This window comes from Sciurus carolinensis, chromosome 3 (genome assembly GCF_902686445.1).
Source record: "Sciurus carolinensis chromosome 3, mSciCar1.2, whole genome shotgun sequence".
Taxonomy (NCBI): Eukaryota; Metazoa; Chordata; class Mammalia; order Rodentia; family Sciuridae; genus Sciurus; species Sciurus carolinensis.
The window spans coordinates 51,383,391-51,506,872 of record NC_062215.1 but is presented as its reverse complement, the minus strand read 5'-3'; the positions used below and the strand labels follow the sequence as shown (position 1 = coordinate 51,506,872).

The 123,482-nt window shown below is 43.6% G+C and overlaps 5 protein-coding genes across 11 annotated transcripts; 4 read left to right on the top strand and 1 right to left on the bottom strand.

Moving 5' to 3' along the window:
• Positions 1-8,041: 8,041 nt before the first annotated feature.
• Positions 8,042-26,503, top strand: Pfas (phosphoribosylformylglycinamidine synthase). 5 transcript variants are annotated; one of them, XM_047546756.1, is made up of 28 exons: positions 8,042-8,090; positions 10,401-10,559; positions 10,646-10,781; positions 11,557-11,662; positions 12,152-12,341; positions 12,462-12,567; positions 12,918-13,058; positions 13,160-13,284; positions 13,462-13,590; positions 14,831-14,962; positions 15,112-15,240; positions 16,892-16,965; positions 17,079-17,235; positions 17,541-17,602; positions 17,746-17,907; positions 18,188-18,313; positions 18,430-18,561; positions 18,839-19,069; positions 19,227-19,407; positions 19,498-19,581; positions 19,789-19,944; positions 20,140-20,259; positions 20,690-20,835; positions 20,957-21,164; positions 21,314-21,405; positions 21,490-21,604; positions 22,311-22,634; positions 22,728-26,503. In XM_047546756.1, exons 2-28 carry the CDS (start codon positions 10,418-10,420, stop codon positions 23,036-23,038), a joined length of 4,017 nt encoding a protein of 1,338 aa, XP_047402712.1. In that variant the 5' UTR covers positions 8,042-8,090; positions 10,401-10,417; the 3' UTR covers positions 23,039-26,503. The 5 variants fall into 5 exon arrangements, with proteins under 5 accessions (XP_047402712.1, XP_047402709.1, XP_047402713.1 ...); XM_047546753.1 differs by having other exon boundaries at positions 10,383-10,559; XM_047546757.1 differs by lacking the exon at positions 8,042-8,090 and adding an exon at positions 9,883-10,105.
• A 10,096-nt stretch (positions 26,504-36,599) lies between these two features.
• Rangrf (RAN guanine nucleotide release factor) lies at positions 36,600-38,065 on the top strand. Of its 2 annotated transcripts, none has more exons than XM_047545162.1 (5): positions 36,600-36,822; positions 36,913-37,029; positions 37,236-37,392; positions 37,479-37,564; positions 37,794-38,065. In XM_047545162.1, exons 1-5 carry the CDS (start codon positions 36,746-36,748, stop codon positions 37,903-37,905), a joined length of 549 nt encoding a protein of 182 aa, XP_047401118.1. In that variant the 5' UTR covers positions 36,600-36,745; the 3' UTR covers positions 37,906-38,065. The 2 variants fall into 2 exon arrangements, with proteins under 2 accessions (XP_047401118.1, XP_047401117.1); XM_047545161.1 differs by having other exon boundaries at positions 36,603-36,822; positions 37,782-38,065.
• Positions 37,213-41,790, bottom strand: Slc25a35 (solute carrier family 25 member 35). The gene is made up of 5 exons (XM_047545163.1): positions 41,407-41,790; positions 39,917-39,982; positions 39,364-39,516; positions 38,808-38,942; positions 37,213-38,635 (listed from the first exon to the last, which is right to left on the bottom strand). Exons 1-5 carry the CDS (start codon positions 41,779-41,781, stop codon positions 38,462-38,464), a joined length of 903 nt encoding a protein of 300 aa, XP_047401119.1. The 5' UTR covers positions 41,782-41,790; the 3' UTR covers positions 37,213-38,461.
• A 25,667-nt stretch (positions 41,791-67,457) lies between these two features.
• Arhgef15 (Rho guanine nucleotide exchange factor 15) lies at positions 67,458-80,707 on the top strand. Of its 2 annotated transcripts, none has more exons than XM_047545121.1 (16): positions 67,458-67,551; positions 70,012-70,664; positions 70,906-71,238; positions 71,484-71,538; positions 72,487-72,545; positions 72,641-72,852; positions 72,962-73,122; positions 73,277-73,429; positions 74,104-74,233; positions 75,976-76,050; positions 76,154-76,246; positions 76,325-76,485; positions 76,580-76,732; positions 76,987-77,069; positions 77,174-77,278; positions 78,149-80,707. In XM_047545121.1, the coding sequence occupies exons 2-16, from the start codon at positions 70,061-70,063 to the stop codon at positions 78,298-78,300; spliced, it is 2,529 nt and encodes an 842-aa protein (XP_047401077.1). In that variant the 5' UTR covers positions 67,458-67,551; positions 70,012-70,060; the 3' UTR covers positions 78,301-80,707. The 2 variants fall into 2 exon arrangements, with proteins under 2 accessions (XP_047401077.1, XP_047401076.1); XM_047545120.1 differs by lacking the exon at positions 67,458-67,551 and adding an exon at positions 68,034-68,067.
• Positions 80,708-91,835: 11,128 nt separating this feature from the next.
• Odf4 (outer dense fiber of sperm tails 4) lies at positions 91,836-120,855 on the top strand. The gene is made up of 6 exons (XM_047543816.1): positions 91,836-91,846; positions 92,051-92,352; positions 97,091-97,264; positions 97,584-97,718; positions 97,896-97,983; positions 120,384-120,855. The coding sequence occupies exons 1-6, from the start codon at positions 91,836-91,838 to the stop codon at positions 120,853-120,855; spliced, it is 1,182 nt and encodes a 393-aa protein (XP_047399772.1).
• Positions 120,856-123,482: the final 2,627 nt, after the last annotated feature.

Sequence of the window (123,482 nt, the reverse complement as noted above, 5' to 3'; positions counted from 1 at the left end):
GAACTTTGTATTCTGGTGCTAAGAACAATATTTGTTGCTTTAAAAAAAAATTGACAGAAATTTGTGGATTAATGAAAGCTTCCTGATCGTCCAGTTCAGTCGACCCCACCAATCAGTCCACAGCTTTGTAGGTAGTGGAGTGTACAAAGGCAAAATATGAAGAATTTAATAAGTTTATGAAAAGAGAAATAGGAAATGCAGGAAGGAATGTGTCCTATTTATATAAAGAAAGCCTTACTGAAAAGACTTAATGTTAAGAGTTGAATGAAGCCAGCCTCAGCAAGTTAGTAAGACCCTGTCTCAAAATAAAAAATAAAAAGGGCTGGGGATGTGGCTCAGTGATTAAGCACCTCTGGGTTCATTCTTCAGTACTGAAAAAAAGGGGGAGGGATCGGGGATGTAACTTAGTGGTAGAGCACCCCTGGAATCAATTCCCAATACTGGGAAAAAAATTAAAGATTTGAAGGAGATGAAGGATTGAAGGATATGAATTTTGGGGATGAGGGAGAAAGATCTGAGGGAACCAGGACAAAGACCTGTGGTGGGAAGAAATGCAAGGAAGTCAGTGAGGCTGGAGGGGAGGAGTGAAGATTAAACAGCTATGTGACAGGGGCATTTAAGTCTGCAGTAAACATAAACCTGCTTCAAATCATTTTCAGAATAAGGACAAACATCAATTATAAAATAGTAAAAACATTTTATACAACAAGAATGCTCTAGTCTTTTAATGGGAGAATAAAAAGACTTTTTAATTTGATAGGCCCAGTGGTGCATGCCTGTAATCCAGCAGCTCTGGAGACTGAGGCAGGATGATTCCGAGTTCAAAGCCAGCCTCAGCAATTTAGCAAGACCCTGTCTCTAAATAAAATATAAGAAAGGGCTCTGTGGGTAAATGTTCCTGGGCTGAATCCCTGATACCGAAAATAAGGCTAATTATACAAGTAATAGTATCTCCTCATTCAATTTATTTGTTTTATTTTGATACTGGGGACTGAGTCCAGGGGTACATTACCACTAACCCCAATCCTTTATGTTTATTTATTTATTTTTATTGTGAGACAGGCCTTGCTAGGTTGCCAAGGCTGACCTCAAACTTGTGATCTTCAGCCTTCCCAGTCACTGGCATTATACGCATGCACCACTAGGATTGGCTCAACTTATCTTTAAAAAAATTTTTGTTTTAATTATGGGCATGCACAACCATAACCAGTTCAACTTTGTTTTGCAGTGCTAACCCAGGGCCTATGTGCATACTAGGCAGCGCTTTGCTACTGAGCTACAGCCCCAGCTCCTTAACTTCGTTTTTGGTGCAGATCCTCTCTCCATTCTCTATTTGATGCACTAGATATGCACTGTGATGACAAGGTCTTTATATAATAAATTGTGGGAATCAAGTGCAATGGAATGTGCCTATAGTCCCAGCTATTTGAGAGGCTAAGGCAGGAAGGATGGCTAGAGGAGAGGAGATCAGGGCCAGCATGGGAAACACAGTGAGACCCCATCTCTAAATAAATAAATAAGTAAATAAATAAATACCTTACTGAACATCAAATGAATATTTGTTTGCAATTATTTTCCATATTACATTAGAAATATGTTTCTTAGCTTCTACCAAAAAAGGAGGAGGAGGAGAAGGAGGAAAGAAAGAAATCCCTTAGAAGCTGAAACTGAAACTTCTCTCATGTCACTATCCCCTGGCCTTTTTGTTAAAGCATTTATTGGATCTAGTCAAAGCTCCTAACCTCATAAATCCTTTTGCTTTCAGTATTTTCTCAACTCTGACAGACCTTCTTCTATTTATTATAGATACAAGGATATGCCTTGTATCTTAGAATTTACCTTTTGTTTTTTTCCCCCTGTGGTACCAGAGATTGAACCCTGGGTGTCGTATATGCTAAGTAGGTACTGTACCATTCAACTACATTCCTAGTCCTTTCTAATTTTTACTCTGAGGCAGGGTTTCACTAAGTTGCCCAGGATGGCCTTGAACTTGAGACTCTATTGCCTCAGCTTCCCAAGTATGTGGGATCACAGGTGTGCAACACCACACCTGGTCTAGGATTTACTTTTGATGGTTCATAGGAGGAAGAGCCGAATTTAGGCTATAGTGGTCTAGTAGTCACAGAAAGCTGAATTGAATCCACCCCCCCCCACACACTGGTATGATTTACTTTTTTGTGTTGCAAGGGAAAGAATCCAGGGTGCTCTACTGACATAGTCAGGTACCCCCATGAAAAACAGGGCCTTTTGGAACTAAGGGATAAATAAGATCACCAAACTAGTTCTCAAGTCTTTTTTTTTTTTTTTTTTTTTTTTTTTTGGTATCAGGGATTGAACCCAGAGGCACTTAACCACTGAACCACATCTCCAGCACTTCTTTAAAAAAAAAAAAAAAAAAAATTCTTGTAGTTGTAGATGGCCAGAATGTCTTTATTTTACTTATTTTTATGTGGTGCTAAGGATTAAACCCAGTGCCTCACACATGCTAGGCAAGTGCTCTGCCACTGAGATACAATCCCAGCCCTTCCGGCCCTTTTTTTTTTTTGGGGGGGGGGGTGCTGGGGATTGAACCCAGGGCCTTGTGCTTGCAAGGCAAGCACTCTACCAACTGCGCTATCTCCCCAGCCCCTGGCTCTTTTTTATATTTTATTTAGAGACAGAGTCTTGCCAAGTCGCCTAGGGCCTCACCAAGTTGCTGAGACTGGCTTTGAACCATCCTCCTGCCTCAGCCTCCAGAGCTGCTGGGATTACAGGCATGTGCCTCCCTCCGCACTTGGCTAGTTCTGTCTTACAGGGTTAACAGTCATATCAGAAAAATAAGAGTTAAAGAGTGCACCAGTCTTCAAGGCCATGGGAATGAGGTAGGATGGAAGAAATAAGGATAGGTAAAAAGACAAACAGGGAAGGAAAGAGGAACTAGAGGTTTATATCTAAAAACTCCATAACCAACTTCACCTTCACATCCGCATCTGTTTTCCTCCAGGCCTGAATTCTTAAAAAGTTCAGTTAATCTTAGAGTACTGTAAATCGAGTTAATTAGCGCCTGTATACTTTGCTAGTTTACAGAGTATATTTTAGACCGATTAAAAGAAGCTTAAAGGGATTGGGGATATAGCTTAGTTGGTAGAGTGCACAAGCACAAGGCACTGGGTTCAATCCCCAGCACCGCACACACACACACAAAAAGCTTAAAGTGGGGTGCTCAGGAGGTTGAGTCAGGAGGATCACAAGTTCAAAGCAAGCTTCAGCAACTTAGTGAGGCCAGAACTCACTAAGTTGGGCAAAGACACTGTCTAAAAATTAAAAAAAAAAAAAGGGCTGGGGACATGGCTCAGTGGTTAAGCACCTCTGGGTTCAATCAAAAGATCTATCGATAGACTCATTATATGTGTACAGTTCAAGTGCTATGTATTAATTAGATAAAATCAACCTGAAAATTCTGAGAATAGACCATGACCCACTCTACTCTGCTCCACAATCAAGGGAGTAGAACTCATTGAGCTGATGCCACATCCTTAGGTTTATCATTTACAAGGTTTCCTTTAAAAGAAGTCTGAGACCCCCTAAAGCTCTTTTTTTTTTTTTTTTTTGGACTGGGGATTGAACTTAGGGGTTGAAGGATATGGGAAATGAATGACAACCCCCAAGATAGGGAAATGGCTTTCCCTGGGAAGAAGGCAAAACATTGATCTTTTCAATAAATCCTTTCCCAGTGACAGTACAATAGACCCTGGAGGGAAAGAGATAAGCACTGAATGCTGGACCCTGCATCCTTGTCTAGTAAAAACATTGCCCAGTAAAAACAAGTCCCCAATTTTTGCAACCTCTTTCCTGAATGCCCAAACTGATACATTCTGTTAAAGTCCCCAGTGATTAAGTCACCCCTCAGTGTAACCTATATAAGCACAGATTCCTCCTGTAACTGGGGGCTATTTTCTACCCAGAAAATGAGCCCCTCCAATGCCTAAGTCCACTGCTGAATAAGAGGCACTGCTGATCCATGAAGTCTGTTCCCATCCTGGTTATCTGTGCTTTCATTATGGAGCCGAAACCGTTTTGATTATTTTTGCTTACAGGGTAATTTCCTACTGAACTCCATCCCCAGTCCTTATTATTTATTTTTAATTTTGAGACAGGGTCTCACTAAATTGCTGAGTGTCTTTCTAAATTGATGAGGCTGGCTTCAAATTTACAGTCCTCCTACCTTAGCCTCCTGAGTCACTGGGATTACGGACATGTGCCACAACTCCTGATTCTTTCTCCCTTTGAGTGGGTATCCTGCTCTACTGCTTGCTTTTCTGAATAAATCCTACTCCTAAATAAATCTCTCTTGTGCCTCTTTTGACACATCCTGAAATTCATTTCTGTGGTATAAGTCAAGAACCTGTCAGGGTTGAGTCGAGGTCCTCTTCTCCCTTCTGGGAATCTCCTTGGAACTCATCTGATGACAATAGGACATAGAGGGCTAAGACAGCTCAGTTTTCAATATTGTACACTCAACGGAAATGCCAAGAAGCTAGCGCCAGTCAAGATAAGTCTACTGAGACAGGACAATAGTCTGCCCTGTTGTGAAAATAATATTAGGGACTTTTCCAGATGATAAGGAGTAATTTTGGATGGTAAGGGGCAACACATGTGTAAAACAGTCACTAAAGGAACCTGTAGTTACCTTTACTTTATTAGCATAGTAAAACAACACACACAGGGTTGGGGTGGTTCTTAAGATGGTGATAAAAAATGTACATGTGAATAAGCATGATGAAGAAAACAGGTACAATTAAAATTCCATCTCTATATGTAATGAATCTAAGAAACTGGGTCCCTCTCTACCCTATAGCCATAAAAGCCGTAAACCTTTGTCTGTCGTTTGAGTCAGTCTGACAGTCTTAGTCAGTGCTATCTTCCTTTTGGCTCTAAAAGAAGCCTCTTCCCAACCCCCAATAAAGCCTTGCCTGTCTATTTGCACACACTTCATAGTTTCATTTCTATTGTCACTAAGTCAGAAGTTTCCATCTCTGGTATCACTACCACTGAGCTATATCCCCAGCTCTACTGGTGAAATTGAAATGTTGGGTTAGCAGCTTAATCTGGTGGTACTAGGCAAGGTCAAATGAGAGCAGCAGAAGAGAATAGGAGGTCACGAAAGTAGATCAACCTTGAGTTAATAAGGGTCTTTTAAATAAAAATTGCAGAAAGTCATTTTTCTGGACTAAACAAGCACTAGCCCAAGCATGCCAGGCTTAAAATCAAAATAGATTTATTCATGGATGCAGAAAAAGCTTTGCACTCTGTTTCCTGCATCACCAAGCTGAAATTAGGCCTTTTTTTTTTTCTTTTTTTTTTTTCGTAGTAGGGATTGAACACAGGGGCACTTAACTACTGAGCACATCCCCTGCACTTTTTATGTTTTTAAATTTGGACAGGGTCTCATGAAGTTGCTTTAGGACCTTGCTAAATTTCCATGGCAGGCTTTGAACTTGTGATCTTCTTGTCTCAACCTACCCAGGTGCTGGGATCATAGGTGTAGGCTAACAAGCCCAGCTGAAACTAGGCTGTTTAATCGACCTTCCCAGTGATTGGCATTAGACTAATCCTATATCCTCCAGCTTCCTTGCCTTCCAGATCCGGGGTGGGTTTAGCTAACAAGAGACACAGACAATTTGCACAGGGAAAGGAAGAAAGAGAAAGGAAAACAAAACAAAACAGAACTTATATGGGGTTGAGAGAGAAGGAAGAGAGAAACCAATGATAATTTCCTTTTCTCAGCACTATACTTGTGATGGTGGGTGGCTTCAGTTGGCCTTCTGTGGCTACAGCTCTTCCAGCTGTTAACATTATTTTCTCCCTTTATCCTCTCAAGTCTAGAAGAGGTAACAACCTTCTACTCTGTGCCAATCTCTTGATGCCCCACTGTATGTTGCTGGTTCCTGTTTTCTGATAGGTTTTTGTTTTGGTATCAGGGATCGAACCCAGGGGAGCTCAACCACTGAGGCACATCCCCATCTCACCACCCCTTTTTTTAAATTTAGAGATTGAGTCTTGCTAAGTTGCTTAGGGACTTGCTAAATTGCTGAGGCTGTCTTTGAACTCACAATCCTCCCGCCTCAGCCTCCCCAGCCGCTGGGCAGGTGTATGCAACCGCACCTGGCTTCCAATAGGTCTTAATACAAATGTATATGCATACTTTATGAGGATTTTAAAAACATACAAAAAAGCTCAAATGTAGAAAGTGCTAAGTGGGACTGGGTTTGTGGCTCAGTGGTTGAGCGCTTGCCTTGCTTGCATGGTGCACTGGGGTTGATCCTCAGCACTACACAAATAAGTAAAAAGAAAGTGCTGCGTGTTTAAATTACAAAACTAAACAACAAACCATTGGAACAAACCTCAGTTTCCACATCCATAACATCAGTTTTCTGTTTTGCTTTGTTGTTTTTTGCAGTTCTGGGGATTGAACCCAGGGGCGCTTAACCACAGAGTCACATCCTCAGCCCTTTTTTGTATTTTATTTAGAGACAGGGTCTTACTGAATTGCTTAGGAACTCACTCAATTGCTGAGATTGGCTTTGAATTCACTCTTCTTCTGCCTCAGCATCCTGAGCCGCTGGGATTACAGTTGTTGAGAGCAGGGTGGTATCTGTGCTGCTAACTGTCTCAAGGACAAACAGGACTGCTGGACCCCTGTGCTTACCAAGGTTGTTAAGAGATATTTGTCCGAGGAATGTGCGGTTGCCTGGAGACCTTATCTGTCAAGGACGGGAGTGGGGCTTAGCCCCGACTCATCTCCTGCATAGTTCACCCCTTCCCTCCTCCCTTCTTCCACTAGGACCATTCAGTTCTGGCAGGATCCAATGAGAATCAAATAGATTGGCCGGACCCAACCAGAGGAGGACTAATGTTTAGCTGTTCAAATGTTAACCAATTAAAAGAACACTGTAAAACTGCTTGCCTTTCATTATAAAAACCCTGCTAACGAGGGCTCGGGGCCTCTCTTAGCGTCACTGGTTAAGGATGCAGAGGACCAGGCTCCAGCTTGCTAATAAATGACTCTTTGCTGCTTGCATTGATCGTGGTCTCTGGTGGTCTTTGCGGGGTCTCGAGCCTTTGGGCACAACACAGTCATGTGCCACTACACCGAGCAAGGTCAGTTTTTTGTAAGGAGTGAGCATCATATAAAATGCTTCACTTGATGGGTGCTCAAAAAATATTTCCTATCATTATTGCTACCTAACTAGCATATAGTTCTATACTAGTGTATAGAAATTTAAAATTTGTGCCTCCCTCTCTGTTAGAAATTAAATAAATTCTCTCATTCCAAGAAAGTCCAGAGGTAAGCGGGAGGGAGACTGAATCCTGGATGCAGAAAAATCTTCTCATTCCGTCTCCTGCTTTCAAAATATCTGCCTGTCATATTTGCACAAGACCAGCAGAGTCGAGGACTCGGAACTGAATGTATTTTTACAAATGCCAATTCAAAGAAGGATTTGTGAAAGAAACCATTGTGGGAGTCGGGCTTGATGGTGCATGCCTGTAATCCCAGCTGAGGCTGAAGCAAGGATCACAAGTATGAGACCCTGTCTCAAAATAAAAGATAATGATTCTTAAAAAGGGCTGGGGCTGGGGGTGTAGCTCAGTGGCAGAGCACTTGCCTAGCGTGTGAGGCACTGGGTTTGATCCTCAGCACCACATAAAAATAAATAAAGATATTGTGTCCATCTAAAACTAAAAAAAAGGGGGGCTGGGGTGTACTTCAGTGTAGTAATACTCCCTGGGTTCAATCCCAGTACAAGAAAAAAAGAGAAGAAAAGAAAAGCAAATTACCGGGAGGGGCTGGGGAAATAGTTCAATTGGTAGAGTGCTTATCTTGCATGCACTAAGGCCCTGAGTTCAATCCCCAGCACCACCAAAAAAAAAAGGGGGGACTACAGTGGCAGGGCGGCGATCACACCTGCCCCTGACTGGAGGAAGTGGGCGGGGCAGGGCTTGTTCACTTCCGCGTGCTAGAGCCGGGAGTTTTCACCGCGTCGCACACAGATGACGCAGCCAACGCGCCAAGATTCATGTGGCTTTGGCTCAGCGTGGACAACTTTCACGTGAGTATATGTACCGCACGCTGGCTCTAAGTCCACTCAGTGGTGCAGCTCTTTGTCACCCATCACAAGTCCAATCCTGGCCGCTTCAGCATTCCCGCCAGACCGAGCTGAGTGAAGCTGGGGCTCGCGTGCCTGCTGTACTGGGGGGACATCGTTCATCTGCTGTCCGCAGACCATCGACTTGGGTGCCTGACCACGCAAAGACTCGGGACCTATTCTTTAGTTCAGCAGAAAATCTGTCAGCTACCTGTTTTGTGTCAGGCACTATGCTAAGCGTTAGGAATACTGCATTGGGAAAGAAGAAAATCTTAATAAAATGATTTCAGGAAAATTGCCCTGAAGGTCTAGAGGGACTGAGAAGTGATGGGAACCAAAACTTTATTCACTCAGGCAACACGTTTTCATTTGTTTGCTTTTTAAACCTCCTGTTAAAAGTAAGCCCCAGGAATTGTTCAAGCTTTGGTAATTAAATGAAGATGAAGCAGCTACAGCGCTTGCAGACAGAGTTTATTTTAGGGGGGAATAGAGTGAAAGTAAATAAAAATGTCAGATCGTGGTGAGTACTATGTAAGAAGTTAAACCAGAGCCATCTGAAAGTGGCTACTTAAGATTGGCTAGTCCAGTAAGGCCTTTCCAAGCAGGCGAATTTTCCCTGAAGTTTAAATAACTAAATAACAAGCCATGCATTTATCAGAGTGGGAAAAAAAAAAGAAAAAAAAAAAAAGCCTTTTAGTACAGAGCTTGGTAAGTTAGAGGAATACAGTAGAAGCTAATGAGATTCATGTGGAGTGGGTGAGATAGGGTTGAAGAGGTAGATAGTGGCCAGACCAGGTAAGCCAGGGCACTTGTCTGTGTGATGAAAAGCCATGATCTTTATGCTGACATGTTGCAAATGGGTTGTGGATGTGCAGAGGTGGAATCAGGCACGGTTCACAAAGCCAGTGCATTGGTCTAGGTGAGTGAGAGGAGTGGTTTGGACTAGAGTGAGGTCCAGATGAGATTTGAGAGATATTTGGAAATATATTTTTTGATGGATTGGATATAGAGAGACTGAAGGAAAAACTTCCTAGGCAAGTTTTCTGTCACTGAAGTACATCCCTAGGTCAGCTCTGGTCTTTTAGGCTTGAGCAACTAATTCGGTGGTGGTAGTGTTTACTGAGAGGAGAAGACTAGGAGAACAGCAACTCTAGAGAATAAATCAAAATTCCTGATTTGTCTATAACAGGTATTTGCTGTGTTTATGAGACATCAGTGTGGAGATGTCACAAGCTTTTGAATGTACTTATCTGGAATTTTAGGAAGAATCAGTGTTGGGTAAAGTTATAGATTTCATGGCAAATATTAACTTGAACCATATAAAATTACAGTTTTTGGCCAAAATTTGTTGAATGCTGTGACAATTTCATTTGTTCATTCTACCAGGTAATATTTAAAATTATAGGACTGAGTTGGGTGTTGTGGTACACGCCTGTAATCTCAGCAGTTTGGGAGACTGAGACAGGAGGATTGCAGTTCAAAGCTAACCTGAGTAATGGTGAGGTGCTAAGCAACTCAGTGAGACCCTGTCTCTAAATAAAATATGAATAGGGTCAGGGATGTGGCTCAGTGGTCAAGTGCCCCTGAGTTCAATCCCCAGTCGCCCCCCCCCAAAAAAAAATCATAGGACTGGATGAGGTCACTTAAGAAGAGCATGTAGAGAGAAGAGAAATAAGAATAGAGCCCTGCACATCCAACATTTAGAGGCTGAGCAGAAGCCAGCACAAGTAACCCAAAAGGAGCAACCAGAAGGTAGGAAAGATACCAGGAAAGTGTGTCAGTGAAGCCAGAGAGGATGGTGTTTTAAGAAATATGGAATAAGTAAGTCAAATGTCTAGTAAGATAAGAACAGTTAAGTGACCTCTAGATCAGCAATATCACAATTCTTGGTCCTGGGCAGAGTAGTCAAATAATTCATTTGTTTGTTTTTCTCTTTTTGTGGTGCTGAGGATCAAGTCCGGGGCCTCAGCATGCTAAAGGTGAATTCAGTTTTGATTTTTGAGTTGTCCACATTGTGTTGTCTCACTTCTTGGGAAGAGGCAGCTCACATCTGTGAGCTCCATGTGTGTGATCATGGTTGAATGAATGATGCAGATTAGAAGCCTACCTTTTCTGGGTTACCTTTTCTCTGAATGTCCCTGTTATTTTTCCTTAACCTATCACTAATGTCTCACCGTCCTTGAAACTTGAAATCAGTAAGTTATCATGGTTTTTCTTTTGTTGTTGTTTAATTTTTTTTTTTTTTTTTTTTTAAAGAACCTAATTCTTCTCCAGAAAGCACACCTGCAGAGATGGCCCCAGTCCTTCACTTCTATGTCCGTCCCTCTGGCCATGAGTGGGCAGCATCTGGACACATTCTACAGAAAGTACAAAGGCAGCTACCAGAGCTGCAGGGTATCGAGACAGAACTCTGCTACAATGTGGACTGGACAGGTTGGGCCTAGGTATTGAATGCTTGAAGGAAGTGCCCCAGTGCTATGTGCAGTATCTCAAGGTATCCTTGCTCTGTCTCCCTGCAGCTGAGGCCCTTCCAAGTACTGAGGAGATGAAGAAGCTGAAGTGGCTGTTTGGCTGCCCATTGTTGCTGGATGATGTTGCTCACAACTCCTGGCTCCTTCCAGGTTCCAATGACCTGCTGCTGGAAGTTGGGCCCAGGTATGTGTTTGAACCTGGGGTAACTTGTTTCACAATCCAGGACACATTCTTTCTTTTGAACTTACTGCCCATCCTTTCCACTTCCTTTCTACTTCCTCTTGTGATCCTCAGGAGATTTGTTTTGCTTTCACTCCATCTTACTCCCTTCCTAAGAAACTGCATTTATGTTCTTCGTGTGGGTAGATGCTGTTATAGATTGAGCAAGCTCCCAGACATATTCTGAAAGTAAAATAATTTGTATTCTGAGAAGTTAAAATTACAGCAGTTTTTGACTTTTTTTTTTTTTTTTTTTCCCCTGGTGCTGGGTTTTGAAGCCAGGGCTTTGTGCATTTTAAGGAAGCATTCTATTAGTGAGCTACAGCCCCAGCCTCTAAATTGCAACAAGTTTATTGTTAGAAAGATAGTTATAGTTTGATTTGAGTGACTTTTTTTTTTTTTTTTTTTGTGGTACTGGGGATTGAACTCAGGGCCTTGTGCTTGCGAGGCAAGCACTCTACCAGCTGAGCTATCTCCCCAGCCCTTGAGTGACTTTTTATTTTATTTTATTTTTTTTTGGGTGCTGGGGATCGAACCCAGGGCCTTATGTTTACAAGGCAAGCACTCTACCGACTGAGCTATATCCCCAGCCCCTTGAGTGACTTTTGAAAGCAGGTTTCTTGGTGCCCAGACTGAGGTTGGAAGCCATTAGTGAGGGGTAGTGATGGGAGATTGACTGAACAGGGTGGATAGGATCCGCCTTTCCAGCAAGGTCCTAACCATCTGGTCCTCTCCTCAGGCTGAACTTCTCCACCCCAACATCCACCAACATCGTTTCTGTATGCCAGGTCTCAGGGCTAGGAGCTGTGAAACGTGTGGAGATTACCCGGCGCTACCGGCTTTCGGTGAGGTAGTGGGAAATCAGCGTGAAGAATGAGGAGGAGGTAGACTGGAAGTAAGAGATTAGATCCTTAGATCTAGGGAAATAATGGGAGAAGCAAGAGGAAGAGCTCCTGGTAGGCCTGTCCTTTTTCATTGTATGGATTGGTCACTGCCTAAAAGTTCCTATTCAAGGGATGAGTGGGGTAGAAATTCAGCCTGTGCTCTCTGTACTAATTTATGCATCACAGCATGAACTTATGCCTGGAAGGGGAGTCTTCTTTTTTCTTTTTGTTATCTGAACACAGGTGCTGTATAAACCTGGGGATATAGCTTAGTTGTACAGGACTTGCTTAGCCTATGGGTTTAATCCCGAGCATTGAAAAAAAAATAATTGGTACTGTAGGGTAGCAGTGGACTAGTACTGTATGACCTGGAAGGCCAAGGGTAGACTCTAACCTCCATTTTTCAGTTCACTCTCCATCCCTTGCCTTCTGTGTGTGTCTCATCCCTAGTTTGCCCATCACCCTTCAGCTGAGATGGAGACCATGGCTCTGGCTGCCCTACATGACCGGATGACAGAGCAGCACTTTCCCCATCCCATCCAGAGCTTCTCCCCTGAGAGTATCCCAGTTTCCCTGAATGGTTCCATCAACATATTAGCTGAGGGTCGACTTGCCCTGGAGAAGGCCAACCAGGAGCTAGGTGAGTCCTTGGAAAAGGAGGGGGAAGATCCAGGATATTAGAAGGCTAGTAGGTGATGTTGAGACCTGGAATAAGGTGACCTGAGCCATACAGTTAGCTCTTCTGGGGTTTGTCTTGTAGGTCTGGCTCTAGACTCCTGGGACTTGGATTTCTATACCAAGCGCTTCCAGGAACTACAACGGAATCCCAGCACTGTGGAGGTTTTTGACTTGGCTCAGTCCAATAGGTGAGAATGAATGGGGTTATTTTGATATGTGAGCCCATAGAGGTTGAAAGGGAAAACCATGGGGACTTGGCTTCATAGTTCTTCCTTGGTGTGGGCCTTTCTGAGTCTTTTAGGGCCTGGGCTCCCCTCTCCATCAAGGAGTCTGTCTTCAGATCTTGGTTTTATCTACAGTTTGGCTTTGGATAATTCACAGTGACAAAATGCTTGAGGATTGACTTTTTGGAATGCATTTTGACCTATTATTTAAGTGTGAATTGGCCATAACTGCTATTGAATGCTGTTGAGAGGACATGGTACTGAGGAATGACATGCTTCTATTCTGTCTTCCTTTCTCCATGTAATTCCCTCAGTGAGCATAGCCGACACTGGTTCTTCAAGGGCCAACTCTATGTGGATGGGAAGAAGTTGACACATTCCCTGTTTGAATCTATCATGAGCACCCAGATATCCTCAAACCCCAACAATGTCCTCAAGTTCTGTGACAACAGCAGGTTGCGTATGCCTTGGGTCTGGGGAAAGGGAGGACCTGGTCCCTGGTTGGGTTGGCACAGATCTTGGGAAGGAAGTGGGTCCAGCATGGACATGTCCACAGTGCAATCCAGGGGAAAGAAGTCAGATTCCTACGACCTGAGGACCCTTCACAGCCAAGCTGCTTCCGGCAACGGCAGGGGCTAAGACATGTTGTCTTCACAGCAGAGACACACAACTTTCCCACAGGTGAGCTGTGTCCCTGAGAGGGATGGAGATCAGAGAATAGGGTAGGGCAAAGGTCCCAGGTTTCTGGGCTGAGCTGGGAAAAACAATTAGGGAAACTTGTTGTCTTTATTTCCATGGGGGTGGTTGGGGATGAGGTTTGTCTCTGTTGCACTTATACCTCCCCAACTCTCTCTGCAGGAGTATCCCCCTTCAGTGGTGCAACCACAGGCACAGGGGGCAGGATCCGGGACATCCAGTGCACAGGCCGTGGGGCCCATGTGGTGGCTGGCACCGCTGGCTATTGCTTTGGAAACCTGCACATCCCAGGTCTGGTCTTCTTCCTTTCTACTTACCTTACTTGCAAATTTTTTGTCCTTGCAGGCACCAAATGCTTATATTTTGTAGGTCAGAGGGTCATCTGGGTGCCTTTTTTGGGGGAGGGAGGACTTCAGAATAGCTGGCTTTTCATTGATCATGATCATGAGGTGTATAGGCCAGAGGAGATGGTGGTTGCCAGCCTAGGTTTGCAAGAACCATAATTTTCCTTTTTTAATTTTTTTTTTTTTTTTTTTTTTGGTATTGGGGATTGAATTACCCAGGGTGCTTAACCACTGAGTCAGATCTCTAGTCCTTTTTACTTTTTATTTTGAGACAAGGTCTTGCTAAGTTGCTTAGGGCCACTCTAACTTGCTGAGGCTGGCTTTGAATTTGCAATCCTTCTCTGTTGGGATTACAGGCATATGCCACTAACCATGATGGTTTTCTTTAGAAATTATTATTGTCTCAGCCAGAAAACATGATACTGGGTTGTCTTTTTTTTTTGGGTACCAGGGATGGAACCTAGGGGCACTTAACTACTGGGCACATCTGGGTTGACTTTTTTTTTTTAATTGTCAATGGACCTTTATTTTATTTATTTATTTTTATGTGGTGCTAAGGATTGAACCCAGTGCCTTACACGTGTTAGGCAAGCGTTCTACCACTGAGCTACAATCCCAGCCCTGGGATTGTAATCACCACTTGTCCTCAAAATCCAGTTTCTCAAAAAAGCTTAAGAAGTTAGATCTTAGAGCTGGGGATATAGCACAGTGGTAAAGAGCTGGGGATGTAGCACAGTGGTAAAGTTCAGTCCCCAGCACTGCAAGAGAAAAAGAAGTCTGATCCTGAGAAGAGGGAAGTCTGATGTGGGAGGTGGAAAATAAGACCAACACTAAACTACAGGCTCTACACTGTGCTAAAGTGGAACATTCCAACCATGCAGGTGGTCCTTACTGGTTTAGACTTCTCCAAGGATGCTGGATCTTCTGCCTTCATCTTTGTTTTTGTTGTTCTTTGGTACTGGGGATCAAAGCCAAAGGCATGCTCTACCTCTGAGCTACACATTTGTCCTTTTTATTATTTTATTTTATTTTTGAGAATGGATCTCACTCAGTTTCCAAGGCTGGCCCTGAACTTACAAACCTTTTGCCCAAGGCCTCCTAAGTTGCGGGGATTACAGGAATGTACCATCATGCCCAGCTCCATCTTATGTCTTTATGGTTCATTCAACTTTCTTCTTCCCTCCCAGGTTATAATCTGCCCTGGGAGGATCCAAGCTTCCAGTACCCTGGGAATTTTGCCAAGCCTCTGGAGGTTGCCATTGAAGCCAGTAATGGGGCATCTGACTATGGCAACAAGTTTGGGGAACCAGTGTTGGCTGGTAAGGCTGGGGGTGTGGAGGGATAATGAACATTTAGTCCCACAAAGGGCTTGTGGGTGTGTGTGTGACCCAGGGACTATGGTATTGGGCAAGGGCTAGAGACTGGGTGACTGGCCCCTAACCCCTTCTTTCTGGTGTCTACACTCCAGGCTTTGCCCGCTCTTTGGGACTCCAGCTCCCAAATGGTCAGCGGCGTGAGTGGATCAAACCCATTATGTTTAGTGGGGGCATTGGGTCCATGGAAGCTGAGCATGTGGGCAAGGAGACTCCAGAACCAGGTAAGAACTTGCTTCCTTTCTCTGTATTCAGTCAGCACAGGAAAGCTGCAGGGAGGTAATTGAGAGGACATTTCAGTGGTTAGTTTTTAATCCCCTGATTCATATCTCTTTTCTCTAGTATAAGGTTTCAAGGCAGAAGGCTTTATACTGGCAGGCAGTCTCAGCCTTTGTTGTCTTTGTCTCCTCCCTACTTTATTTGTGCAGAGCAGAGCCCCTTCTCACCCCTACCCCTGTGCTTCTGGATCACACTCTGCTAAGTTGAGGCAGCTAATGTTTGTTCAGTACTTGCTATATGCCAGGCACTTTTATCTGCTGGTTCAGTTTAGTTGAGCAAACATTTTTGAGTACTCGTGTGCTGAGCACTGTGCTAAGAACTGTGGTGGAGTCAAGATAAAAATCCAGGTCCCATTTACTGACTAGGTGATCCAGTCACATGACTCAAAACTCAAAAGGCAAGAAATGTTATGCGGTGAAAACTCTCCTTCCCCTAACTTCCAGATCCCAGGTTTCCTCTGTATAGATAGTCAATTCTGTTCAATTTCTTTTGTATCCTACCGGAGGGCTTTGCTGCCTATGGAAATAGATCCATATGTATATTTGCTTCTTTTTCCTTTTCTTTTCTTTTCTTCCTCTAATACTGAGAATTATACCCAGGGGTACTCTACTACTGAGTTACATCCCCAACCCTTATTTTTTATTTTTATTTATTTATTTACTTTTTAGTACCAGGGATTGAATGCAGGGCCACTTAACCACTGCACTACATCTCCAATTTTCTTTTCTTTCTTTCTTTCTTTTTTTTTTTTTAAGATCCCAGGGTCTCGCTAAGTCGCTTGGGGTCTTATTTAATTGCTGAGGTTGGTTTTGAACTTGCGATCTGCCTGCCTCAGCCTCCAGGCTGGTGGGATTACAGGCATGCACCACTGTGCCCAGCTTGCAATGTTTAATTCTTATACATAGGCAATTTTGTACCCATCTGAGTGAATTTATAGAATAAATTCCTTGAAGTGGGCTGGGATAGTGACTTATGCCTGTAATCCCAATGGCTGGGGAGGCTGAGGCAGGAGGATTGCGAGTTCAAAGCCAGTCTCAGCAACTTAGGCCTTAAGCAACTTTTTTTTTTTTTTTTTTTTTGCTGTGCTGGGGATCAAATCCAGGGTCTTGTGCTTATAAGGCAAGCACTCTACCAGCTGAGCTATCTCCCCAGCCTGGCCCTAAGCAACTTAGCGAGACCCTGTCTCTAATAAAATATAAAAAGGGCTGGGGATGTGGCTCAGTGGTTAAGTGCCCCTGGGTTCAATCCCTTGTACAAAAAAAAAAAAAAAAAAAAAAAATTCCTCAAAGTATATTTCCCAAAGAACAGAAGCATTTATATGTATGTATTTATTTTTGCGATACTGGGGGTCAGTCCCATTACCTTGCCCATGCTGGGCTAGTGCTCTACCACTCAGCTACATGTATTTATAATTTTGATTGATGTGGCTATGTTGCCCTCTGTAGATGTTGTACCAATTCAGTCTCCCATCAGCCCAGTGCAGTATTAAGGTTCTGATCCACTCACATCAACTTTCTTTGTCCTTATACTGCCTTGCTTTGGAGGTTGCTTGTGATGGCTTTCCCTTTGTTTTGGTTCTACTCTTCTTCCTTGCAGGCATGGATGTTGTAAAGGTTGGGGGTCCTGTCTACAGGATTGGAGTTGGAGGTGGAGCTGCTTCATCTGTGCAGGTGGATGTGAATAGTTAAAGATGTAGACTCCTCGATGTTGCTGGGTCTTAATGTGTGGGTGGGGTGGGGGATCCCAGTCTCCCTAAACTGAGCTATGCTTTATGTTCCTTCAGGTGCAGGGAGATAATGCCAGTGACCTGGATTTTGGGGCTGTGCAACGGGGAGACCCAGAAATGGAACAGAAGATGAACCGTGTTATCCGGGCTTGTGTGGAGGCCCCCATGGAGAACCCTATCTGCAGCCTCCATGATCAGGGTGCTGGTGGCAATGGTGAGGGAAGCAATTGGGACAAAGTGCTGGGCCTACCTAACTCCTGCCAGATTTGGTTTAGGGAAAGGCATTGAGGATCTGCAACCAACCACCCAGCTTTTAAGTCCTCACTCACTATGTTCTAGACAAGTTTAGGGTTGGAGTGGGTGGAACTGTTGACCTGTGACAGTTGGTAATGAAGCTATAGCAGCAACTCCTGCAGGGACACACAGTTAGGTGCTCATTTGGAGGCTGGGGACTCCCCCTTGTTTGCCTGGAGCTGACCATGACCAGATCACCACTTCTCCCTGCAATCCTTTCACCAGGCAATGTCCTGAAGGAACTGAGTGACCCAGCAGGGGCCATCATTTACACTAGCCGTTTCCAGGTTGGTCTCATCCCCTGAAGAATGCCAGTCCCCGCTCTACCAGCCACAGCTATCCTCCCCGTATTGTCCCCCAATTCCTAGCAACAATATGAGGTAAGGGAGTGCCTAGTGATTCTTCCCTTTCCTTCCTGCCATGTCTGTAGCTGGGTGACCCAACCCTGAATGCCTTGGAAATCTGGGGCGCTGAGTACCAGGAGTCAAATGCACTTCTGTTGAGGCCCCCGCACCGGGACTTCCTGAGTCATGTCAGTGCCCGGGAACGCTGCCCGGCTTGCTTTGTGGGTACCATTACTGGAGACAAGAGGGTGAGTTGACCCCAAGAGTCAAAAACACACTATGGGTATGCTCAAGCTACCTGGCTGCATGGGTTAGAATGAAAACTTTTAAGGGAGGGAGAAGGGAGGAGGATGGGAGATGGTGGCAAATAAGGTATGGGGAACAGATATAGGAGGCAGGGGGAAGGTAGAAACTACAGAGGAAGCCAGACAAGGGGTGGAAGGAGCATTTGTGCCCTAATCTCTAAGAGCATTCCTTGCTGGTGTTCATAGTCTCAGTCCCTCTGGGTGGTGCCCCTGTGGTCCATAGATCGTGCTGGTGGATGATCGTGAGTGTCCCGTGGGGAGACATGGCCAGGGGGATGCACCGCCAGCACCTCCCCCAACTCCTGTGGACCTGGAGCTTGACTGGGTATTGGGCAAGATGCCTCAGAAGGTATGTGAGGTGGGGTTGTGTTTCTCTTGAGGCCCTCCCCTCAGGCCCCTTATCACCCTGCTTGTGCCCAGCCTTCTGTGGGTACTCACATTCCCCTGTTGCCATTTCTGTTGTAGGAGTTCTTCCTCCAGAGGGATTCCCCTGTGCTGCAGCCCCTGGCCTTGCCCCAAGGACTGAGCGTGCGCCAGGCTCTGGAGCGAGTTCTGAGACTGCCTTCTGTGGCCAGCAAGCGCTACCTCACCAACAAGGTCCTCCCTGCACCCCTGCTTCACCCCTTCAGCCCTCTGCTTCCTTTCTTCCCCTCAGGTCTACCACAACCTTCCTTAAAGCCTGGGGGGAAAGAGCAGGGACACCCTCACCCTTACCCCATGACCTGGTCTTCCTGCTTCCCGCCCTCTGCGTGGAGTTCTTATCTGCATGTTGGAGGGAAGCCAGGTTTCCCACTGTTGTGTATCCTTCAGGGAAAAGTGGAGAACCTGAGCGCTCTCTTCTTGGCCCTCTTGCCAATTATATTTGTTACCACAGGTGGATCGCTCTGTGGGTGGCCTGGTGGCCCAACAGCAGTGTGTTGGACCTTTGCATACTCCTCTGGCTGATGTAGCTGTTGTAGCCCTGAGTCACCAGGAACTCATAGGGGCTGCCACAGCTCTGGGAGAGCAGCCAGTCAAGAGCCTGCTGGACCCCAAGGTGGCTGCCCGGCTGGCTGTGACTGAAGCCCTCACCAACCTGGTGTTTGCTCTGGTCACTGATCTCCGTGTGAGTTCCCTGGCAGCTTCTCCCCTAGAATTCCAGGCCTTTGGGACATTTCCACATTCACCGCTTGCCCTTCATTTCATGCTCACAAACTCCAAGTCCCTCTGCATCCCAGTCTCTGCATGTCTCATCCACTCTAATGCTGTATCTCTTCTCCCAGGATGTGAAGTGCAGTGGGAACTGGATGTGGGCAGCCAAGCTCCCAGGGGAGGGTGCAGCTCTGGCTGATGCCTGTGAGGCTATGGTGTCAGTGATGGCAGCACTGGGTGTGGCTGTGGATGGTGGCAAGGATTCCCTCAGCATGGCTGCCCGGGTTGGCACTGAGACTGTGCGGGCTCCTGGTGAGGCTGGGGCCCTCAGTAGACGGGGATGGAGAAGGGCATTGGACTGGGCTGGAATCTTACTCTTTTTTGGTCTTCCTTGGTCTGTAGGGTCTCTGGTCATCTCAGCCTATGCTGTTTGTCCAGATATCACAGCCACTGTGACTCCAGACCTCAAGCATCCTGGAGGGAGAGGTATGTGCAGTGTGTTCTGACCTTGGTTCTTGGTTTGGGGTCTACTTCATGTTTAATGTGCTCATCTCAGCACTGGATTATGGTTCCACTTTGTGGAACTGGTAATCTGAGGCATCTTGCTGCATACTGGGAATGGCAGTGCTATGAGCATTTTAGGGAGGGCTACTCCTGAGCTCTCCATCTTTCCCATTTTCCCCATCTCCTCAGGCCAACTGCTCTATGTGCCTCTGAGCCCTGGGTGGCATCGGCTAGGGGGCACAGCTCTGGCCCAGTGTTTTTCACAGCTTGGGGAGCAGCCTCCCAACCTGGACCTGCCTGAGAACCTGGTTTGTGCCTTCAGGATCACCCAGGGGCTGCTAAAAGGTGAGGCCCTGGGAGAGGTGGTGTACATGATGGCAGGTGCTCACCAGCTAAATAAGTGGGGCATAGTGATCTGGGTCCTTTTCTTTTCCCAGTGTGTTACCTTCTAATACAAAGTCTTATGGACTTTCCAGAAGTAGTTAAGTGGAACCATCAGGCTGGGCCCCAAGGTCACTGAACTTTTTTGCTTTCCTCCAGACCGCCTACTGTGCTCAGGCCATGATGTCAGTGATGGAGGCCTTGTCACCTGTCTGCTTGAGATGGCCTTTGCTGGGAATTGTGGGATAGAGGTGGATGTGCCTGCACCTGGGGTCAATGGTAAGAAACTAGGTTTAGAGTCAGGTCTGGCTGCCTTCTTCAACCTGCAGACCTCATCTCCTGATAAAGAATGGAGTGTTGGACTGGGGTTGTGGCTCAGTGGTAGAGTACTTGCCTAGCACGTGTGAGGACTGAGTTCGATCCTCACATATAAATAAATAAAGGTCCATCAACAATTAAAAAAATATATTTAAAAAAAAACCCCTACCCTTTTTCCTTGAATCTTTCCCAACTGTCTCTTCTGAGGTGTGTCCTGAAAGCTGAACTGAATGCCATCCACTATGTTCTTTACTGTACGAGTCAAAGATCCCCCACGGTCCCTGATGCAATTTCCTTTTTCCACTGTCCAAGTCCTCACCCCACCCCTGATTACTGCCTCTAAGTCTGGCAGCACCCTAAACACCCTGACTTGCCTCCACTGCTCTCCCAGCATTGCCGGTGCTCTTTGCTGAAGAGCCAGGCCTGGTGCTGGAGGTGCGGAAGCCAGACTTGGCTGAAGTGTTGCAGCGTTACAGGAGTGCTGGCCTCCACTGCCTGGAGCTGGGCCACACTGGCGAAGCCGGTCCCCATGCCATGGTGAGGAAGCCAGGGAGAGTGGGGCTTAGTGGGCAGTCTGAGTAAGGAAGCTGTAGGCATCTCTGCCATCCATGGAGTGGCCATCCTTTCTCTCAACCCTTGATTGACTTGCTCTCTTCAGATCCAGGTGTCAGTCAATGGGACTGTGGTTGTAGAGGAGCCGGTTGGGCAGCTGCGAGCCCTCTGGGAGGAAACAAGTTTCCAGCTGGACCGTCTGCAGGCAGAGCCACACTGTGTGGCAGAAGAGGAACAGGGCCTAAGGGAGAGGATGGGGCCCAGCTATTTCCTGCCCCCCACCTTCCCCAAGGCTTCTGTGCCTCATGAGCCTGGTGAGGGAGTATGCACAATGTCTTTGACTTCTAGGCACATTGGGCCTGGGGGTGGATCCCAAGACCTGGTTGCCTGGCTTTGCCCTGAAAAGGTGTCTGGGAAGTTTGGGTGGGGAAGTAACTGTCTAGACCAGAGACGCTTCTTCCAGGCGGTCCTACCCCCCGAGTCGCCATCTTACGAGAAGAGGGTAGTAATGGAGACCGGGAGATGGCTGATGCCTTCCACTTGGCTGGGTTTGAGGTGAGCAGGTTAGCCAACAGAGCTTGGGGCTTTGATATAGCCTCAGGCTGTGTACCCTGACTTTTTCCCTCTCTGTCCTGCTAGGTGTGGGATGTGACCATGCAGGACCTCTGTTCTGGGGCCATTGGGCTAGACACATTCCGTGGTGTGGCCTTTGTGGGCGGTTTCAGCTATGCAGATGTCCTGGGCTCTGCCAAAGGTAGGCGTGCAGACTTCTGCATGCTCCCTCTGCCACATTCCTGAAACCTCTCACTTCCACAAAGCTACGGGAAAATGAGCACATGAGTTCATTTGTCCTGAGGTAACTTCAGGTGATGTGGGTGGGGTCTTGCTAACCTGGATGGCCTATGTCCTATCTAAAGGGGCAGCTGCTACTCAGCTCAAGCAGCTGTTGGAAAGATGGCTCAACAGGACTAGATCCTTCATTGTTTCAAGAGATGCCAAAAATTCAGATTTTTGTGTAAAATCTTACTTTTTAATATTGGGCAACTAAGTAAAAACTGTGTGTGTGTGTGTGTGTGTGTGTGTGTGTGTGTGTGTTTCAATTGTAGATGGACACAACACCTTTAATTTATTTATTTATCTTTTTATATGGTGCTGAGGATCAAACCCAGGGCCTCACATGTATTAGGCAAGTGCTCTACCACTGAGCCACAACCCCAACCCAAGTAAAAACTTTTTAAAATGTTCTGTTGGCCAAGCAAAAAGAAAGTCACTGGCCATCTGTGTCCCAGGAGTTGGTAACATATGATTTAAGCAGATAAGCCCATTTCTTCCCTCTTCTGCCCCAGGCTCTGCAAAGGGGGTGCCTGCTGGAATGGAAGAGCAGCTGTTTCCCTTCATTCTTGGTATCTCTTTTTCTGAGGCCTTCCACATCTCACCGTGACTTTCATGTTCCCTTCTAGGATGGGCAGCTGCTGTGACCTTTCATTCACAGGCCGGGGCTGAACTGAGGCGCTTCAGGAAGCGGCCAGACACCTTCAGCCTGGGCGTGTGCAATGGCTGTCAGTTGTTGGCTCTGCTGGGCTGGGTGGGTGGCAACCCTGATGAAGAAGTCAGGGAGGTGGGTCATGACTCCTGGCCAACCCAGCCTGGCCTCATGCTACGTCACAACCTGTCTGGGCGTTTCGAGTCTCGCTGGGCCAGTGTGCGTGTAGGGCCTGGGCCAGCCCTGATGCTACGAGGGATGGAAGGTGCTGTGTTGCCAGTATGGAGCGCCCATGGGGAAGGTCAGGCCCAGGAAGGCAAGGGGAGGCTTGAGGACTGGGAATGGATAAAGGGCCTGAAGGAATTTGACTTTCATTTCCCTTCTTCCCTTCCAGGTTACATGGCATTTTCTTCTCCAGAACTCCAAGCCCAGATTGAGGCCAGGGGCCTGGCTCCCCTGCACTGGGCAGATGATGAGGGGAACCCCACAGAGCAGTACCCCCTGAATCCCAATGGTTCTCCAAGGGGTGTGGCTGGTGTCTGCTCCCATGATGGCCGCCACCTGGCTCTTATGCCTCATCCTGAGCGGGCTGTGAGGCCATGGCAGTGGGCATGGCGACCCCCTCCATTTGACACTCTCACCACCTCCCCGTGGCTTCAGCTCTTCGTCAATGCCCGAAACTGGACCCAGGAAGCAGGCTGCTGAGCCAACTGGACAGCCTCACTTAGCCCTAACAACTCATCCCCCTGTGTTTGCTGCTCTCTGTCACCTTCAGGAGCACCCTGCCTGACTTCCAAAAGTATCTCAGACAGATAAGGACCAAAATGCAAAGAAAATCTCAGCTGATTTACTCATCTGCCTGCTGGAGACTGTCTGTAGAGCTGTCCTTAGTTCTCTCTTTTAATGTGATTTGCCCTTCCTCATGCTCAGGAAGCAGCCTGTGACTTGGGGCAAAGAGCTGACAAGGGAAAATTAGGGTGCAGGGGGATGGGTTCTGTTGCCTTCCCACCCCTGCACTTCCTCAGCAATCACCATGTTGTGCCTCATTTCATTCCTGGGCTCTGAGGGAGGTTTTATGTCTCCCTTTCTCATTGGGGTGTCAGATCTGGGAACAGCATGAAAATCAGCCCTGTCCATCCTCACTGTTAACAGCAGAAACTTCCTGGATTCCTTTTCAAGTGAGCTGTGCTAGATGAGAGAATTGTTGCTTGCAGAAGTTTTCTCTGACGGGATTTCTGGCTGTGTCTCAGGGATGGCTTGGTGCCAGCCTCAAAACCAGTCCTCTTGATGTTTCTCCTACCTTAGCTCCCTTTCTGATAGTAGTTGTCACCATCATGCCTAGAACAGAGCCCTTAGTTTTTTCAAGTACTACCTCTTTGTTCATTTCATTAATGTTTGTTGATTATCTCTTGTGCCAAGCAGCAGTCTGTGATCTAACAGAACTTGAAATAAGCGAAGTGTAGTGGTACACCTGTGATTTCAGTGAGTCAGGAGGCTGAGGCAGGAAGATCACAAACTTGAGACCAGTCTGGACACCTTTGCAAGATCCTGTCTCAGAATATTAAAAAATAATAAAGGGCTGGGGATGTGGTTCAGTGGTAGAGCACCCCTGCGTTCCCCATTATTGCTGCAAATGATGATAATACTTGGATATAGCACCACCAGTCTGAACAGGTGCTGGGCATTTTGTATGTATCTGAATTAATTCTTAAAAAAATTCAGCCAGGTATTTGATAACCCCTCTCCTTTCTTAGCAAAGAAAGGATTATGGTTAACTAAATTGCAAAGAGTTGGTACATAACTTGGAAGCGATGGCCAGGGGGCCATATTCACTCTCCATCTGCTTCCTACCATCCTCCAGTCTTTTGCTGGCAGCTGTTTTCCATTGTCCCTTGTTCCCTTTGCTGATATGTGTAGAGGTCACTTCCTTATGACATTTCTGCTGTACATCATTTGGCCTCCTAAAAAGTTGGGCATCTTGATTAAAGGAGTTTCCTTGAAAGTGGAGACTGGAGTTGAATTAGATTCCTGAGGGCATCAGTGGAGGGAGAGGAGGAAGGCTGGGCACAAGTATTAATGATAGGGGATAGTACCTTAAGAGATTGATGATGAGACAATGTAAATGGTAAGTGTGGGGATGTAACTCAGTGGAAGAGCACTGCCATGAGGCCCTGGTTTTGATCCTGACACCCCCTCACCCATGCACACACTAAAAAAAAAAAAAAAAAAGTAGGGGGTTGTGCGAATGGAGAAATAACATCTTTTAATTGTTTTGCAAAGTGACCTGCCCTGAGCTGTATGACTCTCCTAAGGATCATTTTTGACATTTGAAGGTTTCCTTCTGGTTCTGGGAAGGAATATATATTTAACCTTGTAACACTGAGTGTGCAGTTTGAGGGCTAATACCAAGGATTAGAGTCAGGTGAGGCGAGAGTTGGACAACCTGTGTGGTAGCCTGCTGATTGGTTCTAATGGGTAAACTTGTGTTTTTAGAGGTGGAGACATTTTTGGTTTGGATCACCCTGGCCAAGCAAGACCTACGTGCCTCATACTGTCAAGACCAAGATCATTTAGCTTCTCTTTCCTGCTTTTATCCAATAGGCATACAAACTTGTCCTTGCTGGCACTCACCCAACTCTTGTGTCCCTCCCGCAACCCAGAGGTCCTCTAGCAAACCACTGTGGGTAGCTCTTTTGTGCTTCTTATGCCTTCATGGGAAACCACTGTTGAAGCCCCTCCAACTAGTGGCTTTTATTCTCAAACCACATGCCTCACCTTCCCCAGGCAGGGAGCTGAAGTTAGATTTCTCTGTATACTACTTCCAGATTTTTCTTCACCCACTTCTACTTGATTCTCCTGCCATTCTGCTGTAATCACCATCACCCTGTTTTTTGTTCTGCCCCCATCATTCCCTGTGGGAGAGGCTGCCAGTTGATCCCTAATATCTGTTTTTCCCCTTCTAGAAATAAAATCTCCAGAATTGTAGCTGAGGATGTGGCTGCTGTGACTAAATTCTGCTTAAAGAAAGAGATGATGTATATGTACAATTTCCAAGTGTTCTTAAAAGGAGATATGTTCTCTTGCTTCCTGCTCTGGAATGCAGGCCTGATGGTGGTTAGAAGTCCAGCAGCCATATTGGACCATGAGATAGCTTTGAGAATTGTTGCCATGAAAAGCAGAGTAACAGGATAGGAGACTTGTCTCTTGACACTGAAGTGGGCCATTCAGGCCTTGGACAGACTACATGTAATGAGTGTAGGAAATGAACTTTTCCCTTGCTTAAGTCCTATTAATTTTGATGCTTTCTATCTCTTACAGACAAACAATCCTACACAAACATTCCTACCACCCACCACTTTTTTTTTGTTGTTGTTGAGATGGAACTCATGGCCTTAAACATGCTAGACAATGCTCTACCACTGAGTTACATCCCCAACCCTAACTCCCTTTTTCTTCATGTGTATTAGTCCCTAACTCCTATTCTTGCTCTCTACCCTTAATGAACTTCAAGTGTTCTAGAGTATGGCAATGACCAATGCCCTGAACTTTATAGTGACTGCTATTCTGCTTTACCAACCATCACATCTTGGATTTTGTCATCATGCAGATCTCTTCCACCTCCAGGCTCATTTTATTCAAGCACCTTGCATTTGACCATTAACCTCTGTTCTTTCTCTTTGCTGCTTTGAAGTCATCAGGATCTCAAATCCAATAACTACTTCCCCCCAGTCCATTCCTTCTTCCCTTTTCATCCAACTTCCCTTTTCAGTGCTCTTTAACTTGATCCAATATCTTGTCGTCATACCCATCTGGCAACATAACCTGTCAGCTCTCTGAAAGCCAGAAAATAGCAAATGGTCTGATAAGTTCATCTTTACCTGCCTTTGGGGAAAATAGAATAAGAAATAGAGATAAAGGATACTAAGTGAACTTTTACAGTAGTGTGCTGTGAGTGGAGGGATCTGATGCCCTCAGCTCTCTACACCTGAGATCTAAAAATAAAAACTTGACAAAAATGCCCAAATCGCATAAGCAAGTCCTTTCCTTAAGGTATCGGCTGAGTCAGCAACTGAAGTCAAATCACTTGTTAGCCCTTCTCAGCCTGTTTCTGCTGTCTTTCACCATTGCAATCTTGCATTGACCTGTCTCCACAATACAGGGTGAACTATTTTTGCTCCCCACTGTATCTTTTTTTTTTTTTTTTTTTTTTTTTGTTTGCGGTGCTAGGGATGGAACCAGGGCCTTGTACTTGTAAGGCAAGCACTGTACCAACTGAGCTATATCCTCAGCCCCTCCACTGTATCCTAACACAGTACCTGGCACCTAGTGATACCGCCGTTTACCGGTAATGAGTTCTGCTCCTTCTAATGTTGAAGATTGAACACTAGAGAAGCACGCCAAGGCAAGCATATTAAGCGGGTTTTATTTAAAGGTAATAATACAGACTTCTCCCTGGCAGGAAGAAGGGGGCCATGGCTGATGTTCTAAAGTCCCCAGAAGTGAGCGCACCCTACATCTTTTATAGGTTAAAGTCCCTTTTGTTCTCCAGTTCTCTCCCCCCTTATCTCTCCTTCCTGCCTACGTGACTAGGCCTGGTTTTGCATTAAGTGAGAAGCCATGGGCAGGGGGAGGGCCAGGGTGATTCAGGCAGGTAAAGGCCCAGGGGGCATTAATTAGCAGCTCCTTGCTTGCAAGTCCTTGATAAAGGCAGGTAAATTTGGTAATCAATGGGCTCCGGAGATCCTTGACATTCCATTCTTCCAGGGGCAGTCTCCAACTTCCAAAGGCAGATGGCTTCATGGCTTCATTTCCTCGAATTGACCCGATTTCCTATTTCTATACTAACTACCTGTCCTTAATTCTGGCTTCACTAGGAGGTCACTGAACAAATAAATATGAATATTGAAATTACTGAAAATTGATAAAATTTTTTCCATAATAAAAGTGAATTTGGGTACAGTGGCACACACCTATAATCCCAGCAACTCAGGAGACTGAGGAAGAAAGAACTCAAATTCAAATCCAGCTACAGCAACTTAGTGAGACCTGTCTCAAAAAGTAAAAAGGACTGGGAATGTAGATCAGTGGTGAAGTGCCCTTGGGTTTAAACCCCATTTTCTCCCCTGGCCCCCCACAAAAGAGTGAACTTAGAGATTGAGCTTATGGTTTGGTTTTGTACTTCCCCTCAAGCATTTTCCTTTTGACCTCGTTTGTCTAGTCATTCAGTTATGAGTTCTTCCTCAGGTCTAATGAAAGACACTGAACTGGCTTGGGGTGGTGGTGGAGAAACGGAGAATTCATATGTCTCTTCTTTCTTCCTTTTTTTTTTTTTTTTTTGTACCGATAATTGAACCCAGAGGCACTTTATCTCTGAGCCATATCCTCAGTCCTTTGTGTTTTTTGAGACAGGTCATGCTGAGTTGCTGAGGTTTTCGCTAAATTGCTAGGGCTGGCCTTGAATTTGCAATCCTGCTTCAGCCTCCTGAGGAACTGGGAGGAGCTAGGATTACAGGAGCATGCCTGCCTGTTTTCTTAATTTAACACCTGTCTGGTAGCCAGCAGGACCCTTTGATTTTTGAAAAAGACAGCACAGAAACGAATACACATTAATGTTGTTTTGTTTTCCTTCTGTTCCTCATTGCTGGAAGGGGCAGCACTGGCAGGTGTGGCAGGGAGGCAGCAGGCAGGTGCTGGGGTATGTTTTTGTTTTTGTTTTTTATTTTATTTTATTTTATTTTTTTGGTACTGGGGATCGAACTCAGGTACTTAACTACTGAGCCACATATTCAGCCCTTTTTTAAATTTTGAAACGGGGCCTCACTAAGTTGCTTAAGGCCTCACTCAATTGCTGAGGCTGGCCTTGAATTTGGAATCCTTCTTCCTCAGCCTCCCAAACACTGGGAATACAGTTGTGTGCCACCATGCCCTGTAGCAGGCAGGTGGTGGGTTCAGAGAGGAAATCTTGTGAACAAGGGGTCCAGATAGGCCCACCTGGTGGGTGCTGCCTTCTTTAGGGAGGTCTCTAGTCAGGAAACCCTTTGTTCTCTATTATGCCAGTCCCTCACTGTGCTGCCCTCCAATTGTGTCTGGGAAACCACACTCAAGACAGCATGGATAAGTGGCAGAGACTAGAAAGGAAAGAGGTGGGTGTCAGACAGCTGTAAGCCTGTCAAAAGGAAATGCTTTGTTGGGTGTGGTGGTGCAGGCCTGTAATTCCAGCAATTTGGGAGAAGAAGTGGAAGGATTACAAGTTCAAGGCCAGTCTGGGCAATTTAGTGAGAACCTGTCTCAAAATAAAGTGTTGGGGATGTGTGGCTCAGTGGTAGAATGTCCCTGGGTTCAGTTCCCAGTACCAGAAACAAACAAAAAACATCAAACAATGGAGGGGAGGATGTCTCCACCAGAAACTGGGCCACCAGAGACCCAGGGTCAGGCTAATAGTGTCTCCCTGGCACCCAACATATTCAAGACCCTGTTTCGCAGAAATCTAAGAAAGCTTCATTCTGTCATTGGACACTTGGGGGCAGCAAACAGCCAGATGGTGGAGACCCAAGGACTGCTTCAGGGGCGGGGCAGGTGGGGAGGTCTTGGCGCTAGTCTGGGGCTTCAGGAAATCTCTCCAAGGGAGCAGCCCACTAGGAGTGCCCATTGCCCGTGCCATGGGGTCCTCTTACCCCAAGCAGTCGTGGGCTTATTTAGTTCCATCTGCCTGGTCAGGCTGGAGCAGCCGACAGACAGGACAAAGTGTTAGGAAACCAAGAGGCATCCAGGTAATATTATCAAGGGCATTGGCCCTGGGGGCACACATGAGGGAGGCAGACTTAGAACAAGTGATTTCAAACACGTCTCTTTTAGGGAGGCTCAGGGCACCTTGGGTGTTCGTAGCAAGGGATATATATGTCCCAGATTTTTGGAATCAGCAAAGGATTCTCCCGGGTGAGCCAAAACCTGAAGGATGAGTAGCAGTTTGTTACATAAAGAAGCAGGGGTAGTGTTCCAGGGAAACAGAACAAATCTACAAAGTCTCAGAGGCGAGAGACATGGTGAGTTAAGGAACTGAACCAAAGTGAGTCTGTCTAGAACAGTAAGTACAAATGGGAAACAGAAAAAGCCAAGTCAGAGACCTAACAGCATGTTATCCTAAGGGGATATCATTCAAAGGAGTTATATAGGGACTAGACATGACCAGATGTTAGATTTTGAGAAATCACTGTGGCTGCAGAGAAGGCAGAGGATGGTGCTGGGAGACCAGTGAGAAAGCTATTTGGTGTCCAGGCAGAAATAATGCTGACCCAGACCAGGATGGTGGCACTGGAAATGGAGAGAAATGGAAGGATTTGAGAAACCAGAGGAGGTAGAATCACTAGGAATCAGATGTGGGGGAGTAGAGGGAGAAACGGAAAGGAACCCACTATGTTGACCAGGCTTCCTACTTGGAACACTGGATACATGATCATTTCATTTATTGTGATAGGGACAATGTTGGGAAGAAGATGATATGCTTTGCTCAGGACATGTTGAATTTGAGGCATTGATGGGACACACATGTGGAGGTATCCAGGACACAGGCAGAAGGGATCTGGGATGGAGCTGAAGATCTGAGAAGCACAGGAATATGAATGGGGGAGTGTTTAGGGTCTGGCAGCCCAACATTGAAGGGATTGACAGAAAAAGACAAGCCTGAGCAGGAATAATCACCATTAATTTAGTTTGACCAGCTGAATGACTTTCCACTGCCTGTAGCCCAGGAAAATTGTGGGATGCTCCTGGGAAGATATGAGCACACTTGCTCTTTTGTTTTCTGCCATGAGTTGAATCAGTACAAGGCTCTCTCCAGAAGCTAAGCAGATATGGCTACCCAATCTTGTACTTCCTCACCTTTAGATCTATGAATGGAATAAACTTCTTTACAACAGAAGGGACTAGTGACACAGCCTTGTTCTCCTTCTTCTCCACTGGAGCCTTAGCTCAGCTGTTACACAGAGACAGACTCCTCCTCTAGATCCTTTTCCAATGTGGTGTAGGCAAACTTGCAAACATCTCACCTATGGGAACTTACAAGGAAATGGACTTGGCTAAAAAAAGCAGACGGAAAGAGCTCAAGTATGTGGTGCTTTGGAGACTGGGATGCGTGGGTTTCCAAGAGGGTGACACCTTCCAAGAGATTCCAAGGGAAAAGACAAGAATAGAGATCCTAGTGTGGGTCATATATTGATGAAACCCCTTCTCACCCTGCCTATGATGGAGATGCCCCTCTCTGAAATTCACAGAATTCTGAAGAGCTATGATGGGACTCTCCACCCTGGCCTTCCTCAGACTCAGGTCAGGCCACCAGGGTTATATTTGCCACCAACACACCATGTCTCCTATTTGAATGTCCAAATTGCTTCCTCCTTCCACTTCTGAAATATGTGTTGAGAGATAGGTATGAAATGTGGGAAAGCATGTGTTTGTTGATAAGTTACAACTAAGAGTTGCCAGAATTAAGGAAAATACATAAATCATTCAGGGGAGGTGGGGACATATGCTCTTAGCCAGTTGCAGGCCCAGGGTCCTTATGGTGAAAGTTATAGGTTCCCATACACTGGTGCTAGTTTGAATATAGCTTGTCCCCACCAAAACTAATGATAAACTCTGGTCTCCAGTGCTGCAATGTTGGGAAGTGGGGCCTTGTGGCCGATGGTTGAGTCCTGGGGATAGAACCCTTATGAATAGATGAATGCTTTTTGCCCATCTACTCTTACTCTGGTGGGACTGAATTAGTTACTGTAAGAATGGGCTGTCACTGAACGTGGTGGCCCTTGCCTGTAATCCCAGCGGCTTGGGAGGCTGAAACAGGAGGATCACGAGTTCAAAGCTAGTCTCAGCAACTTAGCAAGGCCCTAAGCAACTTAGCAAGATCCTGTCTCAAAATAAAAAAGGGCTGGGGATGTGACTGTGGTTAAGCACCCCTGGGTTCAATTCCCAGTAATAATAATAAAAAAAAAGGTTGTTACAGAGCAAGTCCACCCCTAGTGTTTTATCTCTTCCATATGAGCCCACTTGCTCTTCTATTTTCTGCCATGAGTTGAATCAGTACAAGGCTCTCTCCAGAAGAGACAGCCTTATCTGTAGGAGCAGATATGGCTACCCAATCTTGTACTTCCTCACCTTCAGATCTATGTTTTTTTTTTTTTTTTTTTTTTTTTTTTTTTTTTGCGGTACTGGGGATCAAACTCAGGGCCTTGTGCTTGCGAGGCAAGCACTCTACCAGCTGAGCTATCTCCCCAGCCCACCTTCAGATCTATGAATGGAGTAAACTTCTTTACAAATTATCCACCTTCAGTTACTCTGTAATGGTAATGGAAAATGATCAACTCTGAAAAGAGATGAATGGAAGCGTTGGAGGCACTGGACTGTATTGTTGGGAAGTGGGGAACACAGGGTCAAGTGCTCAATCTTGTGACTTAGTAGCAAGAATAGAGGCCCCCTTTCCCCTTCTCACCACCAAACTCCAGTTCCCTATTTCCATCATTGGCATCTCCATTTCTTTTGGCCAGGTTACCATCTTTGAACTTGCTCTTTATCTTTTCTCCACACCTTATGTATCATCCATAATTTTGTTTCCCTTGCTTATTGCTTATCTGGCTTCATCTCTTCCTCTCCTACCCATATAGCCTAGCACAGACCTTCGTCACTCCATGCATACCACAGTGCAATTCTGGCACTAACCAACTGAAGTTAGTGTCATATCCCATAAGTTAAAGTCTTAGTCTTCTATCAGACTCCCTCAGTCACAAATCTCAGAGGTCCCCAGGTCACTCACTCTTTGAGTGACTATGGGTTCAGGGGTCCCATCAAACTCTGCAGGTTTATAATCCACTAGAATGATTCACAGAACTCAGGGAAGTGCTATATTTATGATTACAGGTTTATTTTAAAGAATATACATAGGCAAGGTTGAGACAGGTCCCAGAATCTGAACTTCCATATTCTCTTCCCAGGGAATCAGCATGCATCATTCTAGCATTGTCCTCTGGCACATCGATGTGTTCATCATCTGGGAAGTTCCACTGAACTGTCCAAAATTTCTACTGGAGTTTTTTTTTTTTTTTTTTTTTTTGGTGCTGGGGATCGAAGCCACAGCCTTGTGCTTACAAGGCAAGCACTCTACCGACTGAGCTATCTCCCCAGCCCCTCTACTGGAGTTTTATTGGGTTGATATTAAGTAGGTTGAAGCTTCCACTGTCTGATCACATGTTTGGTCTTATTGGTGTGGCCTCCCTAATCCTGATTCATTTCCTTAGCATAAACTATGTAGGAGCCCACTGTGAACCATCTCATTAGTATAAACTATCACGGTCCACCCTGAATAACAAAGAACTCCTATAACTTGGGAAATTCCAAAGACTTAGAGTACCTTTTCAGCATCTGGGGACAAAACCAGTCAAATTCTTTTTGAGATACCATCTCTTAACTGGTGTTGGTAAATAACCTCCTGTCTCTTAGGCAACTTTCATTTGATAAATACAGGCAAGCCCTGTGTAATTGTAGTGAGAAGCTAAAGGTGAAAGACAGATGTGGTTCCTGCCCTACTGGACAGGAATACAGTGAGGTACCTGCAATGATGATAGGTGTCCACAGGGGGAACAATTAACCCAGAAATGTTTTCTGGAAGGGTGGGAATGTAGCTCAGTAGTAGAGTGTTTGCCCAGCATGCATGAGGCCCTGGGTTCTATTCCCCAGCGCTGCAAAAAAAGAAAAGAAAAGAAAAGAACAACAAAAACTTTCTTGACATTTGAGGATGTGCTAACCAGAGGGCAAAGCATGTGCAAATGCCTAGCGGTATGAAAAGGGTTGACTCAATCAAGGCACTGAGGAAAGTTCAAAGTGGCTATTACAAGTCCTGCATGATGGTATAAGCCTATAGTCCCAGCTACCTCGGGAGGCTGAGGCAGGAGGATCCCAAGTTTGAGGAAAGCCTCAGCAATTTAGCAAGGCCCTCAGCTACTCAGCAAGACTGTCTAAAAATAAAAAACAAAAGCTCCTTGGGATTCTTTTTTTTTTTTTTTCTTTTGGTGCTGGGGATTGAACCCAGGGCCTTATGCTTGCAAGGCAAGCACTCTACCAACTGAGCTATCTCCCCAGCCCTCCTGGGGATCCTGAACCCAGGAGTTCATGTCTCATATTCTGCTTCAGGCCATGGTAAATAGCCCTCCTGCCTCTTAGGCAATATCCATTCAATTAATTTACAGGCCAGGACTGGTGAAACTTATCAGGAAGCCTGGACAACATAGGAGAACCCCATCTCATTTTTTCTTTTAAGTGCCTTATAGAATAGAGTAGGAAAGGAGAATTGTGAGATAGGGGGGTGGAAAGTTCTAGAAATGGGTGTGGGTAACAGTTATAGAATGACTCGAAAGACAAGGACACACTGGTCTCCCTCAAATAATGCCTTATGATATCAGGCCTTTGGTTAGAAACCTGTTGGGTTCACCACTGATTGTCACACGACCCTGGGCATCTCTCTAAGAGAGATTCCTCAGCTGAGGACTAAGCAGGGACCTTAATGTTTATCTCATTACAGGATGTAAACTATAGCACACCCTAGTTCCCTCCCTCAGGTTGGGATACCTTTAGGATGAAAGAAGCACTGTGTTTCACACAATTTTTTATTTTGTTTGCTTGTTTTGAAGTGTTGGGGATTGAATCCAGGGCCTCATGCATGCTATACAAGTGGTCTACCACTGAGCCACATCCCCAGCCCTTTTTATATTGAGACAGAGTCTCACTAAGTTGCCCTGGTTTGTGATCCTCCGGCCTAAGCCTCCAAGCCACTACAATTATAAGCATGCACCACTGCACCCCACTCAAGTCCATCTCTTAGTGCTCTCAAAGGGAGGGTCTCTGGGACATTTAGTCCCAAAACAGGCAGCATCAATTGGATGTAAAATGTTGAATAAGGGAATAGCCAAGGGGTACAGAATCAACCAATTGCAGGTCTATTATAACCAGAGGGCTGAGAGCTGGAAACACAGATCTCCTGAGAAAAGTGGCAGTGGCCATCTTGGTCTATGGAGATTTGTCCCATGATACCCATCATGCTAGCCACAGTCAGCTGTATCAAGGATTTCACTAACATCTGACTGGTGGTCTGGGAAGAGATAGGCAGAAAGCTTGTCAAAAAAATACTTTCAAATTGAGCAGCTAATTGACCCAATTAGATCCCATCTCTTGGGGAGTTTGGATTTGAACACCCTGGGGAGAAGTTGTTGAGAGGGCCAGCAGAGGTAACAGATATCAAGGGACAGGAGGAAATGAAGCCAAGAGAGATTTGCCAAGTTAGGGTGGCCTTCCATTCCAATTCGCCCAGAGGAGATCTGGCTCTGTGCTCCTGTCATTTCTGCTTTCTACTATTTGGAAGACCCCTGGCTCAAGAGCTCATAGAACTATGGAGGGATAGGGGTCCCCAGCTGCCCAAAATTCTACAGCAGAACATGACACCTACCAGAGACTCAAAATGAGAAAGTTTGTGTTTGTGTGTGTGTGTGTGTGTGTGTGTGTGTGTGTAGGGGATCTTTCTCCTCCATCTTCCTAGTCTATGGATAGGTCTCCCCCCTGTGTCCAGTGCTCGGACACTGTTAATGATGATGTCCTTGGAAGTCCCTTTCCAAGGACTTCTGATCTGCCTGACTGCTCATAAAACAGCCAGCATGCTAGTGTTGTGCCTGGCAGGGAGGAGGGACAGATGGCAGGCTGGTAGAAATGGGAGGGAGGGACAGAGAGCATGAAGAGGACCTTCTGACCTGGCTCTCTTCCTAATGGCCAGGGTTCTTCTCTCCCTCTGTGGCCTGCAGTGTTCCCCTCTTCTCTACAGCTCCTCATGGAACAAAATTATTCCACAATCTTTTCCTGGAAACAGATTCAAATTCAACTACATTCATATCATATTAATACCTAAGAGCATTTTAGAGATAAGGAAAAGAGGCTTAGAAAGGAGGCAATACATGCAACTAGAAATGAGAAGTTCAAACTCCTTAGTAAGGTTCTACAAAAACCCTGAATACCTGGCCATATTCATACCTCGTTGCCAACCCACCTCTCCTTGATGCACTTATGTTCTCCAGAACATGCCCTCTTACCTCCAGGTCTTTGCTCCAGTTTCCCTAGCTAGAACACCACTAGGATCCCCTGGTGACTTCTCAAAACTATGCCCGGCACAGTGGTGCACACCTGTAATCCCAGCTACTTGAGAGGCTGAGGCAGGAAGATCTCAAATTTGAGGCCCTGACTCAAAACAAAAAAAATTTAAAAGGGAGTTGGGGGTGTAGCTCTGGCAGAGCACTTGCCTAGCAAGCCAGAGACCTTGTGTTTGATTCCCAGTACTGCCAAAATAAATAAAAGACTCAAAGTGTGCTCCACTGTTCCTTGTACATCCTCAGTGAGGCAGAATGTGTGTCCCTTCACAAAGGGCAAGGTAAGAGACCAATATACGCATGCCCCTTAGCTCCACTTCATTAGGGCCTAGATGTCCTTGGGATAAGAACTCCCTTGCCTAGTTCTGGACTGGGAAGTAAGTGCATCTAGAACCCCTGAGGGCATGGGTGGTCTCCAGCCATTGACACTAATGGGTTTCTTTAGTCACAACAATATATTATGCAGGTGCTGGTATCAAAGATGAATAGAGAAATTAACTGAGAGGATAAATTGAACAAATACTTAAAGAACACTAGAAATCTGTAAAAGAAAAACAAAGGGTTTAATCCGTGCTTCCGTTCAGGTGTATGGAGGAGGAAGGGCTTGCCCCCACCCCGCCTCCAGGCTTTCCAAAGGCGAAAATTTGAGAGGCATTAGATGTATAATCCTTAGGTTGAGTGTCGCTTTCAGGAAGGTATGCCTGAATCTTAATCAACACCCACACCTGGACCTATTGTTTCCCTAATTCCCAGCATGGGATGGGATCTGGGAATTAGCGGTCTGGTTGGCAGCCCACTCGCTGTCAAGAGACCCTGGGGACACCCTGAAATCATTCTACCCTGACTCGGGAGACCCAGTCTAGACCTGGGCACCTTAGATGAGCAACTGTCCTTAAGGAGAGGCTCAGGTGACACCTTCAAAAGGAAGAGGCTGGCGGATGCAGGCCCCCGATGGTAACACGAATTCTAAAAAAAGACCTGAGTTGCAAGCAAGATCCCACCCAGAGTCTTCGGAAGAGCGTGGCTTCACAGAGCTGCACCGCTAGGCTCCGCCCCCAAAGCGCCGGCACCGATTGGCTAGCGCGGGCACAGGGCGGGGCCAAACCTTAAAGGGTCCAGAAACTAAGCAAGCCTGGAGGAGGTGGTGGCGGCTGCGAAAGCCGGGGAGGTGATGGCACGTGTCCCCATATGGGTTTTTTTAAAATTTCTCTAGAGCCCATACCCTCATCCCAGGCCCATGGAGCCCTCAAGAAACTACCCATTGTTCGGGGGCGCCTTCTCCTCCATCCTCCCCGCTGGGGCCATTGATGTAAGGTGAGAAAGCCTCGGCGCCCGCCCGTGGAGGCCGACCGGGTGGGTTACGGGAAGTCAGAGTCAACCAGGGTCTGCCTCTTCTCTCTCCAGTGACCTCCGACCGGTCCCAGACAACCAAGAAGTTTTCTGCCATCCAGTGACAGACCAGAGCCTGATCGTGGAACTTCTGGAGCTCCAGGCCCACGTGCGGGGTGAAGCGGCTGCGCGGTGAGGAAGGGGCACCGAGGCTGGCCAATGGGAGGGCCGAAACCGAGGAAGTGGGCGGGGCCTGTGGCTGGACGGTTATTCAGGACGCGAACTCCCAAGGGCAATGCGATACCTCCGGAAGTGAGCAAAGCTTTCGACTTAAAGATGCTGTGGGGTGGGGGTGGGGGCCATTGAGAGATGCCCCCCATCTTGCTCTCCCACCCCAGGTACCATTTTGAGGATGTTGGCGGGGTGCAGGGGGCTAGGGCTGTGCAAGTGGAGTCTGTGCAGCCCCTCAATTTAGAGAACTTGGCCCTGAGGGGCTACTGTCAAGAAGCCTGGGTCCTCTCTGGCAAGCAGCAGGTAGCTAAGGAAAACCAGCAGGTGAGGGCCAGGGAGTTTGGATGTCCTGGAAAGGGGAGGGGTGACCTTAGGAATCCAGGTAAACATCCTGATTCTGATCCTTCCAGGTAGCAAAGGATGTGACACTGAACCAGGCCTTGCTGAGACTGCCCCAGTACCAGACTGATCTCTTGCTCACCTTCAATCAGCCCCCGTAAGGAAGAAAGAAAGGGCCCAAGTCTCATACTTGGAGAATTAAGCTGGGTGGGGTACAGCTGGATATTGGCTGGTGGGGTCCTTCAAGGAAGCAGAATTGGGCCAGAGGGGTGGGGACACAGATACCTGAGTCCTCTGGGGACAGGAGATGGGAACTGTCTACCTCAGTCAGTCCTGAATGATGTTCTTTCTCCCTCCATTCCCCCACCCCTAAGCCCTGACAACAGGTCATCTCTTGGACCTGGAAATCTGTCAACTCCACCATGGAGCCTGGGTGACTTTGAACAGCTGGTGACCAGTCTGACACTTCATGATCCCAACATCTTTGGTCCCCAGTAAAAATGCTAAAGCACTGCACGATGCTACTGAAGACTTAGAGACCCAGTCCTGGGAGGGGGGAAAAAAAAGAGGTTGAATACCTTGATTTTTTCTTCTTTCTTCCCTGTGCATAAACACAAGACACACCTTCTCTGCAGAAATAAACTTGCTTTATAACCAATATAATTTCTGTGCCTTTGAACTTTACAGGACACCTGGGTCCCCCCAGTTCCCTTTGGTCTTGGAGGGGGAAGTTTAAAGCTGTGCATGGGAGCAGAAGGGACCCAAGGATGGCAGTGGAAAGAGGGAAGCAATATACTTTGAAATGACTGGTTCAGCCCTGAGAAAGGGGTGTGAAGTGTACAGGGGGATAGGTAGGTTGATTTAGAGCAACACCCAAGGAAGGGAGGGAAACTTACTACTTTTGATTCAACCCTGAGAGAACAGATAGAGAGCGGGGTTGGCTGCCCCTCTTGGATGGATAAAAAGTCACATGGTCAGTAATCAACAGGACATAGTAGTGGAGGCAGAAGTGTCCAAGAAGTATCAAATTTGGTAGAGTGTGGGAGAGTAGGTGTTATTTAGTGTATTTATGATAGAGGAAACGCAGCTGGTCCCAGAAGAAGAGGGAGAGGATGGTGTGGGGGCCAAGGCGGAAGTAGGAGGCACCTATACCCTTGTACATGCCAAAAATGCCCTCTGTCCGGGCTGTCTGCAGAAGAGCATCAAAGATTCCTCGGTACATGAGGCCCTGGAGCATGTTGAAAAGGGAGGGAGAGCACAGGGAAGGAGCTTGTCAGAGTCCACCAGGGGCTTCGTCTCTGCAGCCTGAATTTGAAGCTCTTCCACCTATACCCACAATCTGCTTCCCCTGCCTCCCCCCCGCTTTCCCTGCCTGCCTGCTTCCCAGAGCCCTCCCTTACCTTGCCCTGACTGTCTGTGGGCTGGTTATAGAGCCTTGTGCTGGCCACATCAAAGGGTGTCATGGCCAGGACTACTGCGATGCCACTCACCATGGCAGCTGCCAGAGCCACCTTCCAGCTCTGGGGAGGAAAGATCTACAGGGGGAGAGATGAAGAGCTTTATCAATCAGCCAATTATTCAACCACTAGGACAGGACAGGTCCTGCCCTGGGGACACAGAGAGCTGGTCACAAAGGGAGCTAATCTTCTCTGTATCATTCCAATTTTAGTATATGTGCTGCCGAAGCGAGCACACAAAGGGAGCTTCTACTCCACCATAGTACAGTGTGGTAACACTGAGAAGGAGGAAGACCAGCATGCCCTGAGGACTTGGGTATTCCCTCTGGGATGAAGTGATAGGAGAACATTGGGAAGAGTCAAGGAGTTGGTCAAACCCTCAAACCCTCCTGCTACTCCCTCACATCTGAAGGTTTTCACCTTCCCTTCTAGGGCCCACCTCCCTTTACCCACCCTCAGCCCCATTCCCTGATGGTCCCACTCCCTTCCCAGGCAGTACCTCCCACTGGCTCAAGAGGTCCTTGGTGGATGAGAAGGTGCACAGCTGGGTGGAGGAACCGATGATAACTCGGGGCAGGCCGCCCAAAGCCCCACGCCACAACCCCACCAGACCATGTTTCTGGCCAATCTCGGTTAGTGCCTGAAACATGCCCTGGTGGGGGGAAGACCATGGGGATGGGGTTCAGTCACCCCAGCATTAGGGGTTTCCACCTCCTAACACTGTCAAGTACCAGTCCTTAACTCATACCTGTTGTCTAAACAATCAGTTCCTGTGGGCTTAGAGCCAGAATATGGGCCCTCAGTTGTCTGCTACCCCTTGCCACCCCACAGCAGGGGCTAGGTGTATAGAAGTGAGGACGTTAGCATATTGGGAGAATGGGCCAAGAGAAACAGGTATAAAAGATTTGAGGAGCAGGAGTACATGAGAATCTGGGTGGGCTTCAAGGGTAGAGGGGCAGAATTGATGGGTTGGGCACAGCAGTGGCCAGGGTGAGAGCTGCAGAAAATTGATAGGATGGTTGGACACTCCAGTGGGTTTGGGGAACCCTCACCTGATGTTTATACTGGTGCCCTACGGCAATTTCCGAGGCTGCCTGTGCCTGTAGGTGTGTCTTCACCTGGAGACAAGAGAGTATCACAGCTTATGCCCTAGTGGCCATGCTCCTGCCTTAGAGACCCAAATACCTGATCCCCCCCACATACTTCCTCTAAGGTGTTAAGCAATGAATACCCTTTTAATCTGGTAATTATTGTTGTTCCCACTTAACAAATTGGTCATGAGACTCTGTGTCCCTTGGCTCCAGGCCCTGGGGAGGGATCTTCAAGCACTGTAAGATACCCCACCCCCTCCACATCCTCCTTCCCTTGGGGTTTGGGGTGGTGGGTGGAGAGGTTAGAGGCTGGCAATATTTCCTAAGACTTCGAGTTAGGCAAGACCTGGGAGTCCAGACTCATACCAGCTCCCATTCCCAGTTCAGGTCTCCAGCTACCACATTGACCAGCCTTCCTATCAGACTCTGGCTAAAATGTGCTCTCTGGCTCCCAAGATCCATAGGGGTATGTATTCAGTTGACTTCAAAGAGGCCATTGTCTTTGAATCTCACACCCAGGGAGTGAACCCAGGTTGACTCTCTTTCTGCAGAACATACAGCCTCCCACTTTCTTAGCTACACTAAGCAGAGCCTAGTCCCAGCTGTGTGACCTTGAAACAGTCACTTTCCCTCTCTGGACTTCAGGCTCTTAACCCTTCACCTACATCTGATAAAAGCAAAGGAATAGACTGTGAGATTTTAATTCTGTGATGCTCAGGACCCCTATACTCACTGATGTATGTTTCTCAAATTCCTCTTCTTCCCCTACATAAATCCAAGTTCAATATCAGGTAATATCATAAAATAATAAAAACAGCACTATCGAATGCTTATTGTGTGCCAGAATTTGTACTAGTGTTTTATGTGTGTTATCTCAGATATTTTTCTTCATCAGTCCTTTCAATAATCACACAAAAAGGGCACTACAATAGTCCCCCTGTTTTTGCCAGGCACTGTGGTGCATGCCTGAAATCCCAGCAGCTTGGGAAGCTGAAGCAGGAGGATTGAGAGTTCAAGGCCTGCCTCAGCAAGAGCAAGACACTAAGCAACTCAGAGAGACCCTGTCTCTAATAAAATACAAAATAGGGCTGGGGATGTGGCTCAGTGGTTGAGTGCCTCTGAGTTAAACCATGGTACCAAAAAAAAAAAAAAAAAAAAAAAAAAAGTCCCCATTTTTTTGAATTTTCAAAGCCAGGATTTGAGTAATTTTAAAAGCCAGGATTTGAGTCCCAGAAAACCTGATTCCAAAACCCATCATATTCATCAACACATTAAATTGAGTCTATTGGATGGGTGTGTATAGGGCAAATCAGAAGGCCCTAAAGCATGCGAACACTTTCCTTATGCCCTTTCCTGTTGGCAAGGGGACAGCACCTTGCCACCTATGCCCCTGTAAAGAACCAAGCTCCCACCCTACACCAAGGGTCTTCCTGGACCATCCCCCTCCTTACCATGTAGATGGGGCTCCCCAAATAGGCTCCCATGACCCCTGCCAGGGCCCCAGCTGCTGCGCTGCGGAAAGGACTGAGGGTGCCTTCAGCGGTATGCAGGTAGCCCCTAGTCTCAGCCAGCCCGTAGGTGCCCAGTCGGATACCATTCATCAGGAACTGGTAGAAAAGTGCAGGGGCCAGGCCCTTCTGCAGGGCAGCCAGGCCGTCCACCTTGCCGATGGTGAAGAAGGCGTGGAAGACGTTTCGGTAGTGACGCTGGTAGGTGCCAGGCGCCTGCAATTCTCCCTGCAACTGCATCCTGGTCTTCACAACCTCCAGGGGATTGGTGAATACACAGGCCCCGCAGGCTGCCAGACCACTCATCAAGAAGTCCATGGTGGGGCAACAATAACCTCAGAAAGGGAGGTCCGAAGTCAGGGGAAGACCTTGGCTTCTGCCAAGGTAGGAATTTGGAGGTCTAGAGTCAAGTGTCAGGGTCAAATGTCAAGAAGTCAAGGGTTAACTGGATTTGGGAGTCAGGAACTGACAAAGAGGGAAGAAAGGAATGTAAGAGAGTCTGGCTAGGAGGTTATGACAGGGCCCTTTGGCCAAGAAATTAGAGGTCAAGGAGGGGCAGAAGTCAGGAGGTGGCAGGAGGGATGCTCAGAATGGCAGGCTATGCTACGCTACGCGGGGCGGGGGCCCGAGTGTAGAGGAGGAAAATGGAAGGAATTGGGAGATGGGAACCCGAAAGGCAGGAAAAAGAAAACCAGCAGGAGGAAAAGGATCCGGGAGAAGATCCGGTGGTCTCCCAGGGACAGCAACGAGAGCTAGGTCAGTAAGGAAGTCGGGACTCCGCACCGGGATGAGCGTCCCAAGGTAGCTACCGGAGCTCGGAGAACCTTCACCGGGGGTACTCTGCCGAGGCCAGCCACCACACACTAGTGACCGGAGCCCTGCCAATCCGGAGCCTCAGAGAGCCGCCGCAGAAAACCTTAGCCAATCAGCCTCGAGCCGGCTCCGCGGCCAATGGGAGGCGCTGTCAGCGACCTGGCCCCCGGAATCGGCGGAGGCGGTTGAAATTAACTCTCCCCAATCCGGCGCCAGGGCCCGGAAGGCGGACTCAGGCTTCTGGAAGGGTGCCCCGGGAACGGAGATTTTGTCACTGGTGGGGAAAAGAGGCTTGACCTGGGTTTCTGGGTGGATTCAGAGGCTAAGCGCTGAGGCAGTAGTACCCCCATGAGATGTTTGGGGCAGCTCCTCTTGTGAGCGAAAGGCTCGCATCTTTTGTCCTCTATCCGGGGTCATGCTCGGGTGGGGCTGCCTAACTGTATCCACGCCCAGCTCAGTTCGGCTGCCAGTAGAGCGTGGAAACTGCCGCCCCGCCTTCGAGGGATGGGACACACCTGCTGGACCGGACCAGTCCTGAGGCTGAATAAAGTGTTTGTAGATTCTAGTGGTAGGGTGCGGCTGGCTGCGGGTGCCGTTGAAGGGAGGCCTGAGGATAGCGAGGCAGCTTGGTCAAATCCTTAAATTCTTTTAATCCTCACAGCGACCTGGAGGAGAAAGCAGGACAAGCCACGGCAGGAATTTTGATTACCTTTACGGCAAGGCTTAGGTTACATCTAGTTGGAGATCTTGATTTTCTGGACTCCTGTCCATGCTCGTGAGTCTGGTTAATCGCCAAAAAAGTTCAGAAAGAAGAGACTGGGAAAACTGGGAAAGAGGTGAGAGGGAAGGCGTAGAGAAAGAAGGCAAGGAGACCGAATGTCACTTGAGGCGGGTAGAGGAGCCAGAGGTCTCACCTGTGAGCTACCAGACTTAGAGCGCCTTCTGAATTTCAATTTGGATCTTCCTGTTTACCATCTAGATTACCAAGTTACTTAGCAACTCAGAACCCCCTTGCAAAAAAAGAACGATACCAGAGGAACCTAAAATTTGTTCTGGGAGCTCGACTTTCCAGGAAAGTCTGGAGTGGGTAGGTTTCCGTGCCTTGGTACATCTATTTCCCACTTCTGGAAGCTGTCCTTTCGCCCACCCCCTTTGTGATGGTCTCCAAATTACTAATCACCTGAGCTCATTTCTTGGCGCATGAAGCATTTCTAATTTAGCCACTCCCATTCTGCTTTGTTCCTCAAACACTTACCCACTTTTCTCATTTTGGCTAGCACTTGTTTCCCTACTTCTTCCTGGGCATAGGTGTGCTTGTTGCTATAGGGTGTCAGTGCTTCCAGACACTCTTATCCAGGGGACCTAAAAGCCACGCCTGAGTTGTCTCTACATCCCCACTGTACTGGTAAGTCATGGAGCCGTAGGATGAGGCGGAGGGGTATCTTCTGTGGGTGAATGGTACAGTAGAGCAGATGATGGACTCTTCACCTCTGCAAGAGGAACCTTGAAGGGTTCTCCAGAAAATCTTCAAGGGGTACTACACCAATGCCCCTATTTTCTGGGGGATGAGATGTCATGATTATTTTAAATCTTGAGTTTAACCCCGTGTTTCTTGAAAATGTGGTCTTTGGAGCAGCAGCAATCATAGCAGTGCCTGGGAACTTAAGTGGAAATTTCTAGCCCTATCCTAAACCTCTGAAACCAGAAACTCCGAAGTTGGGACCTGGGCAATCTGTGTTTCAAGACCTCTGATGTGTGCTGAAGTTTTAGAACCACTGGTTTAAGTATTTTTTCTTTTAACACCAGATGCCCTAGAGATAGACAGATTTTAAGGTGTAGTTTTTATAAAGTTAGCTTAGTTTTTAGAGCAGTTTTCTGAACATCTTAATTTTCTAAACATTGAATAGAAAGAAAAACTGTAATGAATACTATGAATGTTCTTCACGTCCAGTTTTCCCTATTATTAATACCTTACATTAACATATCACATCATTATGATTAGTGAACCAATACTGATACAATATAATAATAAGCCAATACAATAATGATACATTATTATTAACTAAAGTTCATAATTTATTCAGGTTTCTCCTGGTTTTGCTTAAAATCTTTTTTCTGTTCCAAGATCCCTTCCATTACATTTATTTATTATTTACTTTCTTGGTACAGGGAGTGAACCCAGGGCTCTGTGCATGCTAGGCAAGTACTCTACCACAGAGCTACATTCCCAACCCTTTAAAATTTTTAAATTTTGAGACAGGATCTTGCTAAATTACCCAAATTGGCCTTGAACTTGTGATCTTGCCTCAGGCTTTTGAATATCAAGGATTAAAGGAATGTGTTACCAAGCCCATTTTCAAATTACATTTGATTGTCATATCTCCTCAGGATCCTCTTAGCTAATTTCTCAGACTTTCCTTGTTTTTGATGACATCGACAGTTTTGAGGAGTATTGATGAGGTATTTTATAAACTGTCCTTCTACTGAGGGTTTTTCTCATTGGTCTGGGTTATGGGTTTGGGGCAGGAAGACTACAGAGGTAAACTGCCATTTTCATTAGGTATTAGGGATGGTACTTGATATATAATACCAACAGGACCTATCACTGTTGATATTGACCTTGGTCACGTGGCTGAGGTGGTTTTTGTCAATTTTTCACACTATATCAATATTCCCTTTCCCCCCATTTCCATACCGTCTCCCTTGGAAGGAAGTCACTATGTACAGCCCACACTAAGGACAGGGATTCATGCTTTTCCTCCTAGAAGGTAGAGTATCTACAGAAATATTTGGAATTATGTTATACTCCCATTCCAATGTCTCCATTTATTTATCCAAGTATATACTTTTACCAGTACAGACTCATGGATGTTCATTTTATATTTTGGGTTAGAATCCAATATTCTTTATTCTTTTGTTCAAATTGTTATAGCTCCTTTGGGTGCTCTCCCATTCCTGCCTGTGTTTGTTTTACTTATCTTCATTAATTTTTTTAATTAACTTTTTTTGGCTCTACAAGATGTTCCAGCCTCATTTGTATATTCCTACCCTAGTCCTACAATCAGCCATTTACCCAGGCCCCTGTGCATACTAGGCAAGTGCTCTACCACTAAGCTACACCCTTCCTTGTTTCCTTTATTGAGGAATGGTGTTATAAACTAAGATCTGAGCAGTCTGGGCAGTAGATGTACTTATTGCTATTAGGATGTCATTGCTTCTGGACACATCTGGGAGAGTGAGGAAATAGATGCATGCATACTAACTCATGTATGTACAGAAAAATTAATATTCATACTGTTTGCAACTCTGATCCCACATGGATCACTCTGGCTCCCTTCCTCTCATCTGTACACTTCCACTCTAATAGTGAGAAACCTGGCTTCCATCATTCACTGTTTATTTACTTAATTGTTTAATTCTAGTATATATGTATAAGAGTGTCAGAATTGTTAATACATACCCCTGTGGAAAACCACCTTGTCAACTAGAATACTGTGTTTGTGTGTAGTTCCATTTGTCTTAAAGACATTTGTCTTAAAGACACCATGCATTTCCAGAGTTGCTTAGGTCAGCATCTTCCCCCTAAGTCTTAGGAAAATTAATTTATTATTTTATTATTATTATTATTTGGTACTGGGAATTGAACCTAGGGCCACTTAACCACTAAACAACATCCCAGACCTTTTTTTTAAATTTTGAGTCAGCATCTTGCTATATTGCTTAGGGCCTTGCTAAGTTGCTGAGACTGGCCTTGAACTTATGATTCTCCTGCCTCAGTTTCTTTGGTCTCTAGGGTTACAGGTATGTGCCACCATGTCCAGCAATTTCATATAATTGTTATGTAATTTGACTTTTTTTTTTTTGGCACCAGGGATTGAACCCAGGGGTGCTTAACCAACTAGCCACATCCCCAGCTCTTTTTTATAAATTTTATTAGAGACAGGGTCTCACTGAGTTGCATAGGAACTCACTAAATTGCTGAGGCTGGGTTTGAAGTCTTGATCCTCCTGCCTCAGCCTCCCAAGTCACTGGGATTATAGGCATGCCCCACCACATCTGGCTCTTTTGTCACAGTCTGCATCCCATCCTGGGATCCCTTGACCTCCTAAATTATTTTTTAAATTTGCATACATTAAGATTTACTCTTTGTAAAGTTCTGTGGGTTTTTAAAAATGTATAATATATATGTACATATTATGCATTACAATATTATATAGGATACTATATAATTACAGTATTATACAGACTAGTGTCACCACCCTAAAACATTTCTATTTCACCAACTAAACCTTCCCTGACAACCACTGATCTTGATCTTTTTCCAGATTGACTTCTATGATTTAGAAATAGGCATTTAATATTCACCTGTGTCTTTTTGTGTTTTGAAAACTCATTTCTTTTCATCATTGAATAGCATTCCATCATATACATGTGCCATAATTTGTTTATCCATTTATATATTGAAAGATAGCTTGATTGCTTATAGTTTGGGGTGTGAATAAAGCTGCTATAAACATTTGTATACTGAGTTTAGTCTAGGCATTAAATTTTTGGTTTATTTTTGTTGCTGTTATTTCTTTTTTGATGCTGGGGATTTCCCAGCATGGATGAAGCAGGGATGCCCTAAAGGATCCCCTGTATGGAGACTAAAGCAAGCCTTGTTGGCACAGGTCTTTGCTAAGACCACAAGGTTTAGGCAGATAGTCTATAACTATCATGGTACCTTAATAGAAATTCTGGAATTAAAAAAAATATATGGCCTTATCATACAATCCAGCAGCTGTATTGTATTCCTGAGTGTTTGCCCAACCAATTTGAAAACTAATGTCTAAGAGTTAGGTATTTAGCTGAGTGGTGAAGCACATATTCAATATGCGCAAGGCTCTGGATTTGATACCCAGCATTAACAATAATAATTTTTTTTTTTTTTTGCTTTCCCACCAGAAATGAATGAATCTCCTGCCCCCACCCGCTACGGAGGATTGAACCCAGGGGTGCTCTGTCACTGACCTACCACTTCGGCACTTCTTACTTTTTATTGTGAGACAGGGTCCCACTAAATTGCCCAGGCTGGTCATGAACTTGGCAATCTTCCTGCCTCAGCCTCCAGAGTAGCTGGAATTTTAGGACTGTACCACACATCTAGCAATCTTCATTATTATAGGCTGCTGTCATTTTTTCCTGGGTGTGAATATTCTCTGACAGATTTGAGAGGAGTTGGAGGGGGACCATAAAGGGTCCCAGGTCCCCAAGAGAGATGATAGTACCACTAGAGGGAAAGGAAGATGCAGAGTTTTGGAGGGTATCAGGCTGCGTTTCTCCCCCTGGGTGCAGACACTGGTGGGTTCATTTTGGCTGCCAGAATCCATACATGAAATGCTCAGACTCCACTTGGTTTGACAGAATCCTCCATATCTATTCTCACCTGTACAAATTCCCAGAGCAGGCAGTTTTGCCTTCCTGCCCGCTTCCTGATTTATCCTGCATACAGGCAGGTCACCCACCCCATCAGCTTTCCAGACCCATGAGAGAGCCCAGGTGTTCTATGCTCCATGAAGGATTGGACTTCAAGGTCCTGGCCCTCCCAGAGACCATTTGGACTCAACAGTTTGATTTTGTATTTTATTTAGAGACTGTCTCACTGAGTTGTTTAGAGCCTTGTTAAATTGCTAAGGCTAGCTTTTTTATTTTCTTAAAATTTTTTTTTTCATATGTGTATACAGGGTAGTAATGTTTATCTCATTCTATTGTCCTTCCCATCCCCACCACCCCACCCCTCCACTCACTCCCCTCTGCATAATCCAAAGTTCCTTCATTCTTTCCTACCCACCCCCAACTATGGATCAGCATCCACTTATCAAAGAAAACATTCTGCCTTTGGTTTTTTTGGGATGGGCTTATTTCACTTAGCATAATATTCTCTAGTACCATTTGTTTACCTGCAAATGCCATAATTTCATTCTTTTTTGAGACTGAGGAATATTCCATTGTATATATGTACCACAGTTTTTAAAATTCATTCATCTGTTGAAGGGCAGCTAGTTGGTTACATAGTTTAGCTATTGTGAATTGAGTTGCTATAAACACTGATGTGACTGTATCACTGTAGTATGCTGATTTTAAGTTCTTTTGGTATAAACTGAGGAGTAGGGTAGCTGGGTCAAAAGGTGGTTCCATTCCAAGTTTTCTTGGGAATCTCCATACTGTTTTCCAAAGTGGTTGCACTGATCTACAGTCCCACCAACAATGTATGAGTGTACCTTTTCCCCCACATCCTCACCAACACTTATTATTTATTGCTTGTATTCTTGATAATTCTGACTGGAGTGAGACGAAATCTTAGAGCAGTTTTGATTTGCATTTCTCTAATTGCAAGAGATGATGAACATTTTTTCATATTTTTGTTGATTGATTGTATTTCTTCTGTGAAGTGTCTGTTCAGTTCCTTAGCCCATTTATTGATTGGGTTATTTGTTTTTTTGGTGTTAAGTTTTTGGAGTTCTTTATATATCCTGGGGATTAGTGCTTGGTCTGATGTGCATATGATAAGGATTTTTTCCATTGTATAGGCTCTCTCTTCACATTATTGATTGTTTCCTTTTTTTTTCTTTTTTTTCTTTTTTTGGTGGTGCTGGGGATTGAACCCAGGGACTTGTGCATGCTAGGTAAACACTCTACCAACTGAGCTATATTCCCAGTCCTGACTGTTTTCTTTGCTGAAAAGAAGCTTTTTAGTTTGAATCCATCCCATTTATTGATTCTTAATTTTACTTCTTGTGCTTTAGGAGTCTTGTTAAGGAAGTCAGGTCCTAAGCCAACATGGTGGAGATTTGGGCCTACTATTTCTTCTATTAGGCGCAAGGTCTCTGTTCTAAGAGTGCCTAAGTCTTTGATCCACTTTGAGTTGATTTTTGTGCAGAGATAGAGGTTTAATTTCATTTCGTTACATATGGATTTCCAGTTTTCCCAGCATCATTTTTTGAATAGCCTATCTTTTCTCCAATGTATTTTTTTGGCACCTTTGTCTAGTATGAGAGAACTGTATTTATATGGGTTTGTCTCTGTGTCTTCTATTTTGTACCATTGGTCTACATGTCTTGTTTGGTGCCAATACCATGCCGATTTTGTTACTATTGCTCTGTAGGATAGTTTAAGTCTGGTAGTGTGATGCCTCCTGCTTCACTCTTCTTACTAAGGATTACCTTAGCATTCTGGGTCTCTTATTTTTCCAATGAATTTCATGATTGCTTTTTCTATTTCTATGAAGAATGTCATGGGGATTTTAATAGGAATTGCATTGGATCTGTATAACAGTTTTGGTAGTAGGGCCATTTTGATAATATTAATTCTGCCTATCCAAGAGCATGAGAGACCTTTCCATCTTCTAAGGTCTTCTTCAATTTCTTTCTTTAGTATTCTGTAGTTTTCATTGTAGAGTTCTTTCATCTCTTTCGTTAGATTAATTCCCAAGTATTTTTTTTTTTGAGACTATTGTGAATGGGGTAGTTTCCATAATTTCTCTTCCAGTGGATTTGCTGCTTATGTATAGAAACACATTTGATTTATGGGTTTATATCCTGCTGATTTATTGCTTTATATCCTGCTATGTTGCCAAATTCATTTATGAGTTTTAGAAGTTTTCTGATGGAATGTTTTGGATCTTCTAAATATAGAATCATGTTGTAAGCAAATAGTGATAGTTTGAATTCTTTCCCTCTTCATATCCCTTTAATTTCTATTGTCTGATGCTCTTGCCAGAGGGTTTTTTTTTTTTTTTTCTGCGGTGCTGGGGATTGAACCCAGGGCCTTGTGCTTGCAAGGTAAGCACTCTACCAACTGAGCTATCTTCCCAGCCCCTCTTGCCAGAGTTTTAAGGATGATGTTAAATAGAAATGGTGAAAGAGGACATCCCTATCTTATTCCAGTTTTTAGAGGGAATGCTTTCAGTTTTTCTCCATTTAGGATGATGCTGGCCATGGGCTTAGCATATAACTTTTACAGGTATGTTCCTAGTATCCCTAGTTTTTCTAGTGTTTTGAACATGAAGAGGTGCTGTGTTTTGTCAAATGTTTTTTCTGTGTCTATTGAAATAATCATATGATTCTTGGTTTTAAGTCTATTGATGTGATGTATTACATTTATTGATTTCCATATGTTGAACCTTGCATTCCAGGGATGAACCCCACTTGATTATGGTGCACAATCTTTTTAATATGTTTTTGTATGCAATTTGCCAGAATTTTATTGAGAATTTTTGTATCTATGTTCACGAGGGATAATGGTCTGAAGTTTTCTTTCCTTGATGTGTCCTTTCTATGTTTTTGGTATAAGGGTGATACTAGCTTCATAGAATGAGTTTTAAAGGGTTCCCTCTTTTTCTATTTCATGGGATAACTTGAGGCGTATTGGTGTTAATTCTTCTTTGAAGGTCTTGTAGAACTACGCTGAGAGTCCATTTGGTCCTGGACTTTTCTTGGTTGGTAGGCTTTTAATGGCATCTTCTATTTCATTGCTTGAAATTAATCTGTTTAAATTGTATATGTCCTCCTGCCTCAGTTTGGGTAGATCATATATCTCTAGAAATTTGTCAATGTCTTCAAGTTTTTCTATTTTATTTAAATATAAATTTTCAAAATAGTTTCTAATTATCTTCTGTATTTCGGTAGTATCCATCATGATAATTCCTTTTTCCTCAGGAATTTTAGTAATTTGAGTTTTCTCTATCTCCATTAGCGTAGCTAAGGGTTTCCAATTTTATTGATTTTCTCAAAGAATCAACTTTTTGTTTTGTCAATTTTTTCAATTGTTTCTTTTGTTTCAATTTCATTGATTTCAGCTCTGATTTTAATTATTTCCTGTTTTCTGCTGCTTTTGATATTGATTTGTTCTTCTTTTTCTAGGGCTTTGAGATGTAATGTTAGGTCATTTATATGTTGACTTTTTATTCTTTTAATGTATGAACTCAATGCAATGAACTTTCCTCTTAACACTGCCTTCATAGTGTTCCAGAGATTTTGATATGTTATATCAGTATTCTCATTTACCTCTAAGTATTTTTTTATTTCCTCCTTGATTTCTTCTCTTATCCATTTATCATTCAATAGCATGAAATTTAGTCTCCAGATGTTGGAGTAGCTTCCAATTTTTGTTTTATCATTGATTTCCAGTTTCATTCTGTTATGATCTGATAGATTGCAGGGTAATATTTCTATTTTTTTGTATTTGCTGAGAGTTGCTTTGTGGAATAATATATGATCTGTTTTAGAGAAAGATCCATGTGCTGCTGAGAAGAAAGTGTATTCACTTGATGGTGGATGAAATACACTATATATGTCTGTTAAGTCTAAATCATTGATTGTATTATTTAATTTTGTAGTTTCTTTGCTTAGTTTTTGTTTGGAAGATCTATCCAGTGGTGAGATGTGTGTTAAAGTCACCCACTATTATTGTGTTGTGGTCTGTTTGATTTTTGAAATTGAGAAGGGTTTGTTTGATGTACATATATGCTCCATTGTTTGGGGCATATATATTTACAATTGTTATGCCTTGTAGGTGTATGATTCCTTCAAGCAGTATAAAATGTTCTTCTTTATCCCTTCTGACTAACTTTGGTTTGAAGTCCACTTTGTCTGATAGGAGGATGGAAATCCCTGCTTGTTTTCACAGTCCATGTGAGTGTTGGTTTTTTTTTTTTTTCCCCAACATTTCACCTTCAGTCTGTGGCTGTCTTTTCCTAGGAGGTGAGTTTCTTGAAGACAGAATATTGTTAGGTCTTTTTTTTAATCCAATCTGCCAGTCTGTTTCTTTTGATTGATGAGTTTAGGCCATTAACATTCAGGGTTATTGTTGAGATATGATTTGTACTCCCGGTCATTTTTGTTTATTTTTGGTTTTTCACTTGACTTAGTTTCTCCTTTGATTGACCTTTCCTTTAGTGTAGTTCATCCCTTTTCTGGTTTTCATTTTTTTTTCATTTCCTTTTCATGGATTATTTTGCTGAGAATGTTCTGTAGTGCAGGCTTTCTACTTGTGAATTCTTTTAACATTTTTCGTCATGGAAGGTTTTTATTTCACCTTAAAATCTGAAGCTTAATTTTGCTGCATATAAAGTTCTCAGTTGGCATCCATTTTCTTTCAGAACTAGATATATGTTATTCCAGGACCTCCTGGCACTGAGGGTCTGAGTTGAGAAATCAACTGAGATCCGAATTGGCTTACCCCATATGTAATTTGATTTTTTTCTCTTGCAGTCTTTAAAATTCTCTCTTCATTCTGTATGTTAGTCATTCTCATTATAATGTGCCTTGGTGTGGGTCTGCAGTAATTTTGTACTTTTGAGGTCCTGTAAGCCTCTTGTAGTTAATTTTCCATTTCATTCTTTAAATTTGGGAAGGTTTCTGATATGTCATTAGAAAGATCGTGAATTCCTTTGGTTTATATCTCCATGCCTTCATCTATTCTGATAAATCTTAAATTTGGTCTTTTCATGTTATCCCATATTTCTTAGAAGTTCTGTTCATTATTTCTTACCATCTTCTCTGTGTGGTTGACTTTATTTTCTAGTGTATATATTTTTTCTTCATTGTCTGAGGTTCTGTATTCCAAGTGGTCTAGTCTGTTGGTGATACTTTCCATTGAATATTTAATTTGGTTTATTGTTTCCTTCATTTTGAGGATTTCTGCTTGATTCCTTTTTACAATCTCTGCTTCCTTATTGAAGTGATCTTTCCCTTCCTGTATTTCCAATAACATCCTTTATTTTGAAAATCAATCTAACTATGTATTTTCTAAACTCCTTCTCTGACATTTCTTTTACTGTGTTGTCTACAGATTCTATTGTTGGAACATCTTGGTTTTTTTTTTTTCATGTTGCTTGTGTGTCTTCTAATCAAGTGGTATGGAGATGAGGCAGTAGATCTTCTACCCTGTAGTCTTATTATAGTGTCTCTGAAGGCTTCCAATACCTCACCTTTAAGGGGGAGTCCAATATTAACAGCACCCAGTGCAAATGATATACCTGCTTAAATTAAATGACTCCTATTAAGTTGTTTACAATTTTGTCACAATAGACAGAAATGAAGTATTCAATTATTGTCTACAACATAAACAGTAACTTTGCTAAAAGGACTTACCATTTAAATGATGGACAATGAGAGAACAGAAGTAGTGTAAGATGTGATGTTTACGAGGGAGAGGGAGAGAAGATAGAGGTAAAGATTAATAGTAAGAGCGAGGGAGGAATTAATAAAGGTTGACTATAAGTATGAGAGAAATGAGAAAGAGAATCCAGGGAGACAGGTAGGTGAGAGAAAAAAATATATATGGATTTTTTTTTTAAAAGTAAAACTATAAGAATATACAACAGAACTGTCATATACTATTTAGACATCCCATTCCTCCATAAATTGATGCAAAAGTATTTGGATTCAAAGAAGGTAAAGGTGTGAGAGAGAGTGTGAAAAGAGAAAAAATAAATAAAGGAGGAAGTCTCAATGGAAAATTGAATGATTGCTTCTATTGGCTTTCAAAAAAATTTTCAGCTTCCCTTCCTGCCGATAGGTGAGGTTGTCTAAAGTTTGATGTGAGCTCCAGTTCAGTGGGTTACTGGACTGGTTGGGTGGGTGATCCAATAGCAAGATGCCCTTGCACCCTCTTACAGTCTTCCCATTGGTTGTAGCTGGCCCCTTCCAACTCCGCATACTTCAGGACTCAATGAGCTGAAGAGAGCCCAGTTTTCTCCAGTTTCTTCAACCTGTGCTCCCCATGGGGTTCTGCCCCTAGTCTCCAGCTTTCCACAGCTTGCCAGACCCAGACTGGCCCATGCAAACCCAGTTGCAAACTGATGGACCTGGGCTTCAGCTTCCCCAGGCCCTGTCTTGCTGTAGTCCCAAGATCTCAATGCCATTTCAACTTGCAGAGAGACCACCAGGCATGCGCTCACACAAAAGAGTGACCCTGCAAAGAGGCAGCCAGGTGGCAGCTACTCCTACACAGAACAGAAAGACCTCAGGTGCAACCAGACCTGCAGGTACCCCAATATACCTACAGGCCCTGGCCTGAGTCCCCAGACCAAGGTGGCCATGCTCCGAGCTGGCGATGACCTGGGTGGCAAACCTGCAGACCTTGGCTGTTGTCCCAAGATGGTGGCAGCCACGTGTAACCAAACCTGCAGGTACTGTGACAATAAACTTCCAGGCAACAGCAGGCAGTAGGTGATCAGCTGGTGGTCTGCAGGCGGTCTGCAGGCTAACTGCGGAGGACTGGCAGGTGGACATTGGGTGGTGGGTGCAGGTAAGAGGTGGGCAAATGGCAGATGCTAGGTGGTGGTCAGTGAGCAATTGCACTCAAAAGGCAGGCGATATGTTGACAGACGGCAGGTAATCGGGTGATCGTGGAGAACGAATAAGGTAAACAGCAGGGGATCAGTGGGTAGCAATGACTACCTCACAGAGAAACAGTATTTCCTCTGCTTGAATCCCGAGAGAGAGACAAGGAATGCAGCCTTCCTCTAGTTCGCCATCTTGGATCTCCCTGAGGCTGGCTTTGAACTTGCTATCCTCCTGCCTCAGCCTCCTGAGCTGCTGGGATTATAGTGTAGGCCACCACGCTTGGCTTCTACTTGTTCTTTATTTCAACTAAGTTTCCCTTTTACAGCTATCTAGACATGATTACCTTCCCCATAACCGTACCAGTGCTTCCCAGGTTTCCTCTTGGCCTAGCCTCTACCTGATCTTCAAAGAACTAAGTCCCTTAACTTTTCCCAACCACCAGGTGAGACAGAATGAGGGTTGAAGCTGCCTGATGTGAATGCAGAGATGAGGCAGACACATGAAGACTCTTCCACCCTTCCAGGAAAGAGTTAAAACCAACCACGTTGAAGTTCCTGGGGTTACCTTGTTAATATTTAAAATTGAAATTGAAGATCTTTTGTTCTGTACAAAGATATTCACATTATTGTTATTAGTATTATTGAGATTTAACCCACAGTGCTTTACCACTGAGCTACATATCATGCCCTTCGTATTTTTTTGATTCAAGACAGAATCTCGAAAAGTTGCCCAGGCTGACCTTGAACATATAATCCTCCTGCCTCAGTCTCCCAAGTCACTGGACTTATAGGTATGCACCATTATGGGTCACCAGAGCACTATTATTATTTATTTACAGTGCTGAGGATCAAACAGAGGGCCTCATGCCTGCTAGGTAAGTGCTCTATCTCTGAGCCACATCCTTAGCCTTGTGATATTATTGGTAATGGCAAAAACTGTAACCATCCCAATGTCCTGCACTAGGGAACAAATCATAATGGCAAAGATTCTTTCAGTAGTAGATGATGGAAACCCAGCTCAGAGTAGTTCAAGCACAAAAGGCAATGTAGTGGCTCAGGATCTGGGAAATTCAACAAATGATTTTGTTGGGCCTCTCTCCATTCCTGGCTCTGCTTCCCTCAGGTGTGGGGCTCATTTTCTCTCCCCATTGACTGCTTTTCTTCATTTGTGGGGGAAGGGAGGCCAACGCACAAATAGCTCTGACTTAACATTGTTCCTGCTTTGTGAGCCTAGAGGAGAGTTTTCTCTTCCTCAGAGGACCAGAAACTTCTCTTTCCCCAGGAAGCTGTCCTGACTTGCACCTCTCTGAGGAATAGGGTACTGCGATTGACTAATCCTCTCAGATGGCCAGCGGGAGGTGGTTGTGATTGGTGGTCCCACTGGTACACCATGGAGTCAGTGGGGGATGGAAAGTTTCTTAGAAGACCTGGATTCCTTATTGCCAGGATGGCAAAATCTAGTCATTGTAATATTAAATTCCAGCAAAAGGGACAATTTCAAAGACCATATGGCAACATGGAAATGATTATAAAACAATGCAGAGAAGGCAGAATATATAGACTTGAAACTGTGATGGTATCTGAAATGGAAAGGAACCAAAGTAACGCCATTTTGTTCTGACCTGACTCCATTTTATGCTTGTTTGAAATATATATATTTTTTGACCACCTGATAGCTGTATCTATGTTGACAGTGTAGTAGGACCTTCCCTCATCCCTGATTATGGCCCTGATATGTAACAAAATGACTCTGAAATGTATAATAAAAACAATTCTCTGGGACTGAGGATATAGCTCAATGGCAAAGCGCTTGCCTAGCACGCATGAGGTACTGGGTTCGATCCTTGCCACCACATTAAAAAAAAAAAAAAAGTAAGGGCATACTGTCCATCTACAACTACCAAAAAAAAAAAAAATTAAAAAAAACAAAACAATTCTCTCATGTAACCAAAGTATCTGTCTCAACAGGGTATTTCTGACCTACATGTGCCTCAATTGTTCTTGTGGTTTTTGTGTTTATAAACTCTATGCTTCCAAAATTCAGGTGCTGGGAATTCTTTGAGGGGTCAGCTTGGTCCCAGCCGCTTGCCTGGCATGCTCATGAAAGAACTTTTTTTTTCCTTTCAGTTTGGCTCAATATGTGGGGTGGTTTGTAATTCTCGCGCACTCTGCTGTAATAGTATCTTCGGAATATACAAAGAAATATTTCACTTTGTGGGGTTGGCAGAAAGAATGGATTATGTTAAAAACTTTCAATATCTTTGCAAAAACATACAAAAAGTAAAATTTTGGGCTGGGGATGTAGCTCATTGGTATAGCACTTGACTGACGCATATGCATGAGGCCTTGGGTTTGATACCTAGCACCACTAAAAACAAAAGAAAGAAAGAAAATGTTTGTGCAAAAATTCTGGTACATATTGTACTCTGCATTCTGTGATTTTTCATATTATATATCTTTTTGGGATGTGGTGGGGCATAAACACGGAGATTTTTATAGATCTGAAAAGTTGTTTTCATCTTTGCAGTTAGTTGCTTTGAGTAGTGGTCCCACTTTGTCAGAAATGTTAGAATATTCACACTGTGAACTTTGGGAGTGGGGGAAGTTTCTTCTGAACAGACAGGTAGGTGAAAAGCCTGGGGAGGCGGTGTCTGTCTGGGAGCCGGGGTTAAAGGGAGGAGAACAAGGAGATAAGCTCATACTAGACAGGGACAATAGGTAATGATCCAGGGTTGCCTGCTCCATCCAATTTCTCTTCTCCATTCCACTTTTCTTTCTTTTTTAATGCAGCACCGGAGGTTGAACCCAAGGGCTCGCTACCAGAGCCACATCACCAGCCCTTTTTAGTTTTTATTTTAGGATAAGTTCTCACTAAGTTTTCAAGGCTGGCATCCTGAGTAGCTGGAATTACAGGTATGTAATTCTGCCAGGCTCCACTAGTTGTTGCTGGTTTTTTTTTTTTTTTTTTTTGGTATTAGGGTTGAACCCAGGGGTGCTTAACCTCGGAGCAACATCCCCAGCCTTTGTGTTCCATTTAGACACAGGATCTCCCTGAGTTGTTTAGGGCCTCGATAAGTTGCCAAGACTGGCTTTGAACTCATGATCCTCCTGCCTCAGCCTCCTGAGCCATTGGAATTACAGGCACATGCCACCACGCCTCGTTCCTCCATTCCACTCTTGAGACCCAACACCCCCATTCAGACCTAGAGTAGTTCATGAAATACCCAGTGCCATCCATGTTAGCAGTTTAAAACCAGCACTTTCTGGTTAGTTATTTTTTTTTTAACATTACGTTTTTAAGTAGCAGATCACATGAAGATACTCCCATTTCAGTAAAAATAAAACAAAACAGGATTTGTTTGGTTACACACATGTACCTAGTTTTCTTGGTGGGGTCTCTTACACTAGGAGAAAAGTTTTTCTCTCCCTGGACAAAAGCATCTAGAGATTAGGGCTGGGAAGTTGGATGCTTGGTCCTTGTTTAAGTCAGCTTTTTCGTTGCCATGACCAAAACACTTGACAAGAAAAATTTTAAAGAAGGAAATTCATTTTGGGGCTCATGATTTCAGAGATCCTAGACCATAAGTGGCCAACTACATTCCTTGGGGCAGAGGAAAGCACCTGGGAACATGGCACCAGAAAGCAGAAAGAGACTCCACTTGCCAGGGACAAAATTTCTACCACAAAGGTACACCCCAGTGACCTACCTCCTCTAGTCACACCCTACCTGCCTTCAGTCACCCACCAGATTAATCCCTCTCAGAGAATTAATTCACTGATTGAGATAAAGTTCTCATAATCCATTTCACCTCTAAACCCTCTTGTGTTGTCTAACATGAGCTTTTGAGAGACACCTCACATCTAAACCATAACAGCCCTGTGTGTGTGTGTGATGAGAAACTAGAGGGATCAATACAATTATGTAAGTAATATGTAAAAGGAGTAGCAGGTTATGGGGAACATTTCATTCACTTTGGTTCAATTAATCAAACATAAGCCTCAAGAAGCTTACTTTCTTTTTTCTTTCTTTTTCTTTTCTTTTTTTTTAATTTTATTTATTTATTTATTTTTATTATTGTACACAAATGGGATACATGTTGTTTCTCTGTCTGTACATGGCGTAAAGGCGTACCATTTGTGTAATCATAAATTTACATAGGGTAATGTTTGATTCATTCTGTTATTTTTTTCCCTTCCCCGCACCCCTCCCATCCCTCTTTTCCCTCTATACAGTCCTTCCTTCCTCCATTCTTGCTCCCCTCCCTAAACCTAACTCTAACCCTAACACTAACTCTTCCCACCCCCCATTATGTGTCCTCATCCACTTATTAACGATATCATTCTTCCTTTGGTTTTTTGAGATTGGCTTATCTCACTTAGCATGATATTCTCCAGTTTCATCCATTTGCCTGCAAATGCCATAATTTTATCATTCTTTTTGGCAGAGTAATATTCCATTGTATATATATACCACATTTTCTTTATCCATTCATCAATTGAAGGACATCTAGGTTGGTTCCACAATCTGGCTATTGTGAACTGAGCAGCTATGAACATTGATGTGGCTGTATCTCTGTAATATGCTGATTGTAAGTCCTTTGGGTATAGGCCAAGGAGTGGGATAGCTGGGTCAAATGGTGGTTCCATTCCAAGTTTTCTAAGGAGTCTCCATACTGCTTTCCAGAGTGGCTGCACTAATTTGCAGCCCCACCAGCAATGTATGAGTGTACCATTCTCCCCACATCAACGCCAACACCTGTTGTTGCTTGTATTCTTGATAATCGCCATTCTAATTGGGGTGAGATGGAATCTTAGGGTGGTTTTGATTTGCATTTCTCTTATTACTAGAGATGTTGAACATTTTTCCATATGTTTGTTGATTGCTTGTAGATCTTCTTCTGTGAAGTGTCTATCCATTTCCTTAGCCCAGTTGTCTATTGGATTATTTGCATTCTTGGTGTAGAGTTTTTGAGTTCTTTATAGATTCTGGAGATTAGTGCTCTATCTGAAGTATGATTGGCAAAGATTTTCTCCCACTCTGTAGGCTCTTTCTTCGCATTGCTGAGAGTTTCTTTTGCTGAGAGAAAGCTTTTTAGTTTGAATCTATCCCAGTTATTAATTCTTGCTTTTATTTCTTGTGCTATGGGAGTCCTGTTGAGGAAGTCTGGTCCTAAACCGACATGTTGAAGCTCTGGACCTACTTTTTCTTCTATAAGATGCAAGGTCTCTGGTCTGATTCCGAGATCCTTAATCCATTTTGAGTTTAGTTTCGTGCATGGTGAGAGATATGGGTTTAGTTTCATTCTGTTGCATATGGATTTCCAATTCTCCCAGCACCATTTGTTGAAGAGGCTATCTTTTCTCCATTGCATATTTTTGGCCCCTTTGTCTAGTATGAGAAAATTGTATTTATTTGGGTTTGTGTCCGTGTCCTCTATTCTGTACCATTGATCCACCTTTCTATTTTGGTACCAATACCATGCCGTTTTTGTTACTATTGCTTTGTAGTAGAGTTGAAGATCTGGTATTGCGATACCCCCTGCTTCACTCTTTCTGCCAAGGATTGCTTTAGCTATTCTGGGTTTTTTATTCTTCCAGATGAATTTCATAATTGCTTGCTCTATTTCTGTAAGGTACATCATTGGGATTTTAATTGGGATTGCATTGAATCTGTATAGCACTTTTGGTAGTATGGCCATTTTGACAATATTAATTCTTCCTATCCAAGAACATGGGAGATCTTTCCATCTTCTAAGGTTTTCTTTAATTTCTTTCTTTAGTGTTCTGTAGTTCTCATTGTAGAGGTCTTTCACCTCTTTTGTGAGATTGATTCCCAAGTATTTTATTTTTTTCGAAGCTATTGTGAATGGGATAGTTTTCCTAATTTCTCTTTCTGAAGATTCATCGCTCATGTATAAAAATGCCTTAGATTTATGTGCATTGATCTTATATCCCGCTACTTTACTGAATTCACTTATGAGATCTAAAAGTTTTCTGGTGGAATTTCCTGGTTCCTCTAAGTATACAATCATATCATCAGCAAATAGGGATAGTTTGAGTTCTTCTTTGCCTATTCGTATCCCTTTAATTTCTTTGGTCTGTCTAATTGCTCTGGCTAGAGTTTCAAGGACGATATTGAATAGAAGTGGTGAAAGAGGGCATCCCTGCCTTGTTCCAGTTTTTAGAGGGAATGCTTTCAGTTTTTCACCATTTAGAATAATATTAGCCATGGGCTTAGCATAGATGGCCTTTACAATGTTAAGGAATGTTCCCACTATCCCTATTTTTTCTAGTGTTTTGAGCATGAAGGGGTGCTGTATTTTATCAAATGCTTTTTCTGCATCTATCGAAATAATCATGTGATTCTTGACTTTAAGTCTATTGATATGGTGAATGACATTTATTGATTTCCTGATGTTGAACCAACCTTGCATCCCTGAGATGAAACCCACTTGATCATGGTGCACTATCTTTTTAATATGTTTTTGTATGCGATTTGCTAAAATTTTGTTGAGAATTTTTGCATCAATGTTCATTAAGGATATTGGTCTGAAATTTTCTTTCCTCAATGTGTCTCTGTCTGGTTTAGGTATCAGGGTAATATTGGCTTCATAGAATGAGTTTGGGAGGGTTCCCTCCTCTTCTATTTTATGGAATACTTTGAGAAGTATTGGAATGAGCTCTTCTTTAAAAGTTTTGTAGAACTCGGCTGAGAACCCATATGTTCCTGGACTTTTCTTTGTTGGTAGGCTTTTGATGACTTCTTCTATTTCATTACTTGAAATTGGTCTATTTAAATTGTGTATGTCCTCCTCGTTCAGTTTAGGCAATTCATATGTCTCTAGAAACCTGTTGATGTCTTCGAAATTTTCTATTTTGTTGGAGTATAGATTTTCAAAATAGCTTCTAATTATGTTTTGTATTTCAGTCATGTCTGTTGTGATATTTCCTTGTTCATTCCGAATTTTAGTGATTTGGGTTTTCTCTCGTCTTCTCTTTGTTAGTGTGGCTAAAGGTTTATCAATTTTGTTTATTTTGTCGAAGAACCAACTATTTATTTTGTCAATTTTTAGTATTGTTTCTTTCGTTTCAATTTCGTTGATTTCAGCTCTGAGTTTAACTATTTCCTGTCTTCTACTACTTTTGGTGTTGGTCTGTTCTTCTTTTTCTAGGGCTTTGAGCTGTAGTGTTAGGTCGTTTATTTTTTGAGTTTTACTTCTTTTATTAAATGCGCTCCATGAAATAAATCTTCCTCTAAGTACCGCTTTCATAGTGTCCCAGAGATTTTGATATGATGTTTCTTTGTTCTCGTTTACCTCTAAGAATTTTTTAATTTCCTTCCTAATATCTTTTGTTATCCATTCATCATATAATAGCATGTTGTTTAATCTCCAGATGTTGGAGTAGTTTCTGTTTTTTACTCTTTCATTAATTTGTAACTTCAATCCATTATGATCTGATAGAATACAAGGTAGTGTCTCTATCTTCTTGTATTTGCTGACATTAGCTTTGTGGCATAATATATGGTCTATTTTAGAGAAGGATCCATGTGCTGCTGAGAAGAAAGTGTATTTGCTCTTGGTTGGATGGTATATTCTATAAATGTCTGTTAAGTCTAAATTATTGATTGTGTTATTGAGATCTATGGTTTCTTTGTTCAATTTTTGTTTGGAAGATCTGTCCAGTGGTGAGAGAGGCGTGTTAAAATCACCAAGTATTATTGTGTTATGGTCTATTTGGTTTCTAAAATTGAGAAGTATTTGTTTAACATACATGGATGAGCCACTGTTTGGGGCATAGATGTTTATGATTGTTATATCTTGCTGATTTATACTTCCCTTAAGCAGTATGAAATGTCCTTCCTTATCCCTTCTGACTAACATTGGCTTGAAGTCCACATTATCTGAAATGAGTATGGATACTCCAGCTTTTTTGCTGAGTCCATGTGCATGGTATGTTTTTCCCCATCCTTTCACCTTTAGTCTATGGGTATCTCTTTCTATGAGGTGAGTCTCTTGCAGGCAACATATTGTTGGATCTTTCTTTTTAATCCAATCTGCCAGTCTATGTCTTTTGATTGATGAATTCAGGCCATTAACATTCAGGGTTATTATTGAGATATGATTTGTATTCCCGGTCCTTTGGTTCATATTTAAAATTTTATTTATTTATTTATTTTTTGACACATCTTGGTTCCTCCTTTATTTGACAGTTCCTTTAGGATAATTCCTCCCTTTGCTGATTTGCTTCTTTGTTTTTTATCTCTTCCTCATGAAATATTTTGCTGAGAATGTTCTGTAATGCTGGCTTTCTTTTTGTAAATTCTTTTAGCTTTTGTTTATCATGGAAAGATTTTATTTCATTGTCAAATTTGAAGGTAAGTTTTGCTGGGTATAAGATTCTTGGTTGGCATCCATTTTCTTTCAAAGCTTGAAAAATGTTGTTCCAGGCCCTTCTAGCTTTTAGGGTCTGGATTGAAAAATCTGCTGATATCCGTATTGGTTTCCCCCTGAATGTAATTTGGTTCTTTTCTCTCACAGCCTTTAAAATTCTGTCTTTATTTTGTATGTTAGGTATTTTCATTATAACGTGCCTTGGTGTGGGTCTGTTGTAATTTTGTGTATTTGGAGTCCTATAAGCCTCTTGGACTTGATTTTCCATTTCATTCTTCAGATTTGGGAAATTTTCTGATATTATTTCATTGAATAGATTGTTCATTCCTTTGGTTTGTTTCTCTAAGCCTTCCTCAATCCCAATAATTCTCAAATTTGGCCTTTTCATGATATCCCATAGTTCTTGCAGATTCTGTTCATGATTTCTTACCATCTTCTCTGTTTGTTCAACTTTGTTTTTGAGGTTAAATATTTTGTCTTCAATATCTGAAGTTCTGTCTTCCAGGTGTTCTATCCTATTGGTTATGCTTTCTATGGAGTTCTTAATTTGGTTTATTGTTTCCTTCATTTCAAGGATTTCTGTTTGGTTTTTTTTCAATATCTCTAACTCTTTATTGAAATGATCTTTTGCTTCCTGAATTTGCTCTGTTAACTGTCGATTGGTGCGATCATTCAATGCCTGCATTTGCTCTTTCATCTCATCATTCGATGCCTGCATTTGCTCTTTCATCTCATCGTTTGCTTCTCTGATCATTTTAATTATGTACATTCTGAACTCCCTTTCTGTCATTTCTTCTGCCATGCTGTCGTTGGATTCTATTGATGTAACATCTAGATTTGTTTGGGGCATTTTCTTCCCTTGTTTTCTCATATTGTTCATTAATCAGTGGGTCATTGAGATATTGCAGATTTCCTCTATTGACTTATAATGTCCCTGAAGATTGCTAGTATATCCCCTCTTATCCTTCAGTAGCCTGAAGTCTTGGAGGAAGTTGATAATGCAGAGCTCCACGAGGAAGTTGATAATGCAGAGCTCCATGAAGAAGCTGCCTCTCTAGGGGTGGTGACCCTCAGGTGGCATATATTCCCTGCTAGGGGGCAGAGGTGCCTCCACTTGTTGACCAATGGTCATCCAATGGGGAACTAGGCTGTGGGCTGAGGCAAGGCCTGTTTGTGCCTGTGTCTCTGGTTTTACCGTCCCTGTGAGAAAACCTCTCCCAGCAGGGAAGACTCACTCAGTGGGGACGTCTCGCTGGTCAGTTCCCCTCCTAGAGGTTCCCCTCAATCTACAACTACCGCCTGGGCTGGACTGTCTTCCTCTGCAGCGTTCCCAGGGGCCCGGACCTACCTCCTGGGCCTGGGAGCCTTACCCTCCGCAGGCGAGTCTCCTTAGGCTGCCTCTCCCAGAGAATCCGCCCCCAGTCCTGGAAACTTCGCTCCGCCACTAGGCGTGTCTCTGTGCGGCTCTTCCAGCAAGAAGCCACCTAGCTCCTGGGACTCTGCTCTGCACCTAATCGCCTGGCTATGCAGCCCCTCCTTTGAGCTGCCACCTGGAGCCCCGTACAATAGCTCCGAGACCCAGAGACCCGCCACACACCTCCTCCTCCGGACAGGGGCCCAGTTTCCAACGCAGTCACTAGGAGCCCAAGCAACTCACTTCGCGTCTCCTCCTCCCGCCAACCGCCCGTAGCCCTAGGCAGTCACTCCAAGCCCAAGTGACCCGCCCTGTTCCTCCTCCTCCTCCTCGGGGTAGCCCCCCAGGTGTTCAGGAGCGGTGGCTCCGAGACCAAGCGACCCACCGCGCTCCTCCTCCAGGCAGGCCACTGGTGTTCAGGAGCGGTCACTTTGAGTACAATCAACTCACCACTCGCATCCTCCTCTGGTGACTGCCTGTGGCTCTGATGCAGTCACTCCTAGACCAAGCGACCCGCCGCGCTTCTCCTCTTCCTCCGGGCAACCCCCCGGTGTTCAGAAGCCGTCGTTCTGCGTCCAAACATCTCGCCACGCAGCTCCTCCTCAGGCAGCCGGCCGGAGCCCCAGTGGTTGCTCCGAGTCCAAGCGCTGTGCTGAGCCGCCTCCTCTAAGATGATCCCAGTTGTCCGTGTTTACTGCTCCAGTGGGGGGAGGGGCGTCTCGCGGAGCAACTCCACTTCACAAATTCCCTGCGTTCCGGGGCTACTGCCCCATCCAGGACGCCTCCCCAATGGGAGAGACTCACCCGGCGGCTTTGAGTTGGTCCCAAGCCTCTCACTATCTCCTCTTTTGAATCCTGTGTCCTGGAGCAACATGAAATGCAGCCGCCCTCTAGGCCGCCATCTCTTTCTTTTTCTTTTTTCTTTTCTTTTCTTTTTTTTTTTTTTTTTTGGTACTAGGGATTGAACCTAGAGGTACTGTACCACTGAGCTACCTCCTCAGCTCTCTTTATTTTTATTCTTTTTAAAAAATTTGAGACAAGTCCTCCCTAAGTTGCTCAGAGCCTTGCTCAGTTGTCTAGGTTGGTTTGAAATTGAGAACCTCCTTCCAAGTTGCTGGAATTACAGGCATGCCCTACCATATGTAGCTCAGGAAGCTTACTTTCTAATGTGAGAAGGTAATTTACTTGTGAGACTGGGGCAAAAGGATCACAACTTTGAGGTCAGCCTTGGCCCCTTAGAGACCCTGTCTCAAAATAAAATAAAGGGGGCTGGGGTGTAACTCAGTTGTAGAGCACTTGCCTAGCATGCATAAGACATTGGATTCAATCCCAGTACTGCAAAAAAATAAGATAGTAATAATAACAATAATAATTCACTCTTCATTATAAATATGAATGTAAGTACACAAAGTGGGATGTTATAAAGTATAATTGCTATGGAGGGGGAGGGAAGATCAAGAATGTGTTATGAGCTGAGCACAGTGTTGCATGCTTGTAATCCCAGTGACTCGGGAGGTTGAGGCAGGAGGATCCAAGTTCAAGGCCAGCACTTGGCAACTTAGTGAGATCCTGTCTCAAAATAAAAATAAAAAAGTTTGTGATATAGCTCAGTGGTAAAGCATTCAAAAAATTTAAAAAGTGGGGCTGGGGTTGTTAATCAGTGCCAGAGCACTTGCCTAGCATGTGTGAGACACTGGATTCAATTCTTAGCACCGCATATAAAGAAATAAAATAAAGGTCCATTGATAACTAAAAATAATGTTTTAAAAAATCTTAAAAAGAATAAAATAAAGCAGAGGATGTAGCTCAGTGGTGCAGTACCTCTGGGTTCAATCCCTAGTACCAAAAAAAAGAAAAAAAAGATAGTAATCTTCCTAGAGGTATTGTCCTAATCTATTTTTTTCAGAGATGTGTCTTAAAGTTCTGGACCACACACACACACACACACACACACACAAAATGCGGTATGAGATTACAGATTATATTGTGTGTATGTGTGTGTGTGTGTGTGTGTGTGTGAGAGAGAGAGGGAGAGAGAGAGAGAGAGAGAGAGAGATGCTGAGGATGTGGGGATGAAACCCAGGGTCTCATGAATGCTAGGTAAGTATTCTACTACCGAACAATATACCTAACCGCATTGCATGTTTAAAGAGTGGAGGTGTCATATGTAACTAAAAAGAACAAATAAAAAAATTTTTAAAAAGAATGACTGGGACTGGCCTCATTGAGAGTGTGTCCTTTGACTACTTGGAGGTGAAGGAATTGTCCATGAGGATGTCCTGGAAAGGAGATTTCCAGGCAGAGGGCACCGCTGGTGCAAAGGCCCTGAGGTAGGAGTATACCTGAGAGCAAAGTTGAGGGGATGGGTAGCTTTTGTAATAGGCTCTTTTGGGGCACTAGAAAGACTTTGGGCTTTTACTTAGAGAAAAGGACCCAAAACACATTTTCACACCGACTTTCTGGATTTTCTTCTTAGTGCCTCATTTGGAGTGTGCATGTGACTGTATACATGAGGTCTGACAAGTGCAGGCACTTGGGTGTGGTCACAGGCCTCCAGAGTTCATAACTGGCCCTTGGCTCTTCCTCCCACCACCCTACTTTTCATGCTGAGGTGTGGTTCATTTCACCACCTCAGTTGTTTTTATTACACACCCCAACCCTGGGAACTCAGTTTCTCAACCACAGAGAAAATTAGAGCTGGGAGGGACCCCCTCCCAGCCCGCCTTCCCCATCAGAGGCACTGACTCCTGGCCATCAACATGAAAGTTTCACAGAGGGAAAGGGAGTCAGGGACCTGAGAATGGTGAGCAGCAGGGGTTCCAACAAATGTCACACCTACCAGGAGGAGTAGAGATGTTCAATCTTCCTTTCCACCTCTTGCCTCTGGGCCCCTCTCCCTCCTACACACACACACACACACACACACACACACACACACACACACATGCCTGACACAATGGCTGGGTGGGGCTGAGGAACTGGCTTCCTCTGCGGAGATCGAAATCTGGGCTCTTAGCTCCTGCCCCAGAAACAGGATCGGACACTTAGAGACCTCAGCCCTTGGAGAACTCAGTCTGTATTCCTTGTTCCAATGGGCAGATAGGAAAGGCTGAAAATAGAAAATACTCCTAAAGATAAAGGTAAATCATGGGGAGCCCCTGCAGGGTTAAGGGTCCCTTGCTGTGAAATAGTGGGCTGGTTCACATGCAGGGGCTAGGTTGGAAGCTAAAGAGACAGGCGGTAGAGCAAGTCATGGGAGAGATGGTTAGACACACTGTGGAAGGACACACACACACCATCCTTTAGCTGAGACAGAGGCATGCTGTACTGCTAGCCCAGTCCCTGAGCCATCCTCACCCCACCCCTGTCCACCTGGGCCCTGGGAGCCCCTGTGCACCCAGCAAAGCTGATGGGATGTGCACACGTGGAGCACTAGTCTGTTTCAGCCCTTCTCCAGACCTGTTAACCTGCGACACCCTGGATACTGGGATCCTCGGTCTCCCAGAGCCTTAGTGTGCGCATGTGGAGTGTGGTGTGGTTGGTCGGTGGGGGGGGGGGGGTGTCCGGTTGGGAGGTTGGGAGGAGGATCCGATTCCTGTTTCCTGCCCCTACTCACTCAGCCCTGGGAGGTGACTGAGAGTGGAGGGGACTCAAGGGTGAGTGCTTGGGGCCCCCCAACTACCTGGTCCCTTCAAGAGGCCTGAGTGGGGAGAGGGGAAGAAAGTAAATGCAGGAGCCTAAAGGGACTGGGGAGTGGGATCCCTGAGGGGGGGCAGGGGTTGGGGAGGAGTTGGCCAGCTCTTGAGGCTACTGTGAGGGTCACCTTGCTAAGTGACTTCCTGCCAGAATGCAGAGGCCCCTGAGCACAAAGCTCACAGCCCCCAGCCCCCATTCTATATCAGTTCTAGAGAACCTGCTGTGGGGCCTGGAGGGCTGTGACTTCTGCTGACTCCTGAAGGGGCGTCTGGGCTCCCCTGTGCCCCAGTTCTGACTCTGCAATCTTCTCGGGACTGCAGCCTCCCTGCCTAAGAGAGGAAGAGAAGTTCAGGCCCCATAGTCCTGGTTCTGCTGGTCCTATCCTTTTCTCTCTGTCTCTGGCCGCCTCCTCAGGCATCCTGGCAAGACCCAGCCCTTCAGTAGAGCCTCTCTCTGTGACTAGCCCCAGGGAGTGGGTGGGCAGGGATGAGAGGATAGGAGACAGAGAGACCCTGCAGGGGCCTCCTGGTCTCCTGGGGTCAGAGACTCCAGGAATCTTCATGGCAGGAAAAGGAGACTAAAAATAATCCGGAAAGGGAGAGTCCGGAGAGAGGAACTGGGAAATGGGGGGTGGAGGGCCTGTCGGAGCAGGGAAACAGTGATGCATCTCTTATAGCCCAGGCAGGGGTGTGCACACATGCGCCTGTGTGCACACACAACACGCACTCCATCCAGACAGCATGGAACACTCATACACCTTCACACCCCTATCTCATACGCTTACATCATGCACTCCTTAACAGACCACACACCATCTACCCCACCCTCCCGCTGCACACCTGCCTACACTCACCACACACCATGCAGGCCCCACTTTCACAGCAGCAGATTGGGAACACCCTTAAATTACACTCAAACCTCCATGACTCACTCTGATATACAGTTGATCAGGCAGACACATAGTAACTGTAATGGTTCCCTGGTTCCCTGCATCACGCTTCCTCATCCTGGGTCTCTATCTAGCCACTGCCCCCTAGTCCTACTGTCTCCTTTGGCCTGACTGTGGCAGTAGAAGTCAAAAAATTGAAGCCAAGTACAGTAGCACACATCTGTACTCCCAGCTACTCAGGAGGCTGAGGCAGGAGAATTGCCAAGTTCAAAGCCAGCCTTGGCAATTTTGTGAGAACCTGTCTCAAATAAAATTTTTTAAATGCTAGGAATGTAGCTCAGTGGTAGAGTACTTGCCTAGTATGTGCAAGACCCTAGGTTCAATCCCCAGCACTGCAAAAATAAAAATAAAAAAATAAATAAATAAATTCATTAATTAAAAAAAAAAAAGAGCTGGGCATGGTGACACATACCTATAATCCTAGTAACTATGGAGGCTGAGGCAGGAGGCTCACAAGTCTGAGGACAGCATCAGCAATTTAGTGAGGCCCTAAGCAACCTAGCAAGACCCTATCTCAAAATAAAATATATAAAAAGGACTGGGGATGTGGCTCAGTAGTTAAGTGCTCCAGGGCTCAATCACTGCTATCAAAATAATTTTTTTTTTTTTTTTTTTTTTTTTTTTGCGGTACTGGGGATTGAACTCAGGGCCTTGGGCTTGCGAGGGAAGCACTCTACCAGCTGAGCTATATCCCCAGCCCAAAATAAATATTTTTTAAAATAAAAAAAAATTTAAATAAAGAGAAATAGGACTAAAAAAGGTTGCCCAGAGGGTCCAGGGGCAGAATGAGAAGGAGGGGTAGGAGATGGAGAAGAGAGAAGGCAGTGCAAATGGGCAGAAAGGAGAGGAAGTACACCACCCAGCCTTTCCTCCTGACCCCGAATCATGGCTTCACATGGTCCCAGTGTATCCACCTAGGGTACACTAAAGGGTTCTCTTCCTCTGTCCTCTTCAGGGGATGACTCCAGCAGATCACCCCACTCGTTTGAAGAGCTCAGAGAAAGATGTCGGCCCAGTCCCTTCCTGCAGCAACACCCCCTACACAGAAGCCCCCGAGGATCATCCGACCCCGGCCCCCTTCTCGCCCCCGGGCTCCCCACTCCCCGGGGCCTCCCCACAATGGCTCCTCTCCACAAGCACTTCCCCGAACCTCCAGTGAGGCCCCAATGTGCACCCCTATTTTCTGGGAGCCCCCAGTTGCATCCCTCAAGCCCCCTGCCCTTCTGCCTCCCTCAGCTTCTAGAGTCAGCCTTGATTCCCAGACTTCCCCAGATTCACCTTCCAGCACTCCCAGTCCAGTGTCCCGGCGATCCATCTCTCCAGAACCCACTCCCTGGTCTCCAGTCCCCCCACCTAAGCCCTCTGGGTCACCCCACACAACTCTGCCCCTGCTCCCAGGGACTGGAGCCCTGACGCAGGATGGCTCTGCCTCCGCCCCTGGCACTGTGCGGAGACTGGCAGGCAGGTTTGAATGGGGAGCTGAAGGCAAGACACACGCCACGGGCTCCCTTGAGCGGGGTTCCCAAGGGGGAACAGATGTGAACGGGGAGAGAGAGGCTCCTCAAGTCATCCTGTCTGGGAATGGGTCCCAGGAGAACGGCGCTCTGGGTAAGCATATTGTTACAGCTCATCTTTGTTTTCAATGATGAAGACTGGGAAATTTCAAGGGCCAGTTTTTCAAAAATGGATTTTGTGTTTGGAAAATCGGGTTTGTACATTTCTGGAGGTTTGAACACAGCGTGGCAGAGATCTATAAATGCCAGGGTTGGATCTTGATGCTGAGAGGAACCCCTGGGGTGGGCCACCAGGCCCCAAGGTCTTTCTCCTTAGGGTATCCCATCTGCCACAGATGCTGCCCTTGCCTGCCCTCCATGCTGCCCCTGTGTCTGCCACATAGCCCGACCTGGCCTGGAGCTCCGATGGGTGCCGGTGGGGAGCCCTGAAGATGGCCCCAGGGCCCCGTGTCGTGCCTCCCCGCTGCGGACCTCCCGCTCCCGCCCTAACCCTCCAAGCATCAGTCACCCTGCAGTGGTCCTCACTTCTTATCGTTCCACTGCTGAACGCAAGCTCCTGCCACCTCTCAAACCCCCTAAACCAACTCGGGTCAGACAGGATACCACCGTCTCTGGGGAACCTCCACAGCCGGATCTTGATCTACCTTCTGAAGATGGAATCCAAACAGGTACAGGGTGTCTCTGTGTGTAGGACTTCTGTGCTTTGAAGGGGCAGGGTAGAAATGGATAGGTCTAAAACCCAATCAGCTACAGATCCAACAGTCCCTGGGATTTTTATTCTTCTACCAGCTGCTGCTCTGGGCTGATGGGAGTTATAGTTTTTATAGCAACAGTCTCTACTGGGGCTGGGGTCAGGAGTCCTGGGCTAGGGGTCTTGGAGGTTTGATCTGTTCACTCTGGGTTCTTTCTCTAGTGGAGAGTCCTGATGAAGCTCCTCAGAATGCTCTTCCTACAGCCATGGAAGGAAGGTACAGGATTCTCTGCCCTTACTCCCCACTCCTTTCCCTACTGTTTTCCACCTGAGGGCAAGCTAACTTTCAGGTCCAGGTAAATCCACCTCTATAAAAGAGGAAGGAAGAAGGCTAGGGCTCTAGAGACAGGCAGCCCAGTTTTCTTATCCCAGCTCTGTCCCCTACTAGTTATGTGACTTTATACAAATTCTCAGCCTTTCTGGGTCTCGGCATTCTCACTCAGGAAATGGGCATAAGAATACCCCAGCTACTCCATGGGATCATTGGGGTATATTGCTAAAGAGTAGGACCATAGCAAGTTCTCCATTTTAATTGTTTCCTCCCTTTGAATCTCTATTGTGATTGTTGTCCATCTGGCAACCATCTCTTCTATGTTATCTGGGCTTGTTAATCATCTTAGATTTACTGTCATTATCAGAGGCAATTCAGGTCCATTCATTTATTCATCAATCATTTACTAGTGTGGTTTGGCACTGGTGCCAGAACAGGGAAGGCAGAACTGCAGGTAGTGGTAGGCAGGTGTAAGGGATAGATTTGACCATGTGGAGTTTCACTGAGGCACAAAAAGAACCTTCCAGACAATGGTTGTAGGGCTGGAAGTATGGTCCAGTGGTAGAGTGCCTGCCTGCTGTGCTCAGGCCTTGGGTTCACTTTCTTGCACTGCAAAAAATAAATAAATAAAAAAAATTGACTAGACTATAGTTGCTTATATGAAAGGACTGGAGACAGAGATTTGGAAATCTCTGGTACATCCTGAGATAACAGGAATGGATGCCCCCCTTAGTTCAGGGCCTCCCTTACATCAGGTGTATAAAACATTTGGGGAGCCACCAGGATCCCTACATACAACATGCATTTGGGTTGTGCATCATCACTTCCAGTGTCATGTGAATAGCACCCATGGAGCTGTGGCCTTGGGGACTCCTATAGCTTTTTCTTTCACAGGGAGGAGGAGGGCCTAGAGGGACTGAAGGAACAGAACTGGGAGCTGCCCCTGCAGGATGGTGAGTGTCTCTGGGTCTGGGGGTCACTTTTGTGACCATCAAGCAGTAGGGAAAGGGGCTCTGGAGTTCCCTGATGTGCTCTGTCTGTGTTCCAGAACCTCTATACCAGACCTACCGAGCAGCCGTGCTGTCAGAGGAGCTGTGGGGGGTTGGTGAGGATGGGGGTCCTTCTCCAGCAAATCCTGGAGAACCTTCCACCTTCACACGGCCCCCTGGACCTCGAAACACCCTGTGGCAAGAGCTTCCAGCTGTGCGAGCCAGTGGCCTCCTGGAGACCCTCAGTCCCCAAGAGAGGCGCATGCAGGAGGTGGGCACACTTAAGATGGGACTGGGTGGGCTGTCACAGGGGAGGAGGATGACCTGGGTCCTAGACTGGTTATAAGTGGAACTTTGCACTATGGCTCTGTCCTTCCCAGAGCCTGTTTGAGGTGGTGACGTCTGAGGCCTCCTACCTGCGCTCCCTGAGGCTGCTGACTGACACCTTTGTGCTGAGCCAGGCACTTCGGGACACACTTACCCCTCGGGATCACCACACACTCTTCTCCAATGTGCAGCGAGTCCAGGGCGTCAGTGAGCGGTCAGTGGAATCCTGTCTTCCCAGGAATCCTGGCCTGGGGCTGTTGAGCACCCGCTTAGCTTTGACCTAAGGTCCTTCCTTCCATGGACCCAGGAAGTACCTGAAGACCCAGCAGTCTGCATCCCTCCAATGCTTGCTCCCCCGACTCCTTCAGGTTTCTAGGAACATTACTGTCCCGTGTGCGTTCTTCTCCTCACATCAGTGACCTGTGTGATGTGGTGCATGCCCATGCAGTGGGTCCTTTCTCAGTGTATGTGGACTATGTGCGGAATCAACAGTATCAGGAGGAGACCTACAGTCGCCTAATGTGAGTAGGGTAGTCCTCAGGACTCCATGGGGGATATGTTCTCAGACACCCAGTGGATGCCTGAAATAGTAGTACTGACCCCTATATATACTATGTTTTTCCTATACCTACATACCTATGATAAAGTTTGATTTATAAATTAGGCACAGTAAAAGATTAACAATACAATGGAAAAATTATAGCAATATACTGTAATAAAATTGCCAACATCACTTCCCTGGCACTTTTTTTGCCACTGTTACTTGGAAGCAGTGCAATGCCTCCACAGTCAATCCGATAACTGGGACAGTTACTAAGTGACTAATGGATAACTGGGACAGTTACTAAGTGACTAATGGGTCATGTATAGGATGTGGATACACTGGACAAAGGGATGATTCAAGTTCCAGGTGGAATGGAGTGGAATGGCTTGAGATTTTATCACATTACTTAGAAAAGCACATAGTTTAAAACTTACGAATTGTTTGCTTCTGCAATTTTCTATTTACTATTTTCTGACTGAAGTTGACTTTGGATAATTGAAATTGTGGAAAGTAAAACTATGAATAAGGGGGAACTATTGTATCCTAGGGGTATGGGAGGAAGCTGTAGGGCAGCTCTGAGGCCAGAGTGACTGAGGGATCAGGACCTTGCTCCAGGTAGCAGTCACTAGCCAGCTGGGTCTGCTTTTGCAGGGACACAAACATTCGCTTCTCTGCGGAGTTGCGTAGGCTGCAGAGCCTCCCCAAGTGTGAGCGGCTTCCACTACCATCCTTCCTTCTGCTACCTTTCCAGCGTATCACCCGGCTCCGCATGTTGCTGCAGGTACCTTTTCTAAAACCCACCAGCCCACTGAAGGACTTTCTCAAGAGTCTCTGAATTGGTCATCACCATTTCCTACCCCCAAATCACTCCTAATCTGGGTCTCTCAGTTCAGGACCCACCAAGCCATACCTGGCGATATCAGAATGCCTCAGGGAGCAGAAAAAGTGCAAGAAAAGGGCCTTTGACTGGAGACATGAGTTCTAGACTTACCTCTGCCCAGTCTCCAACTAGTTGATATCACCTCCCAAGGGGCAAAAATTGGTTCTCTGGAGGATGAAAATAAAATCTTAAATATTCCAATGGTTGTTGTGTTTCATAATGGTATATAAGCAGATTTACAGAATGTTTGTAGAATTAAATTTTCTTTTGGGTAGGGAAGACTGGGGTGGTAGCTCAGTGGTAGAGTGCATGTCTAGCATGCTCAAGATTCTGGGTTCAATCCCCAACACTGAAGTTAAATAAATAAAAAGTAGAATTTGTGATGGGTAGGACATGTAGGGGGAAAATGTCTTAAAATCCTTCCTTTTTTCCTGAGGGGAAAAAAGAAAGTTGAGAAATACTCTTCTAGGGCTAGGGAGACAGCTCAGTGGTAAAGCACTTGCCTAGCATGCATGAGACCCTGGCTCAACCCCTGTCACCACTTTAAAAAAAATAAATAAATAAACAACAAAAAAAGATTTTTTAAAAACCACAATTACTTTTCTATCGCAAAGTAGAGATTCCTTTCTAACCAGGTCACTTAATATAGAGATCTTAATGTGAATAGTCCCCAACTACATAATCATATTTTTTATGTCTTTGTTTTTTGCAGGCCTAGGGATCAAACTCAGGGGCTTGTGCCTGCTAGGAAAGTGCTATACCACCAAACTATTCCTTCAGTCTATATTCTTTGTCTTATTCAGCTTTATCTATCCTTAGTACAGATAACACAAAAATAAAAATGATACCAATCATAATATCTTAATGACTATTGAGTGTGTGGTTCTAGGTATAGTTCTTAGTGCTATATACCTGTTTAACATCACTGACAACTGTGTGGGAGCAGTAACTATTATTTACCCTACCTTATAGAAGAGGAAGCTGAGGCACAGTTTCAATAACTTGCCCTAGGTCATGCAGAAATAAGCGATGGAGCCGAAATTGAAATTCAGGCACTCTTAACTACCCTGCTATATTGTTTGCACTCATAGTGTGGTTAATAATTATTAAAATAATAGCAACCCTCTTTTATCAGACTTTTTTTTGGGGGGGGTACTGGGGATTAAACAGAGGTGTTTAACCACTGAGCCACATCGGCAACGCTTTTACATATTTTATTTAGAGACAGGATCTCTTTGAGATGCTTAGGGCCTCCTAAGTTGGCGTGGCTGGCTTTGAACTTCATGATCCCCCTGCCTCAGCCTCCCCAGCCTCTGGAATTACAGGCGTGCGCCACTGTGCTTGGCTTTTTTTTTCAGCTTTTACTATATGCCAAGCTTGTGTTATATTACCTTCTTGACAATGCCATTGATATGTTACGTAGGTATTTGCATTTTACAAATGGGGAAACAGGCTCAGAGGGTGACATGACTTGCTCAGGGTTTTGCCGCTGGTGAGCTGTGAGCCTGAAATTTGTTCCCATAGCCCTGTGAACCCCAAACTTAGCATTTCTCCAAGCCAGGCAGGTTCCTCTGAGCCGTGGCCCCTCTGAATCCCAGAGCCACTGGGCAGTGGGCCCAGTTACCCTTCCTCCTTATCCCCAGAATATCCTGCGCCAGACAGAGGAGGGGTCCAGCCGCCAGGAGAATGCTCAGAAGGCCTTGGGTGCTGTCAGTAAGGTGGGCAGGAGGAAGAGTGGGAGAGGTGACCAAGTGGGAGGGAAAGGTGGGAAGGAGCAGGGGCCCAGTTGCTGTGGTGGGTGACTCAGCTTCGCTCACTCAGATCATTGAGCGTTGCAGTGCTGAGGTGGGGCGCATGAAGCAGACTGAGGAGCTGATCCGACTCACCCAAAGGCTGCGCTTCCACAAAGTCAAGGTTAGTGCCTGCCCAGATCCTCTATCTTGCCTTTCCCCAGGGCGCTGTGAAGCTAAAACCTCCTTTGCTTTCTCTCAGGCTCTGCCCCTAGTCTCCTGGTCGCGGCGCCTGGAGTTGCAGGGGGAGCTGACGGAGTTAGGGTGCAGGAGAGGGGGTGTGCTCTTCACCTCGCGGCCCCGCTTCACCCCACTCTGCCTGCTGCTCTTTAGTGACCTGTTGCTCATCACTCAGCCCAAGAGGTGGGTCCTGAGGGGAGGGAGCCCAGACTGGAATGTAGAGGAGGCCTCCAGCGGGATTCCTGCTCTCCTTCTGAACGCCCTTTTTCCTGGGCAGTGGGCAGCGGCTACAGGTTCTGGACTATGCCCATCGCTCCCTGGTGCAGGCCCAGCAGGTTCCAGACCCATCTGGTCCCCCTACCTTCCGCCTCTCCCTTCTCAGCAACCACCAGGGACGCCCCACCCATCGGCTACTCCAAGCTTCCTCCCTGTGAGTTGTCTCCAGAAAACATTCTTGGGGACTGGGGGTGTAGCTCAGTGGTAGAGCACTTGCCTAGCATGCGCAAGGCCCTGGGTTCAAACTCCAGCGTCAAAAACAAATAAACAGAAAACATCCTTGGGGCCCTCCTCCTCTGACCTCTCAGACCCCACCAACCCATTCCCCATTTTTTCACCTCTATGACTTCTGTCTCACCACCAGGAGGATCTCCTGGGCCAACTGATCCCTCCCTCTATCCCCACCAGATCAGACATGCAGCGCTGGTTGGGAGCCTTCCCTACCCCAGGCCCTCTTCCTTGCTCCCCAGATACCATCTATGAGGACTGTGGTGAGTGTCCCCTACAGGGGAGGAGGGAAGGAAAAATGAGCCTTAAGGGAAATATTGGGGAGAAGCTAAAAAGAATCTAGATCCCACTGTATGCTCTCTACCAGAGTGTTCCCAGGAACTGTGTTCAGAGCCATCTACACCTGCCAAAAGTGAGGGACGGATGCTGGAATCCAGAGCTCCCTCCAAGCAACTGCACAAGAGCCCTGAAGGTGAGAGACTCTTTCAATTACTCATTCAATCCAGTGCATTAAACATGTACAAAGGCCCACTCCTACCCTGCTGGAGCACGTGTTCTTTTTCTTTCTTTTTTTTCTTTTGCCGTGCTGAGGATTGAGCCCAGGGCCTTACATATGTTAAGCAAGTGCACTACCACTGAGTTATATTCCCAGTCCTGGAACATGTATGCTAATGGAGGAGGCAGACAATAAAGAATAAACATGATAAGTAAGTAAATAATATGGAGCATGTTGGAGGTGGTTAGTGCAATGGTTAAAAAAAAAAAAAAAAAAGGAAAAGAGTAAGGAGGCCAGGAGTTCCAGGGTTAACAGAGTTACAGTTTCAAATAGGGAGGCTGAGGTGGACCTCAGTGAGGAGGCAACATGTGAGCTTGATGCACATGAATAATTCAGACTCATGATCAGGAGGAATAGTGTCCCCGTTGGAGGAAATAGGCAGTGACAAGACCCTATGACCTGCTGTTGTGATGGAGGAAGAGTAAGGAGGCCAGAGGGGCTAGAGGGGGCCAGAAAAGGGGAAAGGAACAAATGAAATTAGAGTGGTAACAGAGACCATATCTTGCCAGTCCTTGTAGGTTCCTGTAAGAACTCCATGTTTTACTCTAAGTAGCATGAGGCGCCCCTGCAGGACTCAACAGAGGAGTGACTCAGACCCTCTCTGAAACTGCTGTCACTCGCAGAGCAGCATCTGATGATGATGTCCTTTCTACCAATGATCCAGGCTTCTCCACTAATTCCCCTACCCACCTTGACCCCCAAAGCCTGAGATCCTGTGGAGCCTCCTTTCTTCCTCACCTGCCCTCTGAACCCACCCCACTTGAGCCCCTGTTTCTCTTTTCCCAGGCTGGCTGAAGGGGCTTCCTGGGGCCTTCCCTGCTCAGTTGGTATGTGAAGTCACAGGAGAACAAAAAAGGAGGAAGCATCTTCGTCAGCACCAGAGGATTCTTGAGGCTGTTGGGCCCTCTTCAGGCACCCCCAGTACCCCCGCCCCCTGATGCAAGCTGGGGATGGGGCACAGGTTGGGGTGCTGGCAGTGCACATAGAGAGGACAAAGCTAGTCCAACCATCCATTGGATTAATTGTCAGTGGAAACACTACCTCTAGTGGCAACCAATGGGAGCTGAGCATCAGGACTGGGCAGCCAATGAAACAAGCCTGTTTGAGCCCATAGTAATAAGAAAGAATAAGGATGGCTTGAATGTGTTGCTAATGGAGACAGAGGCTTAGTACAGAGCAGTCAGTGGGTACTGAGCTGACTGAGCCCCTTGCCAACAAGTATCTCTGCTATGCTCACAGCCGAGGAGGACCACGCTCGTCAATGCAGTTAAAAAAGGAGTGCATTAAAGATCAAATCCCATAGCCAACAGGGATGAGCAGGGACCCATCCAGCCAAAGGAGACGGGGATCTGAGCTGAATCATTCAGTGGTCACCCTACTTGGTTCTACAGCAACCACTGGTTCTGCCCTTTGAGTCTGGGAAATACTAGATTCCATTCCTGGGGTACCTCCTGTGTGCTCTCAAGCCAGTTCCTCTCTTCTAGGAGAATCCAGAATATGCATCTCAGAGAATGTGTGTGTATGTGCATGTGAGCATCTGTGTGTATATGTATAGGAAAGGCCATTCTGCTGAACATGGTGTGTGTGTGTGTGTGTGTGTGTGTGTGTGTGTGTGTGGTAGCTATCCTTCTGTGACTGAATGCTCCGTTTCTTTCCTCACCTTGCATTTTTCCTTGTATTCTCTCCAAGAAAGACATTAGGTCTGAGTCCTAGAAGAGCTGAGTGAGTCAGAGGCAGAGCTGGGGAGGCCAAGGAACAGAAGATGGCCAGTAGCTTGGACTCAAGGTCCCCTGAAGTCCTCCTTGCTCCAAATACTGGCCAAATAATTCCTGCCTGCATTTCCCCCAACTTGAACTATCATGTCAGCCAGCCTCAGCCTTAGCCTTCACTATGATCTAGGTCCCAGGTTTGGGTGATGAAATGGAAGCTGTGGATCACAGGCCTGCTGCAAGTCTCTTGGTCTTCTCACTTCCATCCTGATCCTCTCACAGAAACAGGGATGAACAGTGGGGAGAGACTGGAGAACTAGTGGTGCTGCCCAACCCAAGCAGAGCACTGCTTCCAGCTGAGAAGCTGCCTCCATGATGCTCGAGGAGGTGAAGTCTGGAGACAGCAAAACAGGCAGTTGCTGGCTAGTTGGGGCCCAGGCCTGGGACACAGCCTTCCCTGCACTAGACCATTACACCTTCCCTTCAGCTCATGCATGGCAACTGGCCCAGGACAGAAATTGCCATGTCAACCCCAAGAGGTACAGGGACACTGGAGACTTGGAGGGACTTGGAGGGAGAAGGGCACTGGCATTTAGCATGTCTGTGACTTTGAAATTCACCTAACCTGGTGCCTGTTGTATGGAAAACCCTGAATAAATGTTGGTGGAGTTGTATAGAGGCTTTACCAGGGCAGTGTGTGCTTAAAGGAGCAATGACCTACAAACATGGTTTTATAAGGGGGAGCGGACCTGGTTGGAAACATGTCAATGGCAGGCATCTGTTCTCCAGGAATTGGGGCTCAGAGACCAAGTGCAAGTCCTGAATGTGTTGGTTCACTCATAGCTCCTGAGACATCTAAGGTGGCAGTGATGGTGGCAGCAATAGCAGTGATTTGAAGGGCTGCTGCAGGCTAGGGAAGAAGTCTGGGTAAAACCAGGCATGATTGGGGCTCTGGAAGGGAATGAAGATGCAAGGAGAAGGCCAAAAGGAGAAGCGAGTTGACAATAAAGGCGTCTTACTGAGCAGCCAAGCATCTCTGCATGATTCAGTTCTGTACCTCTTTATGTTCCATGCACTGTTTCAGGATCTGAAGAGACAGATGATGAAGACAAGATTCTCATCCTCAGGGTCCTACATGGGGGCAGGGGGACAATTACCAAGTCAACAAATTAATAAACAAGATAAAATAATGTAGTAGTCATGCTATGAAGAAAGTACAGTAAGGACTGTGACACAGAATTGTGTGTGTGGCAGTTGTGGTGGCTTTAAGAAGACCCTGGAGTAGATGACATTTGAGCTAAGACCCAGATGACAAGAAGGAAGCAAACACGGAAATATCTGGGGAAGATTGCAACAAGGGAATTATAGGCCAGGAGCAGAAGGTAGAGGGAGTGGGGATGGAACTGATGCATGTACTCCTTCAAGTTCCCTGATGGCGCAAGTCTCTCCTCACCCCTCTTGCTCTTGGGCATGAATTAGAGACAAACATACTCAAGAGACAGTCAGACAGACATCCAGGGGCAGACACATGTGCTCCACATACTTTCCCTCCTGGCCTTTTACTTCTTACTGAAGTCCTACACTAAGGAAATACCCATGCTCCAATTCAGAAGTTCTGATGTGAGATAACGGGGAGATAGGGACCAGCTAAGACTTATTTTGGAGACATCAAGGCACATAAAATATAACCATTTGTTCCAAGAGACTCAATAAACAGGGGAGAAGGGAAATTGACATGTTTCCTGTCTTCCTAGAGTTGGTTTCTGTTATCTTAGAGCACCCTTTTCATTTTGGGATGACATGAGTATATCTGGAATCTGCCCATCTGTTCGTGGGACCTAAAGGGCCTGAAGCACAGCTATATAGGAAAGGAGCAGATATGGGAGAATGAGAACCACAGTGAGAAGAGGTTAGATGGAAAGCAGAAAGGGGATGAGGTAGGGAAGAGGAACAGTGATGGGAGGTGCGGGGATATGGCTGTTACAAGTCTTGGTAGTAGGTGACTTGACTCATCCTGAATTCTCTCCCTCCTCGCATCACTCCCACTCTCTGCCAGGCATTGGCTTCAGGATTGAACCCAAGGAGGCTCAACCACTGGGCCACTTCCCCAGTCCTTTTTATTTTTAAATTTTGAGATAGGGTCTCATTAGGTTGCATACAGCCTCGTTAAGTTGCTGAGACTGGCTTCGAGACTGCGATCCGCCTGCTTCAGCCTCCGGAGCTGCTGGGATTACAGGTGTATGTCATCATGCCCAGCACACGCATTGGCTTCTTGATCATGGTTATGTACAGCCTCCCGGGTGATAATCATTTTCTCCTTCCAGCCCACTTCCCTTCCAGAGCCCTTCAGCGTGGTTGATTCTCAGGCCATCCCTGAAAGCTTCTCCCTTCTTCTCCCGCCTTCCTTGCAAGGCTCATTTCCCTTCAACTGCAAAGGTAATTGCGGTTCCGGTTCTCCAGATTGGCCAAGATACTAGGCAGGCGCGCCATTCCAGAGCAGGAATACTTCTTTTTCTACAGCTGCACCACGAATCTGATGGACTCCTGCAGGCAGGGCCCGAGCTAACTTCCTAGCACGCCTTCTCCAAACCGTGGTCGCTGTAGCCAACGGGATCCCAAGAAGCCTCCGACCAGACCAAATTGAGCTGAACGCCTCTCAGCACCATCAACAGTCTACCCTCCGGGGCGAGGCCAGGCTTACCTAACTCCGCCCCTTGTACATGGCCCCGCCTCTAGCCTTGGCCCTGCCTTCCCGAGGGCAGCCCTCCAAATCTCTGAGCATCACCTGACCCAGGGCTCTAAGAGCGCGGGTATTGAAGGCACCCGCCAGGTCCCTAGCACATCTTTTGGTCGGACTCTGTCGCCTGGTTCTCAGTGCTCATTTTCTTAATGACGCAGGGTCGGGGGCGGGGGTGACCCAACCCTCGAAAGAATTCTTAAGGAATTGAGGCGCAAGCATTTCCTTTCCAGACTGCAGCGCGCCAAACACCCCTCGACCTGCTACTCACGACTCGCGGAACAGTCAGCGGTCGCCCAGGTGATTCTGAGGTCCAGGGGCTGACTTTTTTTTTTTTTGTAAACAAATGGGATACATGTTGTTTCTCTGTTTGTACATAGAGTAAAGGCTTACCATTTGTGTAATCATAAATTTACATAGGGTGATGTTGGTTGATTCATTCTGTTATTTTTCCCCTTCCCCCACCCCTCCCATCCCTCTTTTCCCTCTATACAGTCCTTCCTTCCCCCATTCTTGCCCCCCTCCCTAACCCTCACTCTAACCCTAAAACTAACCCCTCCCACGCCCCATTATGTATCATCATCCACTTATCAGTGAGATCTTTCTTCCTTTGGTTTTTTGAGATTGGCTTATCTCACTTAGCATGATATTCTCCAATTTCGTCCATTTGCCTGCAAATGCCATAATTTTATCATTCTTTATGGCTGAGTAATATTCCATTGTATATATATGCCACAGTTTCTTTATCCATTCATCAACTGAAGGGCATCTAGGTTGGTTCCACAATCTGGCTATGGTGAATTGAGCAGCAATGAACATTGATGTAGCTGTATCTCTGTAGTATGCTGATTGTAAGTCCTTTGGGTATAGGCCAAGGAGTGGGATAGCTGGGTCAAATGGTGGTTCCATTCCAAGCTTTCTGAGGAATCTCCACACTGCTTTCCAGAGTGGCTGCACTAATTTGCAGCCCCACCAGCAATGTATGAGTGTACCTTTTTCCCCACATCCTCACCAACACCTGTTGTTGCTTGTATTCTTGATAATTGCCATTCTGATTGGGGTGAGATGGAATCTTAGGGTGGCTGACTTTTAACTGATCCATCTTGCTGGGATCGGCTTTGAAGCCCACCCGGTCAATTTTGCGCTCAGCTCTTGCGCTGTCAGAGGCAGGATTTTAGAATTTTACTTCGGTTTCTGCACGCACCTTCGCTACTGGATATTGAGTCGTGGTACTGGTACTGCTCCATTTCCAGCTCAGTTCTGAAGTTCCATCTCCTCCCTGTCCCACTCCCCTTCCCTGCCCCCGGTAATCTGCACCCCTCCACCTTCCCCAGATCTCTGGAATCACCCTTCCCCCTCTTCCCTTCCGAAGGCCTATCCCACTTTGTCCCCTATTAGAAATATGAAGTTGCTCTTCTCTAGGGAAGGAGTTGGGGTCGAGTCCAGATTTTGTGGGGCCAGTTTCCAGAAAGAGTGTAAAATATGGATTAAAATTGAACATGAAAGTTTTATTGAGAGCGATAAAAGAAATATTAAAGCATATTCTTTTAAAATAACCGAAAAATACAAAGAACAACCTAAAAACCCAGAAAAATAATATAATTTAGTGAATTTCTTAACATATCTCCAATATTTTTCTCCTGTGATTCTTGGCAGCATATTGTCATTGCCACTTCATATGACAGTGATTTTATACAGAAAGGATAATTTAGCTTTTCTTCTAGCATGCATGATTGAAGTGTATTTATAATAGATATTTTAGATAGGTTTATTTCAAGTTCTCCTCTTTCTTCTTTTTTAGTATTAAAATACTATTAGTATTTAGTACTAGTATCTACTAGTAGATAGTAGCTCTATCACAGAGCTACTCCCCAGCCCCACCCTCCCTTTTTTTTGAGACAGGGACACACTAAGTAGCTGAGGCTGCAACTTGCCATCTTCCTGCCTCAGATTCCCGAGTTGGCAGGATTATAGGAGTGTTGCCACCTGCCTGGCTTCACTATTCTTTATAGATCACAGCATATACATTTTTAGGAATTTTGTCAGATTTTGGAACAAATCTATCAAGTTTTACATATGATTTCTTACAATTTCAGGGCATTTCAAGTTTCATGTGCAGCTACTAACTTTATATGCTCTCAGAACTAGCAGTTCTCATGACCCAATCTTTCCATAGATATTCTAACAACGTGTGAGTTTTGTGTCCAATCATAAAGAAATTCAAACATTTTCCAGTGAGTTTGCTTAAACAAGTAGCTTGTCTAATATTAGTCATGGTCTTATATGCAGCCCAGTTGTACCAGGACAGTGAGAAAGGTTGCTGGGAGACCAAAGAAAATGTCCAGAGATGATGTATGTGGCATAAGGCTTCTTTTGAGAAATGCTTATGGGGAAGGTCCAGTGGCAATAAGCAGAACAGATAGCACCTCTCTCCCTCACTGTGTCCCTTCTTTCTTATGGTGTTTTGTCCAGTGGAGGCAGGCTGGACAAGTGACATGTATCCTTTTCACAGTGCTCTCAGTTCCATACCAGTCACCCTGAGAGACGGGTTTCATATGTTGGACTGTAGAAGCAGTGAAATTATCATCATTAGCTTGCTTGTATGACCAGCATCCCAAGGAGCAACTGTCCTGGTGTAGCTTTCTACAGATCACACTAACTTGCTCTCATTCCCAGGGTACATAAGAGAAAGCCAGTATCCATCAAGATAATATATATCTGGATGTTCTGGCCCAGGTTCTCATTATTCCCTTAACTCAGCTAGGTTTTAGGTAACACAGGGGGGCATTCATAGACATGGTGCTTTACTGTCCCCTTTTTCTTTAATGGTGATACAGCCACACAGAGTCCTAACTGATTCAGCTAATCCACAATAAACATTCTCCTCAGTAATTCCAGAGGTGTCATTTACCTGCCTGGCCCTTCGTCTATGTACTTTCTTGTTTGGAGTCTGTGGATCATCCAGTGAATTTCCAAATTGTAGGATGCAAATATAAAATGGGTAAAGCTACCTCAAAGTCTGCTTGCTGGTTAGAATATGCAACTTTGCCAAAACACGGATTAGTCTGTTCATGATCATGGCTTTTCCTTTTATTTTAAAACTAGACTGGACACTTAGAATACCAGGGTGCAAATACACTGGTTGTACATTGATTTCATCCTCTCAGCCTTATAGCCACAGGCTCATAGCTTTACCATTCACTTTGTACTTGGATTTTGTAAAAAAGGCCCAGGGCTTGTGTCAGTCATTTTGAGCTTAGGTCACATGCTCACCCTTTTATAGTCCCCACTGGAACCACATTGACGAGTTTCCGGGGGTCAATATATAGGAGATAAGCAAATAGAGATAAACAAAACATGATTATTAAAGATGAAGATGTTTGTCAAACATGGCTTGGTTTTTCTGGTCAAATTAGTTTTTTTTTTTTTTTTTTGCCCAGGGATTGAACCCAGGGATGTTTAACCATTTAGCCATATCCCCAGTCCCTTTTTTGTATTTTATTTAGAGACAGGGTCTCACTGAGTCCCTTAGGGCCTCACTAAGTTGTTGAGACTGGCTTTGAACTCTTGATCCTCCTGCCTCAGCCTCCCCAGCTGCTGGGATTATAGGCATGGGCCACCTTGCCCAGCTCAAATGAACTTTTTAATAACTCACCCCTGAATTGCTTTGTCAAGGGGAGTTTTTACTATGTGGCAGAGGACAGGTAAAAAATACAGACCCTCCACAGGTGAGCAAATGGCCAAAACAGAACCCAGATGAGACTGGTTCACGTCTTATTACTCTTCCCAAGCCCACTTTGTCATTTATTGGTGCCACCAATGGAATGGTTCTAATTTTTTTTCTGGGAAGATGGCAGGTTCTTTCTTGGTGACAGGTGCAGGCATGTGACCTGTTAAACAGTTAACTAATTATACGTGATTAGAAGGGATGTGTTTCCATTACAGGTCGAAGCTGTAAGGGTCAAAACTTGATTTGCCACACACTCTTTTTCCCTTTGATTTGGCAACAACTGGTAATAGTCCAGATGGCACCTTTTCCATCAACCTATGTTCTGGAATGAGGACAGCATGCAGAAGAGCCCCAAGGCAACAAACAGTGATGTGGAGCTTGAGAAACAAAGAAACAAAGAAAGCTTGCTGTTCTAAGCTATTGAGATCTGGAGGTTTTTTTTTTTGGTTGCTGTTTTTGTTTGTTTGTTTTTGGTTACTCATCACTGCCTAGGTTGGGAAAGTGAATGGTTGGATGTCCTGTCTCCTGACTGGGATCCTTCTAATGAGAAATCTCTCAGCAGCATAGGATGTCCAGATGGTTAAAGAGCCAAATTGAAAATTAGGTGCCCATTACAAAGGCCAGAATTGCTTTTAAGAGGAGGAAGAAGAGTTGGCCCTAAAACACACAAATGTCTATGAGATAGGGCATAAAATAGAGCACCACCATGTGGATCAATAGAGATCAGAGTGCGCTTGGGAATTGTGGGAACAGGGAAATTCAGTGTTTGGCTATATGGAAGGCTTCATTCAGAAGATGGCGCATGAGTTCGCCTTGAAGCTATGGTGGCCTTTCATGGAGCTGTCACTCCATGGGGCACTTATTGGGCAATCTGCCAAACATTTCATCTTGATGACTGTCTTTCGCACCTAAAGATGGGTTCCCAGAAGTCATATTCTGCTTCAGAATGGCCTTGACCCTGAAACAGATTGAATTTGGTGATTCCCCTCTAAAGTTGTGGACAACTTCCTCATGCTGAGAGTGGAAGCTAAGGGGCTGAACCAAGGAAGTTAAAAATGGCGATTGTCTTCTACACTGCTATGTCTAGCACTGGATAATTATATCTTTATATGTATATTTTCTACCTTTTGACTGCTGCCTCTTGTCCTTTAAAACTTTGCTCACCTTCAGAGATTTTGAAGATGGAACTTTTGAAACAATAAGTTTCTTCTATCTTCCTTCAAATCTGGCTTTGAATAAAGCCTATTTTCCTACCATTTTGATTCCAAATATTTCTGGAGCAACAAGAGGTATAGCCTAGCTCTTTCTACTGGGGGATATTGGTACTGCAGGTTAACAACCCCTACCCATGGCTGATTGGTCCAGGAATGTACAACTGCTCCAAGCAGAGCCAATCAGAGTCCTTCCCTGAAATTTAGGATTGGAACTAAGAATTACTCTTAGTTTCAGCTCTTTGAACAGAACAAATGTGAAAAATTAGGAGTAACAGAAAAATGAAACAGACACAAAGATGTCGTATATAAGAAATGGAAGCCAGGCCTAGTGGCATGCACCTGTCATCTCAGCTATTCAGGACTCTGAGGCAGAAAGATCGCTTAAACCCAGGAGTTCAAGCCCAGTCTGGAAACATAGCAAGATCAGGAAAAAATGAAATAAAGAGAAAAAGGAAGAAAGAAAAATGGAAAGAAATTTCTTCTTTGAGATTGACTGCATCTCCCTTCATATTCTGTATCAGAAACTTCTGTACACTTTGCAGAAGAATTAATCTCAAACCACAAATTTAGATGTGCAAAACATTATTCAATTCTCTTTCTTATAACTGAGCTTAATTTTTGAGTTAGAACCTTCATTCCATTATGATAATAGAGGAAGACAAAACATACTACTCCTCACCCTCACTTATTAGAGTTTGGGCACCATGTGTCAGTGTGTCTCCCAGGGCCCTGGTCAACTGTCTTCCCAGATTATACTAACATTGATTCTGTCCATGGATCACTTTGGCTCTGCTGGTTCTGTGCTGCTTCATTGTTATATTCAGACCATGAGGGTATTCTGGGAAACTGCCCAAGTTCCTAAATTTGCCCAGATACCATAATCATTCTTTCTTGGGGACTTTCAGCTTTCCTGATTATGCTGCAAGGAGCAAGTCCTTGTGTCTCTTTGTCCTCTCCTCTACTCTGGAAAGTCCTTTCATCCTTGGGTGAGTATCCCCACTTCTCTGGTCATGGTTTCCCTTTTCCACTCTGCTGATATTCTAGGACACTTTGAATATCCAGAGCTCTTGAGTGAGACTGTCCAGATTCTAGTGCTGGCTCTAACACTTGCAAGCTCTGTGACCTTGAGCAAATTGCTTGGTTTCTTTGTTTCTGCTTTCAAAACAAACAGCAGTCATAATAGTTCTCACCTGTCTTCATTTGGGTCCCAGGAGCCAACCCCAAGATAAAGATTTGAGTGCAAGAAGTTACTGGGGAGGTGATCCCCATGACACATTTATAAAAGAGGTAAGGAAGTGAAACAAGGAAGGGAAGAAAGTCAATAGAGGCTATCAAACCAGTTACTACCAGGGCAATTGGAACTTAATCCCACCTGGGACCCCTGGTGACAGTAAAGAGTAAGGTTGGGCAAACTATGACTGGGTCATAAAGCAAGTTGTTATATTTTGGAACAACCATTCCTATCTATGCACATATGGTCTGTGACAACTTTCACAATATGTTAGCCAAGAGAGTAATTATAATAGAGACTGTATGACTTACAAAGCCTAAACTATGTATTATCTGAACCTTTGCAGAAAATGTTTGCTCTTCCTGCTACAGGACGTGCATCAGAGTTATCCCAACCTAGGGGTAAGGAAGTTAGGGAATTTATCTACCAGCTCTCCCACTACCATTAGTTGAGGGATATCACCCTACTTCTTGACTCTCCTCTCCTCTCCTCCTTTTACCTTTCAGTTTACCTCTTCTAGGTTTTTGGTTGGGTATTGTCAAGGCTGCTGTTTACTTTTGAAGCTATAATTAAGTTTTCCGTGTTTTGTCTATCTGTTGACTCTAAGAGTCTAAACTAAGTGAATAGTGTTTACATTACATATTGTGACAATATAAATATCTTCCATTGCCAAGTTGCTAATCACTAAGATTACATTTCTTTTCTTGAATTACTTTACTTTAATTACTTTTTTACTTTTTTTACTTTAATTACTTTTTTCCCTTTACTTTTTTTTGGTGGTACTAGAAATTGAATCCAGGAATGCTCTACACTGAACTATACTCCTAGTCCATTTTATTTTTTATTTTGAGACAGGGTCTAGCTAAGTTGCCAAGGCTGGCCTCAAACTTTCAATGCTTCTTCCTCCTGGAACGAGCATGTGCTACCACACCCAACCTTTAATTAACTTTGAAAAACAGTATTTGATATATTCATACAATTACATGAAATCTATGTTACCTAAAAATTATAATGAATCCCTGTGCACCTATCACCTAAGTCAGGAAGTAGATTATTATCAGTAATATACATTTGCTAGAGTAACCTTCCCTGTCCCACTCTTTGCTTCCCATGAGAAGTCACCATGGTATGATATTTCATGTTTCTTATTCCATTGTATTGCTCTGAGGATGAAGCCCCCGGGTGCTCTACCACTGAGTTACACTCCCATCCTTTTTAATTTTTTGTTTTAAGATAGGATCTCACTAAATTGCTGAGGCTGGCCTTGCAACTCAAGATCAACTCTGACTCCTAAGTTGCTGGGATTACAGTTTTACATCACTGTGCCCACTGCTTTTTAAAAAATATCATGCAATTGTAAGTTTATGTCTGCTTAAACTATGTTTTGTTTAGTTGTACTTGTTTATGAGCTTTGTAAAAAAGTGGTATTCTATTAATTAAAGTGTAATTTTCCAGGATAACATTCTTTAGAAAATATTATATTTCTTAGATTCTTCCATGTTGTGCGTTACTGTGAAAACTGGTTGTTTCTACTAAAGATGCTTAGAAAACTCCAGGAAAAACTAAAAAGAATTCGAGAAAGGAAATAATTTGGATGATTTCTGGTTCTGTGTGAGTGACTTTCCGAAGGAATCCAGCACCCCCTCTTCCAGTCTTGTCTCCAATTCCTCCCATCTTCAGGGTTCAGCCACCTGACTCAGTGCCCCAACCAAGGTTGATTGTTCTTCTATTCTTTTTCTTTTCTTTCTTTCTTTCTTTCTTTCTTTCTTTCTTTCTTTCTTTCTTTCTTTCTTTCTTTCTTTCTTTCTTTCTTTCTTTTTTTTTTTGTGTGTGTGTGTGTGTAGGATTGAACCCGGGACATTTAACCACTGAGCCACATCCCCAACTTTTAAAATATTTTATTTAGTGACAGGGTCTCGCTAAATTGCTTATGGCCTTGCTAAGTTGTGCCAAAGCTGGTTTGAACTTTCTATCTTCCTACTTCAGCCTCCTGAGCCATTGGGAGTATATGCGTGCATCTCTGTGTCTGGCACAAGGCTAATTGATCTGAGGATGCCACTGACCCTGACAGGGATGGAGAATGTTTGGATGTGGAACTGAGAAGTCCGTACTCTGGCAGTCATAGGTGTCAGATGCACAGCTCTTGACTTGAGGACCATATTTCCCACTGTGTGCACAAGAGCAGAGAGGCAGGCTGGTCTGCAGAAAAGGAGCAAAACACTTAGGGAGGGAAAGACACCATGATCTGAATATAAGATTCCAACAGTTTCTGGGGTCCTAATGCACATGTGACCTTGGGATTCAGAATTAACTCTCATTTTGAATAAACTAACTTGAATTCCACTTCATTGTTCGCAGCCACTAGTATGCACTGACACCTGCCAGGAATTATCCTTTATGCTTTTTTTTTTTTTTTTGGTACCAGGGATTGAACCCAGGGGTTCTTGACCATGGAGCCACATCCACAGCCCTTTTTTATATTTTATTTAGAAACAGAGTCTCACTGAGTTGTTTAGGGCATTGCTAAGTTACTGAGGCTGGCTTTGAACTTGCAATCCTCCTGCCTCAGCCTCCTGAGCTGCTGGGATTATAGGCGTGCACCACTGTGCCCGGATTATGCTTTTGCTCCTTCCCTGTTTGTTAGTGAAGATTGAAAAACAACTAAAAACCACACACACACACACACACACACACACACACACAGAGTCTTGCTAAGTTGCCAACATGGCCTTGAACTTGCAATCCTCCTGTAAAAACCACCCAAGTTACTGGGATTACAGGTGTGTGCCACCATGCCTGGCTAAAAATGATAATTTAACAGTAATAAGTACACTTACTGAGAATTTACTATGAACTAGTGTGTGTTTTTTGTTTATTATCTCATTTGATACTCAAACCAAGTCTATGAGACAAGTGTTATTGTCCTTATCTAATAGGTGAGTAAATTTAGTCATAAAAAAGCTGTATGACATCTAGGTTCACAAAACTATTAAGAGGAAGATCCATTCTTTATACCTCTGCTATTGGACACCAAAGCCTGTGTTCTTAACCATGTATATCATTGTTTCCAGGAAGGAAACCAGCTCTGGCAGAGTTTAAACTCATTTTCCAAATTCGAAAGGCTCTTGAGAGTTGCAGAGGCTATCTGTGGTCTGGAAGCCACTACTATTAGATTGTCATGGGTGACTCATTTATTTTCCTATAATTTAAAGGGGAGGTTAGAAGAGTATTCTCAGTCTACACTACACCTTCAAACCCCTTTTCATCCTATATTTTCCCTATTATGGTGCTGAGAAAAAAAGAAGGGAAGTAAAGAGGTACAGAGAAGAAGGAAGGGGTTGGTGACTGTTGATCATAAGTGAGTAAAGATGGGAGGAGGGAAAGGGGTTGAGGAAAGTTGTGGGAAGGTTGGTGATATTTGAAAGAAGCATCCAAAGAACAATGGAGGGAGGATGTTTTTCTGGGGACATGTTCCTTCTTCCTCCCCTGCTCTATCTGTGAGCATTTGGGATTGGGGTTAGGGCAGAGGAAATAGGAAGAGAAAAGTAGATCCTCAGAGACTATTGCCTTAGTGAAGAGAGACAGAAACCAAGAAAGACCTTAGATCCACCGTTCTGGGCTGGGCTTGAGGAGCAGAGTTTTGAGAAAGGGTTAGAGTTGAAGCCATGGTCCCCTCCCCCACCTCACTGCTCTCCTGGATATTCCATGGCAGTTAGGGGCCCTGTCCTGCTGAATGACTTGGGGGCCTTTTCTTGGATCTGGAGCTCAAATTCCTAATAAGAGGCCCCCCATTCTTTCCTAGACCCTAGGCCCTGTGTTGTTAACTGTTTGCCTGATGAAAATATTCAGAAAATGAAGGACAAGTAAGTCCAGCAAGGGAAGAGGGAGATGGGGTAGAGAAGAAAAGGGATGCAAAAGAAGTGGGCAGAGTACTCTTGTGGTCAAAGGAGAAGGAGACCAACATCTGAGGCCTGGAAAGGAAGGGAAAGACTGGGAGGCAGGAGTGGAGGTGAGCGTGGGGCAACAAGAAAGGATGCAGACTGCCAGACCTCTGTCCTTTCTCCCAGGAGTAAAAGGAGATTGTCCACGGATCACCGCCGGAACTCCATATTACCCTGGAAATGGAGAGTTGCACATAGCTCCCGCTGGATGGCACAGGTGGCAGCCTCAGAGCTCAGTCTAGTGGCCTTCATCTTCCTGCTGGTCATGCTCTTCTCCAAGAAATGGTTATATACCCCAGGGAGCCGCTTCTATAAGCACTATCCCAAGGATATAAACAACAGAATCCACACCTCAGTCCATGTCATGTCCCAGGGACTTGTGCATACCTGCATATCCAGGAGCTGTTCCCAATTAGAGGATGAGAAAGGTGAGTTCCGCGCCCCCCCGCCCTGCGCCTGCCTGCCGTTAACCTATGTGGTTGTTCCTGACTATTCTTGTCCCCTTTCTCCAGTCATTTTCATTCATTGTCCTGCAAGATGGCTCCTCTGTCTTTAAAACCTCCAAGGATTATTTTCCCCCTCCACCCTGGAAAAATCAATTTGCTTGACCCCATGGAAAATGTCACTGCTTTAGATAAGATCGAGAGTCAGGTCTGTGCTTATATAAATGTTGTGAGAGTGTGGACTCAACACTTATAAATCACTTATGAATCATGTATTTCACCAAGGAGGGCTTGGAGGTGGGGATCTGTTTCTTCTAACCTGGCATAATCAGAGCTTTTAGAGGCCTCCCTGGAATGTTCTCTCCCACTCCCTGGTCCCAGGCACTTTTCTTTTGCCTCAGGCCTTGTTCCTCTGGGCCCACTCTGGATCTCAAGAACTTTCCTTTTTCTATGTATGACTTCCTTGTTCTTTTCTTCCCTGAATTATTCTACCTGCTTCATCCCTTACTTTTTTTAAAATACCTTTATTTGATTTATTTATTTATTTACTTTTATGTGGTGCTGAGGATCAAACCCAAGTGCTAGGCAAGTGCTCTGGCTCTGATCTATAACTGTAGCCCTTATCCCTTACTTTTTATTTTATTTTTATTTTTGTTTTTTTTAAAGGTTACTCATATTTAAAAAAAAATTTTTTTTTAGTTGTTGATGGACCTTTATTTATTTATATGAGGTGCTGAGAATTGAATCCAGCCTCACACATGCTAGGCAAGCGCTTTACCACTGAGCTGTAACCCCAGCCCTTATCCCTTACTTTTTAAATTTTTTTATTATTATTATTATTATTATTTTGGTACTAGGGATTAAATCCAGAGGTGCTTAACCACTGAGCCATATCTCCAGTCCTTTTTGTTTTTCATTTATTTTGAGACAGGATTTCATTAAATTGTTTAGGGCCTTGCTGAGTTGCTAAGGCTGACTTCAAACTTGCATTCCTCCTGCCTCAGCCTTCCAAGGAGCTGGAAGTACAGGGGTGTGTCACCATGCCTGGCCTCATCCCTTACTCTTTCAAGTCTCCTGCTGACCCCTCACTCTTAGGAACTGAGCTTCCTTTCTCAGCTTGGGGATGACCAGAACTTTTGATACCTACTTCTATTTGTTCATTCCCCTTAACATTAAAAAAAAAAAAAAAAAAAAAAGTATATGGTTATTATTTTCTTCTATTGTGAAAGCAAAACATTTTTATAATAATAAATTTGGGGAAACAAAAATCATATTCACATCTATTCCATTTGTCCAATTAAATCCTCACTCAGTTGTAAAAGATAGAAATTATTATCCTTAGTTTACAGAGAAGAAAATTGGATCTTGGACTAACTATCTTGTTCAGGCTCATACAGTTATTAGGTGAATCACATGAAATAGCAATATTTGACTACTGCTCACTTACCAAAAGCAATTTCATATGGATGAACTTGATAAAGGCATGTATAGAATTATAAGTCAAATGTGCTTTGTTTTAAAGCTCATGGAAAGACCTTGCTCTGTGGTACTACGCAAAGATGCTCAGGTGGCCTTTTTTTTTAATTGAAAAAATTTCAATGGCTTTTACATAGTTGTATTTATTCTTCATCAACAATTTTATATTATTTAAAATGTTGTCTTCCTAATACATAATCGTCCTTACTATAAGTGACTATAATATTTAATCAATTTATCATCATTTACTTAGCTATCTTATCTTCCTATTCTTAGAAAGTTTATTTCCAGTTTCTTTTTTTCTTAATTTGCATACCATGTCTCTTTTTTTCCAATTTCAATTTCTTTTTTTTGGAAAAAAAAAAGGAGTAGGCTAGAGTACAGTTCAGTGGTAGAGTATCTTCCCAACATGCACCAGGCCCTGGGTTCAATCCCTAGTACAAATAAATAAATAAATAAATAAATAAATAAAAGTACAAAGGACTAGAAATGAAGCTCAGTGGTGAAGGGCCCCTGGGTTCGATCCTCAGTAACTCCCCACCTTCTTCAAAAGTATTACATGCTTCAGTATTCTTTATCTGAAATGCTTAGGCCCAGAAGTGTTTCCAAATTTTTATTTTTTTAGGATTTTGTACATGTACAAAATGAGGTTTTTTTTTTTTTTTTTTTGTACTGGGTATTGAACCCAGGGGTGCTTAACCAGGAAACCATATCCCCAGCCCTTTTTAAAATTTTTATTTAGAGACAAGGTCTCCCTAAGTTGCTTAGGGCCTTGCTAAGTTGCTGAGTCTGGTTTTGAGCTAGCAATCCTCCTGAGATTATAGGCGTGCACCACTACGCCCAGCCATAATGAGATTTACAGAAAGGACCCAAGTCCAAACACCAAATTCATTTATGTTTCATATACATTTTATACACATGGCACGAAGATAATTTTATATAATATATTTAATGTGCTTAAATTTTGAATGTGACCCATGACATGAGAGCGGTGTAGAATTTTCCACTTGTGTTGTCATGTCAGCACTCAAACAGTTTCAGATTTTGGAGCATATTGGATTTCAAATTAGGAATGTTCAACCTGTATGGCAATTTATGCTTCTATTAACATGTGAGAGTGCTTGATTCATTGTATCTTTGCCAGTCACAACTAACTGGAAATATATACAAATGTAATTCTTTTCTTATTGAAAACAGTAGCAGTTATTGTGGGAAATGCAGAAAAGTTTAAGAAAAAATAAAAATCACCTCAAACTTCCTCACATAGATGTACATTACAGTGGACATTGTAATGGATTTCCTTAATTGCAACCACTCAACAGGTTTTGTTCTAGAAACCCCACTTTGGTTGTAAGCACTTAATCATGTCATTGAGTAATTATCCTATAACCTTAATTTAAAAATTTGATTAGGTAATATATGAACAGAGTAACATTTCAAAAAACAGAGAAGATTATATAGCCAAGTGTGCCACCTACCTCTGGCAGTCAATCTTCCCTTTCCCCCAGTTTCTCACATGTCTTCCTAGAGATGTTCTAGTCAGGGACAAATGTCTATCATGTCACCTTTTGTGTGTGTGTGTGTGTGTGTGTGTGTGTGTTGAGGATGGACCTCAGGGCCTCGCACGTACTAGGTAAGTATGCTTCTGCTGAGCTACACCCCAGCTCTCATGCCACCATTTTTAATGAATACACAATAATTCAATATATGGGAACACTGTGATTTATTATCCAAATCTCTCGAAAATCTGTGAGCTTGTTGGACATATCAATATCTCTGCACAGATCTCTATACTTAGATTTGGGTGATTATTCCTTAACATAAATTCCCAGAAGTGTGGCTGGGTCAAAGTGTCTTAACAATTCAGAATTATTTTGATATTCTGTACCAGAAGGCTCACCAGAAATGCTACCTACCAGCAGTACATCAGAGTGCCTCTTTTCTCCGTATAGTCTCCTATACTAGGTATTATCAATTTTATTCATTTTTTAATTTAAAAAGTTTGTGTATATGTGTGTGTGTGTGCTAGAGATTGAACCAAGATGCTTTACCACTGAGATACATTCCCAGCACTTTAAAATTTTTTCTTATTTTATTTATTTATTTTTTAGTTTGAATATCCATAATATATTTTCACATATATTCTTATACATGTTTATATACATTCATATATATATGAATGTACCCTAATGGCAACCAAATTCCTGCTGATACATTTTCAGCTACATAATCATAAACTATAACTCAAACAAATTATAAATATCCATCTCAAAAGAAAAATAACTATATAGAAATTTATATCCACTTAAATATTTTCATGTATATATTTTTTTGTGTGTGTGTGGTGCTCAGGATTGAACCAGGGACTTGTGCATACAAGGCAAGCACTCTACCAACCAAGCCATATTTGCCGCCTTTTCATGTATAGTTTTACATACGTATTCATATTTATACTCCTATATATGGATAAAAATGTTTAAACCCTAAACTAACCGTAAGTATTTTTCTACATTTGTCCATATCTACCAATACACCTCAGAGAAACATATAATATAAACATAACATATAAACATAAACATATACATATAAGCCATAATATTTTACATGAATATACCTATGTATTTGGGGAAATAAGTTCATAAATTCACATAAAAACCAGCACTTTTTAAAAAACTTAAATTTTGAGACCGGGTTTCACTAGGTTGCTTAGGATCTCACAAAGTTGCTGAGGCTGGCCTATGAATTTATGATTCTCCTACTTCAACCTATAGAGTCACTGGTTATAGATATGTGCCACTGTGCCTGTATCAACTTTATTTTGATGTTTACCAGTTCAGTAGTTTTTAAAAACCATGTTTGTTGATTTATGTTGAGTCTCACATTTACTGACATGCATTTCTTCTTTTGAGTATTAGAGTTAAAATTTTTCCATTTTTTTCTATTGAGTTATTCATTTTCACATGGTAGGAATTATTAAGCAATATCCATATCAAGAATCTTGGCTTGTGGGCTGGGGATGTAGCCCAGTGCTAGAGCATTTTGCTAGTATGCCTCAGGTCCTGAGTTCAATCCCTAGTAAGGTGGGATGGAAATCTTGGCCTACTTAATAAGTGTCAGCATGATTCTGTTGTTATCACAAATGTGCATTTCTTTGGTTATAAATGGAACTGAACAAAAAACAAACAGTTCATTTGATTATATTTTATCTTTAGTGAATCCTGAGCTCATTCTGTTTTGTTTTCCTCAGACACTTTTCAAATGTGGACGAATCAGCCAGTCTTTGGGGTGGCCAAGATAACCTTCATCTTGGCCCTGGTGATAGGCTTCATGCTCACCATCTGGTTGCACCTGCCATACCTGCTAGGTCTTCTGAGAATGCCTGCCTTCGGCTTGATTGGGACCATCATGAGCTTCTGTGAAGGTGCCCCCCAGCTCTGAAAAAGGTCCTTAGTCCTCCTGACCCATGTCTTCCTGGGTACTTTTCCCTTCTTTGGGGGTGGTATGGGACTTTTGGGGTGATGGGAAAAGAGAACTGAGAGCTAAGTTACATCATTTCCCAGTTACTGGAGAGATGGAGTTGGAAGGGTTGATTCCTGTGAGCCTGGGGGTGGGGAGTTGAGTGAAGTGCTGTGGACTGTGTGGTGATGGGAGTTGTAGTCTGTGGCTGTAGCCCAGCTGCTGGGGAAGAATCCCCTGTGGGATTCTTAAATGAATAAGACCTCTCTATTTCTGCCTCACAGTTACCCTCATTTTCTCTGTCCTCCTGTTGTTTCCTGTTAACCTCTGGATCTTCGAGGTAAAGAAGAATTTGTCTGTTCCCCTTGGTTGGAGCTATTTCATTGGTTGGCTGGTGTTTATCCTATATGTCACTTGTGGTGAGTGGCCAGGAGAGCTCTGGGGAAAGGAGAGGATGTGGGTGGGTCAGGGCAGAGAAAGTGTGGAGGGAAGGGGCAGGCAATCCTCAGGGACAGATTCTGAGGGAACCTCACCCTTCTTGTCACTCTTCTTCCCACTTTCCAATTTCCCTTCCCCAATCCCCTGTCCTTTCCCAGGAATCCTTTGCTATTTGAACCACAGAACTTTCTGGAGAGTGATTCTGAACAATTCCTCTCGCATCATGTTCTCCCATAGTAGTTCCAGGTCAGAGCAAGACCCTCTGAATGATCAGACTGTCTCAGACATCAACCAAAAAGAAGTCCTGGGTCCTGAGCAAAAGAATCAGACATCTGCAAAATTATCCATTCACTGAAATCCTTCTTCGTGACCATTCCCCAAACTCTTGAATAAGTTGACCCTTGTTGTTGTAAGAAATGTGAAAAGGAAGATTTGGGGCCAGCTCTGCACTCCTCTTTCTTGTCCCTGCCTTACCTGTAGCTTGGGTGATATGAAATAAATAATCCATCTCTTCTTTATCATGTCTGGTTGTTGTTGAGATGAACTAGAGGAGGGAAAGAAAGGAAGAAAAAAAAAGTTGGTTTCCCAATTCTTCCTGCCTAGGAACCTTCTAACACTCTTCAGTTCCGAAATCTGCCCAACCTCCTCTATATAGCATACCTGTACATAGGCAAACACCTTTTTTGTTGTTGTTGTTGTTGTTACTAGAGATTGAACCCATTGGTACCATACCACTGAGCTACAGTTCCAGTTCTTTTTATGTTTTTTTTTTTTTTATTTTGAGATTGGGTCTTGATAAGTTGCCCAAGCTAGCCTTGAATTTGTGATTCTCCTGCCTCAACCTCCCAAACTGCTGGGATTACAGATGTGCACCATTGCACTTGGGAGCAAGCACCTCTTGAGAGCTAAACCTCTTTATACTTTGTTACCTCTATCCCAACATTTGCTAATTAGTGGGTAGAAGGAGATATAGCTGATAAGGAGAGATATATCACTTATGAACTTGTTTGTTTATTCATGGTAGTCAAAAGCAAAATGGCCCTAGGGTAAGAGGTAGGTTAAATAATGAGAGCTCAGTAGAAAGTGTGGTTGTACTGCACAGGTGATCAGCTCAGATGACTGCTCTGGGCAGAAATCCCACCCTCTGGTGTGCAGCTCAGATGCCTGAACTCCCAGAGATCTAAGCCCTGGATACCATACAGCTACCGTCCAACACAACTGCTCCACTCTGTCTGCTATAGTCCTCTACTCAAGACTCCCTGTCCTCTACTCCATAACAACAGGAACAAAACAGACCCAAAGAAAAGTTGCACATATAAATAAACCCAGTTTCACAAAGGCAGGCAACATTCAGCTGGGGCAGTGCTGGTGGTTTCCGTCAGAATTTGATCATCTTGCTCAGAGGTCAGCCTCCCAGAAGATTATGCTTTTGTACCTTTATGGTAAATCTTGAAATCAGAGTGTAAATCCTCTAACTTTGTTTTTCTTTTTCATTCTCTTTCTTGCTGCCTCCCTTTTCTTTCTTCACTAAGTTGCCCAGGTTGGCCTTCAATTTGCAATCCTACTGCCTCAGCCTTCTGAGTGGCTGGGATTACAGGCAGGCATCACCATGCCCAGCTTTGTTTTTCTTTTTCAAGGTTGCTTTTGGGTATTCTGGATTTTTGTATTTTCATATTACTGTTAAATTTAGCTTGTATATCTATTTTCAAAAGTCTACTGAAATTTCAATAGGGATAGTGTTGAGTCTATCAATGTAGAAAGAGTGCTATCATACTGATATCTAAGTCTTCCAATTCATGAACACAGCATCTCTCTCCATTTATTTAGGTCTTTTAAAACTTCTTTCAGGATTGGGTAATGTGGCACATGCCTATCATGCCAGCTACTCAGAAGGCTGAGGTAGAAGGATTACAAGTTCAAGGCCAGCCTCAGCTACTTAGGAAGACCTTGTCTCAAAATAAAGGACTTGGAATATAGTTCAGTTCAATCCCAGTAAGAAAAAAATCAACAATGTTTTACAATTTCCAGTAGAAAGGTCTTACACATCTTTCATTAGATTTATTCTTAGGCATTGACTTTTTATACTATTGTAAATGCCATTAGCGTTTACTTTTATAATTGATAATCACTAACATATAGAAAATACAACTGATTTTTTTAATATCAAATTGGCATCCTGCGACACTGTTAATTTTACATCACTTCTAATATATATACTTTCAAGATTCAATGAGGCTTAAAAAAAGATGCTATAAGGCTTTCTATACATACAGTCATGTGACCTGTGAATGATGGTTTGACTTTGTTCCCGGTACTCATGCTGTTTGCTTCTTTTTCTTAAATTGTGTGTGTGTGTGTGTGTGTGTGTGTGTGTGTGTGTGTGTGTTTGTGTGTGTGTCTGTATGTGTGTGTGTGTTGTGGTGGGGGTCAAACCCATGGTTTTGGATATGCCAGTCAAGCACTCTACCACCAAGTTACATCCCCAGATCTTCTTTTGTTTTATTGGCTAGTGCTACAGTGTTGAATAGACCTGGTAAGAACAGATACCCTTACCTTGTTCCTGATCTTAGAGGAGTAGGGTTTAATGTTACATCATTAAATATGATGTTAGTTGTAGGATTTTTGTAGATATCCTTTATTGAACTGAGGAAACCCCCTTCTAATCTTAGTTTGCCAAATGTTTTATATTTTAAAATCATAAATGGATATTGAATTTTGTCAGATGCTTTTTCTGCATCTAGTGAGATAATCATATAGTTTTTCTTTTTTCTTTTGCAAATATGATGTATTTTTTGCAAATTCTTTTACAAATGTGTTTATAAGTCAAACTAAACTACTTTCCTGGGGGTAAAACTTCCTTAGTCAGTCTTTTTTTTTTTTTTTTTCTGGACTCAAAGGGTCCTCCCACCCGAGTGCTGGGGCTACAGATGTGCCTCATAGGGCTTGGCTTATTAAACAGTCTTTAAAATCAATTTTCTGATTCCACTCCAGGACATTTACATTCTCCCCCAAAAGCAAACCCCAGTCCCTGTCACTGTGAGTTTTACTTCTTCAAATAGCTGCCTGCTTAGTTTTCTTCTGTTTTCTCCATACTGTGTCCACTTACATACACAAAATAGGTTGCTTTATAAATCCTCTTGGTGAAGTTAGTGTTTTTACTTCTTTTTTTTTTCTTTCTTTTTTTTATTGTAAACAAATGGGATACATGTTGTTCCTCTGTTTGTACATGGAGTAAAGGCATACCATTTGTGTAATCATAAATTTATATAGGGTAACGTTGTTTGATTCATTCTGTTATTTTTTCCCTTCCTCCCACCCCTCCCACCCCTCTTTTCCCTCTATACAGTCCTTCTTTCCTCCATTCTTGCCCCCCTCCCTAACCCTAACCCTAACCCTAACCCTACCCTAACACTAACCCCTCCCACCCCCATTATGTGTCATCATCCGCTTATCAGTGAGATCATTTGTCCTTTGGTTTTTTGAGATTGGCTTATCTCACTTAGCATGATATTCTCCAACTTCATCCATTTGCCTGCAAATGCCATAATTTTATCATTCTTTATGGCTGAGTAATATTCCATTGTATATATATAACTTGGTCAGTCTTGATGAATTAACTTTGGTATAAATTGCTGCATTTGATTCATTGATGTGTAAAGAATTATCCCATTTGTTTTCATGAGGAATACTGACCTATACTTTTCTTAAAATATATTTCCAATTATTCAGTTTGGGGTATCAGTACTATACTGGCCTCATAAGCTGAAAAATGTCCTCTACTTTCTGAGAGGGTTTGTGTGATATTTGTATTATTTCTTCCTTACCTATTTGGTAAGGAAACCAGTTGTGGTAGATTAGTGTTGTGTCAGCTTAGCTAAACCGGAACTGTTTTCCAGTCTTTCTCCTGCACTATTTAAGATTACCTTGAGGCACAGGGACATTTTATATAAGATTTGGAAGTAGATGTGGAACCTCAACCATTTTCCTTTTATACTGGACAGGTTGGGGCAAGGAATGAGTACCACTTCGCCTCACGCATTGTCACTTATTTGCCAACTCACCTGGTTGACTGGGGAAGCCCCCTACACCCACCCCCAAATCTCTCATCTCTTGCTAGATCCTCCTTCAGTTCTTGGGCCAAGTTTATGCACAAGTCTATGATGAAAGGCACAAGTTTCTCTTGCAGGGTAAGAGAAGTCCAAACTGAAGGCAGCAAGAGACCAACACAAGTATCAGTCTGTTCTCAGGAGTTCTGAATCAACCTTACAGCTTCCAGTTTATTGTTGCTTTCCCATTTCACATCTTCCTTCCCTGACTGCTTACCCTGAGAACTGCAGGTTCCACAAGCAGGCACAGAATAGCTTCACAGATGGATTAATTGGGTCTCTAATTATGTAAGGTCAAATCCCTAAAATAAAGCTCTTATTACATATAGATCTCAGAGATTCTTTGTCTCTGATTGAACCTTAACTGATATATACAAATGACACCATCTAGGTCTGCCATTGAGCTCATCATTGAGTTTTTTTATTTTGGTCATTGAATTTTCCAGTTGTAAAATTTCCATTTGGAGGTTCTGTATATCTGCTTTTTGTTTTGTTTTGTTCCGTTTTGTTTTGTTTCAAGCATGTTTGTAATTGCTCCTTGAAGCATTTTTAGGATGACTGCTTTAAAATTCTTATTGATTCCAACATCTCTGGCATCTCAGCACTGGCATCTGTTGGTTATTTTTTTGTCTCTCAAGTTGAAATTTTCTTTGTTCTTGATATAATGTTTGATTGCATTATACCTTGGGAATTTGGGGCCTTATGTCGTGAGACTTCAGATGTTATTTAAATTTTCTGTTTTAGCAGACCTTCTCTGACATTGTGTCATGGGGGAAGGGAGTGTTTCTTTCCTACTAGTAGGTGGGAATGAAGGTCCATGTTCCCCATGTGGCCTCCTTTGACACTGAACAGAGGAAGGAGTACTTCATTACTGCTGGGTAGAGGTGGGTTTTCAGGATCCCCCACAAAATCTCCACTTGCCGGGATCCAGCCCCAGCAACTCGTGCATCCTGGAAGGATGGGTGGAGTCAGCGCAGAGGAATGACAGGAACCCTTGGAGCAACTTGAAGCAAGTGCTGCTCAGGTTTATTTTAGCTTTTCTTTTACAGTATTAAGTAAAACAGGATTAAACAAGATACAAATTATAGAGAAATTACCACAAGATTTGTCATTAACCACACTTCCCAGCATGTGTCTAACAGAGCAGTACATTTAAGGTCAACTTTCTATATTTACTTAAAGTTACTCACATAAGCATATTACAGTGAAAGATATTTTTCCCCTTCATCCAACTGGCCTTTGTATATATCCTTTGGTGTCAGACCTATTGTCAGCATAATGACTCTATTTTGTTTTAAGCTAATTTTACTGAACTGCTAAGCAAAACATGCACTTAATCTTTAGCTCATATTGTGTTTTTGATTTAACTTTAAAGGTCTACTCTATTACCCAGACAAGCTCAGTTAAGACTAAGTTGGGTTATTTATTGCCAAACAATCAGTGTGAGTACCTAGTTTTATCCTATTTTTTTATGTCATTGATTTATCCTCTGCCTATTGTAATACACGATAAGACCTAAGCCAGCATAAACTACTCATAACGCATTAACATGCAATGAGGGCATTTGATCTTAAGAGAATATTTTTCTAGTTGTTTGTGTATGCTGTTTCTTTGTTCTTTAGTCCTCCATTTCCAGGGTGGCCCTTGATGTCCAAACCTTTGAAGGAAGGACAAATACTGGACAATTGTCCATTTACCATTAATATTAATTATTCATTTACCATTTTCATTGTTCACTCCTGTTTAGGGAAGAGGTGGATCTGTGGAAGGTGGGTCCTTAAACTTATTCACTTGTTTCCCTCTAGATGGATACCACAAATGTCCCTCAATCTTGTAGGCTAAGTAGGGCAGTCCTAGTACCATGGGGACAATAAGTCTCCTGTTCTGTTTGTCAGGATATTTACTGGTAAAACATTGACTGGGGCAGGTGTGGTCAGCACAGGAGCAAGCTGTAACTATAGTTTTCTTGAAGAACTTCTCAAACTCTGTACTTACAAACTTATGTGTGATATTGGTACATTTTTTAAAGCATTCCTCATCCTCCCCCAAGCTCTGCAGACACATTGAAGTTAAATTCTTATCACAACAATCCAGGGAATATGATTTGCAGTTGCATAGTTATAAGTATGATAATTACAAGAAAACACCCAATTCCTAGGAGAGATGACAGCAGCAATTTCCTGGAATGGTGACCTTGCCAAGCCCTTCGCCATGCTCGGACCTTGTCCAGCAGCATGGCGGAAACAGTCCCTGCTATCCACTGACACCTCCCTTGCCTGGCACGGAGAACCTTATTATTCCTCCCCGTGTGGCCTGTATTTGTGGTAGGGTGAAGCACTTGTTACCACTGGATGAAAGTGAAAGTTCCAGTTCCCCGTGCACCTGCTCTGACACCACCAGAGAGGAAGAAGGGGCCCATCATTATCAGTGGATGGGATGGAAGTCTAGGATCTCTACACGGTCTCCACTGACACTGTGAATGTGGTGGGTCCCTTACCACCAGGTAAGGATGAAATCCTGGTTCTCCATTAGGTCTTCTCTGATACCACTCCAGCAGGAGGTGGGGGAAGGCAGGGGTGGGTGGGAGGAGACATGCCTTATAAACAAAGATGGCTTCCTTTGGTTCTGTTAATTTTTGCTGTAAGTTTTGAAGCTCTTCCATTAGATATACATTTAGGATTGTTATGTCTTTTGGATGAATTGATCTTTTAATCATGCTAAAACTTATCTTTTACCTGGTGCAGTGTTGAATGCCTGTAATCCCAGCAATTGGGAGGCTGAGGCAAGAAGACTGCAAGTTTAAAGCGAGGTCTTAAGCAACTTAGCAAGACCCCCAGGTCTCATAATAAAAAACAAAAAGAGTTGGGGATATTGCTCAGTGGTTAAGCACCTCTGTGTTCAATCCCCAGAAACAAAACAAAACAACAACAAAACAAATTTTCTTCAGTAATGCTCTTGGTTTTAATTCTACCTTGTCTGGTATTAACATAACCACACATACTTTCTTATGTCTAGTGTTTGAAGGACCTTTTTGATCCCTTTACTTTCAACTTGTCTTTAAAAAAAAAACTAGAGTGTGTTTCTTACAAACAACTTGCTTTCTTCCCATTTAAAAAAATTGTGGCAAAATATACATAATGTAAATTTTACCACTTTAACCACTAGTAATTGTACAGTCCAGTGACACTTAGTACATCACTATTCTATTGTTTCCATCATCCCACTACTACTGTTTCCATCATCCCACTCCACACCTTTTTAAAATCTTTCTAAGCTGAAACTCTGTACCTTAAATAGTACTTTCTGATTTCTCCCTTTCTCCAGTCCCTGGAAACCACTATTCTACTTTCTGTCCTTATGAATTTGACAGTTCTAGGTAACTCATATAAGTGGAATCATGTAATATTTGTTGTCTTGTGTCTGGCTTATTTCAACTAGCACAGTGGCTCTAAGATTCCTCATCTATGTTGTAGCACATATCAGAATTTCATTTTTCTTAAGGCTGAGTACTATTCTACTATATGTATACACCACAGTTCCTTTATCCATTCACGCTCTGATGGGTATATGAGTTATTGCCACCTTTTGGCTACTGTGAACAATGCTGCTATAAAAATTGGAGCATAATTCTCACATATGTAATTATAGGCCAAAGGGTTTGCTAGATTCAGTAGTGCCATTTATTCTCCTATGGTAGTCTACTTTAATATTGTTTACCAGATGTTTCTAGCTTTCTGACTTCTGCAAATATACTAAGATTGCAACTTCTGGCCTTGTGATTAGTTCTGGCCAATGAATTGTGACACACTTGTAATTTTGGACCAGGGCATTTAATTGCCAATGTGAATTCCCTCTGCCACAGTAAAACAGCATTCATGATGGTGGCTGATCTGTTGCCCTAGGGGTTAGAATGAGGAGACATGGAGCTTAATCCACAGTTAATCCCTGATGGACAGGTGGTGCTATGGGTTCAATTGTGCCCCTCCCCCATGTAACTCATATGTTGAAGTCCTAACCTCATATATAGCATTTGGAGTTGGGGCCTTTATGGAAGTCCTTATGGTTACATGAAGGCATAGGAGTGGAGGCTTGATCAATAGGATTAGTGTCCTTATAAGCAAGGACACTGGAGAACTCCCTGCGCACATTCTCTATCTCTCTCTCTGTCTCCAAATATGCACCAGAAAAAGGCTATGTGAGGACATAGCTAGATGGCAGTTGTTTTCAAGACGGGAAGTGCCTTCCCCAGAAAGTGAGTTGGCCAGAACCTTGGTCTTGGATTTTTGTCTCCAGAACTGTGAGAAAATTAATTCTGTTGTTTATGCTATATATTCTATAAAGTTTTGTTATTGTAGCCTGATCAGACTAAGATGTTCATTCTTAGTGAATGCAGTCATTAGTATGAATTTAACTTGGTTGTTATAAGCTACTTAGATTTTAGAGTTGTTTATTATGTTAGCATAACTGATTGACACAACTCCTGTGACTAAAGAGCAGAGAGAGAGAGAGAGAGATTGAAACTGAAGCTGTTCTGCTTTATAAAGACAACTCCAAAGCTTATATAACTGAATTTATGGACCCTGATTTGAATGACCAGGAAGTAGCAAGACTTGAGAGGCTGACATTCCATAAGCGAGAAATTTTTATTCTATGAGGTCTGAATACTAAAGAAACTAATAATCTTGACAGAAAAAGAATGGAAAGATTTGAAGATACAGAACAGGTACATAGATGAACCCTGACAGCTGGGTTCTTGTTCCTCAAAGTAGATTAGTGTTTATATTCTTTATATTTTTGAAATCTTTGATCTAATACCTTAAAAATACCTTTCAGTTTTATTATAGTTGTTTAAACAGACTCACTGCTCAGCATGCTGTTTTTATTTTTGTATTTTTTACAGTATGGGGATTGAACCCAGGGATACTCTACCACTGAGCTGCACCCCAGTCCTTTTTATTTATTTTTATTTTGAGACAGGGTCTTACTAAGTTGCCCAGGCTGTCCTCAAGTTTGTGATCCTACTGCTTTGGCCTCCTAAGTAGCTGAGATTACAGGTGTGCAGGCATCACATCTGGCCAGCATGCTGAGTTTCACAGCATTTTGAAAAAAACTTTTAAAAAGAAACCTCTAGGGGTTGGGTACATGCCTGGAATCCCAGCAATTTGGGAGTCTGAGTCTGGAGGATCATAAGTATGAGGCCAGTCTGGCAACTTAGTGAGACACTATCAAAATAAAAAGGATTGGGGCTGTAGCTCAATCCTCAGTACCACACACATAAAATAAATAAATGAATGAATAGATATATAGAAAATAAAAACCACCGGGCACAGTGGCACATGCCTATAATCACAGTAGCTCAGGAGGCTGAGGAAGAAGGATCTCAAGTTCAAAGCCAGCCTTGGCAACTTAGTGAGGCCCTGTGTAACTCAGTGAGACTAAATAAATATACAAAAAAAGAGCTGGGAATGTGGTTCAGTGGGTAAGCACCCCTGGGTTCAATCCTTGGTACAAAAAAAAAAAAAAAAAAAAAAAAAGAAAAGAAAAACTCCTTAGGGTTGTTAGTTAAAAGCTGTAGGACATGGCTCAAGTTTAGATTAGCTAGCCAGGACTGAAACAAAGTATAAACAGAACAACTAAAAATCAAGTGCCTTAAGGATATGATAAAACAAGAGACACATATTTGCAAAACATATATCTGATATCTGATAAAGGACTATTATTCAAAATACACACACAAAAAAACTCTAAAAGCACAACAAAGAAAATGAACAACTCAATTTAAAAATGCTAAGAAGATCTGAATAGATACCTTATGAAAGATGACATACAGATGGCAAATAAGCATATGAAAAGATCCTCAACATCATGTCTTAAGGGAACTGCAAGTTTAGATAAAAATGTGATACCATTATACATATTAGAATAGTTGAAATCCAAAACACTGTCAACACCAAATACTGGCAAGCATGTGGAGCAACAGGAACTCTTATTCATTATGGGTGGGAATGCAAAAGGGTACAGCCACCTTGGAACACAGTTTGGCAATTTCTTATAAAATGAAACATACTCTTTTCATATGATCCAACTAGGTATTTACCTAAATGGATTGCAATCTTACACCCAATTATAAGTCAGCTTTTGGGATCTGCAACACGTTGAACACGTTCATTCTTTTTTTTTTTTTTTTTTCTTTTTCTTTTTTTGGTACTGGGAATTGAACCCTGGGGTACTTTACCACTGAGCTATATCCCTGTCTTTTTTATTTTGAGATAGTTTGTCGATAAATTGCTGAGGGTCTCACTAAATTGCCCAGGCTGGCCTTGAACTTGCAGTCCTACTACCTCAGCCTCTGGAGTCCCTAGATTATAGGCATACATCACCCAGCTAGAACATACTCATTCTTAAATGTAATCCTGCCCCTCTGAAGGTCAAAGAGCAAACTCCAAGTTACTACCCTGAATTCCTGTATTCAAAGTTGTCTTTTGTCCTTGGCAAGACCCTGCTGATACTCTTTTTCTAAAAAAATTTTTTGGGGGTGGGACATAATTTCAAACTTACAGAAATGTTGCAAGAATAGTACAAAGAATTGTTGCATACTCTTCACCCAGATTCCTCAAATATTAACATTTTACTGCGTTTGCTTTATTTCTTTCTTCCTCCCCTTCCCCACACATCCTTTTGCTCCCTGTACCATTTGGGAATAAACTGCAGACATGATGCTCCTTTACCCCAGAATATTTCAACGTGTATTTCCTAAACACAGGTTGTTTTTTTAATGTATAACTATAGGAGAGCTTCCAAGATTAGGAAATTAACACTGATACAAAACTATAATCTTCAGAGAGTAGTCAGATTTTGCCAATTGTCCTGATGATACTCATTATAACAGAAGAATGTCATGCATTGCATTCAATTACCATGTCTCTTTGGCCTATTTTAACTGGGAGAGTTTCTCAGTCTTTCTTTGTCTTTCATAATATTTACATTTCTTAAGAGCACAGGCTAGGCTGGGCACTGTGGTGCATGCCTGAAATCCCATGTACCTGGGAGTCTGAGGCAGGAGAATCCTAAATTCAAGCCCAACCTGGGCAATTGAGCAAGACCCTGCCTCAAATAAAAAATAAAATTAAAAAGGCTGGGGATATAACAGTGTGGTAGAGTGCCCCTGGGTGTGATCCTCAGTTTAAAAAAAAAAAAAAAATTCTGTCTATTATATTTTTCCTGCAAGAAATCTTCCTCTACAGAGTAGGCAGAATGGAGAATATTCATCACCAAACTACAAACAATTCTTCAAAACTCAGTTTATTTATGCTCATATTTTTGCATTTAGTAGTCTCTTTATTTGTTGGTACCTCCAAAGACCAGCATGATGACTGACGCGTAGCTGCTACTTAATACATGTTAAATGAATGAATGAAATTGACAGGCTCAAGGGAGGAAAAGTCCAGATTAGTGACAGATTTCAGGGGGGGCCCTTCTGATACAGAGAGCACCTGTGTCTGCAGAGGAAGAAGAGGTGCAGCTTCTAGGTGTCTGGGCAGGTTCTCTTTACTGCACTTGGGGTAGGGAGACATTGTATCAGGACTGGAGGACAGTTGTTTTATTACAAGTGAGCTGGGTTCCTTGTGGTTCCTACATTTAAGGCAAACTTATAAAAATTCTCTTCCTGCCACTGCATCAGGGAAAGACAGAGGTGATGTGCTGGGGTGGAGGAGGGAGAAGGAGAGAGGTAAACATCTGGACACTCACCAAATGTTAGGAGTGACTTATCTGTGCAAAACCCAGAGGAAAGGCTCATCACCTGCTAAGTGTTTACCCTGTGACGCCAGGGAAAGTGCACAAAAGTGAAAGGAAATCCTAGTTCCAGGTGTGGAGAAGGTCTGAGCAAAGGGCCAGTCAACAGAAAGGAGGTAGCTATCAGAACAGAATAGAACAATAAGATTTCACAGAGGAGACTTGGGGAAGCAAGGAGCAAAATATCAGGGACAAAATTTAAATGGAAAAGAGAAAATTTGACCCAACCCCCCACCAAAATCACAAACCAATTATAATTAAGAAAAGTAGGCATAAGACAAATGAACTTCTGAAGGCAAAGTCTCTCATTAAAATGAAAAGCCAGTTTTCTCAGGAAGCTCCTATTTCCTGCTCATTTTGTTTGCTTGGAAAACACAGTAGAGCTGGCCATCTGGGGTAATTAATTCTAGGGTAAAAATGTCAGAACCTAGGTAAACAAAGATCGGCACCAACATAACAAAAATAAGAAGGAGGAAATAACTAAAAAAGAAACCAAAGGGATAAAATTCTGAACAAAATTCAGAGGATTCCAGGGATAAACATGTTCTGTTGTCAGTATTTTTTAATCAGTGTCCCAGGAGGACTCTTATTCTTTCATATTTAAAAGCATCTAAGTTTTCAAATTAATTTCTGTAAAATTTTCATAAAACCAATGGGAAGATCTCTAAATCACACTTTTTAAAAAAAAAAAAAAAAAAGCAGAAAACTTTTCCCTTTAAAGTTCTACAACTCCAAGTCACCAGTTCTATAAAGGTGAAAGGAACTGGGCAGAGATAAGTGGTTAAATCTGATTGAACCAAACTTTGGCATGCCATGCTTTAATGGTCTGTTTAACTAATGTTTTGGAATCATGCAAAGTAATTTGGAAGCAAGAGTGTAAGTCTGAGCTTCTCTGTGCTAATTAAAGACATTTCAACGCTTAGTCTCAAAAAACTACTGGTAATAGAATCTCATAAATATCAGGAGAAAATATATTTTTTTTCCTTCAAACTGCAGAAAAGCAGATTGTACTCCACAACGTAAAGCCACAACCTAGTTCTGAGAAAGTGGAAAATGGAGAATGGTCATAAGGCATCACTCTCTGAGTCTCCCATCTTCTCTCACCATCTCAAAAGTAGGGACATGGGCCCTGGAAGGGTTCTAGAAGAGACAGAAAACACAAAAGAATGAGACAGTTTTCGCCCTATGAACTGGTGTAATCATCTCTCACTTTATTGAACCCAGGACCTTGTGCACACTAAGCACTCAATGTACCATTGATTTATACCCTAGAGTTTTGTTTGTTTTTTTTTTTTTTTTTAGATAAGAAAGCCAAGTTTGGCATGGTATGGTGGCATGGACCTGTAATCCCAGAGACTCAGGAGGCTGAGGGAGGAGGATCACAAATTCGAGGACAGGGCCACGGATATAGCTCAGTTTGTAGTGTTTGCCTTGCATGCACAAGGCCCTGGGTTCAATCCCCACCACCACCAAAAAAAAGTCAGCCTGGGCAACTTAGTGAGACCCCCCTATCCCAAAATAAAAAGGGCTGGGAATATAGCTCAATGGCAGAGTGCCCCTGGATTCAAGAAAGTCAAGTTTGGGTAGAATAAGTAGTACCTAGTCTAGTTTCTTTCTATCACCCCACACAAAACAAGTGCGACTGAAACATATACCACCTAGACCGGATGCCACAACACAAAAGATGCAAATGTCCTTTGGACCAAGTTATGCCCCAGTTTGGATATCAAGTTTAAGCCATTGTCCTGTGAGCAATGGGAAGCCACTGGGGATTAACAGGGATGGTGGTTACAAGCCCTGTTTCTTGGACATCAAAAAGACTTGGGATTGATTCTTAGGCTAGTTATTAACTTTTCTGAGCTTCATTTCCTTCTCAATAAAAGAGGGAGTTAAGTCTTTAAAATACCTCACCTATTTACACTCATTTCTTCAGATTAAACCCACTTTGTAGGGTTGTGTGGATTAACTAAGAAAATGAGTTTAAAGAAACTGGTACTGTAGATATACCAGCATTTAATAATGTTGTCAGTCATTGTGATCAGAGTTTTACTTCCAGAAGACTCGTTAGGCAGGTTGTCTCATAGTCCAGCAAGGCAACAATGAACAAATCCTGGAATGGGCCTTTAAGTGCATTTACTGCCATGAAGAGATCAAAATAGATTAGGAGTGAGAAAGGGCCTTGTGTTTAGCAATTGGGGATGCACTGGTGACCTGTGAGAGAGTAATAAATATAGCATACTGTCGCATTTGTGCACCTCTTTATAGTTCCTAAAGCGCTTTTTTTTTTTTTTTTTTGGGTGCTGGGGATTGAACCCAGGGCCTTGTGCTTACAAGGCAGACACTCTACCGACTGAGCTATCTCCCCAGCCCCCCTAAAGTGCTTTAACATAAAGGATGGGCTGTCCTGCTAGAAAATGAACTTTTCCCTCCTCTATTAATAGCAGAAGTGCCCTTAAGGACAAGTATATCTCTTCTTTTTTATTTTTATTTTTTTAGATGTTGATAGACCTTTATTTTATTCATTTATTTATGTGTGGTGCTGAGAATCAAACCCAGTGCCTCACACATGCTAGGCAAGCGCTCTACCACTGAGCTACAACAACAGTCCCAAGTATGTCTCTTTCTAAGCACTCCCTAACTCTAGGGGTGGGGAGGACCCTGTGTAGTCCTCTTAGGAGATGGAAAGAGGTGACTCAAACTTGAAGGGTGAGCAATTCTAATAAAGGACTCAGGGGCCAGCCTGATGCTGGGCACGTGGCTGTGCATGTGACTAGGCATAACTGGCATAAGGGCACTAAGCACTGCTCCAGTGGTAGAAGCCAGGCGTCCATCATGAACCCAGGTAGGACTGGCCCAGATTGGCTGCTGTCTTGCCTTATCTCTTCTTGTTTGGAAGAGAGGATTTGCCCTCATTCTGCTGGTCATCTCTAGTAGCCTGGGTTATGTGAAAACTCCTTAAACTGGATGGGGAAGTGACACCCTCCACACCTATTCTAAACATACCCCTTATCTCATAAACTCCTCCACAGCTCTGTGGACTTAGGGTGATTGTTTTGTTGGTACTGGAAATTACCAGGAATTGAACTCAGGGGCGCTTAACTACTGAGCCACATCCCCAGTCCTTTTTTATATTTTGTTTAGAGACAGGGTCTTGCTAAATTGCTTAGGGTCTCCCTAAATTGCGGAGACTGGCTTTGAACTTGGAATCCTCCTGTCTTAGCCTCCTGAGCTACTGGATTACAGGTGTGTGCTGCTGCACCAGGCAATTTGGGATGATTATTATCATGCCCTTTTTATAGACAAGACTGGGAACTTGTTCAAGGTTATGTATGCAGAGCGAGAACTTGAGTTCTGTGGAAGAAAAACTCTACTGTCTTCACTGTTAAAAAAATTCTTTAGCACTCTTGTCATCTTTTTTCTTTTTCATATAAAATTGAGTTCCATAGAATTAATGATAACAGAATTCTAGAGATGAGAGTCTTAAAAATGCATATCTTCATAACTAACAAAGAGTCTCAGAAAGATAGGGCAATATTCCCCTTCTCCTGAAAGGGAGACACCATTCTGCATTAGAAAACTATTAGACCAAACAGGTTGGTCAGACAGGCATTAAAGATCTTTCTTAAGAATATCAATCTGCTTCTCTTGTGCAAAATGGAGACTTGTCTGAATGTTTGTAACATGTACCATTTCATCCTGTTTCCCGTTAAAAAAAAAAATTTGTCCTTGCAAGTGTTATTTGGTCAGAGGAATTTTTCTAAGTCTTCTAAGACCTTTTAAATTGTTGCCATGCCTTATAAAAATTACTTCTCACAATCTGTCATTCTGATTGGTTGCTGCAACAGGTTGAATTGTGTTGCTCCAAAAGATGTTAAAGTCCTAATCCCCCAGTACCTGTGAATGTGACCTCATTTGGAAAAAGGGGTCATTGCAGATGTTCAGGATAAGGTGAGGTCATTAGAGATGGCCCCAATCCAACCAATATCCTTATAAAAAGGGAACATGTGGACACAGAGACACATGTATGGAGGAAAATGATGTGAAGCTACCGGGAGAAGACCATTTACAAGTCAAGGAACATCTGTGACTACTAGAAGCTAGGCAAAAGGCTAAGAAGAGTGTCCCTCCCAGCCCTCAAGAAAACCCTGCCTACATCTTCATCTCAAACTTCTGGCTTCCAGAGCTGTACGACAGCAAATGTCTAAACCATCCAGTATGTGGTATTTTGTTATGGCAGCCCCAGGAAATCAATTAGCTGCTGTGAAAATAAAGTAGCAATTACTTTATTTATTAGTAGATTTCTATCACATCGAGGTAAGATTACTGGTACTTTTCTTTATTACTACATGCAGGATGGAAAATTGTTTTTAAACTTTAAAATAACTTGAGTCTGCTTCATTTAACCATGATACGATTACAAGCCCAGTGCTCTTCTATTACACCACAACTGTAAATGTGCATATTAGCATAACTGGCCATTAATTTTTCTTCTGTGATTAGTCTTCGCCCATTTTCTGGGGGTTGCTGTTTTCATTATGACTTTGTAGGTGCTCATTTTAAAACTAGGCACCTTGGGGCTGGGGATGTAACTCAGTGGTAGAGTCATATGCACAAGGTCCTGGATTTTTTTTTTTTTTTTTTTTTTTTTTTTTTTTGGTGCTGGGGATTGAACCCAGGGCCTTGTGCTTTCAAGGCAAGCACTCTACCAACTGAGCTATATCCCCAGGCCCACGGTCCTGGATTTGATCCCTAGCACTGAAAAAAAATGAGGCACCTTCTGTCTGTCTTGTATATTGCAAACTTTTTTCCCAATCTGTCACTTATCTTTACTTTTAAAATGGTATTATTTTCCATAGATTTTTATTTTTATGTAATCAATTAATATTTCATGGTTTATAAATTTCATACATGGTTGAGGAAGGTTTTCTTCATCCCAAAGCCACACAAATCTCCTATTTTTCCCCAATACTTTCACTTTTTCTAAAAAGTAGGTTTAGGGATCAAATTTCATGTTTTTCCAGATGGATAGCTAATTGATTGTACCATTAATTGAACATATCCTTTCCCACTGATGTGAAGTGTCATTCTTATTATAATAAGTTCCCAGAGATACTCGGGTTTGTTTCTGGCCTTTCTTAAGTAGAAATGCATATGCACATATTGAATGGCCCAGATGGCATTGGACTAGAAAATGTATGAATGCAATGCCTTCCTACTTTGCTGCCATGCATATAAGTGGACCACATCTTCCAAGATTTCAAGAGCTGCTAGACACCCAGATTTTCATATAAAATTTCCAGTTTTTAAAGTGCTGGCAATAAACTTTTTGAAATAAAAAATTATGATGGACAAATATATTTGTAAACACTGAGTTGCCTGTGGCACACCAGCTGGTGATCTCTATTCCAGATACTGAAATATGATAGTGCAGTGTGAGGCCAGATTGTGTCCAGGAGTCCACTTCCAACTCTTTCCACTGCCAACATGAAGAAGCCAGAGAGAAAGAGAGAGAGGGAGAGAGAGAGGGAAAAATATGCAGCAGACCTGGAAACCTCCCATGGAAGAAAGCAGCATTGTGGCTCATCTCATCTCTCACCCACAAGTTGATGAAGTGGTGCCACATTTGCCAAACAACCAGGAGGTAAAGGTCACCACGAGGGAAGGGATGGTAACATCCTTAGTCATACTGGGCTTCCTAGACCCTGCTAGTTTGAGTTGCAAAGGACAATGAATTGGAAGGAGAATGGAAAGTGAAATGCTGGCCAAGGATAGAGCAAGGTTTTGCACTCCCCAAACAAGCTGGAAAGTGATAACATCTTCAATCTAAAAATAATACAGCTCCCTGAATACTCTCCAACAGTTTAACCTGAAAAAGAATGGCAATGAACATAGTTTCCCAACTCTTACATGGATAATAGGATCTGCTAGTAGTATTAGACCTTACTATTTATGGAGAGTCCCTTTACTTTATCTTGTCTCTCAAGGCAACCTTGTGAGAAGTAAACATCAGGGCTGTTTTTGTCTCCTACAAAAGAGGAAACTGGCATTTGGGTCAATCGGAATCTTTTTTTTTTTTTAATACTGGATATTAAGCCCATGGTAGGCACTCTACCTTCGAGCTACATTTTCAGTCTATTATTATTATTATTATTATTATTATTATTATTATTTGTACTGGGGATTAAACCCAGAGGTACTTGAACATTGAGCCACATCCCTAGCCCTTTTATTTTTTTATTTTGAGATAGGGCCTCCCTAAATTGCTGAGTCTGGCTTTGAACTTGTGATCCTCCTGCCTCAGCTTCCCAAGTCACTGGGATTATTGTCGTGTACCACCGTGCCTAACCAGAATTGTTTTTAGATGACCCTGGGGTATGCCGAAAGGGGAACTGTATGAAGAATAAAGGACCTTTCTCCTTTTCTGTGAATATCTCCACAGAATCATTTATTTATTCAACTCCTTGAACACCTCCCACTGGTTTTTCTAAATGCTGAAAACATAGCAGTAACAGATCCTGGGCATTATCTCTGCTTTGGCCAGGTCAGTCATCCTTATCCAAAACTATGACCCACACCAGACTTGCCCTATTCCTCTCTGGCTGGAGCAGGGACCTCAAGTCAACTTTTTGTGTTTTGTTTTCCTATCAGTCACTTCCTGGAATTCACTGACCTGTGCCAGAAATACAAAATGCTTTTAGATGCTTGAGGCATAAATAAGCAGTGTACTAGGATCCAAATTCCAGCCAGGTCTTAATTGTGACCTACTTTTATAATGTTTCAGGCAGGCCACAATTCCCAGTGCATGCCACTCTGAGAGCAGGGATTGCACATATGATTTCTCTTGAAGCAGAAAATGGCACCCAGTTGGTGAAGAGACTGGTCTCTTAGGGCATTTTGGACCAACCTCTTTTTTTGCAGGAGGTTGTACTGAGGAATGAACCCCGAAGGGCTTTACCCAGAGCTACATCCTCATCCCTTTTTGAGACAATGTCTCACTAAGTTGCTGAGGCAGGCCTTGAACTTGCAATCCTCCTGCCTTAGCCTCCTGAGTCACTGGAATTAAAAGGCATGTGCCACTACACCTGGTTCCTCTTTTATTTTCATTACTTTTCCTTCATCTACCTCTTCTCTGATGCCTCCATCTTTGGGACTATGTGTCTGAAAAGCAGGAGTATATCTAGACATATGGAGGGCAGTCCTATACCACCTCTCCCAGGCTTAAGATCCCATTAGTTTTTGAAATGCAGACAAAGAGATTCTTCTATTGACTACAGAATTGTCTCTCCCCAAAATACATCTAAGTTCAAACCCCTGGCATCTGTGAATATGAAAGTACTTGGAAAAAGGGTCTTTGCAGAAGTAATTAAAATAAGGATCTTGAGATCATCCTTGATTAGGATGGCCCTAAATCCAAAGACATGGTGTCTAGTGGTATCCTTACAAGAGACAGAAAAGCAGAATATACACATTGACATAGGGGAGAAAACCAAGTGAAGATGGAAGCAGAGACTGGACTTAAGTAGCTTACAAACCAAGGACACCAAGGATAGCTGGTAGCCTCCAGAGAAAGGAGAAAGGCATGGAATAGATTCTGTCTCAGAGCCTCCAGCAGGAACCACTGGGTTTAATCCCCAGTACCAAAAAAAAAAAAAAAGACTGGGAATGTAGCTCCCAGTGGTAGAGTGCCCACTGGGCTTAATGTCCAGTATTTAAAACAAAAACAAACAAACAAAAACCAACAACAACCAAAAAAAGATTCCAATTGACCCCAAGGCCAGTTTCCTCTTTTGCAGGGGACAGTGGAAAGAGTTGGAAGTAGACTCCTAGACCCAGTCTGGCCTCACACTGCACTATCATATTTCAGCATCCTGAACAGAGGTCACCAGTTGGTGTGCCACAGGCAGTTCAGTGTTTACAAATATATTTTGTCCCACATGATTTTAAAGCTACCAGATTGTGGTCATTTGTTACAGCAGTTCTAGAACAAATATACGGACTTGATTTGCTTTCTCCCTCCAAATAAGGAATACTATGTGCAACTCAACTTGAGTGCAGTCTTCATTTTGTTCTCCTGGGGCTTTTAGTAATAGTTCTTAGGTGACAGTATTGTGTCCAAAGAGACATGTGTGGATGTCCACCTAGCAGGTGTCTGTTCTCTAGCAGAGGAGAATGGGAGTCCCTTGTGAGGTACTGGGCTCTGTAGCTTCAAGTATAGGTCCGATGTCCTTATCCATATCCAATCTGTCTGCTCACATCTCAGCCCTTTCTTCCTGCTTGATCCACAGGCTGTTTTCTTAGGTGTTCTTCAGCAATTTCTAGCACTTCCTCTGTCTGTAAAATGGCCAAGTTTCCTCGGGCAAGTTTGAGGAATACAGTCCAAATTTGGCTTTACAACCAAACATTGACTCCTAAGGACTCTACTGCAAGGAAACATTGAAGGTATGATTCCTCACCATCTATATGAATCATAGGCCTTCTGCCCAGTGACACGAGTCACTGGCATCCAGGCATTTACTGTGTTCTTCACATCATGCCTTGTTTGTTCCAGGGAGCCCTGGCCTTGGCCAGCATGGTACTTACCAGAGATACTGAGCTCATTAACAACTTGGTTTGTGAACTCTATGCCACTGTCAGTTCTAACATGTTGGGTGTACCAAGAATTGTGAATATAACCAACAAGACACTGACTACATCATGGACCTGTTTGGCTTTAAATGGCCATAAAATAAGAAACTTGGTCAAGTAGTCCTTCCTGGTAATATAAAATAAACTTGAACTTGCCATTGGCATTGGACTGCATGTCAAGTATTTCAATTTGGCATCTGGAGTCCATATCCTTAAAAGTCATAGGCGTGGATGCAAGGCCTCTCTTGGGTACTGGATTCTTCTGATGGCATTGTTTACACAGAGTCAGATATAAGACAATGACTTCTTTGGTGACATTCCCATATTTTCCTTGCAGCTCTTTGAGCATGAGTGTCTGCCCACCATGCCCAATACTGAGATGTATGTAGTGAAGAATATCAAACAACTCTTCTTTATGTACATAATACCATATTTGATTTTGCTCCCCAATTTCACTGTACCCTGTACAGAGATCATATCATATTTTGTGGCACAGTGATAATCACATGATGACTTCTTCCCCCTTTCCTGAGCTTCTTTGACTTCCTTTATTGTTTGAAAGTACTTTTCTTTGGAAAATACCTTGCTGTTGTAACTTTTGCAAAACTAACATTGTTATACTTGTAAGAAAATATTCTGTGATGCTTATTTCCATTTCTATTTCACTTGCATCTGAAATTCCAAGTGTATCATTTCTAGCTCTTTGTGGCATCATGGAGAACTGAATGAAGGATCCTAAAAAAAGGATTAGGAATATGGAACAAATTTAAGTTCTCTGATACTCCAACAGAAGGACTTCACCCCCAAAGTTCTTCATCTGATTTTTGAAGACTATTCTATGGAAGAAAGATAACAGAAATAATAGGATAAAGCAATCAGAGTGCCAGTGAGGACCATTCAGAACTAGAGCATGCCAACAGAATTTGAACTCTGTAAGATAACAATATCTAGTAATCCCAGACATTAGGTAAACATTAAGGAAACCATTAGCTTATACAGTGAAACCTAATTAATTGGCCTTGTTAACTGAATGAGAGAGAAGATAGGTGAAAATCCCTAAGGTAGCAGGTGAATATCTTACCGTCAGTGGCTTTATTGTTGTTCGGTACCAGCGATTAAACCCAGGGGCATTTTACCACTGAGCTACATCTGTAGGTATCACTAAGTTGTTGGTTTCAAACTTGTGATCCTCCTGTCTCATCCTCCTGAGTCACTGGGATCATAGGCACACAGGCACCCTCAGTATCTTTTAAAATAATGTAAATGGGACAATGGTACAAGATACCACATAATGATAGCAAACTCTTAAATGGAAGTTAGCATAGGGAGTGCTTTTTAACTTTTCCACAATCAACATAATCAATTTCCTATGACTGAAGAGTCTGTTCTCATTTTAGGGGAACCAAGAAATCAGTGGAGATTATTTTTAAATGATGGTTTTCCCCTGATGATTGTACATAGGATTAATAAATGAAGACTGAGTTCTTACCCTGTAGGACCATAACTATCCAGCATTCTGTCTCAGAAGCAGTCCTTCCAAGAGACTTCTAAATGTCTAATCTTTGGTTAGATCCTCAAATGTTGGAGTCTCCTAAAACAGTACTGGCCGCTGTCACAGGGACCATTCTGACCTGGAGGTTGGGCTAAGGAAGAGCTTCATTAGGATTGGGAAGAGATGGTGGAGAGTGCGAGGAATAAAGGCAGGGCAATATAATGACTCTGAATGAGACATGTGGATATTTTATGGGAGAGGTTAGGAGAAAGTCTCAGATCCAACAAAATGAGTCCAGGTTTATTGGTGAGGAAAAGGGGTTTTGCCTTTTTGGGAGGTCAGTGCGTCTGACCTTTCTTGACAATTCTTAAAAATGAAACCCATGTTTCCAGAACGAAGCAGACAATCCATGTGAACTTGAGCATTCCAAGGCAGGTAGCTGCTGCTTTCAGGTGCAGGCTTGATGGCTCTAAACAAAGGCAGAAAGGTCTGTTCCCAGAAATGAAAATATCATGCCTCTGTACACGGAGCCACCTCAGATTGCTGTTAAAAAGAAATACCCCAGAGTTCTGGCCAAGAGGTGGTGAGAAACGGAGTGCGGTCTGCTCTCCCGGGCCCTCCGGCCTCAGGCCCGCGGGTGAGCTGGGGGCGCGGGGGACAGGCCGAGGCCTCTTCCCAGCAGACCTCCGGAGCTCCCGCTGCGACTGCCCACTGGCTGACCCTGCCTGTGAAGGACCTGCGAGCCTCTTCCCCTGGCTGGATGACCTGATGGCCGCGGCGACCTGTCGGATCCCCGCCCCGGGACCCCGCGGGCGGCCGGGTCTCGGGGCCCAGTCCTGTCGTCCCAGCCGAAGCCGCCGCGGAGCTCGCGGAGCTCTTGGCGCCTTTGGGTGGCGGCGGGCGTGGCCGGGCGAGAAGAATGGCGGCCGCCAGAATGCTGCGGAGGCCGGCGGGGGCTTCGAGGGCCCTCGGAGGAGAGTGGTCGCCCGAAAGCTGGACCACGCGTTGGACAGAGGAGCCCGCAGACTAGGGACCTCGGTGACCGCGCGGGGCGGCTCCTGGAGACCGCGCCTTGTCGGGACAGGCAAACAAAGGCCTTGACCGTCCTGGAAGGTGAGCGAAGCCCGGAAGACGACGACGGGTGGAACGGTTAGCGGCCTCGGGCGGTTGCTGAACCTTCTCCCAGAGAGAAATGGTAGAGTCACATGCCGTGGCCGCCACCCTGGGAAGATTTCCTGACCGTGTGTAGAAGGTATATATACCCAGGTGTATAATATGAAAAAGCAGCTCTCAACTTGGCCCCAACCTGTTAAAACGTGTGCTACGTCTGGACAGTCTCACTGTGAAGAGGTTGCGAGGTCTGATAGTTAGAAAATAACGTCTTGTAAATGGCCTTTTGTTTTAAAAAATCGGAAATGTCTTCTGCAAATGACTTTGGAATGGATTCCTTAGACCATCTCTAGGAGCGGCACTTGTCCACGTTTGTTGAGAGGGTTTGAGGACGTGGAGAGGACTTTGACCATGTGCAGACTGGTTTTATGTAAAAGACATTTTCCTGTTGTAACCATTGTTTTGTGTGCATTTTATTCCTCATTACTGTATATATAGTTGAAAATGCTAAGTACTTTTTTGGAACTATCTAGGCTTTCTAGATGTTCTAAAATGTCTGATATACGTTAAAAGTAGAAGTGGTAACATACAACACATTTCGTACATTTCTTTTTGTTAAAATTCTTATTAAATTTTTTTGGGGGGGCAGTAGCCAAACCCCCTTTTGAGTCGTACAGAGTTGGGTGCTGGTCCTTGGGTGTGCCCACGGTGAGCCAAGACTTGTACCTTATGTCTATGGGTTTTGTTTTACTTTGCTGTGTATATAGTGTATATAAAGGACAAATGAGTCCTAATCTGCATCTAGTCTTATCTAGATGTTAAAGAGGTTGCCAGTGTATGACAAAAGTAGAATTAGTAAACAAATTTTGTATGTTTTGTGTTAAAATTTCTAGGAAGGATTGTCTTACGAAAATTTTGAGCATTATAGCCCACTAGGTCAATGATAGGCCAGAATGCTCATATTTGAAGACATTTTAAAATTAGAACTATTGTTACATGTGTGCAGTTTATTCAAGACTGTCATATACATATTGGACAAACTGAATCCTTACTTGAAACATCTATTCTGGCTAGATGTTTAGAAGTGCCTGATGTATGTTAAATGTAGAGGTAGTAAAATATCACTTTGTAAATATCTTTTTGCTAAAATTCATATGAAATAGTCTTTTGGGGAATGGAACTGTTAAACCACCTCTGTGAGCAGTATAGTACTGTCTGCACTTGTTCAGTAATGTGGAGGAGGTGGGAGGGAAGCAATTGCAAAAGGTAATAACATGTTAGTGTGTTCATACTTGGGACATTTTCAGACATGGATTTTCTTTGTTTTGTGCATTTTGTTTCACTCTGTATATAGTGTATATTATGGGCAAATGAGTTCCAGTTTTGCAACATTTAGTCTCTAGATGTTAAAGACGTTGCCAGTGTATGACCAAGTAGTTAGTAAAATTAGCACATTTTGTACGTTTTGTGTTGAAATTCATAGGAAAGCTTGTCCTCTGTAAATGACTTTTTTTTTTTTTTTTTTTTTTTTTTTTTTTTGTGGTGCTGGGGATTTGAACCCAGGGCCTTGTGCTTGCAAGGCAAGCACTCTACCGACTGAGCTATATCCCCAGCCCCTGTAAATGACTTTTGAATATGAATTTGTTCAGCTATCTCTAAGCATTACATATGTCTGTAGTTGTCCACTGGACTGAGAGTAGAGAGAAGGATGTGAAGGAGGGAAAGATTCAAGGACAAATGGTCATATTAGAAAATACCTCAGATTATAACCATTGCTACGTGTGCAATTTTATTTACCAGTGCTGTGTGCATAGTGGACAGTGGACAGGTTCTTATGTGGAATATCTAGTCCTTCTATATATTTAGAAGTGCTTGATATATTTAAAAGTAGAAGTGGTAGAATTAAAACTTTGTAAATAGCTTTTAAAAAGTGATGGGAAATACTGTTTGGAATTGTTAAGCCACCTCTGAACAGAATACTGTCTGTACTTGTTCACTCGGTTGAGGGAGGTGGGAGGGAAGAAGTTGCAAGGGTGTTTTGTTAAGAGTGTGCTAGAAAACTTCAGCTTACCCACTGCCCTGTGATGTGCATTTCATGTAACTTTGCTGTGCTGTATATATTGTATATATACTGGACAAAGGAGTCCTAATTTTATAATATCTAGTCTCTAGATATTAAAGAGGTTGCCAGTGTATGACAAAAGTAGAGTTAGTAAACTAACACATTTTGTACATTTTGTGTACACTTTCAGTCTTCTGAAAAGGACTTTTGGAAGTGAAATTATAACATCATATCATGTGACACTCAGATGTGGCACATGTGACATAGGAGAAAGAAGTGAAAGAAATGAAGGATTATAGGCCAGAGTGATCCTACTTGGAAGACACCTTCAGATGTAACCATTGTTACATATGTGTAGTTTATTTAACACTACTATGTACATAGTGGAAAAACTTAAGTCCTTATTTGAAACATCTAGTCTTTCTAGATGTTTAGAAGTGCACAAAGTATGTTAAAAGTAGAGGTAGTAAATAAAACACTTTGTAGATATCTTTTTGTTAAAACCCATAATGAAATAACTGTCTTTTAGAAACGGAATGATCAAAACAGTTCTCTG

Excerpts from the sequence above, each read along its gene's own strand:
- Odf4 (XM_047543816.1), top strand. Across the intron at positions 92,353-97,090 it reads CCAATTAGAGGATGAGAAAG|ACACTTTTCAAATGTGGACG; the intron begins GTGAGTTCCGCG and ends TGTTTTCCTCAG. Across the intron at positions 97,984-120,383 it reads TTCTCCCATAGTAGTTCCAG|GCCCGCGGGTGAGCTGGGGG; the intron begins GTCAGAGCAAGA and ends CTCCGGCCTCAG.
- Arhgef15 (XM_047545121.1), top strand. The coding sequence starts at position 70,061 with ATGTCGGCCCAGTCCCTTCCTGCAGCAACACCCCCTACACAGAAGCCC. Across the intron at positions 76,051-76,153 it reads CCTTGGGTGCTGTCAGTAAG|ATCATTGAGCGTTGCAGTGC; the intron begins GTGGGCAGGAGG and ends TCGCTCACTCAG. Across the intron at positions 76,733-76,986 it reads CTACTCCAAGCTTCCTCCCT|ATCAGACATGCAGCGCTGGT; the intron begins GTGAGTTGTCTC and ends TATCCCCACCAG.
- Pfas (XM_047546756.1), top strand. The coding sequence starts at position 10,418 with ATGGCCCCAGTCCTTCACTTCTATGTCCGTCCCTCTGGCCATGAGTGG. Across the intron at positions 17,603-17,745 it reads TTTACACTAGCCGTTTCCAG|CTGGGTGACCCAACCCTGAA; the intron begins GTTGGTCTCATC and ends CCATGTCTGTAG. Across the intron at positions 19,408-19,497 it reads TGAGACTGTGCGGGCTCCTG|GGTCTCTGGTCATCTCAGCC; the intron begins GTGAGGCTGGGG and ends CTTGGTCTGTAG.
- Slc25a35 (XM_047545163.1), bottom strand. The coding sequence starts at position 41,781 with ATGGACTTCTTGATGAGTGGTCTGGCAGCCTGCGGGGCCTGTGTATTC. Across the intron at positions 39,983-41,406 it reads TGGGGAGCCCCATCTACATG|GTGAAGACACACCTACAGGC; the intron begins GTAAGGAGGGGG and ends TCTTGTCTCCAG. Across the intron at positions 38,943-39,363 it reads ACCTCTTGAGCCAGTGGGAG|ATCTTTCCTCCCCAGAGCTG; the intron begins GTACTGCCTGGG and ends CTCCCCCTGTAG.
- Rangrf (XM_047545161.1), top strand. The coding sequence starts at position 36,746 with ATGGAGCCCTCAAGAAACTACCCATTGTTCGGGGGCGCCTTCTCCTCC. Across the intron at positions 37,030-37,235 it reads CGGGGTGAAGCGGCTGCGCG|GTACCATTTTGAGGATGTTG; the intron begins GTGAGGAAGGGG and ends CTCCCACCCCAG. Across the intron at positions 37,393-37,478 it reads TAGCTAAGGAAAACCAGCAG|GTAGCAAAGGATGTGACACT; the intron begins GTGAGGGCCAGG and ends TGATCCTTCCAG.